General features: G+C 39.7%; 8 protein-coding genes across 9 annotated transcripts; 1 reads left to right on the top strand and 7 right to left on the bottom strand.

Annotated features, from left to right (window-relative positions):
• Positions 1–13,335: 13,335 nt before the first annotated feature.
• On the bottom strand, positions 13,336–17,080 carry LOC116263931 (cysteine-rich receptor-like protein kinase 44). Its single transcript, XM_031643763.2, has 6 exons — positions 16,217–17,080; positions 15,717–15,973; positions 15,384–15,591; positions 14,519–14,756; positions 13,936–14,089; positions 13,336–13,850 (listed from the first exon to the last, which is right to left on the bottom strand). The coding sequence occupies exons 1-6, from the start codon at positions 16,989–16,991 to the stop codon at positions 13,506–13,508; spliced, it is 1,977 nt and encodes a 658-aa protein (XP_031499623.1). The 5' UTR covers positions 16,992–17,080; the 3' UTR covers positions 13,336–13,505.
• Positions 17,081–20,255: 3,175 nt separating this feature from the next.
• Positions 20,256–32,328, bottom strand: LOC116263922 (uncharacterized). The gene is made up of 10 exons (XM_031643748.2): positions 32,107–32,328; positions 31,707–31,821; positions 30,015–31,054; positions 26,823–28,590; positions 26,406–26,739; positions 26,175–26,305; positions 24,504–25,249; positions 23,964–24,076; positions 21,286–21,758; positions 20,256–20,639 (listed from the first exon to the last, which is right to left on the bottom strand). The coding sequence occupies exons 1-9, from the start codon at positions 32,146–32,148 to the stop codon at positions 21,482–21,484; spliced, it is 4,566 nt and encodes a 1,521-aa protein (XP_031499608.1). The 5' UTR covers positions 32,149–32,328; the 3' UTR covers positions 20,256–20,639; positions 21,286–21,481.
• Positions 32,329–35,585: 3,257 nt separating this feature from the next.
• Positions 35,586–61,083, top strand: LOC116263649 (uncharacterized). Its single transcript, XM_050080375.1, has 15 exons — positions 35,586–36,500; positions 40,146–40,271; positions 40,800–40,921; positions 46,562–46,772; positions 47,123–47,360; positions 48,467–48,617; positions 48,700–49,034; positions 49,596–49,672; positions 52,381–53,286; positions 57,321–57,446; positions 57,976–58,097; positions 58,266–58,476; positions 58,814–59,051; positions 60,141–60,291; positions 60,375–61,083. The coding sequence occupies exons 1-15, from the start codon at positions 35,660–35,662 to the stop codon at positions 60,681–60,683; spliced, it is 4,164 nt and encodes a 1,387-aa protein (XP_049936332.1). The 5' UTR covers positions 35,586–35,659; the 3' UTR covers positions 60,684–61,083.
• Positions 61,084–64,021: 2,938 nt separating this feature from the next.
• On the bottom strand, positions 64,022–70,456 carry LOC116263930 (cysteine-rich receptor-like protein kinase 44). 2 transcript variants are annotated; one of them, XM_031643762.2, is made up of 7 exons: positions 69,494–70,456; positions 67,779–67,913; positions 67,577–67,698; positions 67,090–67,300; positions 65,608–65,845; positions 65,178–65,328; positions 64,022–65,072 (listed from the first exon to the last, which is right to left on the bottom strand). In XM_031643762.2, the coding sequence occupies exons 1-7, from the start codon at positions 70,296–70,298 to the stop codon at positions 64,728–64,730; spliced, it is 2,007 nt and encodes a 668-aa protein (XP_031499622.1). In that variant the 5' UTR covers positions 70,299–70,456; the 3' UTR covers positions 64,022–64,727. The 2 variants fall into 2 exon arrangements, with proteins under 2 accessions (XP_031499622.1, XP_049936377.1); XM_050080420.1 differs by lacking the exon at positions 69,494–70,456 and adding an exon at positions 68,761–68,842.
• A 2,391-nt stretch (positions 70,457–72,847) lies between these two features.
• LOC116263648 (cysteine-rich receptor-like protein kinase 10) lies at positions 72,848–79,142 on the bottom strand. Its single transcript, XM_031643381.2, has 8 exons — positions 77,719–79,142; positions 76,712–77,619; positions 75,642–75,755; positions 75,372–75,538; positions 74,941–75,151; positions 74,512–74,749; positions 73,805–73,955; positions 72,848–73,294 (listed from the first exon to the last, which is right to left on the bottom strand). Exons 1-8 carry the CDS (start codon positions 78,372–78,374, stop codon positions 73,004–73,006), a joined length of 2,736 nt encoding a protein of 911 aa, XP_031499241.2. The 5' UTR covers positions 78,375–79,142; the 3' UTR covers positions 72,848–73,003.
• A 4,523-nt stretch (positions 79,143–83,665) lies between these two features.
• Positions 83,666–103,491, bottom strand: LOC126410502 (uncharacterized). Its single transcript, XM_050080374.1, has 20 exons — positions 101,852–103,491; positions 100,999–101,103; positions 100,742–100,905; positions 100,087–100,297; positions 99,700–99,937; positions 99,432–99,582; positions 98,971–99,210; positions 95,851–97,300; positions 94,280–94,396; positions 94,013–94,179; positions 93,319–93,529; positions 93,006–93,243; positions 92,579–92,646; positions 87,811–89,394; positions 86,748–86,861; positions 86,499–86,662; positions 85,813–86,023; positions 85,446–85,683; positions 84,728–84,878; positions 83,666–84,111 (listed from the first exon to the last, which is right to left on the bottom strand). The coding sequence occupies exons 1-20, from the start codon at positions 103,446–103,448 to the stop codon at positions 83,824–83,826; spliced, it is 7,707 nt and encodes a 2,568-aa protein (XP_049936331.1). The 5' UTR covers positions 103,449–103,491; the 3' UTR covers positions 83,666–83,823.
• LOC116263647 (cysteine-rich receptor-like protein kinase 15) lies at positions 91,436–97,611 on the bottom strand. The gene is made up of 7 exons (XM_031643380.2): positions 95,851–97,611; positions 94,280–94,396; positions 94,013–94,179; positions 93,319–93,529; positions 93,006–93,243; positions 92,496–92,646; positions 91,436–91,961 (listed from the first exon to the last, which is right to left on the bottom strand). The coding sequence occupies exons 1-7, from the start codon at positions 97,292–97,294 to the stop codon at positions 91,728–91,730; spliced, it is 2,562 nt and encodes an 853-aa protein (XP_031499240.2). The 5' UTR covers positions 97,295–97,611; the 3' UTR covers positions 91,436–91,727.
• A 1,855-nt stretch (positions 103,492–105,346) lies between the features above and the next one.
• Positions 105,347–106,574, bottom strand: LOC116263646 (cysteine-rich receptor-like protein kinase 8). The gene is made up of 3 exons (XM_050080373.1): positions 106,387–106,574; positions 105,759–105,909; positions 105,347–105,640 (listed from the first exon to the last, which is right to left on the bottom strand). Exons 1-3 carry the CDS (start codon positions 106,572–106,574, stop codon positions 105,347–105,349), a joined length of 633 nt encoding a protein of 210 aa, XP_049936330.1.
• Positions 106,575–108,760: the final 2,186 nt, after the last annotated feature.

The raw sequence follows: 108,760 nt of genomic DNA, 5'->3' as shown, positions 1-108,760 counted from the left end.
TCACACAAAACCCAGGGTCTATTCCCCATTACTCTATGCAGGGGAACGTACTCCAAAGAAAGAATAGGGCGGTCATACCTACAGGATCGGCCCTTAAGAAAGATCTGTTGCATCACTTTCACTGAACGCCTTCAGTAGGTCATGAAGGTGTTGCGAAACTTTACAAAGAATTAAGACTCAGTTTTGGTGGCAGGGCATGAAGAATGATGTCCACGGTTTCATAAAGGAATGCATAGTTTGCCAACATGAAAAGTATGAAACCATCAAACCGTCTGGCCACCTGAACCCTCTTCTAGTGCCAACGAAGCCATGGGTTGACGTAACCATACACTTCATTGATGCGATACCAAAGTCAGAAGGCAAGAAAGCAATAATGGTCGTTGTGGACCGCCTCACAAAATATAGTCACTTCGCTCCTTTGCCCAGAATGTATCAGGGACCCATGGTAGCAATAGTCTACCATGAATGCATCGAGAAGTTGCATGGTGTTCCCCAGAGCATAGTATGTGATCGCAATTCTATACTATTTAGTACCTTCTGAAAGGAATATATGAAAAATATGGGAACTACTCTGCAGTATAGTACTGCTCATCATCCTTAGATGGATGAGCAAACTGAGATAGTAAACAAATCCCTGGAGACGTATCTTTGATGTTTTTACCGGTAAAAAGTCCAACACTTGGGCAAAGTACCTTTCGTGGGCCGAGTGGTCCTATAATACAAACTGGCACACATCGACAGGAATCACTCTGTATGAGGCTTTGTATTGTTTCTCCCCTCCCTTGATTCCACGATATGAGGGAGGGACTGCAGTAGAAGACGGGGTGGACTGTGAACTGCGTTCCCAAGAAGAAGTTCTGGCTTCCTTAAAATAAAACATCATTAGAGCCCAAAACATAATGAAACAAACGTATGATAAGGGACGCAAGGATAAAGAATTCAACGAAGGGGATCATGTCTGGTTGAAAAGGCTACCCTTGAAACAGAAGTCATTATTGGGGCAGCCATACTCAAAGTTATTGTCTAGATACTATGGGTTGTATCCCATCGTCCAGAAAGTCGGCAAGGCGGCTTACCGACTAGCACTACCAAAGACGACTCTAGTGCATCCTATGTTCCACGTCTCAAGGTTGAAGCCCCACTATGGGCCGGTCCCTTTGGTGATAGAGCATATACCGAACCAATTGCCTACTCCATATCGTATCCTTTAGCATACACGTGCAACATCAAGGCAGGGTTAGGCATGAAGTCCTAGCCGAATGGGAAGGGCCAGACAGTAGTATCTCATGAGAAGAATTTGATCAGATCTCCCATAGATTTCTAAGAGCAGGAGCTTGGGGACAAGCTCCATCTAAGGAGGGAGGATCTGTTACAGACCTTCCTGCGAAGAGAGCCAAATCCAGGGCCAACAGGGCCGAAATCAATCATAAAGCAGAAGCCAGGGCAATAACTAGCCTAGGTGTAGGTCAAGATGCGCCTAATGAGATTAAAACAATTATCTAAGGTGCAATTGAGGGCGGAGTGGCGGAGCACCAAGGGCTGGACACGAACATCAGAGGAATGATCCACAGGGCGAAGAGGACTTATTCCTGGTTTTAGACCAAGTAGATCAAGAGTAGTCCAACCCAGGTCACTCGGGTGAGCCTAGCACCGAACCTAAAGGAGTTAATGGCTTAAGCCTAGCGGCAAGGCCAAAAAGACAATATTTACTTGTTTGCTTTAGTGTTTGAACTTTCGAGACAATTAGTCTCGCGCACTTTGCTTTCGTATTTGGATTGGAGTCGCGGGTGGGTCAAGTACTTAGGACCCGGTCCACATTAGGTAGTATAAATTGTTTTTGTTCTTTGTATTTTGTATGTTTTGAAATGAAGGAAATTTCATTTGGAGCATCATTGTCTCTCTCCTCTCTCTCTATCGTCCTTGCTCTCTCACCCCCATCTTCGTGGAATGTATCTCTCTCTCCCACGCATCTCCATCTTGGTGCCGACCAAGGAGCTCGTCTTCTTCATGTGGTGATTAACGGATCATCATAAGCAAAAAGGGATTCAAGGACACTTTCTTCTCCTCAACCCCGCTAGCATCTCCTCCTCCATCTCGCGCGTTCAAGGATCTTCAACGGCAGAAATACATGCGACCTCTCCTTAGATCTCAATTGTTTCTCTCCACGCAAGTCTCTCACTGGCAAAAGGGTGTGCGTATGGTGCAACCTTCCCCAAACAGCCGGAAGGTTAGAGGCCAGCATACCCTTGACAAGTTCCTTCAAAGACATCGGATTCAATTTCGAGCACCGACTCCATCGAAGAAGAAAATCGAATCCGGCGTCCATCTAGAGGCAAGTACCTGATTTCCTTGGTATTAGCTTTTTGGGCATAATAGATCGAGGGAGTGTTAGCAAGATTCAAAGCCATACGGCTAGGTTTACCCCCTCGGCATCACTGAGAGATTGATCTAAGCCACGGCCCAAAAGTCATGGTGAAACTCCTTCAAAGAGCCCTTAGAACGAGGCCAAGTGAAGTCCAGGCTTGTCCCACAAGTTGGGTGTTCGGAATTCGAAAGAGTCAATCCTAAGCCGAGAGTCGTCTTCTCAAGTTTGGGAACTAGCCGAAAAACATACTTCCAAAGACGTCCATAGTTTAGACCAAGTATGATTTTTGGCTGAAATCAATAGCCCAATGATTGCCCAAGGTTAAACTCATTTTTTGTGCATTTTGGTGTGTTGGAGTACCTTCGCGGGAGCACTAGTCTCGGTCGGACCCTTTCCCCATTCCGTCGCCGTGCTTAGTATTCCGACCACCGGAAGTCACCGAAAAAACCATTCCCAAACTGTCCTTGTATTGGATTATTAAGTTGTTCAATAATTATTTCGTGCAAGGGTAGTTTAATCATTATTCCTGTTGACGATATGGGTAAGTCTTCTAGCCACCGACAGCTTCTCCACTTTCCTTAGCCGTTTTCTCAATAACGAGCTAGGGTTAGTCCTTCGTCCCTCATCTCTTCATCTCAACTTCTCCTTTGGCCACGTGTCACGCATCCAACTCTCTAGCTGAGCCGCGTGATCCACTTGCCTTAACTTCTCATTCCCAAACGAGCGAGCCAATCTCTTCAATTTGGTAATTGTCGCCCCGTTATTCTCCCTTTCCAATCTCGTCTCAATCATCTCCTTAGCGCCACCTTCTCTTGGACGTTACCTTATTTACTATAGGTCTTGCACTTGGGAAAGTCTAGCGCCAGCCTCCACCTCGCCTTTCCTTATCAGTAATCGGCATCACTCTTCATTGCCGCGTTACCCATCTTGCCTAAATCGGCACCTTCCTTGTGCGCCTCATTTTCCCCCACTTTCCTTCTTTACCACGCGCTTGCCTCTCCATGCACTTTCCATTCTTGTAACTGGCGCCAACTCTTTTCCTCCCTTCCTTAATGGCTATAAGGAGTGACGGCCTTGCCTTAAGTGCAGCTCCTCACCTTGCTCGTCGTTACCATCCTCAATTACTCCCTCAATCAAGTCAATCATCTTAGTTAGGAAACGACAAACTCACCTTAATCTTAGCCGCCGTCCACCTAACTCCACCTTCCTAATCCGTTAAGAGTCTCACCTTAACCTCTCATGACCTAAACCCTAAGGCAAACCCTAGTTGACTTACCTTGGTCAAACCTAGTCCAGACCTAGCCAACCTCGAGCTAGACCAAACCTAGTCAACTCTAACCTAGTCAAACATAACCCAAGTCCAACCTTATCGGACCTAAGTGCAGCTCCTCACTTTGCTCGCCGTTACCTTCCTCAATTACTCCCTCAATCAAGTCAATCATCTTAGTTAGGAAACGACAAACTCACCTTAATCTTAGCTGCCGTCCACCTAGCTCCACCTTCCTAATCCGTTAGAGTCTCACCTTAACCTCGCATGACCTAAACCCTAAGTCAAACCCTAGTTGACTTACCTTGGTCAAACCTAGTCTAGACCTAACCAACCTCAAGCTAGACCGAACCTAGTCAACTCTAACCTAGTCAAACCTAAGCCAAGTCCAACCTTATCGGACCCAACCTACCTTCTTAACCTAGTCGGTCTAGTCAAACCCAGACCTTGACCTAACCTATCCAAGTCTTGTCTAACCTAGGTCTGCACCTACCTGAGCCTACCTCTTGACCTCACTCACCTGTGAGAACATCAAGAATAAGAAGGCCAGTGACCAAGTCCGAACCCTTATGTCGAACCCTTATGTCTCCCTTGTCTGAATCTGGTTGTCCTACCCGAGTCTAGCGTAGGTCTACTCGAGTCAAGTCTCTAGGCAACCGTCGCCAAGCCAGTCCTCGCGGCCAGGTGGGCCACCACTCGCCAACCTTCGTTGCCAACACTCTACTAGGCAGGCCGAGCCTACAGCGCTAGTCCCCGCCGTGCTTGCCCTTGCCCGCGGCTGCTCTCTCCTTGTGTTGATCCCTTCCCAGTGCCGACGGCAGCCCTTCTCTCGGCAAGGCAAGTGCTCCTTCCTCGGTGGCACTCTCTCTATCTACCGGGTGGGTCAGGCGTCTTCCTGCCATCTTTGGCACAGCTCAGTCAGGAAGGCTGGGCCTTGCTTCTTCACCTTCTCTCATCTCTCGGCCAGGCCGACCGAGGTCTTCTCCTGCTTCTGCAACCTTCTCCCTCTCAGCCAGGTGGGCCGAAGCTTCCTTTCCTCTCAACTCCTCTCTTTCGATCGGTTAGATGGACCGAGACCTCTCACCTCCTCATCCTCTGAAGCTGAGATACTCCAGGGAGCGGCTTGCCGCTGGATTTCCCCTGGGGTCACCTGCAGTGTTGCCTATATCTCCTAGGCGGGTAACGTTCATTTCCCTCTTATAGATATCCGAGGCGGGTGTTTTTGCTTTTGTTAATAATGTATCTTTTCTACTTTAGCCCGGCACAAGCCAACATTATCCCGCGCGGTTCCTCGGAAGCCTAAGGCTGAAGACACAACTGCACGGCAGCCAGCCACCTATGGGTATCTGGGTGTGGCTTGTTCCGTTAGTTGTAGTGTGTATGGTTTGTGAATGTGAATGTTGAGTGAGTTGTGAGTGTCTGTTTGTAATCGTTCACGTTTGTACGGCCTTTACCCATAGTTTCTGTAGTAGGTTATACTTTTGGTTTTGGGAAACTCTACCTATACCGTTGACTTAAGGGAATTGCGCCAGGGTGCCTGTCCGGTCGGGTAGAAAATCTGTATTATCTTTCTTAGGTTTCGGTTTTTGCATAGGCGCAATCTCGAGAGTCCTGACTAGTAGGGCTGATCTTTACCTAGAGTGGTCTAAGTCGGGATAAGTCCTAACATGTTTCGTCTTTGAGGCTAAGGCTAACCTTGTATCGGCCAAGTCATTATACCAAATAGAATCGTTTACTTACAAAACTGGAACAGCGTACGCATGCGAAGAGGCGTATCTGGTTAACTCAAAGACATGTGTGACCAACACCTGGATTTGTGGCATGCATTATGTAGTGCAAGATTTTACAGAACCCAAAAAAAGTTTTTCTTTAAAGATGAATACTCAAGTTGGGTAGATAATTAACTTGATACCCTCACCTTGGCAATCCCCCTGTCATGATTCATTTGCGGAAAAATTTGAAGCAGACGCTTTTGTTAATCACAAACGTGTTTATACTTCAGAATGACAAGTTTTTTTTAAGATATAATTTCTTCAAATAAGTATGTGTACATGTAAGAAACATGTCTCAATCAATTAATGATGTGCTCGAAGTGTTGAGAGATGCAACAAACTTTGCTATCTCGTTCACTTAATTAAAGTGCTTGAAACGCTCAGAGATACTATCATACATATATATCATGACAACCAAACTTTCATGTAAACTAACGACACTTTCAGTTCAACCATAGCAATTGCTAGTGAGCATAAAAGCTCCATCTCCTATCGTTCTTGCATCTCTATGATGTTTTTTGTCCGTTACAAAGAGATAAGGATGCGATTTACCATATTTGGGAAGGAGATATCTACAGATTTGGGTGTTCCCTCAATCTGCACAGATTTGGGCATTTTTCCATATCGACGCCATCTTCCCCATGATCGTTGGAATCAATACCAACAATATCGGCTGGAGGTTTTTTCGTAACTCCCTCATAAAGATGTTTCCATCTAAAGGTGTTTGTAACTCTATATAAAGAGTGAATAACTCTTGTAAATGTATGTGAAATAATATGAAGAAGTAAGCCCATTTTTCTCTCGTGGATGTAGGCTACAAGTCGAGCCACGTAATATGTTGTCTTCCTTTGCTTCTTTCTTATCTGCACTCTCTGTTTCATCATTATATTCATTTTAACATGGTATCAGAGCATGGCTTTCTTGAGCATCTGGAGTTGATTCATGTGATTATTGTTGTTCTTTCACAAATCAAAAGCAGAAAGGCGATTTTTTTGGAGTCTGACTACTTTCGGCTGTTAAATCCATCTGATTCAGAGATCAAAACGTGTTTTTGATCATTTAAGGAGACACCTGACGAAATTTTGGGCATTTTGAGCTCTTACTCGCCAAAAACCGTTGAGAAATAAGGGAGAAATCGTTTTTTGAAGCCTGCCGACATTTTTTCTACTTTTTTCGGCGTGAAAGAGGGATTCTAACGAAACCCAAAGAACCCAGTGCCGTGTTCTTCGTTCTCCAGTGAGTCGGGTGTGTCCCGACAATTCAACCAATTCACCATGTCAGCGTTGGGGAGTCCCGCAAATCTGAGCAGTGCCGGCTCTTTCAAAGTGTCGGCAATACAAGATCCTTCCTCGGTTTTGCCGCCTCTTTCAAAGTGCCGGCAATACGTTAAGCAAAGATCCTCCATCGATTTCATTGGCTGTCCCGCTCTTGTTTACTATGGCCGACAGCAATCAATCCAGCAGCTCCAATAGTATGAAAGGGGCAGGCAATCAAGGTCATGGGACGCTGAAAATCACCTCCATTCTCCTCAACGACGCCAACTATCTTAGCTGGGCTAAAGCTGCTCGTCTTTTCTTGAGTGGACGATCCAAAGTGAGATACATCAATGGTCAAATCTTACCTCCTCTCAAGACCGATCGTAACTATGAGGATTGGGAATCTAAAAACGATATGGTAATGGCCTGGCTTATGAATTCTATGGAACCTCACATTTCCAGTCTATTTCTGTATAAAGAAACTGCGAAAGAAATATAGGATACATTAAAGGAGATGTACAGCGAGCAAAACAACCTTGCTCATGTGTACCAACTTCAACTTGATATTGCCAATCTTACCAAAGCCGGTAGGCAGACCGGTCTTTATTTAAACAAGCTCCGCAGCTTGTATGATGAGCTTGCACAATACAGACCGGCCACTGCCGATGCCGATGTTTATCAAAAAAGATTCGAGGACAAAATTTTCAAAGTTCTTGCTGGTCTTGGACCTGATTATGAGAATCTTCGCAGTCAGGTTCTCATGACTAATCCCTTGCCAAGCTTTAATCAAGTTTGTCAAGCAATTCAAATACAAGACACTAGAAAAAAGGTTATGAACCGGATACCCAAATCAGAGTTATATGAAAAGGGTTCGGAAAAGATGGCGTGCATAGCTCGGTCTGAACAAAATCCGTGAAAAGCTGATTCAAAAAATCAAAGCGGTAGAAACAATCTCCAACGGAATCGCAGCAACCTCAAATGTACTTATTTTCAAAAAACTGGATACCTTCGAGAAAGATGTTAGGAGCTCATCGGCAGACCTGTAAGAGAAAAACGAGCTGCCCCATCTCATTCTCCTCAAGCTGATCTTGTCAAAGGATGATTTAGAGAAATTTTTTCAAAAATTCTCTAAAACAAATCTGGTATGTACTTATCCAGTCGGCAATACCAAGGAAGGTAACAATCTTGCTCTCTGCACTTATTCTAATAATTCTATATGGGTTGTTGATACTGGTGCAACTGATCATATGACGAATGATGCATCAAGGTTAATTGCGATTGATTGCATGAACAAAAAGCCAGTATTCACAGCCGACGGATCACATATTGTTGTTGATGGAACTGGAAAATTTTCATTCTTTGAAAACACATCATCTTCAGTTCTTTATGTTCCTAATCTCTCCACTAGTTTGATGTCAGTTTGCAAGTTGACAAAGACTTATAATTGCCTGGTCGTTTTTTCTCCCAAGAATGTGATATTTCAGGATTTGGAAACGAAGAAGGAGATTGGTAGAGGACGAGAACAAAACGGGCTATATCTGATGGAAATTCCCGGTGCTAGCTTTCTCATACATACTAATATGGAAAAGAAGAGGCAAGAATACCAAATGTGGCATGCACGACTTGGACACATTTCAAACAGAAGCTCGAAGATGTGTGTTTCTAATATCACCATTGACGAACACTCTTGTGATGCTTGCGAATATTCCAAATCTACTAGACTGCCGTTTCAATCATCTACTGAACGATCCACAAATTTTTTCGATTTAGTGCATTTTGACGTGTGGGGACCAGCTCCTATAGAATCCTATATGGGATTCAGGTACTATGTGTATTTCATTGAAGATAAATCTCGCATGTCATGGATATTTTTTCTTAGAAATAAAAGTGAAGTTTTTGAGACCTTTCAAGACTACTACAATCTTGTTTACATTCAGTATGGTGCAAAAATTAAAAAGCTTCGATCTGATAATGGGAGGGAATATGTGAATCAACAGTTTGAGGAATTCATGAACAAAAAGGGGATTCAACCACAACTTACATGTTCTGGAACTCCCCAACAAAACGGGGTGTCAGAAAGGAAAAATAGACAGCTTCTTACTATCGCTCGCGCTCTCATGATTCGCGCTCTCATGATTCACATGAATGTACCTCAAACGTTTTGGGCAGAAGCGATTGGTACTGCGAAGAAACAGTTTTTGCACTCGGAGATGTTTACTCGAAGAGATTCAGAGCTTGAACCTCTGATTGCTTCGTAGCCTCATGCGTAGACCTCATGCCCACATAAAATGCAGGTTGGTGAGGGATAGGAAGGGTGACAGAGGTGCTACGAAGCATGAGAGCAACCAAGGACATTGTTGTTCTGTCCATTATCTTCTCCTGAACGCACGGTAGACCAACGTAGATGCATCTCGAAGCTGCATTTCCGTCATAGGATTCACCCAGTGCCCTATCTACCACTTCTAGCGGCTTGTTTTCTTCACATAGCTTCCATGCCTGCATAAATTTGCAAATTATTTGCTTTAGATGCAATGTATAAGTGAAATTTAATGTAGAATGCCGCAGAGAGCATGTACTTACATGATTAAGCAGGTCCCTACAACCGTCTGCATCAACATTGAAAAAGGTATTCTTTCTGCAGACACAATCTCTAGTAGCAGGACACCAAAGGTGAAGACATCTGATTTCAAAGAGTAATTTTGGGGTTCATCTCGTTCTCCAATAAGACGTTGCTGGGTTTCAGGTCCCGGTGAATAATCTTGATGCAGGTAAAGGAGACCCCTCGCTATGCCTGTGATGATCTTTAGACGCGTAGCCCAATCGAGTGGCAAGCGTTAGTCTCGGTCTGGCAAATCAGGAATGAAAGAAAATTTACATTGCATTACCTTGTTAAGCTCCAATTTTACATAGATGCAATATTAATTGTCTTGAATTTTTGGTAAAAACTAAATGCTCCAAATGCCAAAACTAAATGCAATCCTTTCCCTTCAAACGTCCTCCAGGACAATAAATTTCGTGCACTGGTTAGGACAAATCGCTTGCAGTCAAGCATAAATATCATATATTAATATTCTTTAATACTATGAACGATGATGTAGCCATTATACGAGGTATTATTCTATTATACAATTTAAAAATGTATTTTACAGTTGTCAATATTTAGTTTTAGCGGCTCATGTTTCAAACAATTATACGACAGTTGAGGAAGTTTACTGACCGAACAGAACTCTATCCAGGCTGTTAATATCTTTTCTTTATCTTCCATACAACGGCCAAGAAGTCTGACCAGATCCTGCACCAACATGATGACTTGGTACTTGAAACGATCACAGGGAGAGAAAAAGATTGGCATTGCATTTCAACATCAAACTGCAGTTTTTCTTAATAAATATCAAGACAAATGCAAACTATTTTTCCCTGCAAAACCGCATGTTTTCATCCAAAAGAGAAATTTCCATCCCGAGCAGACCACATCCCCTGTTATGAGTTTATGTTCAAAACCCGGAGGCATAGTAAACATTTCAACTGGAAAATTTTTGAGAGAGGAAGAGAGCAACTCACTGCTGGTTGGTGGCGCCACAGATGGTGACGGAAGTTGCAGACCCATGGCCGAACCCTTTAGGAAAGGGTACAGTTCAGACCTTATACTGCAGGTGGCACCAATAACCATACATTACCTGACAATGAAATTTCCTCGTTCAAACAGTTCAGGCAATTAGCCGAGTAAAGGTCCCCTGTGCAATGAACTGCTCCATACATTACCTGAAGATCAGTGTATTGGATCTGACCGCTCGCAAACATGGAGCTCGAATTCGCCGCCGCAGCGGCAGAGAGGTTTCGGCGATCAAACAAGCCCAAAGTGAATTTGAATCTCCAAGTTTTATGAAGGTAACTCGAGAGACATCTTGAGTTTGGGATATGACCCAAGTCTTCAACTTAACGCACTTCACTTTCTTACCACAGCTTACATTCACATGCTGATGATTGGCCAATTAGCCAAGGTATTTTCTTGAGACAGGAATAAATCAAGAGCGAGGAAGCAAATTCTATAAAATGAAAATTCTGTATATTTGAGAACCGTTCAGTGTGTTTCTCTACCAAATTGAACGTATCGTCTTTGATAAGATTTCACGCTACTTCAATTAGGAATTCATGCTGTATTGGATGCTATATTTAAAATCAACAGAGGGTTGTGTTGAGTTGATGTCACATCGAACCGCTTGGCTAGCAGCAGCCTAGAATTAACAAGGAGATTTTCATTTCAGTCCTATACTTCGTCGACGATTTTACCCAACGAAAACTTTTACGCAATTTTTCTAGTTAAGTGCTGCACCTTTTATAGAAATTGTTAAATAAGAATGTAAGTAAACTTCAATAAAGACTAAGAAATGAAAAACCTTGGCTACAATTTTTTCTTTCTCAAGCATTCTCCACTAAAATTACATTATTGTACTTTTGCCGCCTAAATGGATAAAAAATTAACATTTAGCAATAGAAAGTAATGTTTAATTGGAAAAAATTAGGCCAAGGAAGAAAATCTGGTCCTTATTGAGAAAGTCACAGAAAATGGTTGCTTTTTCAAGTTATGGGGAGGACTACTGCATTGAACTAGTCTTAATGGTGAAAGCAGCAGAAACTCGAGCTTATGCTGCTGTTTGGTGGATGGATGGTGAAATATACTGGAGTTAGAATTTTGATTATCTCAAGGATGTGAGCAGACTGGCTGAGTGACATGCTAGAAAAAGGAGGGTCTTAAATAATCTCGTGATTGACAAGAAAACAAGCATTAATATTCCTTCTAGAAAAGTTCCATGGTTGAAAGAGATTATTCAATGAACAATACTCTTCATATGCCCCCACAATTATTCTAGAAATAAATTCAAAAAGTAATTGCTTAAGGCGATAGGTATGCAACCATCCATATGTCCTGTTTCATGCTTGTTAGGAAAAGCACTATTACATGATCCATTGTCATATGACTTGTTAGTTTCCCCTTAATAAAAGGGAAAAAAAATGGAAAATCTTAATTGCTAATGAAACTTTTGGCTTCGATTTAGTTTTAAACACTTATCTTATATAATCCTCTTATATTTCAAAAACCGGTCATATTTGTTTTAAAATTCAAAATTTGGATTTGGATGTGAATGTAACAATGCGATTTGTATTGTGAAATTGGATTTCATATTATGATTCAAATATGACTTTCATAGAATATCTGATTTGAATCTGATCTAAAATAATCATTACAACCTATAAAAATTTAAGAAACATTGTCAAACCCCCTTTTCATAATTATATAATTAAATTGATTCCCCCTTTCATTCTTTCTTTAGCAAAACCATCAAATTATGAAATATCCTCATCCCCTCTTTTACCCAATGCACTCTACCCTTTTGCTTCCACAACAATTTCTTCTCTCTATAGTGCAGCCATAATATCTTGTCTGACTTGTGCTTCTTCAATTGACCATAGTTCGTATCTCATCTCAGAAGTTAAAACCAAACTGGCCAAATGCTTTTCAAGCAGAATAACATGTTGAATAACGAGTCGAGTGGCTCGGAGTCGACACAATAACGCTCGTCTCAAATTAAGGTCGAGTTAACTCGTTTTATAAACTAGTAATTGAGTTTGAAAATGAATTGAGTTTTGAGTTCAATTTAATTGACTGGGTCAAACTCGACTCCACTCGTACCAAAGGAAAAAAAAATGGCAGCAATTGACATTTAATGGCAGTCTCTTTCTTTATCCATTCGGCAGTCTCTTTCTCTCTATCCATCCATTCATCAACCGAGGACATCGCTTCTCTCCCCATTATTTTTTTTCTCTCTCTCATTTAATTGTCGTTGTCTTTCTATCTCTTCATTAATTTCTCTTGGTTCTCTCCCTCTCATTTAATTGTCGTTGTCTTTCTATCTCTTCATTAATTTCTCTTGGTTCTCTCCCTCTCATTTAATTGTCGTTGTCTTTCTATCTCTTCATTAATTTCTCTTGGTTCTCTCCCTCTCATTTAACTCGTTGACATCACATCATTGTTAAGGCTTTTTGGTACCCTGATCTTTATCTAATTTTACTCATCTTTTTCCCATCTGATTTTTTTGCATGTTTTACACCAATTGCTCTTGGATGTTGAAATGAATTCATTTTCAGCTCTCTCTCTCTCCTTTCTTTTCAATGGATGATGTCCGCTTTCTCTCTCATCCGGTTTTGATTATTATCTTAAAGCCTTTTGCCTCGATAAAGTTCACCATATCTTTTGATTAAAAGTTTGAAAATCAAATAAACAGTTTGTCAAAGAGAGCAAAGTTATATTATTGGTCCGAACTCAAGCTCAAGGTATTGAACTCGAATCGAGTTCAAGCAAAACTCGAGTTTCTGGTGTCGAGCTCCTGGTGTGCTCGTGTTCAAGCGTTGTCCAATGGACTACTCCTTATGGCAATGATCGACGACTAATTAAAGGACATTTTTTTGCTTTTAATTTAATCAAACTTGCCATTGGATAACCTTTCACATCTATGTTTGAGGCCGTCACAACAATTTCCCTAGTTCCCATCAATCAAGCTGTGGAGATTGAAAAAACCAAACAACCCCCTTGTATATCAATCAAACAGGTTTTTTTAAGATAATTTCCTAAAAAGAAGTATATATGCCCGCAAGAGATATTTCAATACATAAATATCAAGATAAACAACCCCTTTGCAATCTGATTCACTTAATCATTAAAGTGCTTGAAGTACTAAGAGATATTTTCATACATAAATATCATGATAGCCAAAGTTTCGGGTGAAGTGACGACGCCTTAAGTTGAACAATGGCAGATTTGCTAGTGAGCATAAAAGCTCTATCTCCTACCGTGCTTGCAACTCTGTGATGGTTACTGCATTCGAAGAACTTGACTGCATGAGATTCAGAGTTTGATCCTCTGATTGCTCTGTGGAATATGAGAGACTTATCGCCTCATGCCGAGACCTCCTGCCCACATAAAATGCAGGTGGGTGAGGAGCAGGAAGGGTGACGGAGGTGCTACCAAGCATGAGACCAACCGAGGACATTGTTGGTCTGTCCACTATCGCCTCCTGAACGCACAGTAGACCAATATGGATGCATCTCAAAGCTTCATTCTGGTCATAGGATTCACCCAGTGCCTTATCTACCAGTTCTAGCGGCCTGTTTTCTTCGCATAGGTTCCATGCCTGCATCAAATTTGCAAATTATCGGATTTAGATGCAACGTGTAAGTGAAGTTTAATTTAGTATGCCGAAGAGAGCTTGCACTTACATGATTAAGCAGGTCCCTATCACCGTCTGCATCAATATTGAAAGAGGTATTCTTTCTGCCAGACACAAGCTCTAGTAGCACAACGCCGAAACTGTAGACGTCTGATTTCAAGGAGTAATTTCCATTGATTGCATACTCCGGGGACATGTAGCCACTGCCAGAACGTAATGGTAAGCTTTCGAACTTATATCAGCTTAGAGAAATGTGGGTAATTAAAGCATCTCAGTTTTTTCATCTATTTGGTTGCTACAGGCTGCAGCAGTGTTCATTCTTTCATGTGTAGTCGTCCAAGGCTAACACGAACGATCAGCAACAGAAGCACAAAAAGAACTTTACTAACAAAGTGAGTTCCTAGATGATGATTATGATGATGGACGCCATTGATATTGTTTCCAGCAACACTTCAAAGCAGTATTGTAATAAAACCAGCAAACTTTTTATCTTCATTAATTAAAATTGGTGGTTCCTTCTAAGAGTGATCAGCTTGTTGATCTGCTCGATTGAATGTAAAGTGTAAACCAAAACAAAACAACCGCACATCATGGGAACAAGAAACCGCAGCTCAATTGGGGTAAAAACTTACTATGTCCCAGCAATTCTTTTTGTATTTCCTTGTGTCTCGTCCATTCCGCATATCTTTGCCATCCCGAAATCTGCAATTTTGGGGTTCATCTCGTTGTCCAATAAAACGTTGCTGGGTTTCAGGTCCCTGTGAATGATCTTGAGCCTTGAATCTTCATGCAGGTAGAGAAGACCCCTCGCTATGCCTGTGATGATCTTTAGACGCGTAGCCCAATCAAGTGGCAAGCCTTTCTCTCGGTCTGGTAGACAGGAACGAAAGAAAAATAATTATGTTGCATTACCATGTCAAGCTTCATTGGGGGAATTTGCCATCGATCCACTGAATTTCCAATTTTACATTATAAATTTGAAGGTCCACCAGATCAAATTTTACATGTCCATCTATAGAGTCTGAAAATTATATACATCTATAGACCTCTGCGTGTTGAGAGAGAGAATACTTGATGATAGTAAGTAAATATGGGTAATATTGTCTGGAATTTTTTGTTAAAAACTAAACGTTCCAAATACCAAAAGAGAAGAAGGTTGATAACGTTCCAAATTTTGAATTGTTAATGAATTATTATAACGACGGTGGTAAACTTCAAAATTAAGAACTTTGTAGATAGGACATGATAAAAAAGCTTTTCCTATTAAAAAAAAAAGGAAAGTCGATGATAAAAACAACAAATTTTAATTTCAAGGATCTTCATTAAAAAAAAAAATTAATGAAGGAGGTTGAATTAAAGTTTTTAAATTTTGATTAGTACAAAAATATCACTTTTCAAAATTTTTATATAAAACAAGTCGATGAATACCTACTTCTGCCCACCTTCATTAAAAAAATTTTACGACAATTAAAAAGGTGATTGAGGAAGTTTACTGACCGAACAAAACTCTATCCAGGCTGTTGTTTGGCACAAACTCGTACACCAATATCTTCTCTCCATCTTCCATACAACAACCGAGAAGTCGGACCAGGTTCCTGTGCTGCAGCTTGGCAATCAACCGCACCTCGTTCTTGAACTCCGCTGATCCTTGACCAGACTTATTGGACAGCCTCTTCACTGCTATTTCTTTGCCATCAATTGTTCCCTACAAATACAAAAGTGATCGCCGGTGAGGGTTTGACGGCGTTTGTTACTCAATCCGGCTGGGGATCAGTCATTTTTAGTTAAAAAAACATTGTTAATACGTGAGCATGGTTAAAGAAGCATTACCTTGTAGACTGGACCATACCCACCTTCTCCGAGCTTATTTGACTCGGAGAAGTCGTTGGTAGCTGCTCTTATGCTGAGCAGGTTAAAGCCCAACAGCTCTGGGCCATCAACCTCCTCCTTATCCCGATTAACTGGAGTTTGGCTGGTCTTCCTTGAGTTCCTTCTCCACAGGATTAATCCGAAGATCAGGATGCAGAGCAGTACAAGAGGAATCAATACTGCGACTGCAATGACGGCAGTACCGGTGTTCTTGGATCCTGCACCAATATGATGATTTAGTATTTGAAAAGATTTATAGGAAGAGAAAAAGAATGGAATTTAATAGAATATGAAAACAAATACAAAACAGTTTGCTCTGCGAAACCGCTTGTTTTCATTCGAAAGAGAAATTTCCATCCGGAACAGATCACTTCCCCTCTTATGAATTTATGCTCAGAACCCGGAGGCACAGTAAACAATTTCAACTGGAAAATTTTTCAGAGAGGAAGAGAGTAACTCACTGCTGGTAGGTGGTGCCACAGATGGTGACGGAAGTTGCAGACCCACGGCCGAACCCTTTAGGAAAGGGTACAGTTCATACCTTATACTGCAGGTGGCACCAATAACCACAGCACCTTGCCTCTCGGCGCAGCAGTAAGGAATAAAGGCCACTGCCTCGTTCAAACAGTTCAGGCAATTAGCCGAGGAAAGGTCCCTTGTGCACTGAACTGCTCCATATATTACCCGAAAGTCAGTGTATTGGATCTGACCGCTCGCAAACATGGAGCTCGAATTCGCAGCAGCGGCAGAGAGGTTTCCAAGGAGTGCCTTCATCTGCTGGTTGAAGAGGACAGGGTCGGTCGCGTTGTTGACGTTAGTGAGGAAGAAGAAGTTAGTATCCACAGTCCCCATGAAATTTTTGCTGGAATAGCGTAATTCACAGGACAGGCGCCACATGGTGCTTGATTTGCTTTTGGAGCACCTCTGCTGGATCATTGCTGCTGCGTCGGCCGTGCAGTTTTGGCATTCTGCGGCGGAGAGGTCGCCACGGCAAACGGCGAGGCCATAGACCTTATCGGGACCTTGACCAACGGCGGCGGTTGCGAAGCCGGAGATGTTGGAGCTAAGGGAGAGGAGGACGCTCTTCAGATTGTGCTGGTAGGTGCTGTTCGCAGTGTAATTTGACTCCGGGAAGCAGATGGTGCTGAGTGGATCATATGTGATGAGCTCAACAGCCCCCGCCTGGTGTACAGAGACCACGAAGAGGAAAACAAGGCTCAGTTGCAGCATCCTCATCGTCCACTCTCTCTCTCTCTCTCTCTCTCTCTCTCTCTCTCTCTGGCGGATTCTCGTGACCTCCACCTTTTAATAAAATGGAAATTACATTACAAAATTGCGCGACATTGTCACTGAATGTTAACAAAACGAAAGAAAAGGAAAAATACAAGCACGAAGCCGCATAAGAGTCAGCAATTTTTTCCTTAAAAAGGTTTAACACTGAAATCTGTAGTTTACTAATCTAAGGAGCGGATTAAGTTAGAAGAAAGATCGACATTTCAGTTCCTTTACGACTTTGCGTTGGCAAAACCTCCAATTTAAATTCAATAAGAAGAAAGTCGGATCTTGACACCATAAATAAAGCATACCCCGAGTGAAGTCATAGCAGTTGAAGTTTTATGAAGGCGAGAACTTTGTGTAGTTGAGAAATGATTCTGGTCTTCAACTTCACGCCTTTCACTTTCTTAATTGGCCAGATTTAATGGTGGGCATTTTCTTAATCCCATGGGCAATGAATAAGTTTCAATTATACACCAATTGTTTTCCGTCTTGAATTCTTGCTGCATTGAATGGTATTTTTAAATCAACATTGAATAAAGTCTTTTCCTAACAGTCTTAAAACAGAAAGGGAGATTCATTTGAGGTCCTACATTTTTCCTTTAATTTTAAGAAAAAACCTCTTTTACAACATTTTTAATAAGAGCCGGACTCTTTGCAGAAACTGTTAATAAGAGTCTGTTAATAAGAGTTTGAACTTTGAAGCTGACTTCAGTAAAACTATGCAACGAAAAACAAATGGGCTTTTCTCTATCCATGATAAATCACCTAATAAACGCTAAAACAGTGACGTAAAAGCAAAATGTACAATTAAATAATTGCGTATTATCTGAAAAGAAGTTGGGCTGACATGAGAAGCTTCAAAGAAAGTGGTCCTCGCATAGGTTTCCAAGCAAGAAAACGACTCGACCGGAAGAAATTTAATTTCTGAAACTGTCAAAAGAAGAAATTATGCAGCATTCAATGCTTGCTAAAATATATGTAACTTTATTCCGTTCACCACATTCATCCTAAAGAAAGATCTGAGCAGTGACAAACTGGAAGGTGAGCAGATAAATGAGGATCAGAAACAGAGCTCAATGTCTAAGATTGAGCATTCCCCACTTCACAGATGAGGCATTAAGTCGATTTAAGGAAGCAGGTAAGAAGGTTTGGCATGCTTATACTGAAGTTATTCAGAAGCAGACTTGATCAGATCAGGCTCTTACTGCTATAAGGATCTGGCTGAGGACCTCAGCATTTAGCCCTTTTTGGCAATTCAAGACGGTGGCAGGATGGGCTTCCGAGATCGAATCAGGATATGTTGCAGGGAAGAAGGTGTGTGCAAGGGTGTTACGGCTGAATAACAGTATGCATCAGCAGTTGGTTGTTAAGGATCAGAAGGACTGGGATGAATCGGAAAACTTGATTTTGCTCAACTTACTGTCAGTTTGCTTTGGAGCAGCAATGGACAATTTTGCTCAGATCTGACAACTTCAGATGGAAGAGATGGTTCCAAGCATGTATGGGCTTAAGCATGGGCAATGGAAGCTATTTGATGAATCATCAGTTGTGGACTATTACCAGGATGCTGGTCGTTGATAATGGGCCTTTATCACTAAATGTTTTGTCCCTGCAGTAGAGAGAAGGATCTGTTTTTCGTTTTGATTGAAATGCAGTTTGTTTGTTCTGATATTTATCTTAATTCTTTATTTTTTTCTTCAAATAAACCGAATGAGAATTCCACAGCCTGCTTTCAACGACTTATTTTGCATCCTCATATATGCATCAATATAAAGTTTACAAGTACTGCAAATATTCTCATTTTTAGGCAATAAGGGGCGGGAGCCTTATCTCCCAACAACATTCGAATTGGAAGTTTACAAGTAGTAGGAGCAAGTGGGGGAGTACTCCACCTAACTGCTTGCCACTTGTGCTTGCATTAAATTTCCTGGATAAGGGCGCCTTTAAATTCCTGTACATGACGGGCCATTTGAGTGATGTCTATTTCATATGGGCACCGAGATAAATAAGATTCCTTAGACGAAATTTCTTTCTTTGAAAAGTATTTGGAACTTTTCGAAAAAACTAAATTGGCTTGGACATTTACAAACGTAATCTCTATCTTTTGATCTCCTTAGCATCGATGTTCAAGTCTGGTGGCTATACATATATAAACGTAGATTCTTCCAGCCAACCGGAGGAATCTGACGTCTCGCACATACTGCCAGATGCATCCAGTGCCTGTACATGTATATGTCCCTGAAAGTCTGCAAAAGAAATGCGTATGCATCTTCTTTGTCCTTTCGCAACTCTCAACCACTACGTCCAAAAGGAAATTGTTGAATGGTAGAACTACAAATTAACTTAAACATATTTTGGTTATACCACCAAACCTTGAACATAGTTTCGTATGGTTTTAATTTTAATTTTCTTTTGATATTACCTCCTAAAAACAAGGTAACGTACCCATGGTTAATCCTTAACCACTGTCAAAGTGGGATAGTTTGAGCTAGCAGAATCAACTTGGATCATCTTAGGTCGACTGGCCCAGATGTAACACTTGCAATTGATTTGGCCAATATATTACCTACATGAGATTTTCCAGAGATGCTTATTTACGAAATCAGTTACGGGACTCTAATTGGCCGATGGACCCCAACTCTGCAGCAGGGCTACAACCTAGTGATTGACAGTAATAAATGTCGTCAGTGGTGAATGCATATCATCCGACCACAAAATAAATGATCAGCAAATGGACAGACTACCCAAGTTGAACCAAGCCCACACAACCGAGCCCCGCTGGCTGATCGGCCCATACCTACTTTCATTTAGTTTGATTAACTCCACCTGCTAGGACGGTACAGCTAGTGGGTCTCCGTTTAAATTTCAATAGCTTCTTGTGTTACTTATTTGCGCATCAATTTAGCCTGTAATCTTCACATTTCATGGCGCTTTTTTCAATGGTCCAATATCTGGGATCCAGGACCCGAGGGATTTCTCAGATCCAAGGATACCAACTGTTCCGCATGCACACCGCAATGTACGTTGGTTGTCAAAATACCATTCCAAGGGAAGATGCGTGGTAGTAAATAATATCGATCCTAAATCCTGGCTCTGGGATACCCGACACTACCCAGAGAGACTTCTAAGAACCATCGAGAGATCGTCGTCGTTTCGAAGAACCAGCAAGAGATCGTCGTTGTTCTTCATCAACGTGACAATGTCCATATACTTTCGACCTAGTTAGATAAATAAACCAAGACCTGCCTTTTCCAACAAATTTTACTCTTAAAGTTCCTGATACAGATCTGATTTCTCAGACAATCAACCTCATCTACTTTGAGCTAAATATTTTCCACCGACTTGATAGAAGCGTCTATGAAACTGTACAAAAAGATCTGTCAGACGGTTTCATCCGACAGAACTTACCGAAGATTACATGTGATGCATCTTCAAAGACCGTAGGTATGGATATGCGGCAAAGAATTTGAGGTAAAAAGGATAGTTGTGAAACGGGATATTCTCCCAAAGAATGTCAAGTCGAAATACTCTGATGCATCAGGTTGAACAGTTCACGGGAAAAAAAGGAGCAAGCAGAATCTGGTATCCCTTTTGGCTTCTCTCAACCTGCAGGGACAACTACACCACATAAGTGCGAAGCAGAGAACGGGCCAAAGATCCAACTGTCACATTGAGAAATTAAAGATTCAAAAAGCACTTATACTAACGAAGGAATTGCATCTAAACAAACCAGCAACATAAAGAATAAGAGTAAATTTATGAAAAGGTCACCAGATTTTTCGTTGCTATTTTCCAAGATGCACGAAATTAAAAATTTGCTGAGAAAATTTAGCTCCTATGAACTCAGATTTTAAAGAGATGCTAGATATAATAACAATCAGGAGTATTTGGTCAGAAATCATTATTACTAGGAATTTGACCTGGAGATTTCAGTTACATCGAATCCCAAGTTAGCATGAAGGAATTTTCACAAATAAGAGAAGTAAAGCAAGGAACCAAATCAAGCATTGTGAAAAGAGAATTTGTCACTGAAAGGACCTTCATAGACAAATTTTTGTTGTTACAATATCATCTAAACTTATCTTACCAGCATTATCAACATAAAATTTGTAACGTGAGGCAATTACTGAGATCCATCAATTGTACTGGGCAAATATGGGCAAATAATATGGACCACAATAGTTCCAGGCCTTCTGAGACCAACATAACACAACAAGGTCAATAAATAGCAAAAAAACATGTAGAACAGTACCTTAAAAAGTCTCTGCTAGTAAAGTGTCTGATTTCATTGCTGGAAAGCAGACGCGGGTCAACATCCAGACAGCTGAGGGATTCAAAAAATTTCAGGCTCCAAAATTGGTGAAGACTCGGGACCCATTCAGGAAAATTCCATCAGCTTATGGAATTATAGGCTAGAAGCACGATGACTTGGATTTTTGTACAACGCATTACCCCATGAGAAGACATAAAGCATTGGACTGTTCATGATCACTCAGCTCAGAGAACCACTTCTTGATAACCTCTACATGATGCGACTGACACACATCAACAGATGCATTTTTCTGCATACACTTCATGAAGTCGATTGACAAAAGATTCAAAATAGCAACTACAGCAGCCAACTGCACAAGCAGACATCTCCCCCTTTGGTTCAAAAATTCAGAAAGATTACATCTCAATTGCTCGACACCTTGTTCTTCATTTCCAGCAGCATCAATGCCAAGCCTGCGGTTTGAAAAATAGTGACTCTTGCAATTGTCAGTAGAGTGAAAGGTGTATAAAGATATAATGATTGGATGAAGAAATTATCAAGTACATATAGGAAAATGCACACATAAATACACAAAAAATAAATTATCAACATCACATATATAAACAATAATTTTTAAAATTTGTGACATTAAGCCTGTGGACAAACAAAATTTATTTAAATGAGAAAATAATGGGTTCAGATCTATGATACACAGGTATAGCATTTTTGCATGTGTCCCCGTACCGGTCGGGTGGACACTCGCACAGGTACAGGTACGCGGTTGGACACTGCCCATACCCGGGTTCATGTCCGTCCAAAAACGGACTCGGTCAACCTTGACCGAGTCTTTTTCATCTGACATTAGGGCTTTTGTGTGTGTGTGTGTGTGTGTGTGTGTGTGTGTGTGTGTGTAGTTCATATCAAAAACACAGCCATCGACTTTCTTCCATTTCTCTCCACCTGTAACTGCTGAGGAAGAGAACGGCAACTTCAGCAACCTCCGGTGATAGTTTCTGGCGATTTCCACAATTTGGGTGAATATCTTCCACAATCGCGGTGAATGTTTGCTGATTTGGGCGAATTGTGGCTGGTCGTCTACTGTCCAGCGAGATTTTTGGCATCTTCCGGCGATATTTCATCTCTGCTTTGGGCGACCAGTAAGGTTTTATTTTATGCTTAGAGATTTGGATGTATTTTGTAGTTGTTTAGTGTTCAACTCTCCATATGATTTTTCTTTCTTCATGTCTGTCCGGGAACCCTGTCTTTTGGCCAGACCATCGGTCGGCCGATGCACACAACCATTTCCCTTTTCTTTTTTGTCGTTGATCCTTGCTGTGAAGTATGAAATAGGGCTTTTTGTATGTCATTGCTGTGAAGTATAAAACAGGGCTGTTGATATGTCCAGCGATTTATAATCATGAATGTGTTGTTTTGTTTGCTTAAACCTTATCTTTTGTTTTATATTGTAGAAACAAAATGTGCACGAGAGAAGAAGAAAGCACACGGATGTAACGTGGAAAACCCTCGACTCGAGGGAAGAAAAACCACGGGTGAGGAGGTCTGGTGCCCACTAGCCTCCAGACACTCTCTCTCTTCAACACTTCATTAACACAAAGATTAGGGTTTACAGAAGTATAAGTAGTCCTAATTAGGACAAACCGGATCGGGTACGGATCCGGACCCGAACAACAAAACCCGTCAACATATATAAATATATATAAATATGTGTGTGTGTGTGTGTACGGCCGTAACCTCAATCCCAAGTTTTTTGAAATATCTCCATACGTGCACCCGTACCCATAGCTACGTGAAATAGGTTTAGATGTATGTGTTTATGGCTTTATGCATGTTACAGAGACAGTCTTCGAAAAGTCTAAAAACACTTCTGTGGTATGTTTTTTGATATTTAAATATGTTTTCTTCCTTTAATTTGTATTCTTCTGAAAAATACCTTTCTCTTATTCATGTTATTTCTTATGTTTTTAAATTTTTTCATATGGAAAAAAAAATTCACAAGATTTTATAATTCAAAAAAAATCAAATATCTTGACTACAAACAAACTGTCAATTTCCCCAAGACTAACACCAGAAACGAAAAAGTCAGGTCCAGAAAAGAACTCATAAAAAAAAAAGTGCATTCCAACTGAATTTCTTATGTTGATATATTTCATACACAACTTTTATCAGTTAGATCGATCCATGGAACATACCCTGACAACAACTATTTGACATGGCTCGGAATATGCAAATTACATTTCCGTGTCAGAAGCTACACTGATAATGAACACACTTAAGTACGTGCACATCCATACACATGCCATAAGTACAATATAAATAACTCATTTTTCTTTTAAATCTTGTTATTGAACACCAAAAAGTTAGGCTCAAGTTTGCTACCTAACTGGGAAACAGTTTTGGTTCAAACCCAGCACATTTACATGGCAACCTCAAACCAAGCCTGTAGAGAAATTGAGCTTATCATTCTTGCAGTTAGCCAAACAGGTATACCTTCCCAACTAGTTCAAATAAATAAAGAAAAGCTGAAAAGGTGCATCAGAACCAGATCAGTTCAAAATTGGATGCAGCACACAGTCCTAAATGCATTGAAACAGTACAGTTCTACTCAATTGCCAACTATCTGGACATAGAGACATTAGTCAAAATAAGCAAAAGAATACCTTCCCAGTTGACCAATCAAAATAAGGACAGCAGCAAAAAAATCATCGGCAATAGATGATTCCAAAAGCTTCCAAATAACAGGTATAACCTTGTTGTATGTCCAATCCCAGCCCTGTGAAGAAACAATATGTGTCTGGCATGAGTTGCACATGAAATAAAAGACTGCAATGAAAAGATGACCAGCAGAAACCCATGATTGTTCTCGATTTCCTAAAAAACATATGTAACAGACTTGATAGAAAACTGTTCATCAATCGACAAAATTAGTGGTCTTAATGCTCATCTAATGCCATTAAGAGTTTTATATACAAGATGTTGATACCACATCAGTCACCATCCGTGCCTTGTGCACATATACATTCTGGACATAAACATGGATTATGTGTAGATGTGCATACAGATGCAGACCATATCATAAGCAAAAATAAAAGAAGAACAAAGTGGAGAAATATTAAAAAATCATCCAAGGTATAACATGCATAGAAAAAAATAATTGAAAAAATGGAGAAAGAATAGCAAATAACTTAAAAGCTTCATACCATGTAGAATGCAAGTAGCTCTATAAGTGAAAAAGCATCAACTAAGTTGCAGGAAGACGAGCTCACACAATGGTCTGACCCATGGCCCAAGTGCTCAAGACAGAACAAGCAAGGTTTGCTTCTTTTTTTCAATAAACTAACAGACTCATGCACACTAAAGTGTAGAGCAAGATCCTGCAACTCTCTTAACAATACTTGTATGGCCTTATCCATACTCATGACACCTTTCGCAAACGGGCACTGAACGCATGGTGGAAACGTCCTGTCATTATCTGTTATCAAGAGCTCACAAAGAGAAGGGATACCCTCTCTCGACTTATCTCCTCTCTCCAGTAATGAGACAACAGATTGTATTATAGAAGCAACCAATCTGCAGCCACTCTGTGTAAAATACCAATCTCCACATACAGAAGAAAAAGAATGAAGCACAGTAAGTATCCAAAAAGGACTTTTTGTGCATAGCCGAAGTATACTGTATGATGCCTCTAAAAGGAAACTGCTCCGGTCAACTGCTGAGCAGATACAAGCTAGTATAATGCTTCCACCAGCTATCAAGTCGATAGGAGCTATTTGAGATGACATGAGAATCTCTCTCCCATCAAAGGTCAGTGCTTTGATATTTGAACAATCAACCAGCAGCCCACATGATACATCAGCAAAGAAAAGGATTCTCCCATCAATAAGAAACTTTTCAACGAGGAAAAACAGAAGCTCTAGCCGGCAATCTTTCTTCTTGACAATTAGAACTGCAAGCACAAACTACTATTTTCAGAAAGAAAGTCGCTGCCATTGATGTTTTATAGAAGGGAAAGGAAAAGAAATAATAGACATGAAAATGGTTCCAGCAAGAGTTAGAAACATATGAGAAGCAAGACATATCACAAGTATCAGCATGTAAGTACTTCTGTCATGCATACAACATAACCCAATGAATCCCATTTCCCTTTGCTTAAATATCAGATGACCAGCTTGACCAATTAGAAATAGGATAAGAAACAAAAGTTACTTAACGACAGGCATAAGTGCACAGTCTCAGACTCCCACCTATGAAAAACTATGGACACATAAAACTACATAAGATCAAGAAAGATAAAATAGCGTTAGTTATTACTAAAGATAAGGTATCCAAGGGCATAAGGATCCTTCATAGGACTGTATCGATAGCCTCACCTAACACCAACATAACACAAAAAGAAAAAATGAGATGAAGAAACAAGGGCAAAGAAAAGGCAAAACAAAAGGGAAAGAGCATAAAATGCATAAAGTAAGCCAATGATGTTAGACAGAAACACCAACCAGGAAAGAAAGCCTAAGTAGTAAGTAGTTCAGAATTTCTCTGCCTTAATTCAGATAGTTCCAATTGTCCTCATGAAGAAGGGACTTTCATATGAAAGCATCAGATAATTTAAGCACTATGGGTGACACATACAGAGAGATAACAATTGTGAAATGCAGAACTCAAATAATATCCGCAGTATTTAAGGTCCATGTGCTATGTCCTAAGGAAAACACTAAGACCGCAGAAAAGTGGCACGCACATCTCAACAGCTTAATACCATGTCTAACTGAACCAGATATTGGATATAAATTCAGAATTGCAACTCACAAATTAAAATACTGTATTACCAAACAAAAAAAAGCTCTTCAAAGTGGAACTAGATAGCGACTTACCGTCTTTTAGTTGGTCAACAAGTGAACTGGAGTAGAGTGAAGGATTCACCATCAAGTTGCTTCTAGAATTGATTGGTAAACAGATAGAAAAGTTGTATAATAGTAATGAAAAGAAAACACAAGCCCACTCCCTAAAACAGGTAAGAAAAGGAAAATCAATTAGGATGAAGAATCTGCAGTTCAAGAACCAATTCTGGAAATGACTTGAAACGTTTTACATGAACCACTTACTTGTTCTGAAGATCCGACCGCATTGAAAGAAAGGTAATCAGTTCCTCAACTACACAAGCTTCTTTAGAGATATACGTTTTTTGAGATATAAAAGCTTCAAAAGAACAATACATTCTAAGAATGGCAGCCTCATCCTCAATGTCAGGAAAAATGATTAGATGCTTTGGAGGATTTTTATGTGCATCTTCAAAGTTTTCTGGAGTGTTCTCTCCACATGAATCATCAGCAAGAAATGTAGGTGCTGGACTCTCCAGCTTGTTACCTGATTCCAGGAGGTCAACCATGCTGATCTCCATTGCTTCCATCGATCCAAGAAAGCCATCAAATGAAATGTCTACATCAACATCAGCAGCTTAATCAAAATAAAAACATAAGGTTACTAAAAAAAGAAGCAACAAGAATTAGGTAGTTACTTACCATCATGTACAATGTTTTGATGGTCATCAGGCTCTATTTCATCCACAGCCTCAGAAACTAAAGGAGTCCTGGAATCCTTCCTCTCAATTTGAGAATGATTATGTCCAGGAAATACATGCTTAGTATTCTCATCTATTATACTAGATATTTTGGGTCCATCAACATTCATAATACATGTATCTGTAAAATCATTATGAGCATGGCCTACTTCACCCTCAGTATTTATTCCTGCACCAATTTCTCTATTTTTAACATATTCTAGCACCGTAAGTGCATTTTCATCTTTCCCATCATTTTCACATCCATCCTTTGCCAAGCTCTCAGAAAATATAGAGCTCAATGAAGTAGAAAGTCCCTGCTTTTTGGAACCTTCCACCTCAATACCATGTCCCTGGGCATCACCAAGCACAAGAGCAGAAACAAACTCAGCCCCCATAGGGCCTTGGCAAGTCACACTTGGATCCATGGTCGACTTAAAAGATTGAGGAACCAGCTTCCCTGAAGGTTCTTCCCCTGAATTATTAGAGTTCACCGGCTGTATTTCTGCATGGAAGACATCAAAAGCCCAGGATGGAACTGCATTTTCTGTCACAGTTGCATGTATCTCATTAAGACAGCTCTTCTTGATTAAAGAAATTGATTGGTCTGCTTCTTCAAATCTATACAAATCCAGTTCAGGTAAAGTAGGTGAAAGAGGCTCTTTGAGTGCCATTTGGTAGCGTTCCTCATCAGCACTATCATCCATTTCCAGCAGCTTCAAGACATTCCTGTCTGTCACATCATTGAAGCCTGAAGCAGGTTCTCGAACTTCAAAGCATCCACCTAGTCCTTTGTCCTTACTAGCAAATTTATCTACAGGAGATCCAATTGGATCAATGACACTAACATCCCTCATCCCTCCACATTTTCTGCCAGCCCCACCAACACCTGCCTTAACTTGGTCTGAAAGCTGCAAAACAGGTAAAACATCCTCCGCACTGGAAAACTTTCTCTTCTTACGGTGGTCATTGCCCTGTCCATCTAGCAATTTGTGTGCACGATGCTTTCTCTTTCTGCCTTTACACTTTTGACCACTTAAATGATGATCGACCTGTAAGCCTCTCTTGAAGCTTATCTCACCTTGCAATGCTCTAAACATTTTCTCAATCTTCCAATTATTCTTTAAATTTTTGGAACACAAATGTTCGATGGACCTTAGAACATCTCCATGGTCTTTAACCTTCAGTTCTTCTGATATTCTGTTTTCAACTTCAGACTCTGGAACCAAACCTGGGCTTGGTGGCTTCTCTTGGATAGCACCCTTTTCATCTGGAAAATACCCTATATTGCATTGTCTGATCAAACCTCCATGACGCTCCCCTATTGCCACTTTATCCACAAATGGTTGTTGAATTAAGCTAACCTTACCCAATTCTACCGTTGTGGCAACAGAAGGAACATCTTTTCCCTGTGAGTTGTTCAACTTTCTATCAGAAAAAGAGGAGGTAGTTGAATAAATGGCAGAAGACTGTGACCTGTTTTGCACTGAAACTCCAACAGGGGACTCCAATTGAGAGTTAGTACCTGAAAGAACTCTTCTACAGCTGCCTCCACATATTGCCTGACAGATTCCATGAGAATTGATCCATGGCCCATGACAATTCAGGCATTCCAAAGTTCTATATTGTCCTTGCCCAAACTCCACTTTGTTTTGATAAAAAAAGCTGCATAACCTCTTAGGTGCATTACAATTTAAATCAACACTCGCTTGATCAGCCTGTTCATCAGCCTAGAAACAAAAAAAAAAAATCATAAGTACAGAGACAGCAAGTATACCTCATAACTACGACATGAAACTCAAACAAAAATTGCTATTACCCCTTACTTTCCATATTGCATAGGTGTAAATAGATAAAATGGAAAATGGAAAAAACTTTTAATGAGAAAAAAGCATTATCTTCAATAAATTATGATAAAATTTGGTATACCACAACTAATCATTTCCACAATATTGCATTTGGCTTAAATTAAAGAAAATAACAAGAAAACGCACACACATAGATGCATACAAATGCACATTACATTTTTTTTCTTTCAACATCACAAACAAAAGCTTTTGTTTGTAACCTGGCTATGATACCATGTAAGAATCTTCACAAAGAACTCGTCTCTCCGTTTTTGTAAATCAGATATATTGAAAAGGGAGGATGAAAGAAGGCGATGGAGGAAAGGGAGCAGCCGGCTTAACACAGCCCTGCGTTCCTTAATCTTTTAATTAATCAATAACCCTAATTTGGTTACAACAGATTTGTACAGAAAAATATAAAATATTACGAGAGAGCCACCGCCTAGTATCCTTAGGCGTGTGGATATAAAGAGAATGGATCGGGTCTGAACAGACCCGATCCCCATACGCTAACATGTATGGCCACAATATGAGCTTGTCGAGGAAAGAGAACACCAAATAAAGCTTCTACAAAATAAGCCCTTACACTTTGGCACTCAAAAAGATCTTGGCACGTAGAACAATAAGCAGAACAGGCAAAAAACGGAAAACTTTCTGGTGCTATCATTTTTCCAATGAAGTGATTATGGGCATTGCAGAAAATGAAAAGAAAATAAAATATCAAGACAATTGGCCAAATGCAGACAGTTGCACGCACAAGCAAGTTGAACCTTGTGCTGTTTTTATTTCAGGACGTAAAAATTGAAAACTGACATTTATATTACACCATCCATGAATCCGGGACGAAATGTCAATAACTCTGAACTAACCATGCAGGAAAAGCACCATAACAAAAAAAATGAAAAAATGAGGTCAAGTACCAACAGTTACATCTTAAACGATGCATGCACAGGTCTAAATGAAGAAAATAACCTACACAAACTTTCCAGATGTCAAAATTTCCTAATCAATCGCATCATGATGCAAGGATGGTTAACTTTAGCATCTCTTATGTTATGAACACCTAAAACTCTCCAGGCCTCACAGTCTACAAACCAATTGACACTAATGATGCTTGGATGGTTGGCGTTAGTAACAAATTTTTTGCATCTAGTAGTGACATATGAAACAATAAAAACAGTGCCAGCCTTATCAAAGTTCCTTAACTTGTATATGCTATATTGCCACAAACACTTTAGAGAAGCAAATTGTTGTAACATTGAGACAAAGTTGTAAAAAATGATTTCAAAAAGTTAGTCAGCACCAACCTTCAGGGGGGTACCATTCACATGTTCAACATCACAAACAAAAGCTTTTTCGAGTATGTCAAGACGAAGTAAAAATTGGACTGCATCCTGCTTTAAAAGAGATACTTCAAGCTGCAATAGGTTCTTTTTTGACTTTTCCACCTTGATCATTCTCTTAACCTGCTCCAACTGTTGCATCCTGAGCTTTAGTTTTTCCTTTAACAACTTCTCTCTTGGTGATTTCTTAATTTTCTTACCACTTGAGGAAACAGATTTATCCCCTCTTGATTCATCCTCTCTTGCAACATATTGCCCAAACTGGTTGTTTTCTTTTCTTGCAGAAAGGGCATCCTGGAGCTCCTTCTTGAGCACTTCTCGCCTTTGCCTCTCATCCTCAAACATTCTGCACATATTTTCAGCACGTATCTTCTCATCAGCGGTTTTCTTCCTCTCTGCTTCCAAGGATTTTCTAAGTTCTTGTGATATTTTCATCTCTGAATCAGCACGCTTTTTTTCAATATCAGCCTTCTTCTTCTCAGCTGAGGCTCGTTCATTTGCCTCTTCAACTTTAGCTCGCTCTTCAACCACCTTTGCTTTTTCCTTCTCAGTCTCCTTCTTGGCAGCTTCGGCAACATACCTATGCTCTTCCACCTTGCTTTTTTCTAGGTCTGCACGTCTCTTTTCTTGATCTGCACGCCTCTTTTCTTGATCTGCTTTGGTTTTTTCTGCATCTGCTAGCTTTTTTGCCTCCTTAGCTTTCTTCTTTGCAGATTCTGCCTGTTTCTTTGCTATCTCCATATTCCTGTTTGCCAAATCTCCTTTGTGTCTCTCTTGCTCAAGGCTTTCTTCAAGTCTCTTTACCTGCTCCTCCAGTTCCAAAACATTGGTAGCAAGCTTGCCATCTGCATCTTCACCTTGATTACTTGAGCCATTAATTTTCTTTAATACAAGTATCTCTTCCTTCAGTTGGCATATCTCCCTCTCTAATTCCCTTCCATTTGTTAACTCTTTCTCGACAACTTCTCGCTCTAACTTTCTCTGCATTCTCTCATCCTCCAACGCTGAAAAGGGTACAATAATTCAAACTTCAGTGCAAAATAATTACAGTCGACCATAGGACCAACCAACTACATGCAGAAGATTGCAGTTTATCTAAGAAAACCTGATCCATCTTCTACAGCAAGTGCAAAATATGCAAATGAAAGATCAGCACTCTAAGATTCAATTCAGGAAATCCAAGAGGGTACACAATCGACAAATTCATTCACGTGAAAGTTGGGGTCGAAATGCAAACTTTTTCCAGATTTTAGGCAGGAAAATCAATGCTCTTGCACGCAGTCATTCATACAGGAGCGCAGACAAGGTCGGCCGTTATACTCTGGTACAAAACCCTCCCGTTTTTTCGTATTTTCTTTTGAGGACAAGGGGACAGCCTACATTCCAAATAGCCCTTTAGATGATTAAATTACTCATCGCAGTTTCTTCATTACCACATATTAAATTAGGATGGTTACATTTACCTGAGAATGATTTTTTCATTACTACACATTATTCAGGTTAAACATCGTTTCATTTGCGCAAATCGCGGTTCCGAAAAGGAAAAGGCCACATTGTCAAGAACGCAAGTCAACTGTTTTCAATCCAAACAGTCGCATTCTTACACAGAAACACAAAAGCATTAGCCCTAAACAAAGACCTTAACAGAAATGACACCTTTTCCGAGCTCATTTTTCTGGTTCTGGAGTCGCTCAACCGTCTCTTCCAGGACCTTGATGGCCTGCCTCAACGCACTCCTTCCCTGCTCCGATTTCAGCAGCCTCTTCTTCACCTTCATCAACAATCAAATGAAAACTTCCAACCACATTAGAACCATGAATTTGCATCAACTCGACAAGAATTCCGAAACAACCCAAGTTCTTCCCCGGTAAAAACAACCCAAAATCTCTAAAATCCCCAAACGGGGAAACAAGGCCCCAAGTTAGATCGTTCACATGCAGATATCCCATAAATCGAGGATATCTGCCAAAATTCAAGATGACGAAAAAGGGAACATGGTGAGGGCTCAACTCCAATGGGCATCAATGAAAATGAGAATGAGAACAAAAGGCTTTACCTCCGAACAGCAAGGGGATTCCGGAAGCCCCGGTGCAGCCATGAGCGAAAAAATAAGAGAGTCATGAATCACCTATCACTCCTCGAGGCAAAATGATGCGAGAAAATACAGAAATGAGACATGGGGAGTTGAGAGGATGAGTCCGCATATGTCAGGCGTCTCTCCCTCTCAAAGGAGGAGTGAGGCAAGAGCCCTGAGGCCGCGTACCGCCCTAAAGCCCTCTAAAAACCCCGCTCATCTGACTGGCCAGAGGGGAAATAAATTTTCATGTATCTTTTTTTTTTTTTGAGTTCTGTTTTGGAGTTAAAATGAATAGACGTAAAAAAAACAAAAACAAAAAAATTAAACGAAAATATATATTACTACATTAAATACAAAACTTTATAAGAAATAGGTTACAATATGCTAGTGGTTGCTTTTTTAAAAACTCATACCATAATCAATAAAGTTCGTCAAACTTCAAACTACCTATAATCGTTTTATGTAATTTTTGTGCTTGCTCAGTGCACATGCTTTATCATATTGCTGTCGAATTTTGATCATTGAGTTTCTTGTAAACCTTACTTATGTGCATGCGTTTATACCCCAGTGTGAAAAATAGGCAGATTATCTAAAAATGCAAGAAACAATTTTAAAAAATTAACTTAATTAAGTATAAAGTTAATGAAACAATTTGTATTAATGCTCAAACATATATATGTATATGTATATTAATTTGCATCTTAATCTCAACCCCCTAATGTCATTTGAATCGATGGTTCATATAATTCTCATTCATATTGTGTATATGTATACGAGGGTCGCCTAACTAATGTAAAATATTTATTTGCTTAAAATTTTTTACATTTTTAAACGGGATTTATAGTTGAGAATTCTTAATTCTGTAGACGCAAGGAGCGGAAGAACAAAGAAAACCAACTTAGTTCTTACCATGAAGCAAGGAAGGGTCAATTTAAACTATCTGAAAAATTTAAAAAAAAAATACACGCAAAAATAAAGTGTGTAGTAGTTTATTGCGTATATTAATACACACATTTGAAATACGTGTGCACCGAAAAAACATTTTCATCTACAGCAAGAAATGAAAAATAACATTTTCAGTAGCTGCGTTCAACTACATGGACAAAAATTTAAGGGAGCAATGATCTGACAGAGGCTTCAACTGTTTTTTCTGAAAAAAAATTCTTACCATTTACCATCTAATCAATTTTCGATAAATATTTTTCTATTTTTTACAGTACAAGAAAAAGTAATTCACTTCGAAATATATTCCATACCATTAAACATATTTCACAAGTTACTCCGGCGTCTTTGCGTCGGAATTGCCCCTTAAATTTGGAGGCAAAACCATGTTTTACATCGCCAACGAAAGATAAGTGCAGCCACTCGTTGTTTTTGTTTTAATATTGACAGCTAAACTTTTAAAGTTCTAATGGTTAGGCTCACTCTCAGCTATATATTTGTAGTTTTTTTTATCGTTGAAACCAAAAAACTACTATGAGACGGGTTAGGATTTACTAAAAACAAGACCCAAGCTCAAACCAGGTCATTATAATTAGTATCAAAGTTGTTTCAATAATTAGAACAGGTGCATGTGCTTTAAGGATGGTGGATTATAATGCTCTACTTTAAAAATAAAAAATTAGTATTGTATTATGATCATAAATAATCTTATTAACCTTATAAAGAAAGTTGTTAAGTAATTAGTTGTCATGGTTCATAGCTTTTGTAAGACTATACAAAGCTGTTATGTTAAGTAATTAGTTGTTGTCATGAGTGGCGGAGCTACGTATAACTACTGCGGGCAACAGCAGCTATTTACAAGCAGAAACATCGTTCCTTTTTAGCTTTTTACATAAGAATGTTCATTTAAATTTAAAATTTCATTTAAATTTAAAATATAAAGTGTCTCTCAACCCATTGTTTGTGATTGAATAAAAGGTCAAAAAAACTAACCAAGCCGAATTTGATATTTCTTAGGTTGAGTGGAAATATGGCCGAGCGCCTCCTAAGCTAAACTCTCCCATGGAAAACGCGTCAGTAAAGTTAGATTGTCAAGACATTAATTGCACGTTTCTCGGCTTGTCACCAGCAACGTCCTGGCTTTTACTGACGTTTTCGCTGGACATGTGAGTGAAGGTTGGACCTCCACTCGATTTTCGATGACATCTTGTAAAATGATTCGCCCCTAATACCGAGTGAAAAAAAGTTATTTGATTGAATTGAATTGGATAGGGTATGAATCAGAAAATTCAGACATAAGTTGTGAATTGGCAAAAAAATATTTTCTTATTTATTAAAATGGCACATGAAAAAATATGCACAAAATAATTGAAAATAGTGAAACATTTGAAAATATTTAAAAACAATAAAAAAAAGTCATGTGGCACTCTTTTATTGGCTACTAAATGGAATAGTTTTTCCACATTTTGAATTTTTCAAATTATAGAGATAGAGAGGGCCATGAGCTGTTTTTATTTTATCTCAATCTGGTGTTTTTAGTCAACTCGTTGTCATTCGACTCGGCTCAACTCAGCTCCCTACGGGGCCAACCAAGTAGAGAAACTAGCGTATGCTTAAAATTCAGCTTGGCCAAAACTCGTTTGATTCGGTACAATTATTGTTCACTTATTAAATTTGCATTTGCAAGTTGAAATGAAAAGTTAAAGCTGTGATTATGCTTGACTCTAGATATGGTTATATATTTATTCCAGTTTTTAGAACTTTTGGCTCTTTACTTTGGACTATTATTAGCTATTGAATAGTTGTAAATGTTGAACTTTAATGTTTTTCACCCCTTGTTGAGTTGCTTCTCTTTCATATATTGATACTTGTTTATCTTGAAATATGCAACTATACAATAGCTGCACTAGCTTAACAATGTAATTGGACGAGGCATGAACTCTATAAATACTGCTCTTGTTGATCCGAGATACGTATAGAGATAGATCTATTATTTAAACAAACAAACAAACAGTAGATTTCAAATGCGTGATTTTCAAATCTACACGGACCTCATATACATATATATCACATCGGATGGGCCTTATAGATTGACAGTGACAGATACTAAATCCATCTTATGTGGTACCTAGTTTAAACAAGAGTGGATTTTGCTTTCTTGTAGAAACAGCGATTTGGTCCTTGTTGTGTCAACAAATTCCCCTTTTACAAGAGAAACTTGTCGTATTTTCAGACTGAAATCAAACACATGAAAAATTGTCCTGCCAAAAAAATGTCAAACCTCCTCAGCTGTAAACAGCTGGTGAACTGTTGTCAAATCATCATCGTATCATCTGTTTGGTAAGAAGCTTGTACAGACATGCATAAAAAAATTTATACACAAAATGTGAAATGACCAAAATATATATTTTTAATTAATAAAAATACCTTCTAAAAAACAATGAAAGCGTTAAAAGATTAAAGAAACATTTTTTTTTATTTTATAAAACTACTATTATACCCCAGTTTCCCAGTCTTCTTGTCCCCGTATCTCACATGGTTTGCTGCAAGAATTCCCCACTCCCTCTTTCCTACACCCGCACGCAGTGAGATGCCTTCCCTAATCATCGTGTTCCACACCATTCTTCTGCTTCTTCTTCTACTTAGTTCGTGTGCTTTTCTCCCTCTACAAGCTCAAAGCAGCCTCCCGGCTCCCCTCTTCTTCTCCTGCTCCAAAACTGCTGGAAACTACACGGCCAACAGCACCTTCCAGCATGACCTCAATCAGCTGCTCCTCTCCTTGACCGCGTTCGCCATTCCCACTGGCTTCAACGCCACATCCTTCGGCCGAGCTCCGGACCAGGTCTATGGCCTCGTCCTCTGTCGAGGAGATGTCGTCGGCAGTGCGTGCCAGAATTGCGTCAGAGACGCCGGTGCCAACGCCTTGAAAGGCTGCCCCTACGTCAAGGCCGGCGTCGTCCTCATGGAGCTCTGCTTCCTGCGCTACTCGGACACGAACTTCATCGGGCAGAGGAGTCCCCACTGGTACATGCGGTGCAACCCCTACGACATCTCGGACCCTGCCCTCTTCTTCCAGAAGCTGCGCGTGATGATGCAGAACCTCACCTCCATTGCGACCACCAATCCGGCGAACCTCATGTTTGCCACCGGATCAATCGCTTACAACGATTTCCGGATAATATACGGCATGGCGCAGTGTAAGAGAGACCTGTCCGTGGCCGATTGCAGGACTTGCCTGACCGGAGCGATGAATAACCTCACCGGCTTTTGTAAGGCGAAACAGGGAGCCCAATTCCGGGGATGGAGTTGTGATTTAAGGTATGAGCTGTACTCTTTTGTTTCTGCGCTCCCGCAGGCGCCGACGGAAGCTCCGGCGTTATCTCCAGTGCCATCGTCTCCACCTGCTAATGGCTTCGTTCCCTCTAGCGTTGGTACGGGTGAATCTCTGGCTTTCTGCTTTCTCATGGATTTGGTTTGATTAGTTTCAACGGATATTTTCTCTGTTTCTATCTGATTGGAAAGGGTAGAAGGATTTGATAATTCAGGCGAAGAAATTAAACTTGGTTTATACTTTATAATACAATCTCATGCTCTAGATTAGATATATGCTAAATACAACATTTAGCCCAAATAGATCAGTATATGCGAATTTTTACTTTTCCTAGCTTGTCAGTTTGTTGAATTCAACAAATCTCCACCTAATCTTGGTTGCTGTTTATATGGTTCAGTTGAATCATGCTACAAAAGACTTGATAATGTGTGGATGAAATTGAACTTGTTTTATGACATGAAAACATATGTAGATTGGTTCTTCGGTAGGCGTAATCTATATCGGTGAAGCGAGCAGCCATGAGCCCATCGAGTGGTCTTTGCGCCTGCTGAACTAATCTGCAACGAGGACGCTGCAGATCGTCTTCAGTCAAAAGAGGTGCGAGATCCAGCCTAGGCCCTCGTCGCCCAGTTGCTTACCACCAGTCTGTCTATGATTGGTCGGGAAAGCTAAAAGATTCCTTTCCATATCTGAGAAGGGGGAAATAACAGGCCCCTCGCTTCTCAAGAGTCAAGACTATGCGAGCCTCGTCCAATAAAGGGACCTTCTCCGTCAACTATTAGGACGATAATATAGGATTCTTTACCCTCTCAGATTAGATGATTGCTTTCTGTGCTTCAGGTCAAAGAAAGAGAACCGCTTTATTTGTTTCTTGAGTCCTCCCACTCTCAGTAGGTTATGGCCTTACCGAATGCATGTGGCGTTCATATTCCGTCACCCCTATCTATTAACTATTTACCTCAATAGGATACTAATTCTATTATGCCTCCACCATTACGCCATACTCTGCAGAAGATCCCTTTTCGATGAAAAGTCGTGGACTTTTGGCAATCTTGGTGCAAATTGCCGGCTTAACCGATATCCTGAAACTTTTTGCTAGTAAAATAATAGTCAGGCCACCAAATCTGCCTCTACGCTACTTTCGGATTTGTCATTTTATCAACGTAAAGTCAAAAGGCCGTGGCGTGCTCATCTGTGCTGGCTCTATCGTCATGTCAAAAATGAGCTGATCTTTGACATGTTATATTTTCTTGACCAATAATGGAAATCAAACATTTAAGTAGCCAGCGAAATAAGGTATGCGTGCACAATTTGTGGATAGGGCTTCTCATTCTTTAGAGTTTAGATTGTTTCTAATTAGTAGCATTGCCCTGGATGTACTTCCCAACAGGGCTTGCTTCTTAGGACTTCCCTTGGGCCCTGGCTGGTTTTTGACTGAAGGAGTAGTTTGTAGGTCAAATTTTTTGTTTAATGTCATCTTTGTACGGGACATACTTGATTCATCTCTTATCTGATGGATATTAGTCTCTATGGATACATGACCATTTTGTTAAGCATATGAAATATCGATTGTTGGACACTTTTGGACTCCACATAGACACAACAATTATTGGATCCTCCTTACTAGATTACGTGTTTTTCTTTTTCAGCAGAAAAAGAGTCTTTCCCTTTTCTATCACATCAGGGAAAGAAAAAAAGGTAGGGTTAAGGTCCAACCCCTTCTTTGACACCTTTTCATTAAATAATAGCCGAATAATAGGCGTATCAACTCCCTTTTTATTTCCTTGTCTCATGGTTTAAAGTAGGTTGTGGATCCTACAAATTATATATATATATATATATATATATATATATATATATGAAAATTGAATGGTGAATCTAGTTTTTTAGAATCACCCAACCATTTAATCTACACCGTACAATCCAACATGATGGATGATTAAGAGAAAAATAAGGAAAAAAAGGTGATGGGTATTTTCGTCATCTAATATTAGTTTGTACATTTTTCTTTTTGTTTTTCTCTCAACCATCAATCTACTTTACATGGATGGTCTTCGTTAGATGGCTGGGTGACTTTAGATTATCAGAGTCATCATTCACTCACTCATATATATATATATACACATATATGTATATATATGTATTTGATTCTCAAGTGCTAGACCCGGAAGGAATCATCTTGGCTATCCATGTTTTCAAGATAGATGGACAAAATAAAAGTGAAGAGAAAAAAATTGTTAATTAATGTTAGATGACTTAAACACTCTATATCTTTTTTCTCATTGTTTTTCACTTGGCCATCCATCTTTCCAAGATAGCTAGCCGAAATGATTCCTTAGGAATCTAGCATGTAAGGATCTAGTACCCACCAATTTCTCTCTCTCTCTCTCTTTATATATATATATATATATATAATATTTATACTTATTTTATATAGTCAACTGGATGTAGCCAGATGACCAATTATTAGTTAAAAATAGTCTCTGAATGTACCATGCTACAAGCACATTAGCATTTGGCAATGGTTTACAGTGTAGTGATGGTTTATGATACGCTCTTTAATGATGGTTTATGATATTATCAGCGACGGGTTCTAAATATTTAGCCATGCAACAGCTGTCTAACTTCGAGTTTCCATTACACCCACACAAAAACAGACAACTGGCCCGTGTCTTGTTTCTCAACCTTCATGGTGTCTATGCGCATATGAGGTCTCTGATCCCAACATTTAGCATATTCATTACAAATTCAATACCTCTGCCCTACATTGTTGTTCAAGTCTCCTGCAAGTCCTCCTTTCAATCTCCTGCTCTCATGGAAAGTGTCTGCTAGCAGCACTTGTGTCAGTTACCATGCAACATAATCATTACCAAATAACAATTAGATATCTCTGCCCTGATATTATCCCCTAAGTGGTTTCATGTTAATTTAGTTATAGCAGGCATTCGGTACACCATTTATAAAATTGGACTCATGAAGTAACATTTTTTATGCAATTGACCGATTCGATACTCGTTTTTATTAATTTGCATTCTGTCAGTGTGAATGCATGTTTTGGCCCTTGGGTACACATATTGAACTAGGTCAAGTCAAATGCAGGCCACTAACTTTCAAACTTTGGTTGAGACTTGAATTGGTACAAAGCAGGCCAAACAGGCTCAAGTACGGTGTCAGTTTTGGTGGACATACACCTGATAAACAAGGACCTGAATGGGCATATTGGGTGATATTTGGAAAAGTACACTGCACCAATCAGCGTGGGCTGTGGCAGTAGAGAAGATGATGCACCGATTGTCATGTTCGTCATCTTTGCTTAGTTCAGACTCCAGAGACTTTTGTTCCTGATTATTAGTTCCTAACTAGTGTGAAACAGATCATCCTTACGATCAGCAAGGAGGCCACTCTGTTTTCAATCCTTTTTTTATCAATTTCAGGGGGTCCAGTCTTTTGTCGTGTGGAGCCCTTATGAATGAATAGGCGGCTTCTATAATCCTAGAGGTAATTTTGTAAAACATAGGTACTTCAACATGCCCAGTGTACTGGTATTATTGTAACATTTGTATGTGATGCTTCTGGTACTGCATGGTGTAAGCATTTTGAGCCGAACATTGAGACTTCATTAGATCAAGAAAATCCATTAAAAACATGAATAATGATTCCTTCCTTCATTAGCATTCCATTAGGTGATTTATTGCATAAAATGATGCCAAGTAATTGTTTCTTAATTAATCTTTTTTTTTGTCAGGAACACATAAGAAAAGGATTACACTTATGTGGGTGCTTCCGTTCTCAATTTTAGCTGGGTTAGTAATCCTGGCAGCAGTCGCATGCCTGTTGAAGAAAAGAGTGGGAAATAGGGAGAGAAAAGAAGGTAAGTTAAACAAACGTATTGCTTCTTCATTCTTCATTAGCAGACATGGAAGTACCTCGATTAATATGCACACTATGCCTGCCCTTTGAGCTGATGATGCTGCCTGAGATCACAGCCTTGAAGCCATTGAGATGCATGTTTCTCACTTAGTACCTGATGAGTCTTGTTTCAAATAGTGCCAATTATACTAATAATAAAAAGATATCAAAATAAAGAAAACCAAAAAATTCTGAATGTCTTCACTTTTGTGCTGCCTATTCAACCTTGTCTAGATATGGATGAAGATTCATTGTGGAAAATAAAGGCCTTCTCACTTCTGTCCGGTGCTTAAATTCAGAAAGGTCCTTTCCGTTATTGCCGCTTGTACAGATATACTGTTATCTCTTTCAGATTTCCTGCAGCTTACTAATTGCAGATAAGCTACACTCTTTCATATAATTGATTTTTGCCTGCTCCCATGTTTAATGTGTGGTCCATCAAGACTTTATAATGATTGTGTTATGGACAACTAATCTTTCATTTTCACAGTTACAGAAGAAATAAAGACTAGGGCGTCACTCTTTTTTGACATAAACACAGTGAAAGCTGCTACAGACAACTTCTCTGATCTAAACAAGATTGGGGAAGGTGGATTTGGGCCTGTTTACAAGGTAAAATGCAACATCTGATAGAAATGTAGCACCAATATCTGTAACCCGAAAACAGCACTCACGCAGGAAGATAGAGAGAGAGAGAGAGAGAGAGAGAGAGAGAGAGAGAGAGAGAGAGAGAGAATGAAAACAAGAAGAAACTGAGGAGAAGAAGCCGTAGCCAAAATGGTTTGCACGGCCTCTATTTATAATCTCATTTTCAGAATTCTAAGAGTCTCCAATCGTAGAATCCTAGGAGATTTCACAAGCTCCAAGGACATTAATTACATCATAGAAACCTAAGAGACTTCACATATTACAAAGATATTAACTACAACATAGAATCCTAGGAGACTTCCCATATAACGAGGATATTAACTATAACATAGAATCCTAGGAGACTCTTCACATGTTACAAGGACATTAAATATTTTAACACATTCTACAAGGAGGTGGAATCCTAAGAGACTCCTCTTCAACGTGCTGGTGAAGGATTTATATTTTAACACCCTCCCTCAAGTTGTGCATGGTTTTGCACCATGTACAACTTGCCTTTTAGAAACCAGAATCGTTCCTTTGTTAATCCTTTTGTAAATAAGTCTGCAACTTGTTCATCTGTACGAACATAAATAGGCTGAATTTCCTTGTCTTCCACCTTTTGTCTAACAAAGTGTTGATCAATCTCAATGTGCTTTGTTCGACCATGTTGTACGGGATTAAAGGCAATGTTAATAGCGCTTTGATTATCGCACATTAACATTGATGTTTTAATCTTTTCTCCAATGTCTTCTAGCAAATGTCTAACCCATGTAACTTCAGCAGTACCTGCAGCCATGCATCTGTATTCAGCTTCAGTGCTGGATCTTGCTACTGCCTTTTGCTTTCGACAACTCCAAGACACAAGATTACGTCCAATGAAAATACAAAAACCAGAAATGGACTTTCTTTGATCGGGATCTCCAGCCCAATCTGCATCTGTGAATGTCATAAGTTGATGTCCAGTAGTTATATTTTCACTCTTACCATAAACTAAGCCATCTCCTGCTGTCCCTTTAAGATATCTTAATATTCTTTTGACAGCATCCATGTGAGTATCTCTAGGTGCATGCATAAATTGGGATACTTGATTCACAGCATATATAATATCTGGTCTAGTAAATGTAAGATATTGAAGTGCCCCAACAATACTTCGATATTGCGTAGGATCTTCATATAACTCCCCATCTTGAGCACTTAGTCTTTGATTTAGAACACTAGGAGTTCCAACAGGCTTACAATCAGACATACCTGACTTTTTCAACAAATCCAACGTGTATTTCTGTTGTGTCAATGTGAGGCGATTATTGTGCCTATCAATCTCCACTCCAAGAAAGAATCGTAAATCACCAAGCTCTTTCATTTTGAAGTTTTGCATCATCAAAACTTTAGCTTCTTCTATGTGTTTTTCTGAATTGCCTGTGATAACAATATCATCAACATATATAAGAAGTAAAGTAAATATGTTTTCCTTTCGATAAATGAAAAGAGAGTGATCTAGAGGACATCTCCGAAAACCACATTCTTGAATCTTGCAAGAGAAACTGTCAAACCACGAACGTGAGGCCTGTTTAAGTCCATAAATAGATTTTCTTAGTTTGCAAACCCATGCATGAGAGTCTCCTTTCGTGTATCCTGGAGGTTGTTCCATATATACTTCCTCCCTTAAATCACCATGAAGAAAAGCATTCTTCACATCCATTTGATGTAGTCTCCATCCATATTCAACTGCCAATGATATAATCACGCGAATTGTTCCCATTTTGATCACAGGGCTGAATGTCTCATCATAATCTTCTCCATATTGTTGTGTAAACCCTTTTGCTACTAACCTTGCTTTGTGTCTTTCTATGCTGCCGTCAGGTTTGTATTTAATTTTGTATACCCATTTGGAGCCCACTACGTTCTTTTCGTGTGGCCTCGGAACGATCTCCCATGTTCCACATTCATGCAAGGCATCCATTTCTTCTTTCATAGCCTTTCTTCAATGATGTGATTTTGATGCTTCATCAAATGAAGTAGGTTCTTCCTCCTTGCCAACTTTTGCCATGAATAACTGAAAATCAAGTGATAAAGAATCATAGCTAACCCACCTGTGAATGGGATGACGAATGCGTTGGGATCTTCTAAGGTGGGGCATGTTGTCTTCTTCACTGTGAGCATCTCTGTCCCTTAGTCGTCGACTGTAGATAAGACCCGAATACCGATGTGCATCGTTGCTCTGTTCATTATTGTTTTCGTGATGACTTAATGACTGTGTTGGATCTTCTTGATTTTCACTTTGAGCCATATCCGACGGTTGTATTGCTCTCTCTGAATCTTCACTTTGAGGCACATCATTTTCTATAACAGGATCTGCATTGAATAACTGTGTACTGGTCCAGGGATCATAAGATTCAATGGTCATAGGCATTTCATTTGTATTATCAAAACTATGTTCATCAAAAATGACATTTCTTGAAGTTTTGATACGTTTAGTTGTTGGATCATAGCATCGAAAACCTTTATATTCATCAGCATATCCAACGAATCTACATTGAATAGCTTTGTCTTGAAACTTGTTCCTCAAGGCAGCATCAACGTGAACATAGCATACACAACCAAAAACCTTCAAGTTCTTGTAATCAGGTTGTTTGCCTAAGAGTGTAAAATATGGCGATTTAGACATCAAGAGTGTCATAGGCAAACAATTTATTATGTATACAGCAGTATGGAAGGCTTCAGTCCACAAGGAAATGGGCACATTAGTATCATGCATCATGCTCATGGCGCTTTCAACTATATGTCGATGTTTCCGCTCAACTACACCATTTTGTTGTGGTGTGTAAGGGCAGGAAATTTGTCTAGTTATCCCTTTTTCACGTAGAAATTCAATAAAATCAAGCGAGGAATATTCTCCCCCTCCATCACATTGAAAATGCACCACATTGGATGAAAATTTAGTTTGAATCATGGCATAGAAGTTTCGAAATATGTGAGGTACTTCTGATTTGTGTTTCATGAAGTAAATCCAGGTGAAACGTGAGTAAGAGTCAATGAATAAGACATAATATCTTGACCCAGACATGGAATCAATAGGGGCTGGCCCCCATACATCAGAAAAAATAGTTTCAAAAGGTTTGGAAGCCCTTTGATTTATATTATGGAAAGGTAAAACATGACTCTTACAAAGTCCACAACTTGAACATTTTTTGACACTTGAAGTAAGAGGTAAACTTGATCTTGGAATGAGACTATCTGTGACAAGTTTTTCAATGAAATGTCGACCACAGTGTCCTAGCCGACTATGCCACAAATCAGACTCCAAAAATTGGTTAGGGCCCCTTACTTTTGATTGAAAATGGCAAGAACTTGGCACTGATGACGCATTATGAGAAAGAGAAAATGTCTTCAATCCTATATCAAAAGTGGATGAATCCTTGGGTAGACATTCCTTGAGGACGTACATATTCCCTTGACGCTCCCCTCTAGCGAACATTTTCTTCGTTTGGAGGTCCTTGACATAGACAGAAGAAGGTGTGAATTCAACAGAAGAGCTTGTATCATCAATGAGTTTAGAAATGGATATGATGTTCTTTTTGATATTGGGAGCAAGAACAACATTAGACAGTGATAGAGACGAGGATGACAATGGAATATGTGCATTTCCAATATGTGTAATAGGATGAGATTTTCCATCACCTGTTATAATGCAACTTCTACCGTAATGAGGGGATAAGTTAGTCAATTTACCTGCATTTCCTGTCACATGGGTAGCTGCACCTGAATCCAAGAACCATTCTCCCTGCTCATTTTGCTTTATAGTCATCTTTGAGAATGCGGCCATCAATAGCTGTTGCATATCTTCAGCGGTGGATTTAGAACTTTGTCCTCCTTGTTTATAATCATGTCTTACTCCTTTGTTTTTATTTTGAGGATTAAACCAACATTGTGCCTTCATGTGTCCTTTCTTGTTGCACTGAAAACAAATTGGTATTTTTCTTGAAGTATCCAAAGGAGACATACCTTGGTTATGTGGTGTTGGTAGAATGCCACGACCACCATGGTTGGAGTTCCCATGGCTCTTACCAAACTTTACATTCATAGCCAACACATTTTGGGAGTTCCCTTGATCAGTCCTTTCAATGACTCTTTTCATATTCATTTCATGTTGGAGAAGTTTACCTTGTAGTTCGTTGAAGGAAGGCAGAACAGGAAGGACCTCAAGAGCTGTAATAAAAGCATGATAATCATGCCCAAGTCCATTCAAGGTTTGCTGCACCTTTTCCTTATCAGAAATGTTATTCCCTGAGGCAGCAAGTTGGTCTGCGACGGCCTTAATACGCCCCAAATAATCCATGATAGACGTTGAACCTTTGCTCAAATTCTGAAATTCTTTCTTTAAGTACATAATTCGAGCTTCTGATATTTGGGAAAAGGTATCAGCAAGGGTTTTCCATAATTCTTCTGCAGTACAATCATCAGAAACTGAAAGTAACACTTGTTGAGATAAAGTGGACAAAATATACGCAACCAGACTTTGATCACGTCTCATCCACATAGCATGTTCAGGATTGTTGTCTTCATGAACAGCAATAACTTCTCCTGCCTCATTTTTTATTTCCTGTAAGACGGATATTGGTGGAGCCTTTGTTGAACCATCGAGATGTCCAAAGAGGCCTTGACTTCTTATGAAAGGCATGATTTGCCTTTTCCAGATCAGATAATTCTCATGGTTGAGTTTTTCGGTAATAAGGTGAGGAAGAAAACTTGAGGACATGCCAGAATGCGAAAGGTTTTCCATGACAGCAGAAAGGAATGGTATATAGGTAGAAGATGAAAGGGAAAGAAGACACGATATAACAAGATGTGTCCTTGGTAAGCAAGAAGAAAAAGGAACAAGAATTGCGCAAGAGAAAAGTAAATTCAGGATAGAGACAAGATGAGAAAAGAGTTCTAACCAGATCAGACCTGTTTGGGCATTTCGTTTGGTAGAGATAACGTAACCTGGCGCTCTGATACCATGATAGAAATGTAGCACCAATATCTGTAACCCGAAAACAGCACTCACGCAGGAAGATAGAGAGAGAGAGAGAGAGAGAGAGAGAGAGAGAGAGAGAGAGAATGAAAACAAGAAGAAACTGAGGAGAAGAAGCCGTAGCCAAAATGGTTTGCACGGCCTCTATTTATAATCTCATTTTCAGAATTCTAAGAGTCTCCAATCGTAGAATCCTAGGAGATTTCACAAGCTCCAAGGACATTAATTACATCATAGAAACCTAAGAGACTTCACATATTACAAAGATATTAACTACAACATAGAATCCTAGGAGACTTCCCATATAACGAGGATATTAACTATAACATAGAATCCTAGGAGACTCTTCACATGTTACAAGGACATTAAATATTTTAACACATTCTACAAGGAGGTGGAATCCTAAGAGACTCCTCTTCAACGTGCTGGTGAAGGATTTATATTTTAACAACATCTATAAATTATAGATGTTTATGGAGACATTACACATGCACAAGTTGATGTACGTTTATGGAGACATTACACATGCACGTTTATGGAGGCATTACACATGCACGCACAAGTTGATGTCATTTACAATATGCATGATAGAAAATAATTTTTATTAGGGAAAACTGCCAGAAGGTAAAATGATAGCTGTCAAACGATTGTCAAAAGACTCTGGGCAGGGTGCAAGGCAGTTCAAGAATGAGGTAGCGCTGGTTGCGAAGCTTCAGCACAGGAATCTTGTTCGGCTTCTGGGTTGCAGCTGGGAAGGAGAAGAGAAATTACTAATGTATGAATATGCAGCCAATGGCAGTCTTGACAAGTTTCTATTTGGTTAGTCCCATTATCAACTCTTTTACTACTTTGCGATGCCATATAAGCTCATCTTGCCTCTGGTAGGTACATAGGCTTTTGCTTGCTATTCTATGGTAGCTCGTGGATAATGTTTCTTCATTCTTTACGGTAGCCTGTTTATTGACAATACACACTGTAAGCATTTTCGTCAAAGGGTAACACATAAATTAGGCTTCTTGACTAATTAGTATGTAGTGTTCTTTGCACCTTTCCTATTGCTTAAAATTCTTTTTCAAATTTTGTTCCTTCTCAGTATGTTTTATATCAGTCTTTTTCCATCTACTATAAAGTCAAGCATATTTAATTGCTGTAATCAACATGTGAAACAGATCCCACCAAATCTGAACAATTACAGTGGGGAGTACGGTTTAGGATTATTGGAGGAATAGCACGAGGACTTCTATATCTTCATGAAGAATCACAGCTGAAGATTATTCACAGAGATTTGAAAGCAAGCAATGTTTTGTTAGACAAAGAGATGAATCCTAAAATTTCAGATTTCGGCTTGGCAAAGCTCTGTGGTCTAGATGAAGCTCATGGCAATACACGAAAAATTGCTGGGACATAGTAAGCTTTACTTCATTTTCCTCTAAGATTGAATAAATCCTATTGGTCTATCTTACTAAATCTGCTATGGTACTATGGAAACAGTTAGTTCAATCAGGAACTTGAGAAACCATAACTATATTCTTCTACATGGGACTGGATTTGTAGGTGACTTTCTAATTAGACAACCAATTAAGTGAATGTTCTTAAACAGCATTGCCTTAATTTGCAGAAGATAATGTTCCTGTTGAAAATCTTCAGAAGGAGTCTGTGGCTGCTGCATATCCATAGCACAAAAATTTTGAGTTTCTTGGTCTTGGAAGAGACCAACTGTAGTAAATCATCGAATTACTTGATAGTGGCATCACAAACCTATGTGTGAGTATGTACGTGTTTGTGCTCTGGTTCACAATGTGCCGTCTATCAGGATGATCTGCAGCAAATCATATTGTATGGAACATAATCCAGCAACCCTCATATCATACCTGATCCTCCTTTATCTGGCCGCTGTCTTTTTCAAGTGTAGATTTTCTTGACATTTTATCTTTTTCCGTTCTTTATTCACAAACTGTTGTTTGGAGACCATCACAAAAATTCTGTATAAGTTGTTTTATTCTCCAGTTTACATGTTACAGATTAGTTTGGGCATGTTTCTTCCCTGCTTTCAAATGTGGCAGCTATCAAGATGATCTGCAGGAGTATCACATTGCAAGGGCCATCATTCTGCACCTTCATACACCATCCTGCCTTATCCCTCAACCATGGTTTTTTTTTCCTCAAATTATTAATCTCACTTTTTTATTTTTTGACATTCTTTATTCACAAGCTGTAGCTTGCATGTGTTTCACAAACTGTCTTGAGTTATTTTCTTTACCTGTTACAAATTGATATCCATTTGCCTATTAATGTATTTAAGGTAATTTGCAACTCATCTTAACTAAGCATATGGCTTGCCCAATGGATAGTGTGTCAATATTTGAAGAAAGGCATTTGCATAATATCTCAACTAAGCATCTCTCCCTCTTTCCCTTTGTCTCTATCACTGTCTCTGTCTCTCTCTCTCTCTCATGTATCTCTATTCTGCAGATAGACTGCTTGTAATTTTCGTCACATATTTGACTTTTCAGTGGGTACATGTCACCTGAGTATGCATTGAGAGGCCTGTTCTCAGTGAAATCAGATATATTTAGCTTTGGCGTCTTATTATTAGAAATTGTCAGTGGCCATAAAAATACTGCCTTCTTCCAGACGGAGTTAGATCAAGACCTTCTCAGTTATGTAAGTCAATCAGTTTGATTAATGTATTTCAACCTAGTCCGACTAGATCAAATAACTTCATATGTTTTGCGACAAAATGCAGGCATGGAAAGCTTGGAGTGAGAACAGGGCAGTTGACTTGATTGACTCCAACTTGGGCGAATTGTATCCAAGAAACAAAGTGTTGAGATGCATCCATATTGGCTTACTATGTGTTCAAGAAGATCCGAATAATAGACCGACAACGTCTGAGGTTGTTCTCATGCTTAGTAATTCAACTGTTTCTCTTCGAGCACCTTTGTGTCCAGCATTTTTTTCTGGAAGAAGCAGACTAAATCCTGAGGAGCCCATTGAACAGCAAGGTGGAATGCCACTAAGTGACGCCATCTCCGATGATATATCAAAGAACGAGATAACTATTACTGAGTTATATCCACGGTAGAGTTGTCTCCTCCCAAGTCCTACACCAGCAAGAAATAAAATATGGCCAGTATGGTAGGTTAAATTAGGCTCAATAAAAAAATGAAACGAATTCTCTAGTTTGTTTACGACAAATTTGCTTCTTTCGACTCCTTACTCTGCTTGGTTCTGGATGTGTCCCACTTCTGCTGGTGTGCATGGAAAAACCAAATGAAATGATGATGTTAAGAATTGTATGATCTGCTATTCTCACCTTTTCTTGGGACATGTTTATCAGGGTTTTGAGGATTAGGTGAAAGGGAAAAAATTTTTTGATTGATATTTTGTAAAAAATGCAACTGTATTGTTTCCAGATGCTTGATGTCTTGCTGACAAAATGCACACTCTATTTCATGCAGTGCAATGACTTTATCTTACCGTGGTGATGCAATTTATTGGTTTAAGACCTGCCGTTTATATATATTCGAGTAAAGAGTAAGTGGCAACTGCTAATATTATGAAACCATGAACGTGTTACGCTTAACCACATAGAACAATCAATTATCGGTATTGAGGATAGTGAACTTCCTGTTCTTCAAGTAAGGAGCAAGTAGCAACTGATAACTTTGTGGCCCATGTAGACATCATGATCAGCCACATAAAACAAGCAATTACAGGTACTGAGTGAGAATAATGAGCTTGTTTTTGCATCTTCTCGAAACAAAAAATACCAGTCGCAAATAGAGAGTTGTTGCAGAATATTTTTTGATGATGACACGCTTGTGCGGCCAGCAGCTGTCAATACTTCTTGCTTGTTTCATTGCCTCTTATGTTATCTAGCGCGTATACTTGGGCACTATTGTTTGTTTTGAAGAAATAGAAACAAGTCAATGACTGGGATTGTGAACATTAACCCAAATGTAATGGGTGCTTAATTAAAGGTAGAAAATTTCACATTGGTTCCAAATGAATAGAGAGAGATTTCATAGCAAACATCCATATGGGTCTTATGAGGGACAATACAAATTGTTGGCATACATTATAGACAGTTTTCTCTCATATTGGCCGGGGAAAAGATGTAAACCAGTTGTTGCTCTCAAAAGAGTCGTTTTTACTATTGCTCAGTGTCATGGCTGGTCTATATACATCAAATTAATATTTACAATGGGTTTCCTTCATCGAACGGTGGATGAACCCGTATACATGCAACAACCACAAGGCTTCATAGATTCATCTAGACCGCACCATGTATGTCGATTGAAGAAGGCGCTTTATGGTCGATGACAGTCATATCATGCATGGTTCAATAAATTTAGTGAGTTGATAATGGAATATGGATTTTAATCCTGCACCACCAATTCTACTTTATTTGTATATAAAGGAACGGAAGGTTTCATTATTCTATTATTATATGCTTGATTTTCTTAGGTTGAGTGGAACCAAGAGCGGGTGAAAATAAGGCTCAACTCTCCGATGGAAACGCGTCAGTAAAGTTAGATTGTCAAGACATTAATTGCATGTTGCTCGGCTGCTTCTCGCTCGTAACGGCGGAGCTTTCGGTGACGTTTTCGCTGGGCATATAAGTGAACGTTGGACCTCCGGTCGATTTTTCTATGACATCTTGTAGTAAAATGATTCACCCCTAATACCTGGTTTTGAAAAGTTATTTGATTGAATTGATTTGGCTAGGGTATGAATCAGCAAATTCAGGAATAAGTTGTGAATTGGCAAAAAAATATTTTCTTATTTATTAAAATGACACATGAAAAAATATGCACAAAATAATTGAAAACAGTGAAACCTTTGAAAATATTTAAAAACAATGAAAAAAGTCATGTCGTACACTTGTATAGGCTACCCAATGGAATTTTTTAAAATTATAGACATAGAAAGGGCCATGTGCTGTTTTTATTTTCTGTATTTGTAGGTATACTGAATCTTGTGTTTTGAGTCAATTCGTTGTCATTTGACTCGGCTCAACTCAGCCCCCTACTGGGTCAGCCAAGTAGAGAGATTCGTGTACCAAGAGATTCGTGTATGCTTGAAATTCAGCTTGGTCAAAATTCCTTTGATTAGCTGCAATTTAAAGATAGATTTTATATTTTGCAATCACTGAGGCGATTGGTTACTGACTATTTAATTACTTACAATTTCATCTACATCTTCCAATATATTGAAATATAAAGATTTACAAATTGTTCACTTATTAAATTGCATTTGCAAATTGAAATGAAAAGTTAAAGCCGATTATGCTTGACTCTAGATATGGTTATCTTTTAGAACTTTTGGCTCTTTACTTTGGATTATTATTAGCTATTGAATAGTTGTACATGTTGACAATATAAATGGAAGAGGCATGAACTATATAATTACAGCGCTAGCTGATTCGTGATACGTATAGAGATAGATCTATTATTTAAACAAACAATCAAACAGTAGATTTCAAATGCATGATTTTCAAATCCACACGAACTTCATATACATATCACATCGGATCGGCCTTAGAGATTGACAGACACTGACATTAAATCCATCTTGCGTGGTAACTAGTTTAAACAAGAGTGGATTTTGCTTTCGTGTAAAAACATCGATTTGAGGTCCTTATTGTGTCGCTATTGAGAGGTCCTTATTGTGTCAAAAAATTTCCCCAATGAAAAAGACAGCTCTAGTGATTTCCCAAACCTTTTTGTGCCCGCAACTCACTTGGTCCTTATTGTGTCAAAAAATTTCCCCAATGAAAAAGACAGCTCTAGTGATTTCCCAAACTTTTTTGTGCCCGCAACTCACTTGGTTTGCCACAAGAATTTCCATAACGCTCTCCAACTCCAAGCCAGTCATCCTCTCATTTCATTTGTCTTGTCGCGATTGAGTCTCGGGTCCACCTTTTTACTTTTTGCCCTTTTTTGTCTGGTGTCATTGCTTATGTCTGGCCTTTTCTTGTTGGTAGTCTTCCAAATCCGCATTTCATTCGTCTTTTTTTTTCTCTTTTGTCATTCCCCCTACCTGACTGCTTCCTGAGGTCATGTCTAGAGGCCATGACTAATTTCAGCTTGGTGGAGCATTTGGGAGGAACGCAACAACAGAGTCTTCAGGAATATCTTCTTTTCGTCAGATTCTGTGGCTCGTCTTGTGCAAGGGGATGTCCAGTTTGCCATTCGGTTGAAACACCATTGTCCGTCTGCGACTGGGTGACTGTCCGCGCTGCATTTCTTCTCTCTCTTATTTTTCTGTGCATTGTATTGTATATTTTTTCTTCCTGATTTTGTTTTTGTGATTTATTTTTTGTGGATATACCTAAGAGACCTCTTGTTCTTAAATTTTGTTATATATTCCTATTTCTTCTTGATTCTGTTTTTGTGATTTATTTTTTGAGGATATACCTAAGAGACCTCTTGTGTCCAAATTTTATTATATATTCCCATTTTATCTCCTCTCACTCCCTACACCTGGACGCTGTGTGAGATGGCTTCCCTAATCATCGTGTTCCAAACCATTCTTCTGCTTCTTTCGTGTGCTTTTCTGCCTCTACACGCTCAGAGCAGCCTCCCGGCTCCCCTCCACTTCTCCTGCTCCAAAACCGCTGGAAACTACACGGCCAACAGCACCTTCCAGCATGACCTCAATCAGCTGCTCCTCTCCTTGACCGCGTTCTCCATTCCCACTGGCTTCAACGCCACATCCTTCGGCCGAGCTCCGGACCAGGTCTATGGCCTCGTCCTCTGTCGAGGAGATGTCGTTGGCAGTGCGTGCCAGAATTGCGTCAGAGACGCCGGTGCCAACGCCTTGAAAGGCTGCCCCTACGTCAAGGCCGGCGTCGTCCTCATGGAGCTCTGCTTCCTGCGCTACTCGGACACGAACTTCATCGGGCAGAGGAGTCCCCACTGGTACATGCGGTGCAACCCCTACGACATCTCGGACCCTGCCCTCTTCTTCCAGAAGCTGCGCGTGATGATGCAGAACCTCACCTCCATTGCCACCACCAATCCGGCGAACCTCATGTTTGCCACCGGATCAATCGCTTACAACGATTTCCGGATAATATACGGCATGGCGCAGTGTAAGAGAGACCTGTCCGTGGCCGATTGCAGGACTTGCCTGACCGGAGCGATGAATAACCTCACCGGCTTTTGTAAGGCGAAACAGGGAGCCCAATTCCGGGGATGGAGTTGTGATTTAAGGTATGAACTGTACCCTTTTGTTTCTACGCTCCCGCAGCCGCCGACGGAAGCTCCGGCGTTATCTCCAGTGCCATCGTCTCTACCTGCTAATGGCTCCGTTCCCTCTAGCATTGGTACGGGTGAATCTCTCTGGCTTTCTGCTTTCTCATGGATTTGGTTTGATTAGTTGCAACGGACATTTTCTCGGTTTCTATCTGATTGGAAAGGGTAGAATGGACTTGATGATTCAGGCGAAGAAATTAAACTTGGTTTATACTTTATAATATAATCTCATGCTCTAGATTAGATATATGCGAAATCCATCATTTAGCCCAAATAGATCAGCATATGCGAATTTTTACTTTTCCTAGCTTCTCAGTCTGTTGAATTCAATAAATCTCCACCTAATTTTGGTTGCTGTTTATATGGTTCAGTTGAATCATGCTACAAGAGACTTGATAATTTGAGGATGAAATTGAGCTTGATTTATGACATGAAAACATATGTAGATTGGCTCTTCGGTAGCCGTAATCTATATCGGTGAAGCGAGCAGCCATGAGCCCATCGAGTGGTGTTTGCGCCTGCTGAACTAATCTGCAACGAGGACGCTGCAGATCGTCTCCAGTCAAGTCAAAGGAGGTGCGAGATCCAGCCCTGGCCTTCGTCGGCCAGTTGCTTACCGCCAGTCTGTCTATGATTGGTGGGGAAAGCTAAAAAATTCGTTTGCATATCAGAGAAGGGGGAAATAACAGGCCCCTCGCTTCTCAAGAGTGAAGACAATGCGAGCCTTGTCCAATAAAGGGGCCTTCTCCTTCAATTATTAGGACGATAATATAGGATTCTTTATCCTTTCAGATTAGATGTTTGCGAAGGTAAAAAAAAAAAAAGAGAATTGCTTTATTTGTTTCATGGGTCCTCCCACTCCCAGTAGTTTATGGCCTTATCGAATGCATGTAGCAATCATATTCCGTCACCTCTATCTATTAACTATTTACCTCAATAGGATACTATCTCTTTTATTCCTTCACCATTACTCCATACTCTGCAGAAGATCCCTTTTCAATGAAGAGTCGTGGACTTTTGGCAATCTTGGTCCAAATTGCCGGCTCAACCGATATCCTGAAACTTTTTACTAGAAAATAATAGTCAGTCCACCGATTCTGCCTCTACGCTACTTTTGGATTTGTCATTTTATGAGCGTAAAGTAAAAAAGGCAACGTCGTGCTCATCTGTGCTGGCTGTTTCGTCATGTCAAAAAATGAGCTTTGACCAATAATGGAAATCAAACATTAAGTTGCCAACGAAATAAGGTATGCGTGCACAATTTATGGATAGGGCTTCTCATTCTTTAGAGTTTAGATTGTTTCTAATTAGTAGCATTGCCCTGGATGTACTTCCCAACAGGCCTTGCTTCTTAGGACTTCCCTTGGGCCCTGGCTGGTTTTTGACTGAAGGAGTAGTTTGTAGGTCAAACTTTTTGTTTAATGTCATATTTGTACGGGACATACATGATTCATCCCTTCTTATCTGATGGATATTAGTCTATGGCTACATGAACATTTTGTTAAGCATCTGAAGTATCATTTGTTGGACACTTTTGGACTCCACATAGGTACAACAATTATTGGACGCTCCTTACTAGATTACGTATTTACGTATTTTTTTTTCAGCAGAAAAGGATTCTTTCCATTTTCTATCACATTAGGTAAAGAAGAAAGGTAGGGGTTAAGGTCTAACCTCTTCTTTGACACCCTTTTTATTAAATAATAGCAGAAGAATAGACATATCAACTCCCTTTTTTATTTGCTTGTCTCATGGTTTAAAACGTAAGTAGGTCGTGGATCCTACAAATTATATATATACATATATATATATATATATATATATATATATATATATAGAGAGAGAGAGAGAGAGAGAGAGAGAAAAAAATTGAATGGTGACTCTAGTTTTTTAGAGTTACCTAGCCATCTAATCTGCACCGTCTAATCCAACATGATTGATGGTGAAGAGAAAAATAAGAAAAAACATTTTTTTTCATATTTTTTTCTCAACCATCCATCTACTTTAGATAGATGATCTTGGTTAAATGACTGAGTGACTTTGGATTGCCAGAGTTATATATATATATAAAAGTATTAGACTCTCAATTGCTAGACCCGTAAGAAATCTTGGCTATCCATCTTTTCAAGATAGATGGACTAAATAAAAGTGAAGAGAAAAAATTGTTAATTAATGTCAGATGACTTACTATGTATCCTTTTTCTCATTGTTTTTCTTTCGGCCATCCATCTTTCCAAAATGATTCTTTACGAATCTAGCATGTAAGGATCTAGTACGTACCAATTTTTCTCTGTATATATATATATATATATATATATATATATATATATATATATATATATATATATATATATATATATATATATATATATCTTAATCACAAATAACATCTCGGAGTTTTAAATGAGGTTTTTCTCGGGTATAATACGGCAAACTTGAAAAAAAAAAGAAAAATATGGAAAATTATTAAAAAAATTTAAAAACTAAAAATAGAAAAAAATAAAATAAGTGAAAAACTAATAATACAAACATCAAAAGATAAGTAGATTTGCAGCAATTAAAAAACTACAAATGTAAAAAAAACTGTTTGACATTAAAAAAACTGAAAAAAACGTGAAATAAATGCATTTTTTTCGTTTCTAATATTTTTTTTCAAAAAAATGCATTTTTTTTAAAAACTACATTTTTTTAAAATTTAAACGGCTAGTTAATTTATCATATTTTTTTTGCGTTTTTTTTTAAAAAGCGTTTTCTGTGACTATGATATATATATATATATATATATATATATATATATATATATGTCAACTGGATGTTGGATGTAGCCAGATGACTAATTATTTAAAAATAGTCGCTAAATGTACCATGCTACAAGCGCATTAGCATTTAGTAATGGTTTATAGTGTAGCGATGGTTTACGATACGTTCTTTAATGATGGTTTATGGTACTATCAGTGACGGGTTTTTAATATTTTGCCATGCACCAGCTGGCTAATTTCAAGTTTCCGTTACACACACACAAAAAAACAAACAACTGGCCTGTGTCTTGTTTCTGAGCCTTCATGGTGTCTTTGCACATGTGAAGTCTCTGATACCAACACAGATGTCAGTTACCATGCAACATAGTCATTACAAATTCGATACCTCTGCCCTACATTGTTATTCAAGTCTACCTTTTCAATCTCCTTCTCTCATGCAAAGTGTCTGATACCAACACTTGTGTCAGTTACCATGCAACGTAGTCATTACCAAATAACAATTAGATATCTCTGCCCTGATGTTATCCCCTAGGTGGTTTCATGTTAATATAGTTATAGCAGGCATTCGGTACAACATTTGTGAAATTGGACTCATGAAATAACATTTTGCATGCAGTAAACCGATTCAATACCCGTTTTTATTTGTTTGAATTCTGTCAGTGTGAATGCATGTTTTGGGTACACATAGTGAACTAGGTCACGTGAAATGCAGGCCACTAACTTTTAAACTTAGGTTGAGACTTGAATTTGGTACAAAGAAGGCCAAGCAGGCTCATGTACGGTATCAGTTTTGGCAGACATACACCTGATAAACAAGGACCTGAATGGGCATATTGGGTGATATGTGGAGGAGTACACTGCACCAATCAGCGTGGGCTTGGCAGTAGAGATGATGATGCACCGATTGCCTTGTTCACATGTCATCTTTGCTTAGTTCAGAGACTTTTGTTCCTGATTATTAGTTTCTATCAAGTGTGAAACACATCATCCTTACGTTCAGCAAGGAGGTTATTCTGATTTCAGTCCTTTTTATCAATTTCAGAGGGGTCCAGTCTTTTGTTGTGTGGAGCCCTAATGAATGAATAGGTGGCTTCTATAATCCCAGAGGTAATTTTGTAAAATATTGGTACTTCAACATGTCCAGTGTACTGGTGTTATTGTAAGTTGTAACATTTGTATATGATGCTTCTGGTACTGTATGATGTTGGCATTGACACTTCATTAGACCAAGAAAATCCATTAAAAACATGAATAATGATTCCTTGGTTCATTATCCTTCCATTAGGTGAATTATAACATAAAATGATGCCAAGTAATTGTTTCTTAATTAATCTTTTTTTTGTCAGGAACACATAAGAAAAGGATTACACTTATGTGGGTGCTTCCCCTGTCAATTTTAGCTGGGTTAGTAATCCTGGCAGCAGTCGCATGCCTGTTGAAGAAAAGAATGGGAAATAGGGAGAGAAAAGAAGGTAAGTTAAACAAACGTATTGCTTCTTCATTCTTCATTAGCAGACGTGGAAGTACCTCGATTAATATGCACACTATGCCTGCCCTTTGAGCTGATGATGCTGCCTGAGATCACAGCCTTGAAGCCATTGAGATGCATGTTTCTCACTTAGTACCTGATGAGTCTTGTTTCAAATAGTGCCAATTATACTAATAATGGAAATATATCAAAATAAAGAAAAACAAAAAATTCTGAATGTCTTCACTTTTGTGCTGCCTATTCAACCTTGTCTAGATATGGATGAAGATTCATTGTGGAAAATAAAGGCCTTCTCACTTCTGTCCAGTGCTTAAATTCAGAAAGGTCCTTTCCGTTATTGCCGCTTGTACAGATATACTGTTATCTCTTCCAGATTTCCTGCAGCGTACTAATTGGAGATAAGCTACACTCTTTCATATTAATTGATTTTTGCCTGCTCCCATGTTGAATGTGTGGTCCATCAAGACTTTATAATGATTGTGTTATGGACAACTAATCTTTCATTTTCACAGTTACAGAAGAAATAAAGACTAGGGCGTCACTCTTTTTTGACATAAACACAGTGAAAGCTGCTACAGACAACTTCTCTGATCTAAACAAGATTGGGGAAGGTGGATTTGGGCCTGTTTACAAGGTAAAATGCAACATCTATAAATTATAGATGTTTATGGGGACATTACACATGCACAAGTTGATGTACGTTTATGGAGACATTACACATACACGTTTATGGAGACATTGCACTTGTACGCACAAGTTGATGTCATTTACAATATGCATGATAGAAAATAATTTTTATTAGGGAAAACTGCCAGAAGGTAAAATGATAGCTGTCAAACGATTGTCAAAAGACTCTGGGCAGGGTGCAAGGCAGTTCAAGAATGAGGTAGCGCTGGTTGCGAAGCTTCAGCACAGGAATCTTGTTCGGCTTCTGGGTTGCAGCTGGGAAGGAGAAGAGAAGATACTAATGTATGAATATGCAGCCAATGGCAGTCTTGACAAGTTTCTATTTGGTTAGTCCCATTATCAACTCTTTTACTACTCAGTGATGCCATATAAGGTCATCTTGCCTCTGGTAGGTACATAGGTCTTTGCTTTCTATTCTATGATAGCTCATGGATAATGTTTCTTCATTGTTTACAGTAGCTTGTTTAGTGACAATACACACTGAAAGCATTTTCGTCAAAGCGTGACATATAAGTTAGGCTTCTTGACTAATTAATATGTAGTGTTCTTCTCACCTTTCTTATTGCTTAATATTCTTTTGCACATTTTGTTCCTTTTCAGGATATTTCATACTTCATAGTCCTTTTCCATCTATTATAAAGTTAAGCAATTAATGTGAAACAGATCCCACCAAATCTGAACAATTACAATGGGGAGTACGTTTTAGGATTATTGGAGGAATAGCACGAGGACTTCTATATCTTCACGAAGAATCACAGCTGAAGATTATTCACAGAGATTTGAAAGCAAGCAATGTTTTGTTAGACAAAGAGATGAATCCTAAAATTTCAGATTTCGGCTTGGCAAAGCTCTGTGGTCTAGATGAAGCTCATGGCAAAACACGAAAAATTGCTGGGACATAGTAAGCTCTACTTCATTTTCTTCTAAAATTCAGTAAATCCTATTGCTCTATCTTATTCAATCTACTATGGCACTTTGGAAACAGTTCCATCAGGAACTTGAGAAACCATAACTGTGTTCTTCTACATGGGACTGGATTTGTAGGTTACTTTCTAATTAGACAATCAATTAAGTAAATGTTCTTAAAAATATTGCCTAAATTCACGGAAGATAATGTTCCTGTTGCAAATCTCCAGAAGGTCTCTGTGGCTGCTGCATATCCATAGCACAAAAATTTTGAGTTTCTTGGTCTTGGAAGAGACCAACTGCACTAAATCATCGAAATACTTGATAGTGGCATCACAAACCTATGTGTGAGTATGTACATGTTTGTGCTCTGGTTCACAATGTGCCGTCTATCAGGATGATCTGCAGCAAATCATATTGTATGGACCATAATCCAGCAACCCTCATACCTGATCCTCCTTTATCTGGCCACTGTCTTTTTCAAGTTCAGATTTTCTTGACATTTTATCTTTTCCGTTCTTTATTCACAAACTGTTGTTTGGAGACCATCACAAAAATTCTGTAAAAGTTGTTTTATTCTCCAGTTTACATGTTACAGATTAGTTTGGGCATGTTTCTTCCCTGCTTTCAAATGTGGCAGCTATCAGGATGATCTGCAGGAGTATCACATTGCAAGGGCCATCATCCTGCACCTTCATACACCACCCTCCCTTATCCCTCTACCATGGTTTTTTTTCCTCAAATTATTAATCTCATTTTTTAATTTTTTGACATTTTTTATTCACAAGCTGTAGCTTGCATGTGTTCACAAACTTTCTTGAGTTATTTTCTTTGCCTGTTACTAATCGGTATCCATTTTCCTATTAATGTATTTAAGGTAATTTGCAACTCATCTTAACTGAAGATGTCTTGTCCAGTGGATAGTGTCTCAATATTTGAAGAAAGGCATCTTGATAATGTCTCAATTAAGGATCTCTCCCTCTTTCTCTTTGTCTGTATCACTCTCTGTCTCCCACTCTTTCACATGTATCTCTATTCTGCAGATAGACTGCTCGTAATTTTCGTAACATATTTGACTTTTCAGTGGGTACATGTCACCTGAGTATGCATTGAGAGGCCTGTTCTCAGTGAAATCAGATATATTTAGCTTTGGCGTCTTATTACTAGAAATTGTCAGTGGCCGTAAAAATACTGCCATTTTCCAGACGGAGTTAGATCAAGACCTTCTCAGCTATGTAAGTCAATCAGTCTGATTAATGTATTTCAACCTAGTCCGACTAGATCAAATAAATTCATATGTATTTGCGGCAACATGCAGGCATGGAAAGCTTGGAGTGAGAACAGGGCAGTTGACTTGATTGACTCCAACTTGGGCGAATTGTATCCAAGAAACGAAGTGTTGAGATGCATCCATATTGGCTTACTATGTGTTCAAGAAGATCCAGATAATAGACCGACAACGTCTGAGGTTGTTCTCATGTTTAATAATTCAACTGTTTCTCTTCGAGCACCTTTTTGTCCAGCATTTTTTTCTGGAAGAAGCAGACTAAATACTGAGGAGCCCATTGAACAGCAAGGTGGAATGCCACTACATGACGCCATCTCCGATGGTATATCAAAGAACTAGATAACTATTACTGAATTATATGCTCGGTAGAGTTGTCCCCTCCCAAGTCCTACACCAGCAAGAAATAAAATATGGCGAGTATGGTAGTTTAAATTAGGCTCAATAAAAAAATGGAAGGAATTCTCTAGTTTGTTTACAACAAATTTGCTTCACGATGTGTAGATCAAGCCGAAAGCCCTGACTTTCGACTCCCTCTTACTCTGCTTGGTTCTGGATGTCTCCCACTTCTACTGGTGTGCATGGAAAGACCAAATGAAATGATGTTAAGAATTGTATGATCTGCTATTCTCACCTGTTCTAGGGACAGATTTGTCAGGGTTTTGAGGTTTAGGTGAAAGGGAAATAAATTTTTGATTGATTTTTTGTAAAAAATGCAATTGCATTGTTTCCAGATTCTTGATGTCTTGCTGACAAAATGCACACCCTATTTCATGCAGTGCAATGACTTTATCTTACCGTGGTGACGCAATTTATTGGTTTAAGACATGCCGTTTACTTGAGAAAAGATATATATATATATATATATATATATATGTTCGAGTAAAGAGTAAGTGGCAACTGCTAATATTATGAAACCATGAACATGTTACGGTTAGCCACATAGAACAATCAATTGATTGAGGATAGTGAACTTCCCGTTCTTCAAGTAATGAGCAGGTAGCAACTGATAACTTTACGGCCCGTGTAGACATCATGATCAGCCACATAAAGCAAGCAATTACAGGTACTGAGGATCATGAGTTTGTTTTTGCATCTTCTCGAAACAAAAATATACCAGTGGCAAATAGAAAGTTGTTGCAGAATATTTTTTGAGGATGACACGCTTGTGCGGCCAGCAGCTGTGAATGCTTCTTGCTTGCTTCATCTAGCGCGGAATACTTGGGCACTATTGTTTGTTTTGAAGATATAGGAACAAGTCAATGACTGGGATTGTGAACATTAACGCAAATGCAATGACTGCTTAATTAAAGGTAGAAAATTTCACATTGGTTCCAAATAAATAGAGATTGCATGACAAACATCCTTATGGGTCTTGCGAGAGACAATACAAATTGTTGGCATCCCATTATAGACAGTCGTCTCCAATGTCACCTGGGTACGCTTCCTTTGAGCTCGCACCCGCACCAACGCGTTGCGGGTGCAGGTTCGGGTGCGCTCCAGGTGCGCACTCAATCAGCACCCGATGATGAGCTCGCATCCAAACCGCGCCCAGGGGGTTGGATTTAGTTCCGAGTCGAAACAAAATCCAAACCAAGTTCATCTGCGTGTATGGTTTGGATCTGGATCTGATTCAAAATCCACAAAATCAAATCCACCATTCTCACCCATCGGCCGTTGCATCTAATTTAATACATCTATAGATATATTATATGTTCTCTTTTCTCTTTAAAAAAAAAACGGACTAAAGAATGGTGGCTTTCATAAAACGATCTGTTTGCCTTTTTTTTCAAACATTTCTTTTTTGATTTTTTTCCACTATCATAAAATGTATAATTTTAATTGTGTTATTTAATTTCTACGAAAAATTAATAATAATAATAATATTATTAATATTAATATTAATAAAATATCTTCACCGCACCGCCACACCTAATTTTTCTGATATGTGCCGCACCGGCACCCGCACCCCGCATTCCCCTACTGGCCGGAGAAAAGAAGTAAACCAGATGTTGCTCTCAACCGACAACTATAAGCGTCGTTTTTACTATTGCCCAGTGTCATGGCTGGTCTATACATCAAATCAATATCTAAAATGGGTTCCTTCATCGAACGTTGGATGAGCCCGTATACAGCAACAACCACCAGCTTCATATTCATCTACACCGCACCATGTATGTCGATTGAAGAAGGCGCTTTATGGTCGATGACAATCATATCATACGTGGTTCAATAAATTTAGTGAGTTGATAATGGAATATGGATTTTATTCCTGCACCACCGACTCTACTTTATTTGTATATAAAGTGTCCCAAGGCTTCATTATTCTATTGTTATATGTTGACGACATCCTTCCAACATGTGATAAACCATTGTCTTTGACGGCATTCATCATATCTTCCATCAGCCGTAGTTTTGTTATGAAAGACCTTGTATATGTTCGTTATTTCCTTGGAGTCGAGGTTACAAAAAATTATTCAAGCATATTTCTTAATCAAGCATGGTATGCATCAAATGTTCTTAAGGAAGCCGAATTAGAAGACGCAAACTAGCAAATACACCCATGGTTGAATTGCCTCATCCATCTCAAGATGATACCTTATTTTTGGATCCTTCATTTTATCACAGCCTTATTGAGAGCCTGCAATATTTAACCCTTACTAGGCCCGACGTAGTACATAGTGTCAATTTTGTTTCACAATATGTGCAGCCTTCAACAGTGTTCCATTTTCAATTGGTGAAGAGAATTTTACGTTAATGTGAAAGTCACCTTGCATCATGACATTCAGTCGTAGGTAACAAGTTCATTGACCTCCAGGGCTTTGGAGACGCAGACTGAGCAGGTTGTCCAGTTACAGGCCTGCCCGCCAATGGATATTGCATTTATCTTGGGCCTAATTATATATTATGGTCAGCAAAGAAGCAACCAACCGTGGCAGGTTCAAGCTCCGAAGCTGAGTATCATGCACGAGCCTTGGCCACTGCTGAATTATCTTGTATCTCCTACATTTTGAGAGGCTTGGCATTCAGTCTCTTTAAAGTATCGGTTTTATATTGTGATAAACTATGAGCTTTACACATGGCTACAAACCCATTACGCCATAGTCGCTATAAACATATAAAGCTGGACTAACATTAGGTGTGTGAATGTGTCAAAAATCCAAACTTTTAGAGACTAGACATACATCACCTGCCGAACAGTTTGCTGATATTTTTACTAAACCATTGTGGAAAGCACGGTTCATTTATCTTAAAAACAAAGTTGGACTTACACCAAAGTCCAGATCGAGGGGAGATTTGAAAAATGAAAGTGCACTGACATCTTTACTTGTATCTGAATAAGCTCATACCCATCTGCCCGAATTGCTTCTAGCAAAATTTATGTTACAGCAAATTCACATATAAATTTTTGATGTAAATCTTTGGTTCCTCCATGTTCTGGGATGTTCAGAATTATTAATTGGAGTATGTAAGCGTTACAACCATTTTCTTTTTCAAGAATTTAAGAGTAACGTCCAGCATTGCACTCAATTTCTTCCGAAAAGATATGTGCTCCCCCCTTTGTGCACTCAACTTCATGAATTTGTTGCCAAACATGTCCATATACAATACTCAGAAAGGACTTCGTCATATTGGGGGATATGTAAACTCAACCGTAACTGCATTACTTTTGGCTCAGGTAAGTGGAAGATGTTTCAGGCCTTGAACATTATATTATGGATTAAGTACATAGCGGAATGTATTAGAGTCACAAGAACGAGGTTTTTGACTTCAATTTAAAATTTAAAAAATGGAAAAAGAAGAGAAAAAAGAACTTGCATTATACCTTTGAGCTGATGCTTTGCCTAATTGAGATTTTGCGCAGCTCTCATGAATATCATACTAGGACATGTTCATTTTGTTTCTTAGACCAAAAGTACCACTGATCTTCTAAAACACTATTTAACAGATCTCTTGTTCTCATTTCTGGCATGTGCTTCTCTTTATGTTACCTTTCTGTGGATTACATAAGAAACATCACTGCCACAACTTCCATCCACTGACAAGTCTGCATTGCCCTAAATTGAATAAGCTGTTCAAATCTTCTAATCAGGAGTCGGTTTGATGCTGTTGCATTCAATGCAGCATGGTGCTGTTTTTCAAGAAACCTTTTAACAATCTGAGGTAACTGACCTACTTGTAAATTGCAATCCTGCTGTTTCCAAGGCAGGAGAACAAAAAGATGTGTGTTCGAAAGAGATTGCCTTCAATCCTCATTAATCCTCGTTAAAGATGTAGAAGACAAAAATAAACAGCAAATAGCCACGCTAACACTTCAACCATAAATTTTGCATTGATTTTTGCTGATGCAACGTTTTGCACCACAATAAATGTGGCACGAAGCCCTTAACTTTTATGGGCATCTAACCTTGAACACGTTGTGCCATCAGCGGATGAAGGCTGTGATCCATTTGGTTCACCTTTACCAGGAACTGACACACTTGTAACTGTTTCTGTCTCACTTGTACTCTTATCCATGAGAAGTGCAGGAGGAAAAGGAGTTGGAAGAGGCATGGAACTGCTACTAAGCATGACAACAACAGAAGACATAGTTGGCCTGTGAACTGCATCTTCTTGAACACAGAGCAACCCAATTTGAATGAACCTTGATGCTTCATTGGCTTCATATGACTCACCGAGTGTTTGGTCCATCAATTCTATTGTTTTACTCTCTCTCCACAGCCTCCAGGTCTGTACCAATTATTAACAGAAAAACAAGCTTAGAGAATCGATAAAAATGTTTAGATGCTAAAGCCAATAAACTACAAGTACATTGGCAGCAGAATCTCCACTTACATAGCAAAGAAGGTCTTGGGAAAACAATGATTCGTGTGAGAAATTATTCTTCTGACCACTAAGTATCTCCAACAATAAAACCCCAAAGCTGAAAACATCGGATTTGACAGAGAACTGACCTCGCATTGCATACTCAGGTGCCATATAACCACTTTCAACCAAATGACAGATGTTAGAACCAGTCAACCAGGGCCTTACGGATAACAAATCCGTATTTGTATTTTTATACTTGGAACAGATGTTCTTGATTTTTCTTTCATTTCTTGCACCACATTATTATGATCTCTCTCTCTCTCTCTCTCTCACACACACACACACACACAAACACACACACACACATTTCTTTTCATGATTTATTGGGTAAAAAATGCAAGAAAAAAGATGTTCTTTATCCTTTTCCTAAAAATGCATCATCGTGTTGGAAACTTACTAAGTGCCAGCAATCATGCTCGTGTCCCAATGTGTCTGATCTATGGTGACAAGCTTTGCTGTTCCAAAGTCTGAGATCTTAGGGTTCATTTCGGTATCTAACAGGACGTTGCTGGCTTTCAGATCCCTATGAATTATCTTTAGACGGGAATCTTCATGAAGATATAGGAGTCCTCTTGCTATGCCGTAGATGATTTTGACTCTCGTTGTCCAATCAAGCTGCACACGTTTAAGTGGATCTGTATTGAGTAAACCAGAAAAACAAAATTCAGTTGTACAAAATATAACATCTTAATAGAAAGTGTTTCTAGGTAATACTCGCAGCATAAGATTCCAGAAAACAAATCTTTTAAGAACAACATATAGCGGGTAGCATAATCATGAGCCTACGCTACTTATATGTCCATCTTTGACATATTTTCTTAGTTTGGATGATAAGGAAGCCAAAAACCTATACATATCCCTGTAAGCGGTAGGCTTACAGCAGATGACTAGCAGAAGCAACATACTCGTAAAAAGAAGGAATTTTCATGTTCTTTCATTTTCAGCTGCATGTCAGGAAAAAGAATTGAAAACTTACACTTTTTTCACAAGAGGTTTGAAAACTAAAAGGTAGTTTCTCTAGGTAACTCTCCAAATCATGAAAAACGCAACATCTATGTAAACATGCTCATAAAAGGTTATATTTATACATGACATGCATCTGTCCACTTAAATTTCAAATTCTACATGAAGTACAATATCAACAATTCAGTTTCTCAGTGACTGGAGAAGGCAGCTGAGAGCAAGTGAGTGAGAGAATTAACACAGCAGAACCTGTATCGAGCAATGCAGAAAACGAATCTCAGTTGCAGATGTGTCACATCCAAATAGAAAGAGCTGGTCAGATAGCACTTGCACAGCATAAATTTCCAACAGATTTTTTCGGAAGCAACTTATACCATGTGGCAGGAACATGATTCTACCCTAGTTATGCGTCTCTGCTTAACATGTCTTTCCAAGAAAAACAATTGATTGGCCAAAAACAAACCTGGCTTGCCTTTGTAATCGACAGTCTTGCTGTAGAATACCTGTGGAGATGTCACAGGTAGTCATAGATGGTACTACCAACACAGATTGTCCTAAGGCATTGGAAGTTTTTTCTTTTTCCCACTTTCTTTTCATGTTTAACATAATAGCAGTAGAAAATGGAAAGAAAATTTATTATTTGTTCGTTTGCAGAAGAATTTTGAAACCAAAAGAGTAGCTTATCGAGGTATTATGTTTCTAACTTTCTAATGACTAGCAAATTCTCATGAAAAAATACTATACGTCTGCAATCGTGCAGATCATGAAAACTTATATTCATGCTATGAGCTGCATTTGGTACAACTCAAGACTCCAATTTATAGTGTCGGTAACTATGCTCTATGCTCGCAAAAAAGTATCTCAAGAGAGGTGGGGATAGAGAGAGAGAGAGAGAGAGAGAGAGAGAGAGAGAGACCAAATAAAATCTTGTCGAGGCTTTGGTTCTGCACAAACTCATAAACAAGCAACTGTTCTGATCCTTCCAAGCAGCAACCGAGAAGCCTGACAAGGTTCCTGTGCTGAAGCTTGGCTACCAGATGGACCTCATTCTTGGACTCCGTGATTCCTTGGCCTGAGCTTCTTGCAAGCCTTTTCACTGCTACCTCTTTTCCTCCTGGCAGTATCCCCTGCAAATTATCAAACATTTCTTAATGTGAGGGTGTATTTTCACCAAGCCAATCATATATCCAACAAGCTCATTGCTTGCTTCTGACGGTAACATGTTCAGGCTGCCAAGTAAGAGATCACACATTTGAGTTTTGAAGACAACAGCTTCCCTCAGAAAAGCAGAAATTCAGAACTATTCCCTGTTTGCCTCATTCCAAACATGTACAAGTTTGGTAGCACTTTGGGGATGACCATATCTATCATGACTACAGCACCTCGCTGGCTAATAAAGGTACCTTGTAGACGGGACCGAATCCGCCCTCCCCAAGCTTATTTGCCTCGGAGAAGTTGTTGGTAGCAGATTTTATGCTCCCCAAGCTGAAAATCAATGATTCTATGTCTTCTATTTCCCCATCTCCTGCATACAGAGTTTCATCACTAACCACATTTTGAATATCATGTTGTTCCTTGGCATTTTGCTCCTACACCATAGCCTACCTTTCGTTTCGTTGTGAGATCCCGCTTTTCTCTTCCATAGCAGTAGATACGCAGCTCCAACAAGCAAAAATGCTGAAGGGACCAAAATGGAGAGAGTGATGATAATGCTTCTTCTTAAACTGCTACTGCTTGAACCTGCATGAATTGCAGAAAGTGAGCCAATATATAATATCATAGTTGAGGCTTTATTCTTGTCAGTAAGTTATCCAAGTGCGACAAATTGTTCACTTCTTCGGAAAAAAAAAAAAAAGAATGTGGCAGACACAGTAACAAGGGATGGACGTCGAGCAGGCTCTTCTCGAAGCATAACATGAAACGTACAACATTTATTTAATTTTTGAAATACTTGCCATATGAAGCAATGTCGCGGCATATTTGAATTCTTTTGCTTAATTTTTTCCGACGGGAATGTGTGAGAGAAACATGAACCGGCTTCAGTTTCTCCTAAGATCTTGCGTGTGGGTCTAGAAACGCTTTACCAGCCTCGTCGTTTCTCTGTCAAAGCTCTATTAACAACACGACGGGTCCAAATCCAACCGCGTTTTTGCTTTTCTTTGTGGCACAATAATTTTTTTTTTTTTTTAATTTTCTCCCTCTGGATTACTTGCTCGGTGCAAGGAACGAGGCCCTCTTTCTGTCTCTCACGATCACGACACCAAAAGAAGAAACCGAAGAAGAGGAAGGAGAAAGATAAACAAACTCAGGTCCACACCCAGACCGAGACTCAGATACATGGGACGGTGAGCAGCCCTTGGCTTAATCGAATCCTGGTTTCCATCCATCTTACCATTTCCAACAATAGGCTCCCAATTATTGGCATCCACTGGATTAGCATCTTTAGGGCAGAGGGGTGGATGCCATCGACGCTGCTTCACAAAACCAGGTCCATGTTGCGGCCATAAATTCAAGAACAGGGTTCATATTATCTATACTTTTCTGATACGAGCTCAATTTTCGCATTTGACTGTCAATCGGCGCTTACCTCTTAAAGAAAACAAAACTCCTTTCTGCAAGTAAAATGTTGACACGAACTTTTTCAGCATGAGAATGAAGAAAACCTTGAAAAGACGCTAACAAAGAGAGCATAAGAACTTACTTGTTTCCTGAATTTTTTACTTAACTGCAGAATTAGTGTGGTAGCAAGAAAATTATGACTAGAAATCAGCTGTAAGGTGGAAATGTTTCCAAACTAGAAATTATATCCGCAATCTCGATTGCTCCTTCCATTGGAAACGGACGAAGCCCGGCCGTCCCCACCATCTTTTTCTTTGTCATTCTAGTGTTCCATGTCCAGTAAAATATTTCAAATTTTAGATAAGATGCTTTGGGGTTGTCTTCCTGGCCTGTCCATATAACCAGTTTTGTTTTTCTACAGCATTATTAGAAACATCAACTTCGGCTGCTTAGGCGAGCCACTTGGCAAGGTCAACGCTTAGCTACCTCTATTACAGACAGAATACGAAGAAAAATAATGTGGGGATCGGTAGACGAAACTCCATGATGGTGGTCATTGAATACCAATCTTAGTAAGAGAATACTCGTCATTTCACATTTAAGATGCTTTAGTTTCAGGTTGAGCGAGCTCGTTAAGTTTATAAAGATAAGGAGTCAGTGAGACGTTATGTCCAATAATTAATCCTCATAAAATTAAAGCTACCGACTAATAGACTGATAAACAAATGAAAGAGAGAAGGAAATGATATTTAATTACTTACTGGTTCCATTGGGGGCAGCAGAGGAGCCATTGGTGGTCCGATCCCCATTTGGGGACGCCGTAGTTCCGGGCTGCAAGGTGAAGGGGAACACCTCATACCTCACTCCGCAGTTCACCGTGTAGACGATTCCCCCGTTGCGGCCGCTGCAGCAGGTTGGTATCTCCGTCACCACGTTCGCCAAGCAGCTGGTACAGTTAGACATGGTGATGTCCCTCGTGCACTGCGCCATCCCGTATATCTTCTGCGAGCCCTGGAATACGATCTCTCCGGTCGCGAACCTCAAATTGGACGCGCTGCCGGTCACCGACGAAGAGAGGTTGGCCATGAGCTGGCCCAGCTGCCGGCCGAACAACCCCGGGTTCGAGTTGTTGCCGGACTGCGGCATGCTGAACCTGAGACTCGTGGCGATGGTGCCTATGAAATTGGAGTCTTCGTAGCGGAGCAGGCACCCATCAAGCCATATGACCGCGGCTCTCACGCCGGGGCAGCGAGACACGATCTGAGAAGCTGCATCTGAGGAGCAGCTGCGGCAGACGTAGTCAGGGTCGTCGCCGCGACAGAGGACGAGGCCGTAGGCGGCCTGGTCGGTGCCCTCGCCGGCCGTGGCAGCATAGAAGCCGGTGAGCGGCGCGTTGGTGGTGAGGTTGAGGAAGACTTGGTTGAGGTTTCTCTGGAAGGTGCTGTTGGTGGTGTAGTTGGCCGTGCCATAGCACGAGCTGTCCAGGTAGTAGCACAGGCTTGGGTAGACGAGGACAGAAAGAAAGATGAGGAAGAGAAAGGGGATGCGTTCTGTCACCTTTCTCATTGTAGAAGAGAAGCTCTCTCTCTCTCGCTGCTACTTCTCGGAAGAATGGAAGAATGGGGACGAAGAGATCGAACCAGGGGATGGGCCTGGCCTGATGGCCTGATGCGATGATTGAAATAAATACCAATCCGAGGGCCGAATATAAAATTCGAGAGCAAATACCATTCATGGAAAGATTTTGGCAAGAGTTCTCCTATGTGAATATTCGGATACGTTCATAAAAAGCAATACAGGAGATGTATCAAATTTACGTTATTTTATGAAAAAAAAGTTATTTTTTTCTATTGTTAAAATCTTGTTATAAGAGCTGTTCATTTTCTAAATTATTCTCAAACATTATTAAACTCAAAAGATAAATAACTTAGTATATGGTTTCCCTCAAATTATTTTATCATCCTCGGTTATCCTGGGTTAGATAGTACAAAATGATAATTTAACAATCAATTAAACGGGTCGGATGAGTCAATTTGTGGGTATCCAGTAAATTTGCTTCATTTAAGTAGTGACATTTTATTTTATTTTTACTTTTATAAGTGCCCTCTCTCCACCACTGGTGTATGTGTGTTTAGAACTTTAGAGAGTAAGTATTTATATTATTTGAAAGTAATGAGTCGTTAACTAAATTAACTCAACTCCACATGGTTGGCTTCTTAAAAATTGGCCTAATTTTGCCAAAAAATAAAGAGCTTAGGATTTATTTTTTTTTTCAAAAAGTGTGTCATTCATTGACCAAATGGCCATTAATGCAAGGATCCAGTGGTTGAATGTGATTGAACAAAGAAATTCAACATGTGGGCTGGTGTTTGCTCTTGCTCATGCTAGCCAACACAAGTTCTTAAAATTTTTTATTAGGAAGGAGCTGGACCCAAATATGGTGCTTACACCAGACTCACGTCAATGCTCCATAATGCACCCAACCCATTAAGGTAAGTGCGATTTGATTAGGCTCTGCCACTGGATTGAGAATCATGAATTTTTTACTTCAATCAACTTTGACTTCTACTGGAAGACAACACGTTGGGGAAAACTCAAATTAGTTTCATATTAAAGATTCAAGGTTATTAACGTATGCATTGCTGCAGTTTATTTTTTTAATGTTTACTTACAGAAAACTATTTTCAACACAAAACCCTCAAAGTCATAGCTTTTAGTTCACTTCAAGTCTTATGTAGACATATATTACATCATTTAACTTGAATGTCTTACGCAGGAACGAAACAAAATTTTTTTCTTAAAAGAAATCAAATTATAGTTTTAACATTTTAACATAGTCCAAAATATAATTTTTAAATTTTTTATATAAGATAAATAATTTCCTTTAAAATTTACATATAATTTTTTTTTTTAAAAGGAGGCTACAGTTACCACCGTCTGTAGTCTATAGAAAAGTAAATTAACAACAACAGGAGATTACAAACATAGAGATCTCTTAAGAGTTGCTGCAGATTTAGTGTTTAAACAAATAACAGATTTCAGTAGTGGTGAAGGTAAAGTGCATGAGAGAACGGATAAATTCAATGGCATGCAGCCTTTTTAATAAACAAAAGCGGCGGCGAGAGATTGGTAGAAATCTGCTGAAAAATTTTGTTATAGTAAAAAGACACGGTCGTGATTCCGCCACGATCCATGCTTAGCTCATCTTTAAAAGTTTCGCTTTAATGGCAGGCGCGGTTTGTCTTTTATTACACGGAAACGGAGAAGTCGTAATGAGCTTCCTCTCTTTTGAAAGCTGCTATCATTTTTATTATCTTCTGCCTTCTAGCCTTTTGTTTTTATCTTCTAGCTTTTTGTGAAAATTATTGTCTTGGGCTTTATGAGAGCACGAGAAATATGTCTGATTTTGCACATGCGTTTAAGTTTTTCTTAAAAAGCTTTCTACCACAGGGGAAAAACAAAGTTACGCAATTAATTTTGTTGTTAACGGATAATAATGGTTCATTCACTTAAGTATAAATTAATATGATAATTTGACATAGTTATGACATAGTTAAATAGGTTAATACTTGCCTCGGATCTAAGATAGAGTTTAGAACCTCAGATACGAGATTTTAAGATCTTAGGTTTTAAAAGCTCATGTTTGATGCACTCCCTCAGCCTTCTCTCCCTCTTCCCCTCTCTAGCTTCATGTGTGGATCTGAAATCCAGATTTGAAGTAAGACCCCCCTCTGATTTTGAGATCTATGGATTTCAGCATTATCACCAATATAAAACCTGCAATTTTCAAATCTACAGATTGATAAACTTCAAATTTTGGTAATTTTATTGATGTTTTTAGGTACCACTTCTACCCTTATAGGGAGATGACATTGCATTTAACCAATATGGGCATTTTAGTAATTTCTAAAGTGACATATAGCCTACTCTGCAAGCTAAAGGGCTAATTTCCATGTACAAACATTGCAATATCAGGGTCCCCATTGTCCATACTTTCCAGATAGCTGAATGCACAACTAGAGACTGCCAAAGTGGTGCTCGCTTTCTCTCTCTCTCTCAAACACACACACACACACACACATCTTTGCTACATCCATTTATGTGATTCATCTCACTTGTTAAGAAGGAGATAAAAGAATACATTCTACTTATTGAAAGACATAAGAACAACAAATGGAAAAAGGCCTAAATTTACATATGGAAATACTCAATGACTTCAATGAGATAAGTACTCCTCTGTAGTGGCATCCAGGCAATCTTTAGTGGCATGTTTACCTTGGCATAGAAGAAGCAATCGGAAGATCGGAAGAAAGCAATGGGCTTGATTGTGCAGCGCTACTAATTAACTGTGAATAAGCGGGTGCTTTAGGTACGGGAAGAGCTAAGGAATTGTTTCCAAGCATGAGAACCACGGTTGACATGGCTGGCCTGGTTGCAGCATCTTCTTGGATGCAGAGCAAGCCTATGTGCATACATCTTTCAATTTCATTTGTTGAGCTTGTGCTTCTGAGGATTGGGTCAACAAACTCACAGACATTTCCTTCACTCCACAACCTCCAGGCCTGCATTTCAACATTATTTTTTGAAGAAACAAAACTGATGTGCATTATGTTTAGAATTAAGCATCAAAGCTGCCCACATTGAATGCAGACGGAATATAAAGTTATACACATGTAGCGTTCGTGTAAGTGAAACTGCTACAAATGATAACTTGATGCTTTTGAATTGTCAGAGAGTCATTTTTCCTTGTAATTAAAAATACAATGAACCTTGCTAGCACCAAAAGCAACTAGTTTTTCTAGTCATCGGACAAGGAAAAATTTGATTTGTTTTCTTTTAGGAAAATATTTCAAGATAAAAATTAATGATGGTTTATATACCAAATGAGCCTTAGATTTTAGAAACGAAAAAGAAAATATGCTTAACTTTTGGAAGCTTGAATTCTTTTTGTTATTTCATCCAAGTTGAGAAATTTTTTCTTAAATCTTTTTAATTCATTTGATTGTCCAAAGATAGGAATCGGTTTTCCTGTCCAAAACTTCTATTTAAGAGAGAGAGAGAGAGAGAGTTACATGTGAAATCAAATTCTGGTCTGGGTGAGAAAGTTGAAATTTTGAATTCAGTTGGCCACCAATGATCTCCAATAACAGAATACCAAAGCTGTAGACGTCGGACTTGGTTGAGAACATCCCATCCAACGCATATTCTGGTGCCATATACCCACTGAAAGAAACACAAAGAAGAGTGCCAGTTCAGTACTTGTCAAATGATTTGTGGTGCTACAATTGGGATCATAAAGGTGCCTAGCAATCCAAATTTAGTGACTCCTGCAACTAGATTCCATATGAAACTTCAAAGTTGCAATTATTTGGGATGTAATCAAGAAGTCAAGGTTAGCAAAAATATTGAAACCTTGACTGCCAAACTATAAAAGTTGATATAAGTTGCTCAACTTAAGCTTGACATAAGTTGCCAAGGAATCCACAGGAATAGGCCTCCATCCAATTTATTCCAAAAAATAGCAGTACATGCAAAGTAAAAAAATAGCAAGACCAAGCAGGAGGATCCAACCGCTTACAGAAGTGGAATAGCAAGGATGCAATATCAAAAGCAGGACAAAATAAGCCTCACAGAACTGCTAAATTATAAAAGTTATTTGGTAAAGAAGCACAGCAAGGGACTTAGCAAAATCTTTCTTTAGCGACAAGTACAAGAAATGGAAATTTTGAATAAAAATAGACATGGCGATCTTTTCTAGCAAATAATTGTCATTACTTACTATGTCCCAACAACGACGCTGGTAGTTGCTTGGCCGTGCACTCCAGTGAAGATCCTCGCCATTCCAAAGTCAGAAATCTTAGGATTCATCTGCCCATCCAACAATACGTTCCCAGCTTTGAGATCCCGATGGACGACGTTGAGCCGAGAATCCTGATGAAGATAAAGGATCCCCCTTGCAATTCCCATTATTATATTGAACCTCCTTTCCCAATTCAACAATACACTGTGTTCTGGATCTGCAATTAGCCATCACGCTGAACTGATTCAGCTCTCGCTCTCTCTTCCTCTATCTCTTTCACTTTCACACACACACACATACGCAAAGATTATGCATGCATGCTTACCTCTCCTAGAGTTATTGACCTATTTGAATATTTTTTTTTTGGTTTGTGTGTGAGTGTGTGTGCTGAAAGAAACATAGACGAACCTTTAAGGAAGTAATCAAGGCTTTTATTAGGCATGTATTCATAAACAAGCAGCTTTTCTCCTTTCTCCAAGCAGCAGCCTATGAGCCTCACCAAGTTTGTGTGTTGAAGTTTGGCTATCAGCTGAACTTCATTCCTGAATTCTCTTAGACCTTGCCCAGAGGCTGTAGCCAACCTCTTTACAGCTACTTCCAGCCCATCGGGAAGCTTTCCCTGTTTCCAGAAGACAAATGCCATTTCTTAGAACCCCCACCCCAATAGAAATGAATGTTAATTCCATCCTGTAGTACAAAAATTCTATTTGGGTACCAAAATTACACGTTGTTTTAATGAAATTTAATTGGATGAAAAAGTTGGCCTCCGATTAGAAACTTCCCTTAGTTATGTTATTGATAAAAAAAGAAAAAGAACCGGGGTAACATATTCTGGCTACCTTGTATACAGGACCAAATCCACCTTCTCCCAGCTTATTTGCCTCCGAAAAATTGTTGGTAGCATCTTGTATCGCCTTTAGGGTGATTTGTGGTAAATCAAAATCTGCGTCCTTCTCAGTTGCGTTTCCATCATTATCATCAGCTTCAATATTATAGTTTTGCTTGTCTACAGAATCAATCATAGAGAGTGAGACATAGAACTACCCCACCAACCACGATTAAAAGAAACACTAAGTACTAAATTCTGTGGCTTCATTGAGTATTTTTACCTAGACGTCGCTTTCTGACCCGAAGCAGGCACAATGCGCAAGCTGCTGCTAAGAGCACTAAACCTATCACACTGATGACCAGAAATACCCACCAAGGCTTATGATTTGGCTCCCCTACATTGTATGAAGTGATGGGACAATTAATTAGGAAAATTGAACATAATGCATCATTAACGCAAAGCAGGATAAAGAACAGCCATTTTTCATTTCTCATAAGCATGCATATTGGTAGATGAAAAAGTAGATTTGTAGGTTTTGAACAACGGAGATCTTTCAAGTATGAATAGCAATCTAAAGAACTTGTGGGACATTTATTTCTAAAGCATAAAAGGCAGAATAGAATCACTTTGCAATTACAGTGAACCGAGGATATGTGCTTAGACGAAGACTGGTCAATGTAGACCTCCCAGCAAGTGGAAAATCTCTTCTAGATTGGAACCGTTCACATGGATTAGTTGACGGAAAGGCAATGTTGACAGGCCACCTTGTAATGACGTATGGGGAGAGGTGAAACATAATTAGCAGCAGTGCAAATGACATACTGTGTGAAAGCGGCCAATCGACATAATACTTTTCAGACGCCAGTAGCATGTAAAGCCGGAAAGTTACCCATCACCTAGTAGCAGTCTCCTTTTTAAGCTTTCCGACTCAAGTCAAAAGAGAACGCCCGAGTTCAGCAACAAAGCACAGCGGGCCGCCTGACGGGTGCTGGCCGGAAAATTCTTAGTGCATCTCCTTCCCAACTAAAGCATACTCTGCTTTGACGTTATGCAGAGAAAGTCCACTTCCCAACTACGGACGCACGCAAATCATAAAATTTTCGTTTACTGCAAATTTATTATTATGGTTTCCTTACTTCAAGCAGGCATAAAATCTTTTAAAACTTGTGTTTTTATTATTTTAGCCAATTTAGACACTGTTCTGTAACTAAAAGAAAATTTTCAAAAATGATCAAGACCATGAAATCTAAGGTGTGTTTTTGGTTATTATCAATTTCTTTTTAGAAATTTCCTAAACTGAAAGATAGAAGAGTGGCAGTGTATCGCCAAGAAAGAAGGGCCTGCACTCACCGGGTAACACGATCATTGGCTGGCTAAGAAGGAAGTTCTGTAGCCCATAAGACAGGCGGCAGCTCCCCTTGAAGATGCGAGCACCTTGCTTCCCCTTGGAGCATCCTGCAATATCGGAGGCAGCATTCTGTAGGCACCATCCACACTGGTCTGCAGAGATATCTCTATTGCACTGAACGAATGCATATAAATTCCTCTGTGATTTGGAAATAGAAGCGGTTCCCGTAGCAAACATGAGCCCACCAGAAGAGCCCTGAGTCACGTTGGAGGCCAAATGGTTGATGAGATCGCTCAAAGTCTTGTCGAAATTTGAGGGGCTTGGTGCGTTCTCAGGGTCCGACTGGCAGGCCTTGTCACTAACATCCACAACTCCTTGCAAGCTCACATCCGAGTAGCGCAACTGGCAGTAATCCAACCATATGATTGCCGTCTTACTGTTGGGGCAGAGCTGAAGGATCTTGGCCGAAGCCTGCGCCGTGCAATTCCAACAGAGGTCGCCAGGGATGTCCCCTCGGCACATCACTTCCCCGTAAACTTGGTCGGGGCTCTGGCCGACGGTCTGGCTGAAGAAGCCAGTGAGAGGCCCATTCTCTATAACAGAAACGAACAGAGCCTTCAAGTTCCTGTGGTAGGCGGTGCCGGTTAGATTGGTAGGTGCTACCGCTGAGCAGTTGCTGGAGATGTAATTGGCGCTGCTGAGCGCGATGGTCGGTAACAGAGGAGTGAAGAAAGGGAAGGCATCATATCTTATGTAGCAGACCGCGTTGTTGTAAACGGCAGCGCCTTGAGTATCCGAGTAATTCTGGATCATCTTGTCAATGACTTCCTGTAAACACGATTTGCAGGTGTCTGGTGACAAGAACCGAGCGCACTCCACTGTTCCGTAGATAGTCACGTTATCCTTGTATCTGAACCATGTGAAAAGATGGGTGAAGCGGAACAGGGGCAGCCAATGATTTGGGAGATATTACCATAGCAGAGTAATGGGATTCAGAGGAGCAGCGCACCTGAACTTGTCGCCCCAGAAGAACCGGCCCGAAGGATTGACGATGGCCAAAGCGGCGAGCCTCTGAAAGAAAGACGACAGCAGCGGCTTGAATTGTTGGGGGTTGGGGATGGCGCCGGCGCTCGGGATAGCGAAAGTCTTGATCCAATTGGGTATGGAGAAATTGTTACCGTAATAGTACATGATGCAGAGGTGGAAGGAAATGAGAGCTGCCTTTCTATTGGAGCAGGATTTCGCAATCTGTGAGGTAGCGTCGGCTGCACAAATCTGGCAAACTTCACCGTCGATGTCCCCTCGGCATTGAACCCAGCCATAGACTTGATCTGGGCTCTTGCCGGTCGTGGCGTTGTAGTAGCCGGTGAGGGAAGAGTTCGCAGCTAGGGAGACCAGCACGCTTTGCAGGTTGCGAGCGAAGGTGCTGTTGGGTGCGTAGGTTTCGCCAAAGCAAAAGGGGAAGGGATTCTCCGCCATGTGAACATACCTCAACCGAAGGAGAAGAACAAGGAGAATGAGTAGCGTGCAGGCCGTGCTCTCCATGATCCCAACCAAGCAGAAAATTTGTTGTGGAAGACACAGTTTTGATGACAATCGGGAAGTCGAGACGGGAAGGAAAGGGAGAGGAATGTTGATATGAGAGAACTGAGCAAGCGCCCGCATCCTTTATCTATTTTACTTAGTTTCGAGGAATGATTGAGGGTGGGTCAACTGTGGCTGCTGGAACATGTTTACCTATCGTTTTCCGCTTCTACTTCTCCAAGGTTTTTATGGCAGAACTCCATCCTCGTTGGTTGAAAACTTCAGAAAGCAACAAGGCAGCTTCTCTCTCTCCAACCAGTTGCCCAATTTGGAATCGGGCCATTTATTAAAAGTTAAATCCACACGTTGCATCGCTATTATGGCCAGTGATGATGCCAAAAATATGGACAAAAATTGACTTGGAGGAATCTATCAGTGATTGCTTCCCTCTCTTTTTCGCATTCACGGTACCTTTACAGGCGTAGATTCAGAAATCACCTTGGTCTGGTAAATCCACTGGAGGGATATTACCGCAGTATCCAGCCAGAAGCACCATTTCCTTCTATCTTGTGGACTGCAACACTTCCATCTCTCACTGAAAAGGTCTACCATAGGTGGATTACAGGCGCTAAAAGGGGGAGTATTGAGGGGTGCCATGGTGAAGACCCTGGATCATCACTTTGCAGTTTGCACCCACCATTAATTGGTGGTGCACACAGTGGCCAAATATCAGAGAGCTGTTGATCCTCTGCTCAATTGGAAGATAACCTGGACTGCAGAATTGACATTGTCTCGCAGACGGGCAACTTCTAGGCCACCCAAAAAGTATAAACCAAGTTCGCTGTGGCCGTTTGCTCATTTAGCAAACTTTTGCATGCATAAGAGCCAGAAGCAAGATGCCAACAAGGTAACCTACCCTCTCTCTCTGAATCAAGTCTCTCGTGTAACTTCTGTGGGTGCTATTTCCATGGCGTAGAGAGTTGGACTGATTTTGGTTTTGGAACAAATTTGTTGGCTGTCCCCTCTTCCCCTTTCTCTCTCTTTTATTATTATTATTTTATTACATATATGTGTTTGTCCCGAGGCTAGAACTAAAGCCATGTTCACACAAAGGTAACTGTAATTAAATTCAATGCATATGAATCACAGATCCACAAAAGTACAAATTATAGATAGGCACCAAAGATGCAACAGAAGAACATTTGGGTCCAAGTAGATCCAATGGAACCCAATGATGTCTGTGGTCGACTCGAGCTAGCCAAGCTCGGGCTCTATTCGACTCCTGTACAGCCCTACAAATATCTAAGCAAGCTAGAGCAGCACTTTATCTATATTGTAATTAATTTTTTACTTACATTTCCTTTTTTTTTTTCTTTTAGTTTCATGTGGAAACTTGATTTTATGAAAATTAAATTTTTAGTGAGTTTTGAAAACTTAATATTGGTTTTTTCCACCCCATATGTTCCACCTCATATGAAAACTTGGTTCTGTGCAAGCTAAGTTTTGATCCAACAAGGCATTCACGTCATCTAAGCACATCATAAAACTGCTTTTCTTGCATTCAAAACCTTTTTGGCTGTCATCCAAACGCCTTTTATATCTTATAAAACAAAATTTCATCCTTTGTCACGACACTGACGCCTTGTCACGTCACTGACACCCTTATCAGAGCGTCACTGGCAAATAGAATCCAATTATACATCAACGAAAGATGATTTTAATTACATTAATCTATAAGATCTTTACGCGATGATGATTGCATATGTAGTTAGTTTCATAAAAAATTGTTCCACATGTGAGAAACCTGAGCACTTGCATTCATTTATCGTTAATTAGGAGTAAAGATATTTTTTCGTTGTGTGGATGGTGGTGGATAAAGAACATATAATAAAGTGGGTACTGTTGTGGCCAAGAATTAATCCAGTTTTATCCTTCTATTTTACAGATAATTTATGGTTATACATCAGTTTTTTCTGGTTCGATCGATTAAGACGACCATGTTTCTGTAGTTTAAAAAGACATTTGAAGAGATAATTCTATACAGAACTGCAATATCAAGGTCCCCATTTAGCTTAGTGCTCAATTAGAGCCAAACAATGCAAGGTGGTGCTCAATTAGAGGCTTGCCCTTGAAAAGAATGATCATGCTGTGGTCAAGGATAAGGAGTGCAGGAGATGACAATAACGGCGGTGTCAGTGATATCATAATCAATAATAATCTACGTAACAGTTCCTCAATTACAGGTCAAATGCATGTTGAGCTTTGTAACAGAGAAATGTAGGCACAAATATCAATCACAAACCAGTCCATCAACTCGAGGTCGATGGTAACATTTTTCTTTAGTGAAAGGCCATGTTTATCTTCTCTTATAGTTATTCTTCTCTTTCAACATGGTATGAGAGTAGAAAGACCTCTGCATCTCCTGTTGTTTATCCTGATTTTGAAGCGAGATTCGATACTCAAGTTCGGGCAGATTCTACGATGATGGAGAATGAAAATGCTTGTTGAAGAAGATCATCATCTAGGCCTTGAACTGAATCAAGAGATCGATGCCTTCTTCACTAAAATGCCAATTCGTTTTTTAAAGATCTCGACAACAAACTTGAACTTTCTGCAGACCCGACACTTAGTCACATGCACACACATATACATCTTTGCTGTAACCATTTATGTGATTGATCTCATTAGCTACAGCGCAGAGAAAAATAAATTGTACTTTCTAAAGGACGTATAACTTTGAAAAGACGAAAAGGCATTCTGAAATCGTCAATTATTTTAATGAGATGGATAAGGACTGTTCCATAGTCACTTTCACTCTGTCCTTAGCGGTGTGTTTGTCTTGCTGTAAGAACAGTAATCGGAAGATAAGAAAGCATCGTGCTTGATTGTGCGGCACTAATATGGAAACAGGCAGGTTGTGCGGGCAGAGGAAGATCCAAAGCATTGTTTTCAAGCATGAGAACCACGATTGACATGCTTGGCCTGGTCGCAGCATCTTCTTGAATGCAGAGCAAGCCTTCGTCTCTGAGGACTGCGTCAATGAACTCTGACGCATTTCCTTCACTCCACAGCCTCCAGGCCTGCATTTCAATACTATTTTTTGATCCAACTAGTGTGGCTAAAGAGGCACTCGTTCAATATTATGTGTATAAGAATAAATGTTTAAACATATCCGTTTAAAAATGAAAATTGAAAATAATAAAATATGACAATCTACACTCTCAGCTGGTGTAAGATGGAACCAACCACTATAAATGGCATGGTTTCTCATATTATTAGCACGTAACATTCTCAAGGAAAACAAAAAAAAGGTGTTTCCAGTTATGATGTTTGGGAAATTAATATTGTTTGGATCTTTTGGCATTTGGAAGTTCTTTTTTGTGAACCTTAACGTATGGTGGACTCGTTATTATAATGTCCAGAACTATGAGAATGACTTAGAAAAATGAGAATCCCAGAGTACTTGGTGATAAATTATTTCAGCAGAAACTTTGGTACGATTAATTTTTTTATTATTTTTATTTAATAGTAATATATATTTTATTATTAAAAATATATTTTATATTCAAAATTTTTTATTTTATATTTAAAAATGTATATATATATATATTTATTTTAATCGGACTGGGCCGAAACTGAGGTTTGGGGCGCTGGGCCGGGTCAGGCTGGTACCCTGAACCGTAAGAGAATGAAAAGGAAGGGAGTTCAGCTTTTGCTCGCGCGGTTTGAGGAGTTGTAAATAGAGATATCATTTTCAGACTGCTTAACAAAATTAGATATAAAAAATAACATCCGATTAAAAATTCAAATGGGATTTGGAATGCAAAAACTGACAACAAAATTCAAGTTTAATTTTTAGTATGTATTTGATCCGATACGATTCAGGTTTAGTTTCAAATAAAACACCCATACATTCTGCACCCTGCAGGTCATCTTAGCATTTCATAATGCAGTTCGGTTTCACTCGTGTATTTAAATATCGGATTTAAATTCAGATGTGAATTTAAAATTCAGATCACTTGAATCAGATTTGGATGGTGAGTTTAAAAAGCTGAATTCAGACATGGTATGGCCATTTCATTCTTTTCTATTATAATCTAAATATGTGAACATTCAAGTAAATAGTATACCGATTCAAATCTGATTTGGTCACATTTCTAATTATTTATTTGTCTAGATGAGAGTCTTATCGCCTATATGCCACTGTGAAAGAAATTGATTTGAACGCTTCTATGTTCTTTACAAAAATAATCACATAATTTTATTGCCAAGCATGAGAACCACAGTTTCAAGTCTTCATTTTTGGTTTTCGTGACTGAATTAAAAAATGTCTTGTCCAATTCCTTGCTTAATAATTCGATACCATCTTTAAATTTTTCGGTGCAACATGTCAAGAATTTTAGAGTCAATTTCTGCAAGCACTGTTACGAAGATGGACTAACTTTTAGACTACCCATCCCAGAACACGTATCACAAGGGGCATCCCGTTGGAACGTGTTTATTAGGCCTCTTATGTCATAAGACATAACTACCTCCGGAGACAAATCGTCTCGTGTTCGAATGATAAAATGTCAACTTATTAACGACTTACTCTTGTAGATGCACAATCTGTTAAAAGTATGTTAGGCCTGATTCCTTGCCTTCGTAAATATTTGACTGGATTTGAATCAAATTTAGTTTTAAACAAATATTCTATATTCAATGCTCTTACATTTTGAAAATCAACCAGATTCCATTCAAAATTCGGATTCAAATTCAGATATAAATGTAATAATCGAATCAGAAGTATTTTGAAACTTGAGTGTGTTTTGTGATCAGAAGTATTTTTTTTTTTTTTTAATTTTCTACCTATTTCGAATCTAAAGGGACATCTTGACTACACGGCTTTGCTTTTCCCAACTATGTTGGCTTATAAAATACATTATTTACGTCGACGAAAGATGATTTTATATTAATCAATACGACCTTTTGGCATGACGCACGATTGCATGTGTAGTTGGTTTCATATGGACAATTAGCATCTTGTGGCTTCGTCAATGTGTCTGGTGGCGAAAGGAAAGATGAGTTTGAGGAACTGTCAACAAGGTGGGACCGTCATTGGAAACAATACAATTGTAGATCCTTTATTTGGCTATTTTTAGATCATGATGGTGATACATAAATCTTCCTTTACATACACAATTTATACACAGCTGCACAATCTTTTTATTCAACTATAGAAGACCGTCCATCTTAATTTTTGTATTTTACAAAGGTACCAAAGCTAAAGAGCTAATTTGCATACAACCACTCCAATATCGGGGTCCCCATTGCCGATACTTTCTACATATCTCAACCCACAATTAGAGACAGCCAAGTTGGTGCTCCCTCTTTCTCTCTCTCACACTCACACATAACACTCATCTTTGCTACAACCATTTATGTGATCCATCTTAATAATTAAAGAGGAGATAAAAGATTATATTCTACTTATTAAAAGACACAACAACAGCAAATGCAAAAACGCTTTTCATATGGAAATTACTCTTAACTTCAAGGATATTGACAAGCACTCTTCTGTAGTGACATGAGTCAACAATTAGTGGCATGTTTACCTTGGCGTGGCTGAAGCAATCGGAAAAGAAGAAAGCTGTGGGCTTGATTGTGCAGAAGTACTAATTATCTGTGAATAAGCGGGGGCTTTAGGTACGGGGAGAGCTAAGGAACTGTTTCCAAGCATGAGAACCACAGTTGACATGGTTGGCCTGGTTGCAGCATCTTCTTGGATGCAGAGCAAGCCCATCTGCATACATCTTTCCACTTCATTTATTGAGCTTGTGCTTCTCAGGATTGGGTCAACGAACTCTGATACATTTCCTTCACTCCAGAACCTCCAGGCCTGCATTTCAATATTATTTTTTTGAAGAAAGAAAAATGATATGTATTAGTTGTAGATTCAAACAGGGAAGATGAAAGCCTAGAGTAAAGTTAAACACATTTAGTCTTGCAATTCCTACAAGTTGAAATCCAGATGAATGGTAATTTAACGCATATGAATTGGCAATAGGTCATTTTTCCATGTAATTGAAAATATAATAAACTTGTTAGCACCAAAAGGAAAAAACAACTAGTTGTTTCAGTAAATGACACAGGAAAATTTTGATTTGTATTTATTTGGAAAAATATACATTTCAAGACAAAGTAGGAATTCAACATTCGAAAATTATACAACATGACACTCAGGTTTCAGCAAAGTAATAAAAAACATGTCAAATTTCAGTCTTTCATTTATCCCTTGAATCGAGGAGTTAAAAACTTTTTGAAACTTGACTTGCTTTGTTTATTTTATCAAAGCTAAGAAACCTTTTGTGTTCTGTTTCTTTAATTCATTTGATCGAGTCAAGATACATTAGTTTTTGTCGTCCAACTTATATGATAAAGCTTCTAGTTTAAAGATTGTGTGCGTGTGTGAGTGTGTGTGTGTGTGTGTGAGAGAGAGAGAGAGAGAGAGATACATGAACAATCAAATTCTGGTCGGGGTGAGAAAGTTGAAACTTTGAATTTAGTTGGCCGGAGATGATCTCCAATAACAGAATACCAAAGCTATAGACATCCGACTTGGTTGAAAAAATGCCATCCAAAGCATATTCTGGCGCCATATACCCACTGAAAGAAAAGCAGTGCCAGCTAAATACTTGTCCAGTAATCCAAATTTAATGATTCCTGCCACTTCAATATAAAACTTTAAACTGGCATTCCTTTTTGACATAAGCAAGAACTGAAGATTAGGCAGACTGAAGCCAAGTACTTCTAAATTAATATAAAAGTTGATATAAGTTGCTAAATTTAAACTTGATATAACTTGCTAAATTTAAACTTAACATGCATAGCAAGATGTGAGCAACGAGGTCTCCATTTTTTTTCCAGAAAATAGCTGTACAAACAAAGTAAAGAATAGCAAGATGAAGGAGGATCAGAAAAGGATACTACTGCTTACAGAAGTGGGATAGCAAAGATGGAAAACCAGAAGCTGGACTTAGACCAATGAGACTAGACAGAATCAAGACCCACACTACAGCTACTTTTTAATAGTTATTTGGAAAAGAAGCTCAGTGTGTGACCTAGCAAATGTCTCTTTGGTGACAATGCAGAATTATGGAAGTTTTGAATAAAACGAAAAACCACTGCGAAGTGACAAGTGGTAATTTCAAACTCTCCTCAAGCAATACGTACTATGTCCCAACAATGGTGCTGGTAGTTTCTTGGCCATGAACTCCTATAAAAGTCCTTGCCATTCCAAAGTCAGAAATCTTAGGATTCATCTGCTCATCCAACAATACATTCCCAGCTTTGAGGTCCCGATGGATGACGTTGAGCCGAGAATCCTGATGCAGATAAAGGACACCCCTTGCAATTCCCATGATTATATTGAACCGCTTTTCCCAATCCAACAATACACTGTGATCTAGATCTGCAAGCAAAGATGCATAATTTGATTAGGCTCGCTCTCTTACACACACGCGCACATACAAAGATTAGAAGTGCATGTTAACCTGTGTGTGTGTCTAGGCCTATGCGTTGAAAGAAAATACAGACTAACCTTTAAGGAAGTAATCAAGGCTTTTATTGGGCATGAATTCATAAACAAGCAGCTTTTCCCCCTTCTCCAAGCAGCAGCCTATAAGCCTCACCAGGTTCGTGTGTTGAAGTTTGGCTATCAACTTAACTTCATTCTTGAACTCCCTTACACCTTGCCCAGAAGCTCTCGCTAGCCTCTTCACAGCTACTTCCTGCTCACCGGGAAGCTTTCCCTGTTTGCGCAAGACAAGTGCCATTTCTTAATTAGCCCGTACATAATCAAAAGTCCATCCGAGCTCATGTTTATTGAAGAGAAGTTCTATTTGGCTACCCCTTCCCATTTCATATTCAGGTCACATGGTTCGTGACAATCGTCAAATAAGATCCCAAATTACCTTAAGAAAAGTTAGTAACTTTTTGACCCAACCCTTAAATGTTATAAAATAATGTATTATCTAGCCAAGCAGAAAAGAAGAGGGGAACCGTTTCCATAGATATAGGTTCTGTATAAATGCTGTATAGGATGATGATAAGATGAGGAATCAAATGACTCCGAAGCACCCAGAATGCATATATGAAATTCTAGAACATACTGTTTTTTCTGCTTTTGGAATTTAAGTAAGAAGAAGTTTGGCCTCCAACTAGGAACTTTCTCTCGTTCTATTATTGATTAACATGACAGAGGAAAAACCAAGGCATTCTAGCTACCTTGTACACAGGTCCAAATCCACCTTCTCCCAACTTATTTGCCTCAGAGAAATTGTTGGTAGCATCCTGTATTGCCCATAAGCTGATATGTGGCAAATCATGGTCTGGCTCCTCGGTTGTGTTTCCAACATCATCGTCAGCTTCTACATTATATTTCAGCTTTTCTACAAAGATAATTAAGTACAACACCAACCAAGATTAAATGAAAAGTTAAGTATCAATGTTTCTGGCTTCATTAAGTTTACGTACCCAAATGTCGCCTTCTGACCCAAAGAAGGCACAGTGCACAGGCGGCTGCTAAGAGTACTAGACTAGTCGCACCGATGATAAGAAATGTCCACCAAGGCTTATGGTTATGCTCTCCTGCATAGGAAGGAGATTAGTTATAATTTGTTATTTTTGAAGTCATCAGATAATATATTAAGAAATCTGCAAACGTAATGCATCGTGAAGGTAAAGCAGGGAGAGTGCAACTAATTAATTGGGGATTTCCTATCCAGAATTATAACTTATGTTCCTGGTTTTAATTTGAACATGAGTACTATAGATGCAGTCACCATACTAGAGAACGTAGAAAAATGTTCCTACATAACTTCTTCTTGACGCTAAGCTAAGAATGGGGCCTAAGGCACATTGGCATGAAACCTGTGCCTCTCCATATCACCACAAACAATAGCAGCTGGAAATGAAGAATGTAGACGCTAAGCTAAGAATGGGGCCTAAGGCACATTGGCATGAAACCTGTGCCTCTCCATATCACCACAAACAATAGCAGCTGGAAATGAAAAATGTAGGGCATGTTGGAAATTGGAAGGGAGAAGAAAGTAGCCCGATAGGTGGGGGATGATTGCTGAGAACAGCAGCTAAAGTTGTCATTTGTTATTACTACAGGTTTTCGTGTTTTTTGACTTTCTTGATGAAGTGAAAGAGAAATGGTCATACTTTCGTTGTCCAAGGAGGTAATCTGCAGGTGGGTTATATGCGCAACATTTTTTCTAAGAGAAAAAAACAAATTGAAGGCGGACTTTGGGTACTAGATCCTCTGGTGGGCTCCAAGCTTAATAGTTTGATCAATTTTTTAGTTTTTTCTGTGCAATGTGTCACTGGTTTTAGAATAAATTCTGCAAATAGGAGTACTAATTAACTTGGCCTATATTATGAAGTGGTTGGTTTCCTAGGATATTCCAAATGACCAACTGAGAATTTCAAATCTCGAGCATGTTTACTGTTAATTATCTGAACAAATAGTTCGGACTACGACCTTAAGCGAATTAAAGAAAAGAAAAAGGGCAGGAATGGCTCATGGACTTACCTTGACCGATTGACACCAACATTGGCTGGCCGAGAAAGAAGGGCTGCGTCCCATAAGCCAGGCGGCAGCTACCCCGGAGGATGCGAGCACCTTGCTTTCCGTTGGCGCATTCTGCAATATCAGAGACAGCATTCTGCAGACACCTTCCACACTGCTCTGGAGAGATGTCTCTGCTGCACTGCACCAATCCATATATCTCAGGATGTTTGGAAGTTCCTGCGGCAAACAGGGGCACTGAAGAGTTCTCATGAGTCGCGTAGGAAGTCAAGGAGGAGAGGAGGTCTCTCAGAGTCCGATCGAAACTTGTGGGCCTTGGTGCGTTCACAGGGTCCGGCTGGCAGACCTTGTCGTTCACATCTACAACACCTTCCAAGTTCATGTCAGAGTACCTCAACTGGCAGTAATCCAGCCATACAATTGCCTTCTTACTGTTGGGGCAAAGCTGCAGAATCTTGGCCGAGGCCTGCCCCGCGCAAGTCCAGCAAACGTCGTCGGAGACGTCACCCCGACACAAAAAGTCCCCATACACTTGGTCAGGGCTCTGGCCGAAGACCTGGCTAGAGTAGCCCGTGAGAGGCCCCTTCTCTGAGAGAGAGACGAGCAGAGCCTTCAGGTTTCTGTGGTAGGCGGTGCCGGTTATGTTGATCGGTGCCACTGCAGAGCAGTTTCTCGAGATGTAATTGGCGCGGTTGAGGTCAATAGTTTGTAATAAAGGAGGAAAGAAAGAAATCATGGCTTCGTATCTCACGTAGCAGACACCCTTATTGTAAACGACACCTCCAACACTTTCTGCATAACGATTCATCATCCGAACAATGGCTTCCTCTAAACACGACTTGCAAGCAACCTGTGACAAGAACGGGGTGCACTCCACCATCACGTAGATAGTCTTGTTCTCGTACCTGAACTTGTCGCCCCAAAAGAAGCGGCCAGAAGGGTTGACGATGGCAGAGGCGGCGAGTTTCTGAAGGAAAGACGAGAGCTGCGGCTTGAATTGGTTGGGATTAGGGATAGCTCCAGGGCTAGGAAGAGCAATGTTCTCGACCCAATCGGGTATGGTGAAGTTGGCATCGAAGTAGTACATGATGCAATGGTGCGCGGAAAGGAGAGCTTCCCTCTTGTTTGGGCACAAGCGGACAATCTGCGAGGCCGCATCGGCAGCACAAATCTGGCAAACATCGCCGTCGATGTCAGCCCGACATGCGATGTTGCCGTGAACTTGGTCTCCGCTCTTGCCCACTGTGGTGTTGTAGTAGTTTGTGAGAGAAGAGTTGGCGACCAGAGAGGCCAACAGGCGCTGCAAGTTATGGTCGAAGGTGCTGTTAGTTGTGTAGGTTGAAGGTTGGCAAATGGGCAGCACATTCTCGACCATGTCAACAAGCCCCATGAGGAAAAGAAGTAGAAGAATGAGCCTGCGGACTGCTCCAGCCATGATCCCAAGCTCACCGAACGACGTTGTTGGTGACACAACTCTCCTAATATTAAAAACGGAGGAGGAGGAAGCAGAGCTACCACCACCAGGAATCAGCCGACAGGTGACATAATTCTTCTGAAAATGAATGGGTTTCCACCAAATTTCTTCCCCTCAAGTTCCTTGAAATTCGTCTCCGTCGAACCATTTGCGTCGCGCTGGTCACTTCGTCGTGACGTCGTCGACTCACCATCCATTCCTTGTCGAAGAGTGGAAGATTAAACGCATGTTGGTCAAATTTGTCGCTCGTTCCATCAAATCGACATTCATGGAAGGTCTCAAGACTCAGAATAGAACAGGACCAGCATGGGACCCGATGGATCAGTAGACCGGAGTCAGTATATATGTAGAAAAACGAAAGATGTGAAAGCGGAACACTTTCACATCTGATCATGTTTTTTCTAACAAGTCTCCCATTGATCATTTAGTTGGGTCCCTCTCAATATATGTTTATCAAGTTTGGTCCCATTGCAATAAATAAACTTTTCTGTGGTTTTCTTACGTGAAACCTATTTTTTGAAGCTTCAAAATTATAAAGTATTGTCTTACTGATTTTTGGCATCCCTCAAGGAAAGAAAAAGGTGGTGTTTCCAACCATGATCGTGTTCAGGGAGTATGTCGGGTTTTATATCTATATATATGGTGAATTCATAATGTCCAGAATCATAAGAATCATTAGAGAAAATGAGAATCCCATTTCGCCAAATCCAAGATCTCAACGTGATAAATCAACTTTGTACAAGTGATAAATTTCAGGAAAACGGTATGATGAAATTTTGGTGCAAGAAAAACGAATTCCATCGGTGTGTAGTCACATAAACTGTTGCGGATTTCATAAATCTTCTCCCTTCTTTATTCATAATCGTTTGCTTTTTTCGTGATATGTTTTTCATTGTGGACTCGTCGCTGAGTCAAAAGGCTTCTTGCATTTTTTCTTGTTTTGGTCGTTAATGGAGCTGGTAGTCTCCTTTCGGTCCCGCCCTTTCATTTCCATGGCCACTTTTTGACGTGACAGAGAAGACTCAGACCCCTCTGCCTCTTTCTCACACAAGTCCTCACAAGCTCTCACGTCCGCATGGAGGGGAAGTCTTTATTTTTTTTTTTTTGGGAAGGTAAGAGTTTTTCTTTAACAAGTGATTATTAGTCACTTTTTTTTTAGTTTGTCTTTATAAAAAAAATCTGTTAATTGGGATGTCAACAGATCAGGTTTGCATAGGATATGCTATCAAACTGCTTCAGAAAGTGGGATATGGAAAAAAAAAAGTTTTAACATCCGATAAAAACTGTTTCACATATTAATTTGGTATCTTCCTCTTTAAATCTCAAGTGTAAGCAGTGCTTCTTGGGGAGGTGTAATTAACAAAATCCATGCATGGTTGCAAATATGGAAGAGTAGATCTTTATGCAAAGAATCACTCTCCTAAAGAATCTGCTCTCACGCATTCTCCAATTTTATGTCCGCCCACTTCGTGCCCTCTAAGGCGTCGGTCAATCAAATTGAATGCATTATGAAAAAAATTCTGATGGCATGATTGTGATCACAACCATATGCACCATCTGGCAAATGGGACAAGGTTATCAAACCGATCACTACCCATAGTGGCCTTCCATTACTTCCATTCCCTTGAAGAACGTTTAGTTATTGGTAAAATGCTTGCATAATATTTTTAACTCTCTCTCGCCACTAGCAGATTATGAGAGCTAAATATGATTAGCAGACAAGAAATATTTATCCATTAACCTTAGAAAATTATTAGACAGAGGAAATTTAAGCACACGAGGCAACTAAACGATTTTACTTGCATTTAAATGTATCCCCCCACCTTGGGGGAACTTCATCCCTCATCGAAGGAGCCGCTGGATGAAATACTCCTCTTAATCACATATCAGTAGGGCCATTTATAAGAGAAAATCCAATTTGGGTCCATCTACTTTGCGGATAGTTTATGGTGATACACAAACTTTACATAATTTATGCAGAGTTGCAGAATTTGTTGCTCCAATTAAAGAACAATCCTCCTGCTGTATTTTAAAAGACTCCCATCTTAAAGAGCCAACTTCCATACAACCCTTGCAACATCAAGGTCCCCATTGCCCATATTCCACATAGCAAAAGTGCCAAATAGAGCCAGGCAGTAGCCAATTAGGTGGTGATCTCTCTCTCTCTCTCTCTCACACACACCCACACACACACACGCACACACGCATCTTTGTTACGACCATTTATGCGATTGATCTCACTAGGAAAGGAAGAGAGAGACACATATATCCACTTAATGAGACACAAGAAGGGGACCGAGAAAACATTTCACATACGGAAATTACTGAATTACTCCAATGAGATTGATATGCAAGGACTGTTCTATGGTGATATCCAGTCAATCTTTAATGATGCCTACCTTGGCTGAGGAGAAGATATCGGAAGAGAAAAAAGGGTTTGGCACGATTATGAGGTACTAATCTGGGAATATGCAGGTGGTTTGGGTAAGGGGAGAAGTAAAGAATTGTTTGCAAGCATGAGAACCACAGTTGACATGGCTGGCCTAGTTGCTGCATCTTCCTGAATGCAGAGCAAGCCAATTTGCGTACATCTTTGCATTTCATTTATTGAGCTTGTGCTTCTGATCAGAATTGGGTCAATGAATTCTGAAGAATTTCCTTCACTCCATAGCCTCCATGCCTACATTTCAATATCGAATTTTCCAGGAAAGAAAAAAGATCTGTATCAGGTATAGGTTCAAGCTTGAAAGATGAAAGCCTAGAGTGAACAAAGATGGAAGATAAAGTAATGCACATGTCATTCTTACTATTCCTGCAAGTGAAATCCATATAAATTATTACTTGATGCTTCAGTAGATCATTTTTCCATGTAATCGAAAATATAATAAACCTTGTTAGCACCAACAAGTTTTTCTAGTAGTCGACAATGGAAAATTTTGATTTGTATTCATTTGCAAAAATATATATTGCAAGACCAAAATTGTAGATGTAATGTTCGAAGACCCTGATATTTTGGAGAGTAATAGAAAACAAGTACAAGTTTAAAACTCTTCTATTTACCACTTGAATTGAGAGTTAGTAAGTCGATGAACTTTTTGAAAACTTGACTTGTTTTTGTTACTCTATGAAGGTTGAGAACTTATTAGTTTTCTATCTAACCCCATCTACATAATAAAACTTCTAGTTTAAAAATGTGTGTGAGCGAGAGAATTACATGTGTAATCAGATTCTTGTCTGGGTGAGAAAGTTGGAACTTTGAATTCAGCTGGCCGCCGATGATCTCCAATAACAGAATACCAAAGCTGTAGACATCAGATTTGGTTGAAAACATACCATCCAAAGCATATTCTGGCGCCATATACCCACTGAAAGAAAGGCAAAGCTGGTTGAGTACTCTCAAATAATTTATATTGCCACAATTAATTTCCTTCACAAAGGTATCTAACAGTTCAAATTTAACGACACCTGTAATTTCCGTGTAAAACTTGGATTGTTTTTAGATATAAGGAAGAAGTAGAGATTAGATAGAATGAAGCCTTAGTCGACTGCTGAATTATATTATAGGAGTATAAAAGGTACTTGGCAAAGAAGCTGCGAAGGATACTTGCCAAATCATTCTGTAGTGACAAAGTAGAACCGCGGAAGGTTTCAATAAAAAAGAGAAACAACCGCAAAGAGGTAAATGTTTAAAACTCTGTTCAGCAAATAATGTGGTCATACTTACTATGTGCCAACCACAACGCTCGTAGTTGCTTGGCCGTGAACTCCGGTGAAGACCCTTGCCATTCCAAAGTCAGAAATCTTGGGATTCATCTGCCCATCCAACAATACGTTCCCAGCTTTGAGATCCCGATGGACGACATTGAGCCGAGAATCCTGATGAAGATAAAGGGTCCCCCTTGCAATTCCCATTATTATGTTGAATCTCCTTTCCCAGTCCAACAATACGCTGTGTTCTGGATCTGCAAGTAGCCATGATCTTAATTTGATTGGACTCTCTTTCTCTCTCAGTGTAGTGAAAGCAATAGATGTCTAACCTTTAAGGAAGTAATCAAGGCTTCCGTTGGACATGTATTCATAAACAAGCAGCTTTTCTCGTTTCTCCAAGCAGCAGCCGATGAGCCTCACCAGGTTTGTGTGTTGAAGTTTGGCTATCAACTTAACTTCGTTCTTGAACTCCCTTACGCCTTGCCCAGAAGCTCTAGCCATCCTCTTCACAGCTACCTCCTGCCCATCGGGAAGCTTCCCCTGTTTGCAGGAGACAAATTGCCATTTCTTAGTCCGCCAGGAGATGGAATGAGATCGCATCCTGCTCATGTTTATTGCGGGGAAATTCTACAGTTCCCAAATCGAGATCCCAAATTACCTTAAGAAAGGTGATGCTAGTGATAAGAGTAAATCAGCAAAACGTGATTTGTGCTCTCATTTTTCTCAGCTAGATCTTTGGTACATCCCTGATCTATATATCTAGTTTAGCAGAAAAGAAGAGGAAGCATTTTGAATAGTTTGTGGTTGTCTTCAAAATTGTGTAGGGGACAATGATAACGGTGAGACATCGAACGAAAGTTTCCGAAGCACCTGTTATACATATTTCGATATTTAAAAAATGCATTTTTCTGAATTTTAATTATTAAATTAAGGAGTTGGTCTCCACCAAGAAACTTGCCTTCATTATATTATTGACAAAAAAAAAAAGAAAAAAGAAAAAAGGCCCAGGCGTATTCCAGCTACCTTGTAGACAGGACCAAATCCACCTTCTCCCAGCTTATTTGCCTCTGAGAAATTGTTGGTAGCTTCTTCTATTGCCCTTAGGCTGATCTGTGTTAAATCATATTCTGCCTCCTCGGTGGCATTTCCAGCATCATGATCATCAGCTTCTATATTATGGTTTAGCTTAGCTACAAGAATCGTAGGAAGATGGGATACAAAGATAAGTACAGCATGCACCAACCACGATGTAGTATTAATTAATCTTTCGGGCTTCATTATGTTATTTACCTATATGTCGCCTTCTAATCCGAAGCAGGCACAACGCGCAGGCTGCTGCCAAGAGTACTAAACTAATTAGACTGAGGACAAGAAACATATTCCACCAAGGCTTACGATCACGCTTCCCTGCATTGGAAGGAGAATACTTATAGCTTGTTATTGATAAGGGCATGGTATAATTAACTGGGAAAACTGAATATACAAGGCAAAGCAGGACAAAGTGAAAGCTAAGTGCAGAATTTCTTATACAGTTATATCTTAAGTTCATGCTTTAAATTTGAGTATAGATGCAGTCTTCCTATTTAAAATAGAAAACTATTTCCTAGATCAGTTATTCCTCATGCTTAAGCTAATATTTTATTAACTTAAAAAGCTTGCAGAAACTTCGTAAGCCATTTTTCGTTTCCCACAAAATCCCATCAAAACATGTAAAGAAGCTGAGGAAAGAGTAGATTTCAAGGTTTTTCACAATGGGGATCGCTACAGTAGTATGAAAGAAATCTAAAGAACTTATGAAACAGCGGTGATTTTTTGAGCACAATAGGCACTTCCTTTTGTTGCAACTCTATTGCACCACATCTATGTTGTTAGACGAAGACTGGAAAATTGAACCTCCCAACCAGTGGAAAATTCTCTATAAACTGGATGAATTTAGAAGGAGCAGACACAAAGCTGGTGACATTGACAGGTCACCTTGCAAAGAAGCTGTGAAGAAAAACGAGTAGGAACAGGGGAAACGCGTGCTATGTGAAAACGACAACAACATTTTCCCAGGCTCCAGCAAAATTTATCTGGTCGCGGAGTGTCTATGTTCAGTAGACGCAGTCTTCAGTGTTCGACCCATCACACATGAGTGTGTGAAGATCATTTTTGTCTTTCAGAAAGGGTGTTTTTTCACCATGCGTTTTTGTCCTTGTAGAAAAGGGTTCTATCTTATCAAAATTATTTTGAGCATTTCGATGCGCTCCTCGTCAGTTGTCAAAGGACACATGGTGAGTCCAACAGCCAAAGCACAGCGGCCGGCCATGCCGGTGCTGGCTGGAAAATTCTGGGCGGTTCGCCTTCCTAAATAAAAGCATTACTCATTTACTCTGCTTTGCCTTTATGTTGAGAAGGCCCCCCTTACCAACCACGGATTTGTGCCCTTGGGATGATGGAAAGAGTTTTTTCTTCCGAACGATGACCATATATACTGCGTTAGAGTCAATGTTTCCGAGTAGTTGATATCAGCTTGGCAAAACTTTTGGACAGAAAACAAAGACACTGCCAGATCCTAGGATTTTCATCTTGGTAGTTCCTTAGTTCGGCAGAAAAGTTTCAAATTTTGGGGTACCTTTTTGCCATTCGGCCAATAATTAGACGCTGTTCTGTAAGTAAAGTTCTAAAAAACAAAATTTAAAAGCATCCCAAGATGGACTCAAGTTTTTCATTTTGGTGACAAAGAGTGAAAGAGACCTGGTTCGTTTTTTCTTGTCATTAGTCGAATGTTTCTAAGAGCTGCCACTAAGTGGCTGGTAGAAAGAGTTCTGGCGTTTGCTCGCCGAGAAAGAAAGAAAAAAAAAAACGGCCTTTGGACTCACCGGGCAGCATCAGCATTGGCTGGGCAAGAAAGAAGCGTTGCAGCCCATAAGCCAGGCGGCAGCTACCCTTGAAGATGCGAGCACCTTGCTTCCCCTTGGAGCATCCTGCAATATCAGAGGCAGCACTCCGTAGGCACCGACCGCACTGGTCCGCGGAGATATCTCTATTGCACTGGACTAATGCATATAAATTCCTCTGAGATTTGGCAATAATGGCGGCCCCCGTGGCAAACATGAGCCCACCAGAAGAGCCCTGACTCACGTTGAAAGCCAAATAGCTGATGAGGTCGCTCAGAGTCTGATCGAAATTACTTGTGGGGCTCGGTGCGTTCTCAGGGTCCGGCTGGCAGGCGCTGTCCCCAACATCCATGGTGCCTTGCAAGTTCCGGTCCGAGTACCGCAACTGACAATGCTGTAGCCATATGATCGCCTGCTTACTGTTGGGGCAGAGCCGAAGGATCATAGCCGACGCCTGCGCCGTGCAATTCCAGCAGACGTCGTCGGAGACGTCGCCTTGGCAGAGTACTTCCCCGAAGACTTGATCGGCGCCCTGGCCGATGGTTTGGTTGAAGAAGCCCGTGAGAGGCCCGTTCTCGGTGAGATAGAGGAGCAGAGCCTTCAGGTTTCGGTGGTAGCTGGTGCCGGTCATATTGTTACTCGCAGCAGAGCATTTCTTGGAAATGTAGCGGGCGCTGCTGAGGGCAAGAGTCGGCACCAGAGGTGTGAAGAAAGGGAAGGTATCGTATCTTATGTAGCACTGCGCCCTGGTGTAAACCGCAGCTCCGCGTCTGTCTGCGTAATCCTTGAGCATCCGAGCAATGCCTTCCTCTAAACATGATCTGCATTGCTCCGGCAGCAAGTACTGAGAGCACTCCACCGTGCCGTAGACGGTCACCCCATGACCGGCGTACCTGAACTTGTCTCCCCAGAAGAGGCGGCCGGAGGGGTTGGTGGTGGCGGAAACGACGAGGCCATGAAAGAAGGATGACAGCATCGGCTTGAACTGTTGAGGATCGGGGATGGCGCTGGGGTTGGGTAGGGCAAAGTTTGTTATAAATTTGGGTATGGTGAAATTGGCGTCATAGTAGTAGAGGATGCAGAGGTGGTAGGCAACCAGACCCTCCATCCTGTAGAGGCAGGTTTCGGCGATCCGGGAAGCAGCTTCAGAGGCACAGATCTGGCAAACTTCGCCGTCGAGGTCGCCGCGGCACTGGAGCAGGCCTTGGACTTGGTCGCCGCCCGTGCCCACAGTGGCATTGTAGTATCCGGTGATGGAGGCGTTGGCTACCAGAAAGGCCAGCAAGCTTTGCAGGTTATGTTGGTAGGTGCTGTCAGCTCTGTATGTTGATGTCGAACAGAGTGGGAAGGGATTCTCGGCCGTGTGGACAAGAACCAGCGGGAGGACGATGATAAGGAAACCGAGGCCCCACGCTGCAGTTCTCATGGCTCTCTGCAGTTCAACAGGTGGCGGACGATGGAACTTTGGAGCCGATCAGGAGGAGAATGTGGGTCTGTTCTTTACGCTTGTGTTCTTCTCTACTTGAGTGTTGATAAGCATCGGATCATGGAGCGATCCCTCGATATACAGGGGAAGGTGTTTGTCAAGCAGCCTGCCGCTGGAAGGAGATCGATAGTTCGACGAGAGCGACAGGGGCGGCCTAATTCCTTGGAAGGTTCTATAGGGGTTATAATGGGGACGGGGTGATCTGTTGCTGAATTTCTTGGCTGATTCTCATGTTATTGGTCTGCAGCATTTGCTAAATCCAGTACTTTTTTTTTTTAATCAAAAGTTTGACGTATATGAATTTTCCAACAGTTAATTTACGTTGTTATTGTGGAAAAATTTGGACTTTACGCTGTATCATTTGATTGAAAATGATTTAACAGGAAGAAATGCTGTTTTGTAGTGGGAGCAGGAGGAGGGCGGCTATGGCTTCCATGTATATGTGGTTCTTAATTCTTTCACCCTTAGAGAAGAAAAATTATGTGTCGTTACCCATAAATCATATACATAAACATAAAAGAGTTGAACTTTTTATTCATGTCGATATTAGTCAAGTCATACTAATGCATGCCAAAAGATTATATATCAAAATAGAAAGTCAGATGTTCACATAGTTAAAGTATATATTCTTTTTTCATGTGGCAAAATGACAATTTTTAATTAATTTAGCAGTGCCCTTGTTAGAAATAAACTTATAGATTTTTTTTTTTAACGTAGCTGATCATGGACAAACAGTGTACTTTCAAGAAAATTTATAACTTCGCGTGAATTTAAAGATGTCAATATATTTGTTTTGAACTGGATAGTTGATCAAATCTTTATGAAAAATCGGATATGATGGATCAGATTCGCATTTAAAAAGTAACATCTGATCATATTCAAATTCAGATACACATAAGCATTCGATTGAATTCAGACACGAATTCAGATCATATTTATTTTTAACCAAATATCCTATATCTAATGCTCTTACATTTTGAAAATCAGCTAAATTTAGTTCAAAATTCAAATTCAAATATAAATGTAAAGACTGATTTGAATACGATTTTTCTTTGTTCATATTTGATTCCCAATTCAAATATGAAAATATCCGAAAAAATCAATACAATTATGAATATATCCAATTCAAATTCGATACATAGACATCCCTACGTGTATTTAATTTTATTATTTCCAAATGCTAATCACGTGGCTTTGCAATCGGTTTTCTGAAAAAAATAAAATAAAATAAAAAGGAGTTGAGGCAACTCCCTTAACTTTCTTAATCGATTTATGCAATTAGATGCCAAGTACTGAAACGGAGGAGTGCAGAGATCAATTACTGCAAATTTTCACGTCTCAATGAAAAAGCTCCCAAGTAATTAAGTGCTTCATTCTGTCGCGCAATAGCTCCAGCCGCATGCATGGACAGGTTTTGAATAGTAGAAGCAGATAAAATAACTTTATTGATCAACACAAACATATGCGGACGTAGTGAGCTTACAACACAACCACATATCGAGACTCAAGATGCTGATCATACCGTATCGCGACTAACTTGATTCATACAAAAATGTTTGGTACCTTTACCCTGCACTGTTAAAAGTTACAGACTCCATACCAGCAGAAAGTAGTTAACAGGAATTGACAGTACCATTCCCCTGGACAAATGCAGGTTGCTTGGGCAAGGGAAGATCTACAGACTTGTCACCAAGCATGAGAACCACTGTTGACATGGTAGGCCTACTTGCAGCATCTTCTTGAATGCAGAGCAAGCCTATGTGCATACATCTTTCCATTTCATTTATTGAGCCTCTGTTTCTGAGGATTGGGTCAATGAACTCTGATGCATCTCCTCCACTCCACAACCTCCAGGCCTGCATGTCAAGACGATCCTTAGAGGAAAGAAAAATTATCTGCGTTCAGTGTAGATTTAAACATGGAAGATATTGCAAGCCTACAGTGAACAAGATGGAAGATGAACACGTGTAGTTTCAATATTCCTACAAGTGAAATGCCTATACCTTCTAATTTATTTACGCTTACGAATTGCCACTAAATTAATAAACGCGTATGTGAAAGAGAGAGAGAGAGAGACATGTATAATCAAATTCTCGTCTGAATGAGAAAGTTGAAACTTTGAATTCAGTTGGCCGCTGATGATCTCCAATGACAGAACGCCAAAGCTGTAGACGTCGGACTTGGTCGAAAAGATACCATCCAAAGCATATTCTGGCGCCATATACCCACTGAAAGAAAGAAAGCGTCAGTTGAGTAGTTGTCCAACAATCCAAATTTCAATGGTTCATTCGACTTCTATATAAAAGTGTTCCAACTGGCTTCTTCTCAAGCAATTTCATACTTACTATGTCCCAACAACGACGCTGGTAGTTGCTTGGCCGTGAACTCCGGTGAAGATCCTTGCCATTCCAAAGTCGGAAATCTTAGGATTCATCTGCCCATCCAATAAAATGTTCCCAGCTTTGAGATCCCGATGGACGACGTTGAGCCGAGAATCCTGATGAAGATAAAGGATTCCCCTCGCAATTCCCATTATTATATTGAATCTCCTTTCCCAACCCAACAACCCACTTTGTTCTGGATCTGCAATTAGCCATGATGCTTAATTTGATTGAGAACGCACAAAGATTACGTTTGCATGTTAACCTCTCTTAGAGATCTTTGACTGTAATCCTATGATAGAATACAAGCATAATTTTTCTGTGTTTGTGTAGAAGGAAATTGCGCCTAACCTTTAAGGAAGCAGTCAAGGCTTTTGTTGGGCATGTATTCATAAACAAGCAGCTTTTCCCCTTTCTCCAAGCAGCAGCCTATGAGCCGAACCAGGTTTGAGTGTTGAAGTTTCGCTATCAACTTAGCTTCATTCCTGAACTCCCTTCCACCTTGCCCGGAGTTTCCAGACAGCCTCTTCACAGCTATTTCTTGTCCACTGGGAAGCTTTCCCTGGTTAAAAAACAATACTACTTGTTATCTATCTGTAATTCTAACGAGAGTCAGCAGTAACCAGTTTATGCTGCTTATTGTGGGGAAACCAGATTATGCTGCTTATTGTGGGGAAAATTCTGTTTTCGGGCGAAATTTTTGCCCTTAATTTTGAAAAACAGCTCATATAATTGAACCATCAAACTATAGACCGGCTTACAGTCACAAGCCTTCTTGAAGAAGAGCATGACTCTCCTCATTTCAGTTCAGTTGGGATAGTGAACGGTGCAGGAATGATAAAAGCTGTAAATCCATGTTTAATAATGGTAAAAAGATCGCGACCCATATCAGGAAATTCAGAAATTGATATCTTCTTTGACAATTTACATGATGACCTCTATACAGTAAGTTGCTCTCTTCATCAATGAATAACAAGGAGAAGTGAACTACGATAAGTCCAATTACCTTATAAACAGGACCATATCCGCCTTCTCCAAGCTTATTTTCTTCCGAAAAATTGTCTGTAGCATGTTGTATGTTCCTTAGGTCGATTTGGGGAAAATTACAGTCTTCCTCGTTCTCCTTTATGCTCCCAATATCAACCGGAGAGGCTTCTTTATAGTTCTTCCCTGAAATGCCATAAGAGGTAGTCAATCAAGAAAGTTGTGCCACTTTAGCGAAAGAGAGGACCTATAATGCTGTTCAAACATGCAAAAATTTACTTGAATTTCGCTGTCTTCTCCAAACAACACACAACGCACAGGCTGCTGCTAACATTAGTCCGCATATGATGCTGATAATGACAACTATCCACCAGCGCTTATTCCCTGCATTAATGAATGCCCAAATGAGCTTTTTGTACGTGTTGTAGTTGGTTATTGGGTGACATGCTTGCATTCCTAAAGGTTTCACCAGAAAAACGGAGCCAAAAAGGGCCTTGATGTGACTCACGTGCTCCTAGTTACTCATCAAGTTGACAGTTTTTCTTCTTCATTTTAAGCAGAAAAAATGAGCTTAGTAAGACATGAAATTTACTGTAGATCTAAGGCAAGGTGACAATGAGAGTCTGAGGCATCACCAGGCCTCGGAGTAAGCAGTGCTAAAATGAACGTAGGGAGGCAGACAAAACATATACAGTAAGATACAGTTGCAGTAGCTAATAAACAGAGCAGATCTGATGCTCTGTTTTCATCGTAAAAAAAAGTCCTTAACAGCAAGAAAATTAGTCCCTTCCCAAAGTTGTCACCTGTAAGCAGTTGATTTTTGTTTTTTGGCCTTTTTCTTTTGCTTCCGGTGCTTCAAGGAAGGCTAACGCAAAACTCATGCAACGATAGATTCAGGACCTGGCGTCTTGATAATTAATGAAGACAAGACAGATTACATCATCTGCCAAGTTACACCTTTAAATACGACTGACACTGACATCACAAACACCAGTTGGCTTCATGAAGCTATTCTGGGTACAAATTAGCCATTAAGTCTCACAACGGTAACAGCCTTTCACCAATACGAGCAGATGGTTGGGATTTTAAATCATTTTTAAAAATGCGATTCCACCGACAGAGTGCAACTCACCACGATTGGACTGACGAAGTGAACGCAGCGTTGGATCGACGAAAAAGAAGGGCTCAACTCCAAAAGCCAAGCTGCAGCTTCCCCTGTGGATGCGACCGCCTTGTTTCCCATTAGAGCATCTCTCGATATCGGAGCTGGCATTCTGCAAGCACCATCGACATTGGTCTTCAGGTATGTCTCTCACGCACTGCACCAACGCATAGATCCTTTTCGAGTCTGGAAGCACCGAAATTCCTGTAGCAAAAAAGGGAACGGGAGGGCGCTGCGTCGCCAACGAGGTCAGGTTGGAGATGAGGATTCCCAAATCATGATTGAAGGTCGCTGGGCTTGATGCATTACCCACTGCTGGTTCGCATGCCCTGTCATAGACATCCACCGCACCGGCGAAGTTCACGTCCGAATAGCGCAACTGGCAGTGATCGAGCCATATGATTGCACTTCTACTGTTGGGGCACAACTCGAGGATCTTGGTAGAAGCCTGGGCTGAGCAGTTCCAGCAATCCTCCACAGGAACATCGCCTCGGCATAAGAGTTGGCCGTAGACTTGGTTGGAGCCCAGGCCGACGGTGTCGCTGTAGAAGCCAGAGGCGGCGCCCGTCTCTGTCACATAAGTGAGCAGAACCTTGAGGTTTCTGTGGAAGAGGGTGCCAGTCATATTGGTCGATGCTGGAAGGGAGCAGTTAGATGAGATGAAATTGACGCTGCTAGGATCGATGTTGTGAGAAGAGGGAGTGAAAAAGGGGTAGGTCTCATATCTTACAAGGCAGACCGCTCTATAGAAAATTGCACCTCCTTGACGGCCAGCAACAGATTTGAGCATCTGGATGAAGGCCATGTCTAAGCAAGATTTACAGTCGTGCGGCCCCATGGATTGCATGCACTGTGCTGTGGAGTAGACAGTAATGTCTTTTGTGTAATGGAACTTGTCGCCCCAGAAGAAGCGTCCTGAAGGGTTGGTGATAGCGGAACGGATGAGGTTGTTGAAGAAGGAAATGAGTATGGGCCTGAATCTTTGGGGATCGGGCAGAGCTCCAGCTTTGGCGAGAGGCATAACCATGTAATATTGAGGTATGGGTCTATCGCGGTAATATAGGAGGCAGTCTTGCAAGAGAAAGAAAGCGAACTTGCTGTTGGTACACCGTTGGATTAACTCTGTGGTAGAATCAGATACACAGCCCTGACAAGCTTCACCGTCGAGGTCACCTCGACACTGAACGGTGGCAATGACTTGGTCCCGGTTCCTGCCCTCCGTCGCATTGGAGAAGCCGGTGAGCGAAACGTTGGCTACTAAAGAAGCCAACGCACGGCGGAGGTTGCGGTCGAAGGTGCTGTTGGTTTCGTACTTTTCAGGGCCGCATAACCAAAAGGGACTCTGCACCATGTCCACAAGCCCAAGTGGAAGGAGAAGGACAATTAGGAAGATGAAGCAGCAGGCAGTTCTGGCCATTGCTGCTCCGATGTTACCACTCACCCCGTCGTGTTGTGAATGATGACAAAATTCTTCGGTGATTGGAAGCCGAAGGAAAGGAGAGGAGGAAGGATGCCGGTTAGTGGGAGCTTTAACTGGGTGATCTCTGTTCTCCCTCCACATTGCCATCTTAAATATCGATGGTGGATTCCATGGCCACGTCGTTGCAATGATTAGCGATCAAGAACAATGATCTTGTGGGGACTCATGGCGGCTTCCACCATGTTGGGTGGATGTATTATCAAGTACAGGATCTTGTGGGGACTCATGGCTGCTTCCACGATGTTGCGTAGTAGCTCTATTTCAAGATCGTGTTGGATTGATCAACCTAATCCCTTGTAAGGACTATTTAATGGATCTCAACTTTAGTAAGCAAAATGCCTGGTCTCCGAATTGATGAATGCTTGTACCGTGCTTTGTAACTTTCTCCCAAAAGATGTAAAGTCTTTTATGGTGAAGGAATCCTCTGTTCTATTTTGGAGTGAAAAATCAATTTTTTTGTGTTGCTGTTTTTCTATTGTTTGAATCTGTTAAACAAGGCAGTGTATCCTTAAAAGAACAATCAAATAAAAAATGTTATTTATAAGAAGCCCCAGCGAAGAAGGTGAAGGTCAACAAGTGAATACTAGTGCGATAGGCCGACAATTCAGAGAAGAAGAAACCACCGTTGCTCCTTCCCATCCTACCTTTTGAATTTTGTTGTTTCCTAATAATTCAATGTGCAAGGAATCCGCACTTGTCCTCATCATGGAGATAAGGCATGTACGTGGCCACGATCGTTCCTTTTTTTTTTTTCTGGCGCGTGAAAACAAAATTTGCTTGACTTGACTGGCGAACATTGAACAATCAAGGCCACCAAAAAAAAAAAAAAAAGACGAGTTGCGGGTACTTTTTGGATAAAGTAATGGGTTTTAACTTTTTTATTATTTATGTATTTAAAAAAAAATTAACAAAGATTATTTTGGTCGGTGCAGTTAAACTAGCTTCACAGAAAAATAAACAAGCAAATTAGCGGTGGGCACTTGATAAAAAGTCAAGCTTGGGACTGCAACTTTGACTACCTTCATCTTAAACTCCAGCCTTCACCCTTGATTATAATAAAAAATATTTGTAAATATAATTTAATATATAAATAATAAAAATATTATATTATAGATTTCCACGTCATGACTGTTGCACAATCGTGGCCACTATAATAGGAGTTCAAGTAAATAATGAACATGTTAGACATTTTAACTTTTACACAATTTTTTAATCTTTTTTTTTGTTTAGACAGAAATATTTTGCATAATTTTTTATGCACGTGCCAAAACAAGATTTCCATGAAAACTAAACAAGCAAATTAGGTTTCCCCTAAAAAACTCAGGTTTGGGTAGAGCTTAGGACATGACTATAAACTGACTATCTGAGAATCATACCAAGCTCCGTTAGAATTTTTTTTTTAAAATATAACTTAATATATAAATATAATTAATCGTACATATAATATAAAAAATAAATTATCATGTCAAACCGAGCCAACCAAGTGCTCATTTTTAAGGCTTGAGTTGGGCTAGGTATCTGGTACCTATCGAACCCTAAAATTGCAATTGATTACTTATGTAATCCATGTTATCACGATACAACACTTGCTTACCAATTTAAATATAATTTTTTTGTTTTAATAAGCACACCCATGTACTTCACATGCAGTCGCTAATCTTACCATTTCTCTCAAATTTCTTCCCCCAAAAGCACCAAACATTTTTCTGCCACCAAGGAGGATGCACATGTAGCCTCTAACCTTTCAGACAAACAGTGTATTTTTAAGAACATTTAAAATTAGCGTGCATTTAACCTTATTATTTCCAAATGACAATTTTTTTCTGAAAAAAAACAGGAATCGAAGCAGACTCTTAGATTTCTTCATAAATTTATGCAATCAGATGCCAAAGTATTCAACTCTTGCACTTTCTTGTATGTCAAAACTCAAGATGCCGACCATACGCACCGCAATTAACTTGATTCATACAAAATGCTTGGCGCCTTTACCTCGCACTGTTAAAAGTAGCAGACTCCACACCAGAAGAAAGCACTTGACAGGATTCGACAGCACCATTTCCCTGGACAAATGCAGGTTGCTTGGGCAAGGGAAGATCCAAAGAGTTGTTGCCAAGCATGAGAACCACTGTTGACATGGTAGGCCGACTTGCAGCATCTTCTTGAATGCAGAGCACGCCTATCTGCATACATCTTATAGTTTCAGTTTTACTTGAACTTGTTCCTTTCAGGACTGGATCGATGAACCCCTTCCCATTTTCTTCACACCACATGCTCCACGCCTACTTACCAATTATTAATTCAAGTAAGAAAGCAAGCTTCTGGTTTTCTCTGTGTGTGTGTGTGCCTATATGAATGTATCAGATAGAGGGAGGGAGGGAGAGAGAGAGAGAAGCTTACATGCCCGACAAGGCTACGAGCTTCATGAGTAGCATTAAAACTTGCATTCAGATGGCTACTGATGATTTCCAGCAACAAAATACCAAAGCTGTAGACATCAGATTTGGTCGAGAACACGCCACCCATGGCATATTCTGGAGCCATGTATCCGCTGAAATAAGAAAGGCTTGAACATAAGTGAAGACAGCAGATGCTTCATGAAAAGGGCTCTACAGAACCTCCAGTTTACAATTCGGGGGAAGACAGGTTCTCTACTGGACTAACCAGATAAAGGCCACATAATTACACAGATCACCTTCATGATTCCCAGTCCTTCTAGAAAGAATTTCAGAGTTGCAAGTTTCTTCTTTAATTTGACAGAAGAGATGAGATCAAAAGAAGGCTATAGTCCCAATTTTGACAGACCAATACCTGTGAGTTGTTTGGTCATATATTATATCTGTCTCTAGAAGAGGTGACAATGTTCCCCTTTAGATCAATGCAGGAACCGAGGAACTGACTCGTTGATCAAACAGTGTTCAAGGCCATATAACTCGGACTTTGAAAAGTTAAGATAAACAAGAAAAATAATATTGGTGACTATGAGGTACAATAAAACTATTAAGGTTCATGGTAGTCTTGAACTTACTATGTGCCAACAACAACACTGGTAGTTGCTTGCCCGTGAACTCCACTGAAAATCCTTGCCAATCCAAAGTCGAAAATTTTAGAATTCAGTTGCTCATCTAGCAGCACTTTGCCAGCCTTGAGATCCCGGTGAATGATGTTGAGTCGAGAATCTTGGTGAAGATAAAGGATTCCCCTTGCAATTCCCATGATGATATTGAACCTCTTTCCCCTGTCCAACAATATGCGATCTTCTGCATCTGCACATTGTTTAATTTGATTAACCTTTCTCTCTCTCTCTAACATTCTCTCTTCCTCCCTCTCTTTCTTGCTTTCCCCACACCTTTAACCCGTTCTTCTAGATTATCAAAGGCAACTGGTGCCTTATAGATGAGCTCTAGATGTGTATTGAAATATGTACATGTGGAAAGAAGTCAAGAAGCTACCTTTCAGCAGGGCATCGAGGCTTTTATTGGGCATATTGTAACGCCCATGATCTCTTTCCTTTTTCTTTATTTATGGAAAACATTAATAGGGGGAAGAATTATAAACGGCAGATTTAATTGATGGTTACGTAAAATGAAAACTGACAATTAAATCATAGAGGAAGCAGTTTTGGAAAGAAAAGAAGGGGAAAGAAACAACTCACAGGTGATTGATTTCCTTGTGAGAGATTGAAAATTTGTCATCTCTTATTGCTGCAGCCCTCAACGGGAGACTCCAACGACAAGAGAAAGAAAGAAAGGAAGAGAGAGAGAGAGAGGGGCGTCCTCATCTTTGCCCTCTTTCTAGTTGAAGATTGAAGTGGTTGGCTGCTAGAAACGGACGAGAAGCAAAAGGGGAAGTCATTTCGGAATAAAAAAAAGGTATGGGAATGTTCAACTATGAATACAACATGAAGCCGTGTATTTCTGATTTCTTATAGAAGCTATATTTATGTAGATCTATGTATCTTGGTGCATGAATATGAATCTATGCATGAGTTGTAGTATGGGGATTTTCAGCCATGATTGAAGCATGAAGCCATGTATTTTGATCTCTTATAGATACATATATACTTAGAAGATGAATCCATGTTGGGAAATTTCAGTTATGCATGTATCATGAAGCATGCGTATTTTGAGTTCTTGCATATACATATACAAGTGAACCTATGTAAGGGATGAATCCATGAATAAAATGCCATATATGGAGATGATATGTGATGTTTTTAGATCTAGTAATCTGTGGTTTCTTAGAAATAAGCATCATGGTGGGTGTTAGTATAAGATGGATGTTGAAACTCTGTGGCGTAGATTGTTAAAGTTGTTCTCCTTGTTTCCGTTTGTTATTCAATCTGTGAAAAACTAAGACTAGGGCCAACCTTAGAACCGAGCATACATATATGAGATCAGAAGAGTTGCGATAGAGATTTCAAGCTAACTACAAAAAAAAAAAAATGTGTTTATCAACCCTCATAGAGGGTCTGGCCTTAGACCGTGCGATACAAAATGAATTTGGAAAGACTCTATTGTCTTCCCGAGCCTACTATGATACAAGGAAAGAGGGGAGGAAATACCCCAACTCCATCGACGAGCAAAACCTGTCGCATTCCTTCCTAGTCTCCTTCTCGCTGCAGCAGGGAGGAACCAGCAAGGAAAAGGGAACGGCAGGAGGAACTCCTCACAGCGCCGTGTCTTATTTTCCCCAACTCACCTCTGCTACCCCCACAAGGAAACGACCGGTTTCCAGTCGATCGGTGACAGGTTCTGCTCGTCGATGGAGTTGGGGTATTTCCTCCCCTCTTTCTTTGTATCATAGTAGGCTCGGGAAGACAATAGAGTCTTTCCAAATTCATTTTGTATCGCACGGTCGAAGGCCAGACCCTCTATGAGGGTTGATAAACACATTTTTTTTTTTTTTTGTAGTTAGCTTGAAATCTCTATCGCAACTCTTCTGATCTCATATATGTATGCTCGGTTCTAAGGTTGGCCCTAGTCTTAGTTTTTCACAGATTGAATAACAAACGGAAACAAGGAGAACAACTTTAACAATCTACGCCACAGAGTTTCAACATCCATCTTATACTAACACCCACCATGATGCTTATTTCTAAGAAACCAGAGATTACTAGATCTAAAAACATCACATATCATCTCCATATATGGCATTTTATTCATGGATTCATCCCTTACATAGATTCACTTGTATATGTATATGCAATAACTCAAAATACGCATGCTTCATGATACATGCATAACTGAAATTTCCCTACATGGATTCATCTTCTAAGTATATATGTATCTATAAGAGATCAAAATACATGGCTTCATGCTTCAATCATGGCTGAAAATCCCCATACTACAACTCATGCATAGATTCATATTCATGCACTAAGATACATAGATCTACATAAA

Source organism: Nymphaea colorata, chromosome 11 (genome assembly GCF_008831285.2).
Source record: "Nymphaea colorata isolate Beijing-Zhang1983 chromosome 11, ASM883128v2, whole genome shotgun sequence".
Lineage (NCBI taxonomy): Eukaryota > Viridiplantae > Streptophyta > Magnoliopsida > Nymphaeales > Nymphaeaceae > Nymphaea > Nymphaea colorata.
Note: the sequence above shows the minus strand (reverse complement) of the source record. Positions and strands in the feature narration are given on the sequence as shown.

What these genes read in the sequence shown, in the direction of transcription:
- LOC116263922 (XM_031643748.2), bottom strand. Translation starts at nt 32,148, where the DNA reads ATGGCTGCACCGGGGCTTCCGGAATCCCCTTGCTGTTCGGAG. An exon ending in GAAAAATGAGCTCGGAAAAG is followed by an intron (nt 31,055 to 31,706) that starts GTGTCATTTCTG and finishes TACCCTTTTCAG; the next exon opens with CGTTGGAGGATGAGAGAATG. An exon ending in TTGATTGGTCAACTGGGAAG is followed by an intron (nt 21,759 to 23,963) that starts GTATTCTTTTGC and finishes TTCAAACCGCAG; the next exon opens with GCTTGGCATTGATGCTGCTG.
- LOC116263647 (XM_031643380.2), bottom strand. Translation starts at nt 97,294, where the DNA reads ATGAGAACTGCAGCGTGGGGCCTCGGTTTCCTTATCATCGTCCTCCCG. An exon ending in GATTAGAAGGCGACATATAG is followed by an intron (nt 94,180 to 94,279) that starts GTAAATAACATA and finishes CGATTCTTGTAG; the next exon opens with CTAAGCTAAACCATAATATA. An exon ending in CCTTGATTACTTCCTTAAAG is followed by an intron (nt 93,244 to 93,318) that starts GTTAGACATCTA and finishes GGCTACTTGCAG; the next exon opens with ATCCAGAACACAGCGTATTG.
- LOC116263649 (XM_050080375.1), top strand. Translation starts at nt 35,660, where the DNA reads ATGCCTTCCCTAATCATCGTGTTCCACACCATTCTTCTGCTTCTTCTT. An exon ending in CATAAAACAAGCAATTACAG is followed by an intron (nt 49,673 to 52,380) that starts GTACTGAGTGAG and finishes GATATACCTAAG; the next exon opens with AGACCTCTTGTGTCCAAATT. An exon ending in CGAAAAATTGCTGGGACATA is followed by an intron (nt 59,052 to 60,140) that starts GTAAGCTCTACT and finishes TTGACTTTTCAG; the next exon opens with TGGGTACATGTCACCTGAGT.
- LOC126410502 (XM_050080374.1), bottom strand. Translation starts at nt 103,448, where the DNA reads ATGGCAATGTGGAGGGAGAACAGAGATCACCCAGTTAAAGCTCCCACT. An exon ending in GATTAGAAGGCGACATATAG is followed by an intron (nt 94,180 to 94,279) that starts GTAAATAACATA and finishes CGATTCTTGTAG; the next exon opens with CTAAGCTAAACCATAATATA. An exon ending in GATTTGGACCTGTGTACAAG is followed by an intron (nt 86,024 to 86,498) that starts GTAGCTAGAATG and finishes TTGCGCAAACAG; the next exon opens with GGAAAGCTTCCCGGTGAGCA.
- LOC116263648 (XM_031643381.2), bottom strand. Translation starts at nt 78,374, where the DNA reads ATGCGGGCGCTTGCTCAGTTCTCTCATATCAACATTCCTCTCCCTTTC. An exon ending in TTCTGGGGCGACAAGTTCAG is followed by an intron (nt 77,620 to 77,718) that starts GTGCGCTGCTCC and finishes CACATGGTTCAG; the next exon opens with ATACAAGGATAACGTGACTA. An exon ending in GGTCAGAAAGCGACGTCTAG is followed by an intron (nt 75,539 to 75,641) that starts GTAAAAATACTC and finishes TTGATTCTGTAG; the next exon opens with ACAAGCAAAACTATAATATT.
- LOC116263931 (XM_031643763.2), bottom strand. Translation starts at nt 16,991, where the DNA reads ATGAGGATGCTGCAACTGAGCCTTGTTTTCCTCTTCGTGGTCTCTGTA. An exon ending in TGTGGCACCACCTACCAGCA is followed by an intron (nt 15,974 to 16,216) that starts GTGAGTTACTCT and finishes ATATTGGTGCAG; the next exon opens with GATCCAAGAACACCGGTACT. An exon ending in CCTGGATAGAGTTTTGTTCG is followed by an intron (nt 14,757 to 15,383) that starts GTCAGTAAACTT and finishes CCTGTCTACCAG; the next exon opens with ACCGAGAGAAAGGCTTGCCA.
- LOC116263646 (XM_050080373.1), bottom strand. Translation starts at nt 106,574, where the DNA reads ATGGGAATTGCAAGGGGAATCCTTTATCTTCACCAAGATTCTCGACTC. An exon ending in AGTGTTGTTGTTGGCACATA is followed by an intron (nt 105,910 to 106,386) that starts GTAAGTTCAAGA and finishes TTCTTATTTCAG; the next exon opens with CGGATACATGGCTCCAGAAT. An exon ending in CTCGTAGCCTTGTCGGGCAT is followed by an intron (nt 105,641 to 105,758) that starts GTAAGCTTCTCT and finishes ATTGGTAAGTAG; the next exon opens with GCGTGGAGCATGTGGTGTGA.
- LOC116263930 (XM_031643762.2), bottom strand. Translation starts at nt 70,298, where the DNA reads ATGAGAAAGGTGACAGAACGCATCCCCTTTCTCTTCCTCATCTTTCTT. An exon ending in CCTCGACAAGATTTTATTTG is followed by an intron (nt 65,846 to 67,089) that starts GTCTCTCTCTCT and finishes TACTCAATACAG; the next exon opens with ATCCACTTAAACGTGTGCAG. An exon ending in CCCAAGACCTTCTTTGCTAT is followed by an intron (nt 65,073 to 65,177) that starts GTAAGTGGAGAT and finishes TAATTGGTACAG; the next exon opens with ACCTGGAGGCTGTGGAGAGA.